Source organism: Aquarana catesbeiana, linkage group LG03 (assembly GCF_042186555.1).
Source record: "Aquarana catesbeiana isolate 2022-GZ linkage group LG03, ASM4218655v1, whole genome shotgun sequence".
NCBI classification, from domain to species: domain Eukaryota; kingdom Metazoa; phylum Chordata; class Amphibia; order Anura; family Ranidae; genus Aquarana; species Aquarana catesbeiana.
In genome coordinates this window covers 706,779,618-706,923,796 of record NC_133326.1, presented here as the reverse complement: position 1 = coordinate 706,923,796, position 144,179 = coordinate 706,779,618, and the positions used below count along the sequence as shown (strand labels likewise).

At 46.7% G+C, this 144,179-nt stretch overlaps 1 protein-coding gene across 1 annotated transcript; it reads right to left on the bottom strand.

Annotated features, from left to right (window-relative positions):
• Positions 1–61,113: 61,113 nt before the first annotated feature.
• On the bottom strand, positions 61,114–134,839 carry LOC141133617 (proteinase-activated receptor 1-like). The gene is made up of 3 exons (XM_073623094.1): positions 134,696–134,839; positions 81,406–81,432; positions 61,114–64,785 (listed from the first exon to the last, which is right to left on the bottom strand). Exons 1-3 carry the CDS (start codon positions 134,829–134,831, stop codon positions 63,806–63,808), a joined length of 1,143 nt encoding a protein of 380 aa, XP_073479195.1. The 5' UTR covers positions 134,832–134,839; the 3' UTR covers positions 61,114–63,805.
• Positions 134,840–144,179: the final 9,340 nt, after the last annotated feature.

The window sequence follows — 144,179 nt, the reverse complement described above, 5'->3', positions numbered from 1 at the left end:
CCTCCTCCTTCTCCTTTTCCTCCTGCCACAACTCAAGCACCAGAGCCACAGCCTCCAAGGAAGGCTGCAGGGAAGGATGCAGGGCAGCGTGGAGGGAAGGCTGCAGGGAAGAGAAGAAAGTGATGACTTGGGTTCAGTCTGGTCTGACAGAAGACGCAGGCTGTTGTAGTACCACAGTCTGGGGACATCTATATCATCTGCTGCTGCTGTTGATCTCTGGGATTCCTGGACCAGATTGTGCTCCCTCTTATATGGACTCCTCAAGATCCCAATTTTCTTGTCTACAGACTTTTGCCAACGTTGACTTCCTCTTTATTTTCTTTTGACCATAAATAAATGGATATTTTAGTTTATGAAAAGACTTTATGTGTTTTAATTAACATCATTGATTTAGAGACAATGTCAAATTAACAAGGGACAACAATCTCCTTGAGGTTGCAAAAACACCAAATAAAAAATATAATGTTCTAGTGGTAACTTAAAAAAAAAATACAAAAATATACATAACCAAAAAAGGTTCTTTGTGTTAACTTTATATACAAAGAAAAAATCCAAATACAAAAAAAAAATGGTTCTTTGTGGTAACTTAAACCAAACAAAATTAAAACAAAAAAAATAAATAAAAGAAAAATGTATTTGTGTTCAATTTAAGAACTACAAAAATCAAACAAAAAATGGTTCTTTATGGTAACTTTACAAACCCCCCAAAAAAATATGTAGATAAAGATAAAATAATTTTGACAATAATCATAAAAAAAAAAATCTGGATAAAATCTAAGATAAAAGATGACTCCCCCCCCCCAAAAAAAGTGTAAAAATTAGATTTAGTATGGAGATATGGCTTTTAAAAAAAATACTATATCATTCATGAGATCAAAGAGAAAAAGAATCCAGAAATCAGTTTGGGAGAACTCTGTGTGAATAGGAACAGCAAAACATCTTCGTTCTTATAGCATTATTAAAGAAGACATTAAATGCGCTGCATTCAATGATCACAGAATTTGCAGCGTGAGGAATGTGCTACCTACAATATGAACACTAGTTTTACTAGACCGAGTGCTTCTGTTTAGTTTTTGCTTCTGAGCATGCGTTGTTTTTTTGTCCACCAAACTAGCATACAGATGACCGGATTTCTGGGTCCGGCAGAGTTACGACGTAAAGATTTGAAGCATGTTCCAATTCTAAAGTCCATCAGATTTGCGGCTGGAAAAGTCCGCTGAAATTCCGGGGAAGCCCACACACGATTGGAGTGTCCGCCGGACTTGGTCTGTCGGCGTCCGTCGGACTTTAGTAGCCGAAAAGTCCGACCGTGTGTACGCGGCATAAGGGAAATTATGTTTTTGGGTGTGGATAAGATTTGACATATAAAAATATCGAAAGAAGCCTGGATAATTAAAAGGATTGGAAGCCAGATCCCCAGTCAGGCGACCAAGAAGTGGGGGCATGTTGGACTATTCCGGTACGATGAACAGAGATATGGGTATGAAATATAAAAAAGCAGTAATAAAAATTATAATTGTTTTTATTGATGCAGAAGACACAACAATGGTAATACAATAAAACATAATAAAAGTACAGGTATATCACCAGTAGAATCATTGGTATACAGTACAACACAAAATCTCAGATATCATATCCTCGACTAGTTTCGCGGACATAAACCGCTTCGTCAGGAGGGAATCTGGAGATGATTTTGAGCAAAACAGTCTCAACCTAGCAAATAGAGGATATACAATAGAATTACCAAATTACATAATTAATATAATTATAATCTAGCATCAATGTTCACAAAAAGGGTAATGCAACGTTCTAGGGGGAAGGGGAGCGAGTCTGCTTACCCAGGTCCCAACAGGTCCCAGGCGCGCGGCCCCACCGCCCAAGAGTATTCTCCCACGGCGACCTGGGGGAGCTAACAGAATGACGGGGGTAATAAGCGTAAAGTAAATATTATCGGGTAATAAGGTAAACTAAATTATCACGCACAGAGGTAGAGATAAAAAATAATGAATAAATAATAATTAATAATGAATAATAAAAATGTGGGGGTGATACTAAAAAATAGTGATAAGGGGAGTGACTGGTGAGGGATATGAAATGGCATAATTTGAACCTTAAGTGTACGAGAATAGAAGGATGAGTATGTGACCGAAAGGGTGAGGATAGGTGATAAGGGCCAAAAGGCATGGTGGTGCATAAAATAAGACAGTGGGGAGGTGAGAAGGAAAGATAGGGGCAAGGAAAGGGAGGGGGAGGGGCTGGGGACGGAGAGGAGGAAGGGGAGGTGGGGAAGTAGGGAAGCCCAGGGGGGGAAAAAGGGGAGGTCTCCATACCCAAATCAGCCTGGCGCAAGTCTGAGGTCAGTACTTTTCTATCTTTTACCCAAGTCCCGTACCTCTGGGCACTAGCATCGACTATTCAACATACTGTTTTTTCCCCTCTGCAGTTGCCCTAGGCTGAGTTGAACGTGCTGTGATCTGTGCTCACCCATCGCTCACAGCCTCTATTACCTTCTTACCCATCCCACCATGGCACTTGCTTTGGCAGGATGCCTCCCATGGATATCCATCCACGTCTATACTAGCATCAGGTAATTCCACCCCTCGTTCACTTAGCCCCCACTGTCACATCCTCCCTCCCCCCTTTCCCTCTCTCCCCCTCCCTGCCTTCCTCCCCTTCTATTCTCCCCCCTTGTTTTCTTCCCCCCCTCCCTTTCTCCCCCCCTCCCTCCTCCTCTGGCCCTCCCTTCCCCCTTCTCCCCCCCCTCCCCTTTTTCCCCCCCTGGGCTTCCCTACTTCCCCACCTCCCCTTCCTCCTCTCCGTCCCCAGCCCCTCCCCCTCCCTTTCCTTGCCCCTATCTTTCCTTCTCACCTCCCCACTGTCTTATTTTATGCACCACCATGCCTTTTGGCCCTTATCACCTATCCTCACCCTTTCGGTCACATACTCATCCTTCTATTCTCGTACACTTAAGGTTCAAATTATGCCATTTCATATCCCTCACCAGTCACTCCCCTTATCACTATTTTTTAGTATCACCCCCACATTTTTATTATTCATTATTAATTATTATTTATTCATTATTTTTTATCTCTACCTCTGTGCGTGATAATTTAGTTTACCTTATTACCCGATAATATTTACTTTACGCTTATTACCCCTGTCATTCTGTTAGCTCCCCCAGGTCGTCGTGGGAGAATACTCTTGGGCGGTGGGGCCGCGCGCCTGGGACCTGTTGGGACCTGGGTAAGCAGACTCGCTCCCCTTCCCCCTAGAACGTTGCATTACCCTTTTTGTGAACATTGATGCTAGATTATAATTATATTAATTATGTAATTTGGTAATTCTATTGTATATCCTCTATTTGCTAGGTTGAGACTGTTTTGCTCAAAATCATCTCCAGATTCCCTCCTGACGAAGCGGTTTATGTCCGCGAAACTAGTCGAGGATATGATATCTGAGATTTTGTGTTGTACTGTATACCAATGATTCTACTGGTGATATACCTGTACTTTTATTATGTTTTATTGTATTACCATTGTTGTGTCTTCTGCATCAATAAAAACAATTATAATTTTTATTACTGCTTTTTTATATTTCATACCCATATCTCTGTTCATCGTACCGGAATAGTCCAACATGCCCCCACTTCTTGGTCGCCTGACTGGGGATCTGGCTTCCAATCCTTTTAATTATTCATTGTTGGATGATGGTACACCTATACAATTTTTGTTACTCTAATTACCCATTATAGAGGCCACTTCACTAATCGAAAGAAGCCTGGAATTAAATGAAATTACATTTCCCTTGAATGGAAATATATACACATGAAACATTCATTATCAGTGTACAAAGTAAAAACAATTAAAGATTAAAGTGATTGTAAAGCTTCATGTTTTTTTTTACTTTTTTTTAATAATAAACATGTCATACTTACCTGCTCTGTAATTCTTTTTGCACAGAGCGGCCCGATCCTCCTCTTCTGGGGTCCCCCAGCAGTGCTCCTGGCTCCTCCTCCTTACCGAGTGCCCCCACAGAGAGCTGATCGCCAAGGGGGCACCTGTGCGGGCGCGCTCACAAGTCCTGTTGCTGCGTCCATTGACACAGACAGCAGGACTCAGCCCCACCCCCGGCTCCTGTGTCACTGGATTTGATTGACAGCAGCGGGAGCCAATGGCTCCCGCTGCTATCAATCTATCCAGTGAGGACCTGAGACAGTGGCTGGAGCTACTGGGCTTGTGCTCATCGCTGAAACGATCAGACTCAGGTAAGAAAAAGGGGGGCTCTGGGGGGCAGCTGCAGCACAGAAGCTTTTTCACCTTAATGCATAAGGTGAAAAACCTTCTGTGTTGCAGCTTCCCCAAGCCCCCAGAGCCCCTCTTTTTGCATTAAGGTGAAAAACCTTGAGACTTTAAAACTCCTTTAATGTAACTCTTTTTAAAATAAAACAAAAAATGAGGCCCATGGGATGGAAAAAAAAAACAGCTCTGGCTGCAATCCTTACCTCTTCTCCAATGATTTCCAGCTTTAGAAAATCTTTTCTTTCTTAAACATTATGTAGTCCACATTTTCTATTTAATCCCAACTGAACATTACTCTGTTATCTATGTTTACCAGCCAGGGCCGGAACTACCACTAGGCAAACTAGGCAGCTGCCGAGAGCGCACTGCTGCCTAGGGCACCCGGCCACTGGTGTTCCTACTCTCTTCTCTCTGCAGCAAGCAAAGAAGTCTCAGCATCAGCGGGCAGCCTCCGCTCCATTAGCACATAGTGTCAGAGGAGCAGCGGCTGTGGAGGACTGTGTCTGTGTCCCGACTTCTGAATGAATGGAAGCAAGCAAACATTCATTGATGGGCACTGGTGAGGCTGCATTTGATGGGCCCTGGTGAGGCTGCATTTTATGGGCAGTTCATTAAAAAGGTGGGGTATACATGGGCAGGGCAAAGGGGGTGGAGTCAAGGTTAGAGTCGGGGGGGCGGGAAAAAATGAGGTTTTGCCTAGGGTGTCAAAAATCCGTGCACCAATAATGTTACCAGCAATAACCCTTCCTGTGACTCTTTAACACTGACCTGTCCTGTAAGTTCTAACTCTCATGCTAACCCCCCAGACTTAACACCCCTTCAGTATAACATACCCTGCAACTTCAACCGGAACACCCCTTTACTCTAAGAAAGTTTGGGTCTTTATATGAAGTATGCGGCCGAATTGGCAACATGAACATGGAGTGGTTGGCTGTTATGAAGTGAAAAATAACCTAACAACATTGTGTCATATCATATATACAATAGCATAACATAAACACATTATGTAAAATTATTATTGAATTTATTAAATATACATCACATAACAACATGGTAGCATAATAGCATGTAAATTAATGATATTAGCACAATAATATTAATAAAAACACCAGACTCAAAGATCCATGCACACATGATGGTAACAAAACCATGACACATTGGTATAGGCCGGTGTAACATATTAAAAGAAATAGTTGGTAAACACTCTTGAATTATATGATCATAGTAGCACCTATATAGCTGGACACGTTTCATGGATAACCTCCAATATTTAGGAGTAAATGCAATATCACTATCTATTAAAAATCGGTAAAATATATTGAGTGCTAATCAGAAGGCAGGCAGAGGGAAAAATGAATATATTCTGAAATGAGGATGATAACCTTAAATCATCCATTGTTATTTACAGATGACCTGTGTGTATGAGTTAAGGATGTCAAGGACTGAAATCCTCCGGGGGAGAAACATATCATCGGTACCGGGAGCTGAGGCGGTGACCCCAAGGGCAAGTAGATGGAACGCCAGTAGGAAATAGATATGCCTGAGGAATGGTCCCCCATATAGCTTAGAAAGTGATATAGCCACATCACCATCAACATGTACCTAAAACAATATAAATATAGAATACTATAGAGTAACTATGAAATTATAAGGGAGAAAGTCACACAGTAATCAATATAGGCAAAAGTGTACTAATACCAACAATGTATACTTATGGCGGTATATTGATGGTGAACCTGATGGTAAGTGTGAATAATAGATACAAAATTGACACAGTGTAAACGAGTTTGGGGAATTGATTAAAGATAGAACTGAAAAAAAACACACAACAAGGGCCAAAATAATGTAGGGACAAAAAACAAAGACAACATATCTGCCATAGTAATACCTCAAATTCCCATGTGTTTTTATATAGACCAAATGGTGCACACTGACCACTGACATGATGCCCAACAGGGAATAAACAGTCCAACAAAAAGGAGTATAAATACTCCAATGCCGCCAATGGGTGACCGCCAACGTCATGCAGGTGGCTAATTGTAAGGAAGGTACCCCATCTTCTTATGCTAATAGCAATAAGGGATGGAGGCACCTGCTGTTCTATAGCTTGGCCTCACACAAAATCCCAAACCTCTTTTCTTTTACCTCTTTACACCAAACCTCACTATAACACCAACTCTAACACCCCTTTACACTAACTCTCACTATAGCCCCAACCCTTACACCCCTTTGCACTAACTCACCCTACAACCCCAACCCTAACATCCCTTCACACTATCCTCCCTGTAACTCCAACCCTAACACCCCCTTCACATTACCCTCAGTGGGACCCCAACATTAACACACTCTTCATACTAACCCTCTCTGTAGCCCCAAACCCTAACACCCCCTTTACCCTAACCCTTGCCTGTAATACCATCCATAACACCCCTATACACTAATCCATCATTTAACTGCATCCCTAACATGCCTTTATACTAACACTACTCCCCCTCCCCTGTAACCCCAATCATGTTTTCTTTGTTTCTATTATAAAACAAATGCAAATGAATGCAAATAAATAATTGTTCATAAATTTAGGCCAAAATGTATTCTGCTACATTTGTTTGGTAAAAATAACCCAAATCAGTGTATATTATTTAGTCTGTTTGAAAGTTATAGAGTCTACAAACATATGGTATATATCTGAATATTGATCAATCCAGATGTACTAATTTTTAAGGCCCTAAAATTCCAGAACAGCACAAATACCCCCCGAAAGATCAATTTTTTTGGAAAGTATACAACTTGCTTACTGCTGACTTGCGGGGATTGGCTACAGCTAACCACATGGTACAGGGTGCTGTGATTGGTCCAGGTACCATGTGATAGCTGTGGGCCAATCAAAGTATCACAATAGTAAACAAAACAGTCATGAATGGCTGGGTACTGAGTGCCGTGATCCGCTGTGATCTCTGGGGGCACGTTAGTGTGCATGTCCTAGGCGACGTACCAGTATGTTGCCTATACTGGCTGTGCTACCTGTCTGCAGTAAATGTACTGCAGATAAGCGGCAAGAGGGAAAAAAATAGAAAATAAAAATTGAAGTCAGAGCTAAAGTTCTCCAAACAGCTAAGTTCATATTGTTGACTACTTAGAGAACTATGACTCAGGGGGTGTGTTGGGTCTCTGCAGAGACCAGAGAGCAATGGTCATTCTCCACAACATGCTGGAAGGGGGTAGTCTACTCAGGCAGTGATTGCTCTCTAATGAAAACAAACTGTAATACTTTGTACACTTTTTGCTTTAATGCACCAGGAACATATTTAGGAGATGTAATTGAAATGTGCAATTTGGTTTAAAGAAAAAGGAATATGTTACACTTGCAATGTTATAAGACTAAGGTCTGTAGGTGGACCAGATGGTAAACTGTAATACTGCAACACCATGCTGGCACCACCCTCATGTCCAATGAGATCTAATTTGATTACTAGTAGGAGCAAAATCTACATAGGAAGAGACAGCTCCACCCACCAGTCATCCGAGCAGACCTGAAGAAGAACCACAGCACCATGCTGGCTCCACCCCTCTCATGCCCCATCAGGTCCACTCTGTTGGTCAATAGGAGTCATTTCTGCCTGTGTAGAATTTCATTAGCCTTCTCCCCAGAATAGACAGAAACAGCTCCTCCCATCAGTTGTCTAAGCAAACCAGACAGGGAACTGCTACACCACCCCCCATGTCCCATCAAGTCTGCTCTGATTGCCAATAGGAGGAGCCATTTCTGTCTGTGTAGAATTTTATTGGCCCTGACCCTACAGAGCAGAAATGGCTCATTTCACTAGTCTTTAGAGTGGACTTGATTGGATATAGTCAGCTCCAATAGAGTGCATTTAAGCTCTACATATGTGATCATTGCTCAAACATTACATGCATATGGGGCACTTGTTATTCAGGATCTTGCTGACAACAGAAAACTGTGTAAAGTAGACATATTGTTTTATATGCGCCAACGTGAATGAGCCCTTAGAGGTATTTATGCACACTTTACATATTGTACATTCACATCAACTTCTGCCCCAAAGTAGCTTACAATCTAAGGTCCTGATTTCACATACACATACTAGGGTCAATTTAGACAGGAGCCAATTAACCTACCAGCATGTCTTGGAGTGTGGGAGAAAACATGAACAAGCACAGGAAGAACATGCAACACTTGAAGATAGTGCCCGGTTTGGGTTTCAAAGGACCCTATTGCTGTAAGACAGGAGTGCTAACCCCCAAGCCACTGTGCTGCCTCACTGGCATGGTTCTTTAGCAAATTAATAAAATCTAGTTAGGTTTATGATCTATTTTAAATATGTATTATTTCCCACAGAGATCACAGAACACCTCCTAACAATGCATTCATTTGGTGTTCTTCCCAGAAGGATGGTTCTATCTTTGTTTAGGCATCACCAGGGCTTTTTTTTTTTCAGCTGGAACTTGGTGGAACTCAGTTCCATTACTTCTAGCTCTGTCCCTCTGTTTCCTGCTCATCACTATCGCTTGTAAACACAGACGTCTAGCTTCTGTGTTTACAAGTGATAGCTTGTCTCCCAGTAGCTCCCACAGATCCGATATCCTAAACAAATCCCACTGAGTGCCGGACAGGCACAGTGGAAATGCAGGTGCCTGGGGTGCAGTGCAGTATGGGTGGGAGAGAGCGCATAGTAGGCTGCACCCTGTGTAATCTCCATGTTTTCCCTGGTGCCCAGATGGTGATGCCCCCAATTAATGATCTCCCCACAAGTGAGTATGTTGGAGCCACCTACTGTGTGTGGGGTTGTATGGCTGAGTTCCTGCACCTATACATTGAGAAAAAGCCCTGGGCATCACCCAATGTACTTTTTTGGACTGGGATCCTGGCTCAGAGATGACACAAATATCATGCTTGTGTGGTTCTTGACTGTGTTCATAAATGTCTGACATAGATATACCCCTGCTGCAGCCACTCATATTTTACTTGATACAATGTTAGAGTCTGATAATTAGGGGAGAAGAGACTAAGGAAGTGCTTCCTCCTGCCTGCAGAAGACTGATGACAAGGAATGGGCAAGTGATTTGGGCTGAGCATGAGTTTGTCATGTTCAGGCGTTCGCCAAACAACTGAATTTTCCATGCACTTGGCGGGATGTTCGCCCGCTGAGCGCTCAGTGATAATGATAGGTTGTTAGGGAGTAGGGATGAGCCGAACACCCCCCTGTTCGGTTCGCACCAGAACATGCGAACAGGAAAAAAATTCGTTCGAACACGCGAACACCGTTAAAGTCTATGGGACACGAACATGAATAATCAAAAGTGCTAATTTTAAAGGCTAATATGCAAGTTATTGTCAATAAAAGTGTTTGGGGACCTGGGTCCTGCCCCAGGGGACATGAATCAATGCAAAAAAAAGTTTTAAAAATGGCCGTTTTTTCAGGAGCAGTGATTTTAATAATGCTTAAAGTCAAACAATAAAAGTGTAATATCCCTTTAAATTTCATACCTGGGGGGTGTCTATAGTATGCCTGTAAAGGGGCGCATGTTTCCCGTGTTTAGAACAGTCTGACAGCAAAATGACATTTTGAAGGAAAAAACACATTTAAAACTACCGCGGCTATTGCATTGCCGACAATACACATAGAAGTTAATTGATAAAAACGGCATGGGAATTCCCCACAGGGCAACCCCGAACCAAAATTAAAAAAAAAAATGATGTGGGAGTCCCCCTAAATTCCATACAAGGCCCTTCAGGTCTGGTATGGATATTAAGGGGAACCCCAGCCAAAATTTAAAAAAAAAATTGACGTGGGGTTCCCCCTAAATTCCATACCAGACCCTTCAGGTCTGGTATGGATTTTAAGGGGAACCCCGCGCCAAAAAAAAAAAAAAAAACGGCGTGGGGTCCCCCTAAAAATCCATACCAGACCCTTATCCGAGCACGCAACCTGGCAGGCCGCAGGAAAAGAGGGGGGGACGAGAGTGCGCCCCCCCCCCTCCTGAACTGTACCAGGCCACATGCCCTCAACATTGGGAGGGTGCTTTGGGGTAGCCCCCCAAAACACCTTGTCCCCATGTTGATGAGGACAAGGGCCTCATCCTCACAACCGTGGCCGGTGGTTGTGGGGGTCTGCGGGCGGGGGGCTTATCGGAATCTGGAAGCCCCCTTTAACAAGGGGACCCCCAGATCCCGGCCCCCCCCCTGTGTGAAATGGTAAGGGGGTACTTACCCCTACCATTTCACTAAAAAACTGTCAAAAATGTTAAAAATGACAAGAGACAGTTTTTGACAATTCCTTTATTTAAATGCTTCTTCTTTCTTCCTTCATCTTCTTCTTCTTCTGGTTCTTCTGGCTCTTCTGGTTCTTCCTCCAGCGTTCTCGTCCAGCATCTTCTCCGCGGCGTCTTCTATCTTCTTCTCCTCGGGCCGCTCCGCACCCATGGCATGAGGGGAGGCTCCCGCTCTTCTCTTCATCTTCTTCTCTTCTTCATCTTCTTCTTCATCTTCTTCTTCATCTTCTTCTTCTCTTCTTCATGTCTTCTCCGGGCCGCTCCGCAGCCATGCTGTGGCATGGAGGGAGGCTCCCGCTGTGTGACGGCGTCTCTTCGTCTGACGGTTCTTAAATAACGGGGGGCGGGGCCACCCGGTGACCCCGCCCCCCTCTGACGCACGGTGACATGACGGGACTTCCCTGTGACGTCACGGGGAATGCCACAGGGAAGTCCCGTCATGTCACCGTGCGTCAGAGGGGGGCGGGGTCACCGGGTGGCCCCGCCCCCCGTTATTTAAGAACCGTCAGACGAAGAGACGTCGTCACACAGCGGGAGCCTCCCTCCATGCCACAGCATGGCTGCGGAGCGGCCCGGAGAAGACATGAAGAAGAGAAGAAGAAGAAGAAGATGAAGAAGAAGATGAAGAAGAAGATGAAGAAGAGAAGAAGATGAAGAGAAGAGCGGGAGCCTCCCCTCATGCCATGGGTGCGGAGCGGCCCGAGGAGAAGAAGATAGAAGACGTCGCGGAGAAGATGCTGGATGAGAACGCCGGAGGAAGAACCAGAAGAGCCAGAAGAACCAGAAGAAGAAGAAGATGAAGGAAGAAAGAAGAAGCATTTAAATAAAGGAATTGTCAAAAACTGTCTCTTGTCATTTTTAACATTTTTGACAGTTTTTTAGTGAAATGGTAGGGGTAAGTACCCCCCTACCATTTCACACAGGGGGGGGGGGCCGGGATCTGGGGGTCCCCTTGTTAAAGGGGGCTTCCAGATTCCGATAAGCCCCCCGCCCGCAGACCCCCACAACCACCGGCCACGGTTGTAAGGATGAGGCCCTTGTCCTCATCAACATGGGGACAAGGTGTTTTGGGGGGCTACCCCAAAGCACCCTCCCAATGTTGAGGGCATGTGGCCTGGTACGGTTCAGGAGGGGGGGGGCCGCACTCTCGTCCCCCCCTCTTTTCCTGCGGCCTGCCAGGTTGCGTGCTCGGATAAGGGTCTGGTATGGATTTTTAGGGGGACCCCACGCCGTTTTTTTTTTTTTTTTTGGCGCGGGGTTCCCCTTAAAATCCGTACCAGACCTGAAGGGTCTGGTATGGAATTTAAGGGGAACCCCACGTCAATTTTTTTTTAAAATTTTGGCTGGGGTTCCCCTTAATATCCATACCAGACCTGAAGGGCCTTGTATGGAATTTAGGGGGACCCCCACATCATTTTTTTTTTTTTTATTTTGGTTCGGGGTTCCCCTGTGGGGAATTCCCATGCCGTTTTTATCAATGAACTTCTATGTGTATTGTCGGCAATGCAATAGCCGCGGGTAGTTTTAAATGAGTTTTTTCCTTCCAAATGTCATTTTGCTGTCAGACTGTTCTAAACACAGGAAACATGCGCCCCTTTACAGGCATACTATAGACACCCCCCAGGTACGAAATTTAAAGGGATATTACACTTTTATTGTTTGACTTTAAGCATTAATAAAATCACTGCTCCTGAAAAAACGTCCGTTTTTAAAACTTTTTTTTGCATTGATCCATGTCCCCTGGGGCAGGACCCGGGTCCCCAAACACTTTTTATGACAATAACTTGCATATAAGCCTTTAAAATTAGCACTTTTGATTTCTCCCATAGACTTTTAAAGGGTGTTCCGCGGCATTCGAATTTGCCGCGAACACCCCAAATTGTTCGCTGTTCGTTGAACTTGCGAACAGCCAATGTTCGAATAGAACATGAGTTCGACTCGAACTCGAAGCTCATCCCTATTAGGGAGCAGGGCCAGGAAGCTGATAATGAGTCAGCTGAGTCAACAACAGGCTTCTCCCGCTGACAGTCGAATAAAAAAAAGACATTGCCGAATTTGCCGTAAAAAAAAAAATAAAACCTTTTTTTTAAACGGCGTGGGGGTCTCCCTCAAGCCAAAATATTTTTTTAATTGGCATGGGATCCCCCCAAAATACCAGACCCTTATCCAAGCATGCAGGGAGATGAGTGAGCACCCCTGAATGCTCCGCCCGCAAAGAAGGCTAACCAATGTCTGCCTGTTGTCACGTGTGACAGTTCCTAAATTGGTAAAGGGTGGGGCCACCTGGTGACATCACCTGGTGGCACCTCCACCTTGTGATGACATCGACCAGTGCATGCTAGGGGGGACACTTGCTCTCCCCCCTTTCCTGGCATGCCAGGCTGCATGCTGGGATAAGGGTTTGGTATAGATCTTGGGAGGGACCACATGCTGGTTTTTTTTTAATCTTGGCGTGGGGTTCCCTGTAAAATTCATTCCAGACTCAAAGGGCCTGGTATGCATGGGAGGGACACCACGCCGTTTTTTCTTTTTTTTCTCTGGAAAATCAATTTAAATGTAATATTTTTTAATATACAGTATCTTACAAAAGTGAGTACACCCCTCACATTTCTGAAAATATATTTTATTATATCTTTTCATTTGACAACACTGAAGAAATGACACTTTGCTACAATGTAAAGTAGTGAGTAGGGATGAGCTTCGAGTTTGAGTCGAACTTATGTTCGACTTGAACATTGGCTGTTCGCAAGTTCGCCGAACAGCGAACAATTTGGGGTGTTCGCGGCAAATTCGAATGCCGCGGAACACCCTTTAAAAGTCTATGGGAGAAATCAAAAGTGCTAATTTTAAAGGCTAATATGCAAGTTATTGTCATAAAAAGTTTGGGGACCTGGGTCCTGCCCCAGGGGACATGGATCAATGCAAAAAAAAGTTTTAAAAACGGACGTTTTTTCAGGAGCAGTGATTTTAATAATGCTTAAAGTCAAACAATAAAAGTGTAATATCCCTTTAAATTTCGTACCTGGGGGGTGTCTATAGTATGCCTGTAAAGGGGCGCATGTTTCCTGTGTTTAGAACAGTCTGACAGCAAAATGACATTTTGAAGGAAAAAACTCATTTAAAACTACCCGCGGCTATTGCATTGCCAACAATACACATAGAAGTTCATTGATAAAGATGGCATGGGAATTCCCCAAAGGGGAACCCCAAACCAAAATTTAAAAAAAAAATGACGTGGGAGTCCCCCTAAATTCCATACCAGGCCTTTCAGGTCTGATATGGATATTAAGGGGAACCCCGGCCAAAATTAAAAAAAAAAAATGACGTGGGGTTCCCCCTAAATTCCATACCAGACCCTTATCCGAGCACGCAACCTGGCAGGCCGCAGGAAAAGAGGGGGGGACGAGAGTGCGCCCCCCCCTCCTGAACCGTACCAGGCCACATGCCCTCAACATTGGGAGGGTGCTTTGGGGTAGCCCCCCAAAACACCTTGTCCCCATGTTGATGAGGACAAGGGCCTCATCCCCACAACCCTGGCCGGTGGTTGTGGGGTTCTGCGGGCGGGGGGCTTATCGGAATCTGGAAGCCCCCTTTAACAAGGGGACCCCCAGATCCCGCCCCCCCCCTGTGTGAAATGGTAAGGGGGTACTTACCCCTACCATTTCACTAAAAAACTGTCAAAAATGTTAAAAATGACAAGAGACAGTTTTTGACAATTCCTTTATTTAAATACTTCTTCTTTCTTCTATCTTCCTTCATCTTCTGGTTCTTCTGGTTCTTCTGGCTCTTCTGGTTCTTCCTCCGGCGTTCTCGTCTAGCATCTCCTCCGCGGTGTCTTCTATCTTCTTCTCCTCGGGCCGCTCCGCACCCATGGCATGGGGGGAGGCTCCCGCTCTTCTCTTCTTCTCTTCTTCTTTTCTTCTCTTCTTCATTTTTTTCTCCGGGCCGCTCCGCACCCATGCTGACATGGAGGGAGGCTCCCGCTGTGTGACGGCGCTCCTCGTCTGACAGTTCTTAAATAACGGGGGGCGGGGCCACCCGGTGACCCCGCCCCCCTCTGACACACGGTGACTTGACGGGACTTCCCTGTGACGTCACGGGGAATGCCACAGGGAAGTCCCGTCATGTCCCGTGCGTCAGAGGGGGGCGGACGAGGAGCGCCGTCACACAGCGGGAGCCTCCCTCCATGCCAGCATGGGTGCGGAGCAGCCCGGAGAAGAAAATGAAGAAGAGAAGAAGAGAAGAGCGGGAGCCTCCCCCCCATGCCATGGGTGCGGAGCAGCCTGAGGAGAAGAAGATAGAAGACGCCGCGGAGGAGATGCTGGACGAGAACGCCGGAGGAAGAACCAGAAGAGCCAGAAGAACCAGAAGAACCAGAAGATGAAGGAAGATAGAAGAAAGAAGAAGTATTTAAATAAAGGAATTGTCAAAAACTGTCTCTTGCCATTTTTAACATTTTTGACAGTTTTTTAGTGAAATGGTAGGGGTACTTTTGTACCCCCTTACCATTTCACACAGGGGGGGGGGCGGGATCTGGGGGTCCCCTTGTTAAAGGGGGCTTCCAGATTCCGATAAGCCCCCCGCCCGCAGACCCCCACAACCACCGGCCAGGGTTGTGGGGATGAGGCCCTTGTCCTCATCAACATGGGGACAAGGTGTTTTGGGGGGCTACCCCAAAGCACCCTCCCAATGTTGAGGGCATGTGGCCTGGTACGGTTCAGGAGGGGGGGGCCGCACTCTCGTCCCCCCCTCTTTTCCTGCGGCCTGCCAGGTTGCATGCTCGGATAAGGGTCTGGTATGGATTCTTGGGGGGACCCCACGCCGTTTTTTTTTTTTTTTTGGCGCGGGGTTCCCCTTAAAATCCATACCAGACCTGAAGGGTCTGGTATGGAATTTAGGGGGAACCCCACGTCATTTTTTTTTTTTTATTTTGGCCGGGGTTCCCCTTAATATCCATACCAGACCTGAAGGGCCTGGTATGGAATTTAGGGGGACTCCCACATCATTTTTTTTGTTAATTTTGGTTCGTTGTTCCCCTTTGGGGAATTCCCATGCCGTTTTTATCAATGAACTTCTATGTGTATTGTCGGCAATGCAATAGCCGCGGGTTGTTTTAAATGAGTTTTTTCCTTCAAAATGTCATTTTGCTGTCAGACTGTTCTAAACACAGGAAACATGCGCCCCTTTACAGGCATACTATAGACACCCCCCAGGTACGAAATTTAAAGGGATATTACACTTTTATTGTTTGACTTTAAGCATTATTAAAATCACTGCTCCTGAAAAAAACGGCCATTTTTGAAACTTTTTTTTGCATTGATCCATGTCCCCTGGGGCAGGACCCAGGTCCCCAAACACTTTTTATGACAATAACTTGCATATTAGCCTTTAAAATTAGCACTTTTGATTATTCATGTTCGTGTCCCATAGACTTTAACAGTGTTCATGTGTTCGAACGAACTTTTTTCCTGTTCGCATGTTCTGGTGCGAACCGAACAGGGGGGTGTTCGGCTCATCCCTAGTAGTGAGTGTATAGCTTATATAACAGTGTAAATTTTCTGTCCCCTCAAAATAACTCAACACACAGCCATTAATGTCTAAACCACTGGCAATAAAAGTGAGTACACCCTAAGTGATCAGGTCCAAATTGGGCCCAAAGTGTCAATCTTTTGTGTGGTCACCATTATTTTCCAGCACTGCCTTAACCCTCTTGGGCATGGAGTTCACCAGAGCTTCACAGGTTGCCACTGGAGTCCTCTTCCACTCCTCCATGATGACATCATGGAGCTGGTGGATGTTAGAGACCTTGCGCTCCTCCACCTTCCATTTGAGGAAGCCCCACAGATGCTCAATAGGGTTTAGGTCTGGAGACTTGCTTGGCCAGTCCAACACCTTTACCCTCAGCTTCTTTAGCAAGGCAGTGGTCATCTTAGAGGTGTGTTTTGGGTCGTTATCATGTTGGAATACTGCTCTGCAGCCCAGTCTCTGAAGGGAGGGGATCATGCTCTGCTTCAGTATGTCACAGTACATGTTGGCATTCATGGTTCCCTCAATGAACTGTAGCTTCCCAGTGTTGGCAGCACTCATGCAGCCCCAGACCATGACACTCCCGCCACCATGCTTGATTGTAGGCAAGACACACTTGTCTTTGTACTCCTCACCTGATTGCCACCACACACGCTGGACACCAACTGAACCAAATAAGTTTATCTTGGTCTCATCAGACCACAGGACATGGTTCCAGTATTCCATGTCCTTAGTCTTGTCTTCAGCAAACTGTTTGCAGGCTTTCTTGTGCATCATCTTTAGAAGAGGCATCCTTCTGGGACGACAGCCATGCAGACTAATTTGATGCAATATGCGGCGTATGGTCTGAGCACTGACAGGCTGACCCCCCACCCCTTCAACCTCTGCAGCAATGCTGGCAGCACTCATAGGTCTATTTCCCAAAGACAACCTCTGGATATGATGCTGAGCACGGGCACTCAACTTCTTCGGTCAACCATGGCAAGGCCTGTTCTGAGTGGAACTTGTCCTGTTAAACTGCTGTAGGTCTTGGCCACCGCAGCTCAATTTCAGGGTCTTGGCAATCTTCTTCTAGCCTAGGCCATCTTTATGTAGAGCAACAATTCTTTTTTTCAGATCCTCAGAGAGTTCTTTGCCATGAGGTGCCATGTTGAACTTTCAGTGACCAGTATGAGAGAGTGAGAGCAATAACACCAAATTTAACATACCTGCTCCCCATTCACACCTGAAACCTTGTAACACTAACGAGTCACATGCAGTGTGGGCTGGTGCTCAAAATTTTTGGTGGGGCGCAAACAAACTGAAAAATTCAGAAAAAAAACATCAATTGCAGCCTCACTGTGCACATCAAAACGCAGCCACTGTGCACATCAAATGCAGTTCTCTAAATGGCTGACTTCAGACTGTGCATGCACAGTTCAGAATAACAGACTTTTTTTTTTTCCCAAAGTGTTTTACTGACAGCCATTTGTGAGTTGTGGTTGGCCAGGCTGGCAAGGGAGCCAGAAGTACTCGCTGCTTGCTTCCCCGCAGAAATCGCAGATAGTGCGGGTAGCAGGGCCAGAATTGGTGATGACAGGCCAGGCTACTGCTGAGCAAGAGGGGTACTCTAAGGCTCAGTTCACACTGCAGCGATGCGGGAACCCTGCAAATCCAGTACGGGTTCCTGCATCGTATACAACTCGCAGGCAGTTTACACTGCCCTTTGCGAACTGCTGGGGGTGTCAAAACAATGTTAATGACACCTCCAGTAAAGTTTGCATATCGCAGTGCGAACTGTGAATTTGGACAGGAATCGGATCACAAGGGTGTGAACACCCATGTGATCCGATTCTGGTGCGGATCAAAAAATGGGTCCTGTGTGAGTTTGGTCCGAATGCGATTTCAGCCATACCATCTGTATGGCTGAATTTGCATCACACAGACATCACATGAGATTTGCACAGCAGTGCGGTGCGAATCACATGTGATGTCTGACATCGCAGCAGTGTGAACTGGCCCTAAATGTGCCCCCTCTTCTACTGTGGTGTTTGAGGGAGCTCAGGGAGATTCACAGCAACCAGGCATGCAGAGAAAGCAGGGACAGGAGGTGTGCAGTCTGTGAGGCTGAAAAGGAGCCATTGCAGTGACCTCTGTTATCAAGCCTAAGTAGAGGAGGGGGAGAGCATGGGGGAGGATCAGAGAGGCACTGTGCAGTGGTTAACATTACAGATAGTAGCTGGCTGGAGGGGACTTCATTATCAAGCACAGGGAGAGGAGGGGGGAGCGCGTGGGAAGGATCAGAGGCATCTGTTTTGCGGCTGCAGGGCTAGTGTTTTGTTAGGGACAGGCTGGATCAGTGTGATAGCAAGTGTACTCACTGGCACGGCTCTTCTGTTATCTTGTTATCCCAAAGTTAGTGCGGGAGGGAGAGCCAGTGTGCAGATCAGACCAGAAGAGTTCTCTATGTTTGCTCCGGATCTTCTGTAACACAGGCAGGGGCTGGCTCAAAGCTCTCAGGTGTCCGTTTATGAAGCAGTGATCAGCGGTGATCCCGAGGATCGCCGCTGATCACAGTCCATAAACAGTTTATGAAACTGTGATAATCGGGGGAGAACATGTTTGAACTTGTTCTCCCGCCGATTATCTCTACACATGGACAATCCTCATTGAATGACACAGTAACGGCCAGTTTATGAAGCGGTGATCTCACCGCTTCACTGGCGATCTGTGTCAGAATTCACACTCCCAGGTTCACCAACTCAGAGGTGGAGAATCGGGGAGTGAAGAGGAAATCTCGGGGGATCTGAGGGGGAAGGAGGAAGATTTTTAACTTCCTTATTCCTCGTTCAGACCTCCCAACACTGTAAGCATGTCCCCCTGTCATATTTATGTGTATATATATATATACATATATACATATAATGTGTATATGTATATATATATATATAGATATATATATATCTATATATATATCTATATATATCTATAGATATATCTATAGATATATCTATAGATATATATATAATGTGTGTGTATATACATGTATATATAATGTCTGTGTGTGTACACATATGTATATAATGTAGGGGGACTCCTTATTTTATTAACATTAATCCACGCTGTCTGTCACTGCTTAATAAACTGACATCTTTGTGTTTCAGTGAATTTCTGGTGCTGTAATCTCGTAAAGTCTCACGAGATTCCAGTATCAGGTGCCGTTCTCCACTGTTTGAAGCGTTTGTGGATCTCTTCACTCCTCCGAAGGTGAAGCGATCTACAAAGCTTCATAAACAGGCACACAGAGGAGAAAGATCTTCACTGTGAATGCCGGAGAATGAAGCAGTGAATAGATTTCACTGCTTCATAAACGGACACCCAAGAGAGAAACCCATGCCAAAAAACATCTCACAGCAAGAAAGCCACAAAACCTCCAGCAGGTTTAAAAAATGTTAATACAGATCCCCCCAACACAGCAGCGGCACTTACCTTGCTGAATGCTGACTGTGTTGTCCTCTTCTCCTTGTCCTCTCCTCCTTGTCCTCTCCTCTCCTCCTTGTCCTCTCCTCTCCTCTCCTCCTTGTCCTCTCCTCCTTGTCCTCTCCTCTCCTCCTTGTCCTCTCCTCTCCTCTCCTCCTTGTCCTCTCCTCTCCGGCGGTGTCTCCTTTCAGAAGCGATGGAGAGATCCGCTCTTCATACTTCCTGTTATCTCTTTCCCATTGCGCCCGGGACAGAGACAACAGGAAATGACATCAAACCTCAGATGTCAATCAAACTGCCCGGCCATAGTAATAGTGCCGGGCGGAAGCTACTCAGCGCTTCAGCAAGCGCCCTAAGGCGGGATAAACGGCCGCAAATGAAGCGACGCGTCTGCAATCTCGTGATTGCATTGACATGGCGCTTCCCTTAGTGCACTGTATCCGGTGCTCGAACACAGTGCACTATGTTAAAGGACTTCTTTTTTTTTTTCCTTAAAGGGGCAGTTTAAAAATTTTTTTTTTTTTGTGACTACACAGAAGGGGGGGGGGGGGGGGGGCGGTGGCGCCCGGGCGCCCCCTATGGACGGGCCACCACTGGTCACATGACACCAGGGAGGTAAAATTGCTAATTAGGCTCAATTTGTATATTTGCACTTAGGGGTGTACTCACTTTTGTTGCCAGCGGTTTAGACATTAATGGCTGTGTGTTGAGTTATTTTGAGGGGACAGCAAATTTGTACTGTTATACAAGCTGTACACTCACTACTTTACATTGTAGCAAAGTGTCATTTCTTCAGTGTTGTCACATAAAAAGATGTAATAAAATATTTACAAAAACGTGGGGGGTGTACTCACTTTTGTGGGATACTGTATGTAATTTTTGCTGCAGCAGGTTCTATACGCGGTACAGATCTACCACTTTACAGGCAGACTAAGAGGACCCCCCAGGTACTATATTTAAAGGAATTTTTCATGTTTATTGTTTCACTTTAAGCATCATTAAAATCACTGCTCCTTTAAAAACTGTATTTTTTTTGAATAGTTTTGTTTATTGCTTTTATAACATAACAATTACAATTAAACACAAGACCCAATGGGCCACACACACACACACACAAAAAACTATTTACATCCTTCAGCATTGACTCTCTCCTCCCCCTGCCAGACCTTCACTCAATGACCGGATCAGAACAATGATAGTAAGGCCCCCTTCCCCTAATAGCAATTAACCATAGATTTCAATATGTCAAATGATTATAAACATGTTAAATCTCACATCAGGTGCATTTCATTATGTGCCACTTAATCTGCCACCGTATTGTCGCTATTCATCCAACTGCCCCACACTTTGTCAAATTTCTGTGTTATGCCCCTGCTAATATATGTAGCTTTGTGAAAAGGAGCAGCTCTATTTACCACCCCTTCCATGCTGATACAGATGGAGGATTGGGCTTTTTTCATGATAACACTATTGTTTTCCTAGCATAATATATTAGTATTGTCAGTAATGTACGCGTTACTCTCTTTGGGGCTAGATTGTCTACCAAACCCAAAAGACACACCTCTATCGTAGGCTGTATATTAATGGCAGTTACTTCAGCTATACATTCTGTGACCCCCCTTCCAAAAAGCTTGGATGCTCGAGCAATTCCAAAAGATATGCATGAAATCAGCATTGAGGGAACTGCACCACCAGCTTTAAAAACTGTATTTAAAAATAAAATTGCATTGATACATGTCCCTCAGGGCAGTACCTGGGCCCCCATACCCATTTTATGGCCAATTACTTACATATAAGTCTGTTCGGGTCCCAAAGACTTTAATAGAGTTTGTGGCTCGGGTCCGAACTTTTTGGGCCATCACTACTGATGACACTATTTCAGCATATAGAAAGTTACTGGACTAGAGCTGAAGGACAGCTTTTCAATGGTAAAAGGTAGAGACACTCTGAATAATGATGCAATTTTTATATATATTGTAACATTTTAGAAATCTACCTATGCAGACTTTACAGTTACTGAAAGGTCCAAATTAAGTGACAAAAATATGCTACTGCTTGGAATGTGATGCATGACAGTCTACAAGGTTGTATCTTGTGACTTTACTCTTAATCTCTTATCTTTACCTAACAGCATTCACGTTGTATCTCTGTAAATAGTGTTGCAGAAAAAAAGGAATAAATGCAAAACAAACTCAACCACAAAGACACTAATAGATTTTATTCTGTAAATTGAAATCGTAATGTTTTTGGATGCAGCTAAGACTTCAGAGGTAACATTGTGAAGAGGAGCCTGGAGCTAAACTCCCTTGCTGGAAATAGATAAACATGAACATTTAATATACAGTATTTGATATCCAAAAAATAATATAAATATGTGAGCACCTATAGGTCACAGCGACTAGAATGCAGAGTGACTCCACAAACCCTGTGTATAAATCCAACAATAAATTAAAGTGCATCACTTGTAGTAAAAAGAAAACAGTATAAATCAGTCCGATCCACCAGTAGAAATTCTTCACAGGAGAGATAAATAAATTTCTTTTCAAATACACCTTTCTGTGATATATGTGAATAAAAACATGTAGATATACATAGACATCCACCACGTGAAGACAAATTACTATTGCTGTGACTCCGCCACCATCTTTGCTCTCACCAGAGGTAGACGATGATCATGCCCATCTTAATTCTCCTAGAATTGTTGTCTCCTCACAATCCATCCTAAAGTATTGCAGTACCGCCTAAAACACTGCAATAAATGAGTTCACCACACCGAGCCAAAGGAGCCATATATATATGTAGTATTATTACATCCACAAAAATAACTTACATAAAAAAGCTGCAGCATGCATATGAATAAAGACAAACAATTTAGCAAAACTTACCCAAGCAGCTGCTAAACCGAAAATCAGAAACGGTGGCATGACGTCAGCGGGTAGGCACCACCCAACGCACTTCCTGCACAAGCACGTTCTGCCTTCTACTGACACCAAAATTTGGGACCCCTTAAATAGCCTGCTGATCAAAAAACGTACAAACAAGTGGACCAGAAGTTGGAAAAATGCCATCTTTTTGGAATCGGAAGTAGCGGTTCTGCCATTTTCCCTGAAGTTCACTGTACACCAAATGCTGGAAATTAGAAAAAAAGAAGAACCTTCGATGGTAATCAGAAAAAGTATTATTCTCATTGTCCCAAGACCAGGAGACAACGTTACCATGCCATTTTCTTTTTTGTTTACAAAAGTTTTTATTTGGAAGATCAAAAGTAAAATTTCGATACAGTGAAGGTGATATCATTCAGTATGTTCTAGCTATTTTACTGCCCCTCCTCTTTGGTTACAATCGGTTACAATAACATTCATCATCATCATTATTTTTATTTTACTTCTCCCACCCAATTCCAGCAGCGATCTTTTCTCTCTATGTCAAATCTTTTCTCTCTATGTCGAATCTTTTCTCTCTATGTAGAATAATCTTGGACTAATAGAGCTAAGGTTAGGCACATTCGACCACAGGTTTGATAGACACAGATTGTTATTGTCATCATCATGTCGAATCTCCTATCTATATCAAACTGTTGTCACAACGAAAACGAAAATAAAGCATTTGTTTATGTCAGATCTTTCATTTTTCGGATTCTGCACTGAAATTCTGACAAAAATGCATTCGGACGAAAATGAATGCACATGTCTAGATTGTATTGTATAGAAGGAGACATTGTAGCAATAAGTGTTAATGGGTTGAGAACAAATTTAACAAATATGCGTATGAAAAATATGAGTGCTCTTCCCACACAATACACTATATCTCAGATGAATTTCCTTGGGCAAAATGGGCAAATGTTATTCAAAAGGATAAAGGTTTATTAATAACTTTAGCTAAGGAACTCCAGAATGCAGAGATATTCAGAAAGAGTATATCAATTTGGGGAAAAACTTCAATAACTTCAGCTATCGCATCCTATAATTATTATTTTTATTATTTTGATGTTATTCATTATATTCCAGTTATGTTTAATGTTTAGAATGAAAAAATGATATTATCGAATTAGAAATGAAATCAGGAGAGGAGATGATTTGTTGCAAAATAAGCTTAAAAGAAGAATGGGCTTTGGAGTTGCAAACTCAGTTACAAATCAAAATACATCTGGAAATATTAGATCAAAGACAGAGTATTTGTGACACAAATGAACTATGAATGATTAGAATATGAAATATGGTTATTATTCATATTTCAGAGGGAAATTTTATATTCTTTATATACAAAATTTTATTTGGTTATAAAAAATATATATATCTCAGGAGTTCCCCTGTAAAAAAGGTGTGTATGTGAAGTCTTTTGAGTTAATAACCTACAGATGGTGACATTTGAACTGAGTTCTCAATTTCAAGAAGTGTCATATTATTTTTTGATTGATGTAACTGATTATATTTTCATGAAGGAATTCCTATGTAACGGATATTCTGTTATGTGTATATACATTCTGTTAAAGGCCATTACCATCTCCCATTTCCTGAGTCTGGTGTTAATCAGACATGCTGGTCAAATGTTACATACTCTTAACCCCCACCTTTGGAAGGGAGGAGAAGGGAGAGAAATGGAAGTGTTTGGTTTTCGGCGCAAATTTTAACAAAGAAACCGGATTTGATATAAGGTCAGAGCCTCATGAAGAAAGGTTTCTTACACTTCTTGCAACATACTTCTAACTACTACAGAACTCAGCATACAGACAGCTGCTCTCAGAACAAAGGAAACAACAGCCATTTTGATCACATGTTTTTGAACTTATATTTTGAAACGGACAAATTTATCTCATATCTTTGATCATATTTGAAGATGCATATATTTTGTATTTGAATATACAACATTTGTAAGTAACTTTTGTGAGGAAATAAATCACACAGTTTGATTCAAGTTGACTCAGTCACATACAATTAAGAAATTTGTCTCACAATCATCATTGAAAGACAGAAGAGTCTTTTTCAGCTAAAAGCTACTTATTACAAGCTATAAAGTCCAAATAAATTCCAAAGGGAGCAAAAAGAAGCAATGTAAAACAATGTGTTCTTCCAGTGCTCTTGTGTCAAAAAGTGATATAATCAGTGCCACTTACCAGATCCATAGGATCTCATGTTATAGAGATCAAACACGCTCGTGCAAAAGCCTGCCAGCAGGAATACTCTCCTCCTCGGTACCTTTCCTTTTGGGCCCCGTGTCTGCCTTGGCCACGGGCCTGCTCCACCTTCAGCTCCAAAAACAGAACTTATCCTGTGGATGTACTCCCATGTCTTTGTTACCCCATTTGCATTTATTGTTTGGATTGCATTTTTTATGTTTTTGTTGATTTAATCTGTTTTATATGTAATTATATTCACTAAGGGAATGAATAATTACTACTCACAGCGGTCCTATACAGGATAATTTTCCTATATACTGTGTATATATACATACAGTACATAGGCTTATTATCTTATTCTTTTTCTGACATGGTCTCTCCACAGATACATTATGTTGCACACCCCCCGTAGGGACTGCAGATGAACTGGATTCCCTCACTACTGCACAGCCAGGCACACCAAATTTTCATGAGCTCCCAGAATCAGAGAACAGTCCATAGCTTTGTTTTGCTTCTTTATTAGAGGGTTAAAGGAGAAGTATGGATTTGTGTTTTTTTCCCTTATCATACTTACCTAGATGGATGCAGCATTGGACCCTCTGCATCTCTGCACTGAGAACTGAGCGATTGAACACCACCGATGGCTCGGTTCTCACAGATCCCTGAGCAGAGAGCTGCTGACTGTCAGCCAGCAGCTCTCCTGCTCTGCTCCTCCATGCTCATTGGAGCATTGAGGTGTGGAGGGGCGGGATCGGCTGTCTCAGCGTCTTAGCGGCTCACTGAGACGGCTATCAGCCCAGGCACATGGCGGATCCAGACTTTCAGAGCCGGTGTAGTGTCGATGAGTGCCTCCCGTCGAATAATGCCTCCTACACTACGTCACACCAGCTGATTTCCTGATCAGCTGGCGTGACGTAAGACTGCACATGCGCAGTTCGTCGGATGCATTTTCCGACGGAAGAGAAAACAGTGTAGGAGAGGCTCAGGAGATACTTTGAGCTCCTGTATCTGGGGACCCACTTGGTGAAAACCCATCAAACTTGGCACACGTATAGGGAAGACCTATAGCTGCACGTGGAAGAAATTTCGGGTCCAGGGAAGCGAAGGGCAGCTGGTACCGACTCCCCAAAGTGGTCCCCTCGCTTCATTTTTCCGTGTGGAGGAAGAGAAAACAGTGGTGTAGGAGAGGCTCGGGAGATACTTTGAGCTCCTGTATCCAGGGACCCACTTGAGACCCACTTGGTGAAAACCCACCAAACTTGGCACACTTGTAGGGAAGACCCATGGCTGCACGTGAAATTTTGGGTCCAGGGAACCAAAGGGCAGCTCCGGTTTCTGGGGACCCACCAGGTCAAATGCCATCAAACTTGGCACACTTGTAGATGGGACCCATGGCTGAAAGTGGAAGAAATTTCGGGTCCAGGGAACCGAAGGGCAGCCAGTACCGACTCCCCAAAGTGGGCCTCTCGCTTCATTTTTCTGCCTGGGGGAAAAAATGGGTGAATTTGAGCTCCAGTTTCTGGGGACCCACCAGGTAAAATCCCTCCAAACTTGGCACACTTGTAGGGGGGAGCCATGGCTGAAAGTGGAAGAAATTTCGAGTCCAGGGATCTGAAGGGCAGCCGGTACCTACTCCCCAAACTGGGCCCCTCACTTCATTTTTCTGCCTGGGGGAAAAAATGGCCAAATTTGAGCTTCGGTTTCCGGGGACCCACCAGGTCAAATCCCATCAAACTGGGCACACTTGTAGGGGGGAGCCATGGCTACACGTGAAAGAAATTTCGGGGTCCAGAGAATCAAAGGAAGGCCGGTACCGACTCCCCAAAGTAGGCCACTCGCTTAACATGGGAGTATACGGGAAAATCAGGCCAAATTGTGGCGAATTTCACTTATCGCTCAACCATTCGAGGACCGAATGGGCTAGCGACACCAAACTTGCACCTCTTTTTCCCAGATATCACAGCTACACCTCATAAAAATTTGGAGGTTCGGGGACCCTTTACCGGGGATTTACCGGGGCCACAATATTGACCATGTTCATGGTACCTGTGCTTCCTGACCATGAGTCACAAAATTACAAAACTTGAGGGTGATGTAGAAGCACTCTATGAGTACCACCACACCAAACCAGGGCCCGGTACCCCAACCAGAACCTTCCGGTAACTGGAAAATGGCACTTTGAAATGGTGTAGCTCGGATCCGGTTAACCGTAGAAAGCTCAGGGGGGTCTCATTATAATATGTCAACCCTTTTCCACCATATGGCACCCCCCTCGACTTTCGGGGACCGGTGCCCCCCTCACACAACACCGGCAAAGACGAGCGTGGTGTGGCGTTCTCCGGTTCTATGGGTCTTAAAAATACACCACCACCGGGAGGCTGTGGAAATGCTCTTCGTATACTCACTGGCCAAGATTGGGGTTCAGGGAACCTATGGCGGGCTGGTGGCACCCCAAAAGGTCAACTGGTAGAAACCGAAGGTTTAACATTGGAGTCTATGGTAAACTTGGTCAAATTGGGGGGCTGATATTTCCTCAGCTGTAGGGGTTAGGAACACCAAACTTGGCATACTTGTAGGGGATACGATGCAGGACTGCCAATATTGGGGCAAGTTTGAGCTCAGGTTTCCGGGGACCCATCAAGTTAAATCACACCCTCACACCAAACTTGGCACACTTGTAGGGGAGAGCCATGGCTACACTTGGAAGAAATTTCGGGTCCGGGGAACTGAAGGAAGGCTGGTACCGACTCCCCAAATTAGGCCCCTCACTTAACATAGGAGTCTATGGGGAAACCAGGCCAAATTGTGGCAGATTTCACTTATCGCTCAACCATTCGACAACCAGATGGGCTAGCGACACCAAACGTGCACCCCTTTTTTCCAAATATAACAGCTACACCTCACAAAAATTTGGAGGTTCGGGGACCCTTTACCGGGGCCACAATGTTGACTGTCTTCACGGCACCGGTGCTCCCTGACCATGGGTCACAAAATTACAAAACTTGGGGGTGATGTAGAAGCACTCTACGGGTACCCCCACACCAAACCGGGGCTCGGTACCCCAACCGGAACCTTCCAGTAACTGGAAAATGGCACTGTGTAGCTCAAACCTGGTTCACCAGGGAAGGCTCCGGTAGGTCTTATTTGAATATTTCAGGCCTTTTCTACAGAATGGCACCCCTCTTGACTTTTGGGGACCGGTGGACCCCTCACACAACACCGGCAAAGACGTGCGTGGCGCTCTCCGGTTCTATGGGTCTTAAAAATACACCACCACCGGGAGGCTGTGGAAATGCTCTTCAGGTACGCACTGGCCACGTTTGGGGTTCAGGGAACCTATGGCGGGCCGGTGGCCGGTGGCACCCCAAAAGGTCAACTGGTAGAAACCGCATGTTTAACATTGGAGTCTATGGTAAACTTGGTCAACTGGGGGATGATATTTCCTCAGCTTTTTTGGCACACTTGTAGGGGAGACGATGCACTACATGTGATTCAAATTTGGGGTTTCTAGACCCTACGGTTGGCCCGTAACCGTCTCCCAAAGACGGCACCCCTAGGGCGGTAAAACCGGTTCTGCTACCCAGAAAATTTGGACTTAGGTTCTGGCGTCTACCGGTCGGATGACTTTGAGGGCTCGTATCTCCGGAACACAAAATTTGGTGTGCCAACTCATGGGATCTAGATCTACAACATATCCAAAAATTGGACTCCTAGCTCAAACGGTTCGGAAGATGACTTTCCTGGAGCCCAAAAAATGCTTGAGTGAAAGTTAGGTCGACACTAAGCATGCATGGTGGTTTTCAGAAAAGTAATTTTGGGCACCTTTCGTTCCAGAGACCTCAAATTTGACCTGCAGCTAGAGAGCCTCTATAAACCCCCAACTACCAAGTTTGAAGTTCTTGTGACCTACGATTCTGGAGATATGGACCGGTAAAGCGAAAAGTTCATACCGGCCATGGGGCACCAAGGGACTGGTTCCTATCTAGCAGTCGCTCGCTGCCCCCTCGGCCTTGGTGGGCACCATGGGTCGGTCCCCTTTGGTCCCTCTTAAAGAGGGAGTCCCGCGGAAATTTTTTTAAAAGTCAGCAGCTACAAATACTGCAGCTGCTGACTTGTAAAATAAGGACACTCACCTGTCCCAGGGTCCAGCGATGTCGGCACCCGAGACCGATTCATCCCTCGGTCCTCGGGTGCTGCTGCCGCCATTCTCTGTAAAGGAATCAGGAAGTGAAGCGTTGCGGCTTCAATTCCCGGTTCCCTACTGCGCATGCGCGAGTCGCGCTGCGCTTCCTTACTGGTCCCCGCTGTCTCTGGGACCTGTGTGTGTCCCAGTAGACAGTGCGGGGGGGTGTAGACTCCCGTGGGAGTCTACGCCGGAAGTAGGTGCAAATACCTGTCTTAGACAGGTATCTGCACCCCCCTCCCCCCTGAAAGGTGCCAAATGTGACACCGGAGGGGGGAGGGTTCCGAAAAGCAGAGGTTCAAATTTTGTGTGAACCTCCGCTTTAAATGTAAGATTCTGCCTTGCTCTCTGTGGCGTGACGTATGGACTGGGCATGTGCAGTTCGTCGTATGCATTTTTCGACGAGAGGCAAGCCACGGGAGCGCGCGGAAAGAGAACACTGACGTAAGAGAGAACTCCACAGGGAACACTGACGTAAGGGAGAACTCTGCAGGGAACACTGACGTAAGGGAGAACTCCGCTGGCTTAATAACGTCAGCGGCAACACAGCATCCAGCCCCGCCCCCAACACACCCCTAGGCTGCTCTAGAGAAAGGGGGCGAGCGCCATGCATAAGCAGTGTATTTGTCAGGGAAGCTTGGATTGACACAGCGGTGCCAGCGGGAGGGCCAAGGTCTGTGCTTCGAGAGGGTGGCGGGGCCCTGAATAGCTATGTATGTGTAAGTGGCCTACACTGCAGTTTAAGAAAGCCCGTCAGAGATCCCGTTCCCAAGAGCTTGCAATCTATTAAAATGACATACATTCTATCTCTGTTTACTCTTTGTTCTTTTGACAAGTGTGCTTTAGATAGAGCATGTCAAGCCGTAGCTGTGCTCCCTGGGGATATGCTGATCTCCCATCCGTGCTGCTGCTGGAGGAAGCCCAGGTGACCATAAATGAGAGCCCTACAGACTTGGTCATGGTGAGTGACCAAGTCACCAAGTGGTATATCCCCCACACCATCCCATACCCCACTCCATCTCCCCTGGGGACTTAGGACCCTCTAGGCCACTCACCTGGGGACAGGGACACCCATCTCACCTGGGAACTGGTCCCTCTAGGCCACTCACCTGTGGACAGGGACACCCATTTTCCCTGGGGACTGAGAACCCCTTCTCCCATGGGGACTGGGACACCTTCTCACCTGGGGACTGGGACCCCTTCTCACCCGGGGACTGGGATCCTATCTCACCTGGGGACAGGAACTCCATTTCTCCTGGGGACAGGAACTCCATCTCCCCTGAGGACAAGGAACCCACCTCCACTAAGAACAGGGACCTGATCACCCTGTGTGTGCCAAACTCACCTCCCTGCCCCCGTGTGTGCCAACCTCACTGTCCTGCCCGATCACCCTGTGTGTGTCAACCTCACCGCCCTGCCTGACATGTGTCCTGTGTGAGGGCCCTCCTGTGACAGCTGTTATCAGGCCTTTACCTCACCGTGTGCTCCCCCTAAATGAATTCATGGATCTTCTCCCACTACATGACTGACCCGGAGATGCAAGCAAAGCATGAGTAAGTATGAGTAATAGTAAGCACCCGTTATGAGTGCGAAACGCGTCAACTTATCTCTGTACATCCCTGCTGTAGTGTCTTGTATACTTTTGTGATCCAGCTTTTTATCAATAAAGGCACTTTTCATCCTGTCCGGTGTGCGGCATCCAGATCTTTTCGTCTACTTCTACATGACTGACCCCTCTGTGTGCTCCCCCTACATGTCTGCATACTCTGACCACCTCCTCTATCCTGTACACATGTTCTGACTGCCTCCTGTACCATGTCCGCAGCCTCTAACCACCTCGTGTCTGCAATCTTTGACTATATCTTGTCTTTTAGCATATCTGCATTCTCTGAGGGGAAGTCTGTAGAAGAATCAAGATTAAGAGCGCCACCGGGATGGGTATTATGGGCAGCGTCAGACATTTATGTACTGTGGAGACTATAGAATAAAACCAGAGCCACCAACTTGGAGCCATCTAACTGAGCCTTGCACAGTGCACCTGAGAGGTCAATGTCAGCACCACCAGGCCAGTCTAAGGGGGGGTCACTGATGTAGGGGGTAGTGAATACAAAAATGTAAGGGAGCACTGATATAAAGGTTTCCCCTTATATCAGAAACCCCCCACTTACCTTAGTGTATTCACTCTGCGGAAGGTGGTCTCTGGTCAGCACAGTCCCCCCCTCCCACATCAGAGTTACCGGCATTTCCGTTTACATCAGAGTCTACAGGATTCCCCCTTGCAGTGCAAAGGAACTCAGATGTAAAGAAAAATGATGCAGAGTATGATCTAAAGAGGAACTCTGATGTAAGCGGTTCCTAACTACATGAGAGTCTGCAGCATTGCCCTTTACATCAGTATTTCCCTTTACATCAGGGTTCACAAAGTTCCCCCTTGGACAGTAAGATTAAAAGGGATGGAGGCCCAGAGACATGTCCAGGGTACACAGAGGAGGCCTCCGTCCCTTCTAATCTAACTCATGTGTCTTCTATGTACCCTGGAAATGTCTCTGGTCATCCATCCTTTCTAATCTATCTCATGTATCCTCCGTGTACCCTGGACATGTCTCTGGGCCTTCATCCCTTCTAATCTATCTCAAGTAGCCTCCGTGTACCCTGGACATGTCTCTGGGCCTCCATCCCTTCTAATCTATCTCATGTATCCTCCGTGTACCCTGGACATGTCTCTGGGCCTTCATCCCTTCTAATCTATCTCATGTATCCTCCGTGTACCCTGGACATGTCTCTGGGCCTCCATCCCTTCTAATCTATCTCATGTATCCTCCGTGTACCCTGGACATGTCTCTGGGCCTTCATCCCTTCTAATCTATCTCATGTATCCTCCGTGTACCCTGGACATGTCTCTGGGACTTCATCCCTTCTAATTTATCTCATGTATCCTCCGTGTACCCTGGACATGTCTCTGGGCCTTCATCCCTTCTAATCTATCTCATGTATCCTCCGTGTACCCTGGACATGTCTCTGGGCCTCCATCCCTTCTAATCTATCTCATGTATCCTCCGTGTACCCTGGACATGTCTCTGGGCCTCCATCCCTTATAATCTATCTCACGTATCCTATGTGTACCCTGGACATGTCTCTGGGCCTTCATCCCTTATATACAGTCGTGTAGTGAGAGCACATCCATGTAGGGGAGCACCAAGTGGGTTAAAGTCCTGATAACAGCTGTCACAGGAGGGCCCTCACACAGGACACATGTCAGGCAGGGCGGTGAGGTTGACACACACAGGGTGATCGGGCATGATGGTGAGGTTGCCACACAGGGGCAGGGAGGTGAGTTTGGTACACACAGGGTGATCAGGTTCCTGTTCTTAGTGGAGGTGGGTTCCCTGTCCTCAGGGGAGATGGAGTTCCTGTCCCCAGGTGTTCCTAACCCCAACAGCTGAGGAAATATCAGCCCCCCAATTTGACCAAGTTTACCATAGACTCCAATGTTAAACGTGCGGTTTCTACCAGTTGACCTTTTGGGGTGCCACCGGCCCGCCATAGGTTCCCTGAACCCCAATCTTAGCCAATGCGTACCCGAAGAGCATTCCCACAGCCTCCCGGTGTCGGTGTATTTTTAAGACCCATAGAACCAGAGAGCGCCACGCACGTCTTTGCCGGTGTTGTGTGAGGGGGACACCAGTCCCCGAAAGTCGAGGGGGTGCCATTCTGTAGAAAAGGCCTGATATATTCAAATAAGACCTACCGGAGCCTTCCCCAGTGAACCGGGTCCGAGCTGCACCATTTCAAAGTGCCATTTTCCGGTTACCGGAGGGTTCCGTTTGGGGTACCGAGCCTCGGTTCGGAGTGGGGGTACCCATAGTGTGTCTCTACATCACCCTTAAGTTTTGTAATTTTGTGACCCATGGTCAGGGAGCACCGGTACCGTGAAGACAGTCAACATTGTGGCCACGGTAAAGGGTCCCTGACCCGCCAAATTTTTATGAGGTGTAGCTGTTATATTTGAGAAAAAGGGATGCAAGTTTGGTGTCACAAGCCCATCCGGTTGTCGAATGGTTGAACAATAAGTGAAATCCGCCACAATTTGGCCTGGTTTCCCCATAGACTCCTATGTTAAGTGAGGGGCCTAATTTGGGGAGTCGGTACCGGCCTTCCTTCTGTTCCCTGGACCCGAAATTTCTTGCACATGTAGCCATGGCTCTCCCCTACAAGTGTGCCAAGCTTGGTGTGATTTGACTCAGTGGGTCTACAGAAACTGGAGCTCAAATTCACCCCAATATCGGCAGTTTTTCCCCTAGGCGGCAAAGTGAAGCGAGGGGTGCTGTCTTTGGGAGACGATTACGGGTCAACCGTAGGGTTTAGGAACCCCAAATTTGGATCACATGTAGTGCATCGTCTCCCCTACAAGTGTGTCAAGCTTGGTGTTCCTAACCCCAATAGCCGAGGACATATCATCCCCCCCAATTTGACCAAGTTTATCATAGACTCCAATGTTAAATGTGCGGTTTCTATCAGTTGACCTTTTGGGGTGCCACCGGCCCGCCATAGGTTTCCTGCAACCCCAATCTTGGCCAATGCGTACCCAAAGAGCATTCCCACAGCCTCCCGGTGTCAGTGTATTTTTAAGACCCATAGAACCGGAGAGCGCCACGCACATCTTTGCCGGTGTTGTGTGAGGGGGCCACCGGTCCCTGAAAGTCGAGGGGGGAGCCATTCTGTAGAAAAGGCCTGACATATTCAAATAAGACCTACTGGAGCCTTCCCTGGTGAACCGAGTCCGAGTTACACCGTTTCAAAGTGCCATTTTCTGGTTACCGGAAGTTTCCGGTTGGGGTACCGGGCCCCCGGCTTGGTGTGGCGGTACCCATAGAATGCTTCTACATCACCCCCAAGTTTTGTAATTTTGTGACCCATGGTCAGGGAGCACCGGTACCGTGAAGACAGTCAACATTGTGGCCCCGGTAAAGGGTCCCCGAACCTCCAAATTTTTATAAGTTGTAGCTGTTATATTTGAGAAAAAGGGGTGCAAGTTTGTTGTCACTAGCCCATCCGGTTGTCGAATGGTTGAACGATAAGTGAAATCCGCCACAATTTGGCCTGGTTTCCCCATAGACTCCTATGTTAAGTGAAGGGCCTAATTTGGGGAGTCGGTACTGGCCTTCCTTCTGTTCCCTGGACCCGAAATTTCTTGCACGTGTAGCCATGGCTCTCCCCTACAAGTGTGCCAAGTTTGGTGTGATTTGACTCAGTGGGTCCACAGAAACTGGAGCTCAAATTCGCCCCAATATAGGCAGTTTTTCCCCTAGGCGGCAAAGTAAAGCGAGGGGTGCTGTCTTTGGGAGATGGTTACGGGTCAACCGTAGGGTTTGGGAACCCCAAATTTGGATCACATGTATTGCATTGTCTCCCCTACAAGTGTGTCAAGCTTGGTGTTCCTAACCCCAATAGTCGAGGACATATCATCCCCCTAATTTGACCAAGTTTATCATAGACTCCAATGTTAAATGTGCGGTTTCTATCAGTTGACCTTTTGGGGTGCCACCGGCCCGCCGTAGGTTTCCTGCAACCCCAATCTTGGCCAATGCGTACCCGAAGAGCATTCCCACAGCCTCCCGGTGTCAGTGTATTTTTAAGACCCATAGAACCGGAGAGCGCCACGCACGTCTTTGCCGGTGTTGTGTGAGGGGGCCACCGGTCCCCGAAAGTCGAGGGGGGAGCCATTCTGTAGAAAAGGCCTGACATATTCAAATAAGACCTATTAGAGCCTTCCCTGGTGAACTGGGTCCGAGCTACACCGTTTCAAAGTGCCATTTTCCGGTTACCGGAAGTTTCCGGTTGGGGTACCGGGCCCCGGTTTGGTGTTGCGGTACCCACAGAATGCTTCTACATCACCCCCAAGTTTTGTAATTTTGTGACCCATGGTCAGGGAGCACCGGTACCGTGAAGACAGTCAACATTGTGGCCCCGGTAAAGGGTCCCCGAACCTCCAAATTTTTATAAGTTGTAGCTGTTATATTTGAGAAAAAGGGGTGCAAGTTTGTTGTCACTAGCCCATCCGGTTGTCGAATGTCGAATAGGCTCCTATGTTAAGTGAGGGGCCTAATTTGGGGAGTCGGTACTGGCCTTCCTTCAGATCCCTGGACCCGAAATTTCTTGCACGTGTAGCCATGGCTCTCCCCTACAAATGTGCTAAGTTTGGTGTGATTTGACTTGGTGGGTCCCCAGAAACCGGAGCTCAAACTTGCCCCAATATCGGCAGTTTTTCCCCTAGGCGGCAAAGTGAAGCGAGGGATGCCGTCTTTGGGAGATGGTTACGGGCCAACCGTAGAGTGTAGGAATCTCAAAATTGGATCACATGTAGTGCATTGTCTCCCCTACAAGTGTGTCAAGCTTGGTGTTCCTAACCCCAATAGTCGAGGACATATCATCCCCCCAATTTGACCAAGTTTATCATAGACTCCAATGTTAAATGTGCGGTTTCTATCAGTTGACCTTTTGGGGTGCCACCGGCCCGCCATAGGTTCCCTGAACCCCAATCTTAGCCAATGCGTACCCGAAGAGCATTCCCACAGCCTCCCGGTGTCGGTGTATTTTTAAGACCCATAGAACCAGAGAGCGCCACGCATGTCTTTGTCGGTGTTGTGTGAGGGGGACACCAGTCCCCGAAAGTCGAGGGGGTGCCATTCTGTAGAAAAGGCCTGATATATTCAAATAAGACCTACCGGAGCCTTCACCAGTGAACCAGGTCCGAGCTGCACCATTTCAAAGTGCCATTTTCCGGTTACCGGAGGGTTCCGTTTGGGGTACCGAGCCTCGGTTCGGAGTGGGGGTACCCATAGTGTGTCTCTACATCACCCTTAAGTTTGGTAATTTTGTGACCCATGGTCAGGGAGCACCGGTACCGTGAAGACAGTCAACATTGTGGCCACGGTAAAGGGTCCCCGACCCGCCAAATTTTTATGAGGTGTAGCTGTTATATTTGAGAAAAAGGGATGCAAGTTTGGTGTCACAAGCCCATCCGGTTGTGGAATGGTTGAACAATAAGTGAAATCCGCCACAATTTGGCCTGGTTTCCCCATAGACTTCTATGTTAAGTGAGGGGCCTAATTTGGGGAGTCGGTACCTGCCTTCCTTCTGTTCCCTGGACCCGAAATTTCTTGCACGTGTAGCCATGGCTCTCCCCTACAAGTGTGCCAAGCTTGGTGTGATTTGACTCAGTGGGTCTACAGAAACTGGAGCTCAAATTCGCCCCAATATCGGCAGTTTTTCCCCTAGGCGGCAAAGTGAAGCGAGGGGTGCTGTCTTTGGGAGACGATTACGGGTCAACCGTAGGGTTTAGGAACCCCAAATTTGGATCACATGTAGTGCATCGTCTCCCCTACAAGTGTATCAAGCTTGGTGTTCCTAACCCCAATAGCCGAGGACATATCATCCCCCCCAATTTGACCAAGTTTATCATAGACTCCAATGTTAAATGTGCGGTTCCTATCAGTTGACCTTTTGGGGTGCCACCGGCCCGCCATAGGTTTCCTGCAACCCCAATCTTGGCCAATGCGTACCCAAAGAGCATTCCCACAGCCACCCGGTGTCAGTGTATTTTTAAGACCCATAGAACCGGAGAGCGCCACGCACGTCTTTGCCGGTGTTGTGTGAGGGGGCCACCGGTCCCTGAAAGTCGAGGGGGGGGAGCCATTCTGTAGAAAAGGCCTGACATATTCAAATAAGACCTACTGGAGCCTTCCCTGGTGAACCGAGTCCGAGCTACACCGTTTCAAAGTGCCATTTTCTGGTTACCGGAAGTTTCCGGTTGGGGTACCGGGCCCCCGGCTTGGTGTGGCGGTACCCATAGAATGCTTCTACATCACCCCCAAGTTTTGTAATTTTGTGACCCATGGTCAGGGAGCACCGGTACCGTGAAGACAGTCAACATTGTGGCCCCGGTAAAGGGTCCCCGAACCTCCAAATTTTTATAAGTTGTAGCTGTTATATTTGAGAAAAAGGGGTGCAAGTTTGTTGTCACTAGCCCATCCGGTTGTCGAATGGTTGAACGATAAGTGAAATCCGCCACAATTTGGCCTGGTTTCCCCATAGACTCCCATGTTAAGTGAGGGGCCTAATTTGGGGAGTCGGTTCCGGCCTTCCTTCTGTTCCCTGGACCCGAAATTTCTTGCACTTGTAGCCATGGCTCTCCCCTACAAGTGTGCCAAGTTTGGTGTGATTTGACTCAGTGGGTCCACAGAAACTGGAGCTCAAATTCGCCCCAATATCGGCAGTTTTTCCCCTAGGCGGCAAAGTGAAGCGAGGGGTGCTGTCTTTGGGAGATGGTTACGGGTCAACCGTAGGGTTTGGGAACCCCAAATTTGGATCACATGTAGTGCATTGTCTCCCCTACAAGTGTGTCAAGCTTGGTGTTCCTAACCCCAATAGTCGAGGACATATCATCCCCCCAATTTGACCAAGTTTATCATAGACTCCAATGTTAAATGTGCGGTTTCTATCAGTTGACCTTTTGGGGTGCCACCGGCCCGCCGTAGGTTTCCTGCAACCCCAATCTTGGCCAATGCATACCCGAAGAGCATTCCCACAGCCTCCCGGTGTCAGTGTATTTTTAAGACCCATAGAACCGGAGAGCGCCACGCACGTCTTTGCCGGTGTTGTGTGAGGGGGTGTCAGGAAAGGGTCCATTCGCTGGTAAGTTATATTATTTGGCATGCAGTACTGGGGTCCACCAGCAGGTGTCTCCTGGCAGTGTTGAACTGTCAGGAGAATATTTCCCTGCTGGTGTCCTGTCATCTTTTGGCTGCAGTACTGATGTCCACCAGCGGATGGATCCTGGCAGTAGGGGGCAGACAACACTCCCTGCGCTCAGGTGTAACTTGAAGCCAATTAGTCAGCCCTATAAATACCCGGCGAGCCCTCACTTGCTCGCCTTGGTATCTTTCTCTCTCCCTGCGTTCTGACCTTGCTGCCTGTTTAACCTTGAGCCTGCTATCTGCCTTGTCCTGATCTGACCCAATCCCTATCCTGAGGCCTTCCCAGTCCTGTCCCTTCTGTTCCTGGCTCCCTTGGATCCCTGCCCTGAACCCCATCCATCCATCCTCTCCTTGTCCTGTTCAGGTTCCCGTCCTTACCCTTCTGCTGACTTCCCTGTGTATGACCTTGGCTTGGCTTGTTTACGATTACGGTATCTCCCTTTACTTATATATATATATATTGTTGTCTGTAGTGGGTTGTTGTGTGGGTTTTTGCACTGTTTGTTCCTGTCACTTATCACTTGTTAATAAACACCATTTCACTTACATGTGTTTCTGGTCTCCTCTGTGCAGTCCACACAGTCTGGTCTACTAGTCTCCTGACAGTATACCAAGGCCATCCCTGACCAGACGTGGCTGCACTGAGAAACCGTCCTGTTACGGTGGGCGCGCAAAATGGACTTTGATGAAATTGTCTATTATTCTCTGCTGGCGGCAGAGGATAATGAATATTGTTGTCAGACTCTTAAAGATTGGACCCGTGACCAACTGCTGGAAACGATACAAACAGCCCATTTATTTGTAGATCAAGGTCATGCGTTATTTGAGGATGTTCAGCCTTTGATTCAATTATGTATAAAGTCAGCCTTGTCATGCATTCCCGAAGGTAGTGACGATTACTCCCCTCCTTTCAGTTGTGACCAGGTGGAATCCCTGGTATGGTTGTTAGAGGATGATCCGGCTTACTTTGATGAACATTATTCCGCTTGTTCCCAGCAGGTGTTGTCCGATTGCATTTATTCAGTACAATCTCTGGTTAGTCAGGCTGTATGTAAATCAGCGTTTGTTCAACCTTTGCTGCAGGCATGGTCAGATCTCCTGTCTTTAGCTAAGCCACAACATTCCAGCCCTGCCATTAATCATCTGCCTTCCAAAAGATCTATCTCCCCGTCACCTATGGCAACCTCAGCTACAACCCAGTTTAATCAGTTCCCTACCAAATACTACCACCCAGTCTCCAAGTGTCACACCTATCCTGCTTTCCAGTCTGATGTTCCAGCTTTGCAGTCTGATGTTCCAGCTTTGCAGACTGATGTTCCAGCTTTGCAGTCTGATGTTCCAGCTTTGCAGTCTGATGTTCCAGCTTTGCAGTCTGATGTTCCGGCTTTGCAGTCTGATGTTCCGGCTTTGCAGTCTGATGTTCCGGCTTTGCAGTCTGAAGTTCAAGCTTTGCAGTCTGAAGTTCAGGCTTTGCAGTCTGCTGTTCCAGCTTTGCAGTCTGCTGTTCCAGCCTTCCAGTCTGCTGTTCCAGCCTTCCAGTCTGCTGTTCCAGCCTTGCAGTCTGCTGTTCCAGCCTTGCAGTCTGCTGTTCCAGCCTTGCAGTCTGCTGTTCCAGCCTTGCAGTCTGCTGTTCCAGCCTTGCAGTCTGCTGTTCCAGCCTTGCAGTCTGCTGTTCCAGCCTTGCAGTCTGATGTTCCAGCCTTGCAGTCTGATGTTCCAGCCTTGCAGTCTGAAGTTCAAGCTTTGCAGTCTAAAGTTCAAGCTTTGCAGTCTAAAGTTCAAGCTTTGCAGTCTGATGTTCCAGCTTTGCAGTCTGATGTTCCAGCTTTGCAGTCTGATGTTCCAGCTTTGCAGTCTGATGTTCCAGCCGTCCAGTCTGATGTTCCAGCCGTCCAGTCTGATGTTCCAGCCGTCCAGTCTGATGTCCCAGCCTTCCAGCCTGATGTTCAAGCTTTGCAGTCTGATGTTCAAGCTTTGCAGTCTGAAGTTCCAGCCTTGCAGTCTGATGTTCCAGCCTTGCAGTCTGAAGTTCAAGCTTTGCAGTCTGAAGTTCAAGCTTTGCAGTCTGAAGTTCAAGCTTTGCAGTCTGAAGTTCAAGCTTTGCAGTCTGAAGTTCAAGCTTTGCAGTCTGATGTTCCAGCTTTGCAATCTAATGTTCCAGCTTTGCAGTCTAATGTTCCAGCTTTCCAGTCTGACGTTCCAGCTTTCCAGTCTGACGTTCCAGCTTTCCAGTCTGACGTTCCAGCTTTCCAGTCTGACGTTCCAACTTTCCAGTCTGATGTTCCAGCCTTCCAGTCTGATGTTCCAGCTTTGCAATCTGATGTTCCAGCTTTGCAGTCTGACGTTCCAGCTTTCCAGTCTGACGTTCCAGCTTTCCAGTCTGACGTTCCAGCTTTCCAGTCTGACGTTCCAGCTTTCCAGTCTGACGTTCCAGCTTTCCAGTCTGACGTTCCAGCTTTCCAGTCTGACGTTCCAGCTTTCCAGTCTGACGTTCCAGCTTTCCAGTCTGACGTTCCAGCTTTCCAGTCTGACGTTCCAGCTTTCCAGTCTGACGTTCCAGCTTTCCAGTCTGACGTTCCAGCTTTCCAGTCTGACGTTCCAGCTTTCCAGTCTGACGTTCCAGCTTTCCAGTCTGACGTTCCAGCTTTCCAGTCTGACGTTCCAGCTTTCCAGTCTGACGTTCCAGCTTTCCAGTCTGACGTTCCAGCTTTCCAGTCTGACGTTCCAGCTTTCCAGTCTGACGTTCCAGCTTTCCAGTCTGACGTTCCAGCTTTCCAGTCTGACGTTCCAGCTTTCCAGTCTGACGTTCCAGCTTTCCAGTCTGACGTTCCAGCTTTCCAGTCTGACGTTCCAGCTTTCCAGTCTGATGTTCCAGCTTTCCAGCCTGATGTCCGGGTGTCTGCCCTCCAGCCTGATGTCCGGTTGTCTGCCCTCCAGCCTGATGTCCGGGTGTCTGCCCTCCAGCCTGATGTCCGGGTGTCTGCCCTCCAGCCTGATGTCCGGGTGTCTGCCCTCCAGCCTGATGTCCGGGTGTCTGCCCTCCAGCCTGATGTCCGGGTGTCTGCCCTCCAGCCTGATGTCCGGGTGTCTGCCCTCCAGCCTGATGTCCGGGTGTCTGCCCTCCAGCCTGATGTCCGGGTGTCTGCCCTCCAGCCTGATGTCCGGGTGTCTGCCCTCCAGCCTGATGTCCGGGTGTCTGCCCTCCAGCCTGATGTCCGGGTGTCTGCCCTCCAGCCTGATGTCCGGGTGTCGGCCCTCCAGCCTGATGTCCGGGTGTCTGCCCTCCAGCCTGATGTCCGGGTGTCTGCTGCCCAGCTCAAGTGGTTCCTGTCTGCTGCCCAGCTCCAGTGGTTCCTGTCTGCTGCCCAGCTCCAGTGGTTCCTGTCTGCTGCCCAGCTCCAGTGGTTCCTGTCTGCTGCCCAGCTCCAGTGGTTCCTGTCTGCTGCCCAGCTCCAGTGGTTCCTGTCTGCTGCCCAGCTCCAGTGGTTCCTGTCGTCTGCTGCCCAGCTCCAGTGGTTCCTGTCGTCTGCTGCCCAGCTCCAGTGGTTCCTGTCGTCTGCTGCCCAGCTCAAGTGGTTCCTGTCGTCTGCTGCCCAGCTCAAGTGGTTCCTGTCGTCTGCTGCCCAGCTCAAGTGGTTCCTGTCGTCTGCTGCCCAGCTCAAGTGGTTCCTGTCGTCTGCTGCCCAGCTCCAGTGGTTCCTGTCGTCTGCTGCCCAGCTCCAGTGGTTCCTGTCGTCTGCTGCCCAGCTCAAGTGGTTCCTGTCGTCTGCTGCCCAGCTCAAGTGGTTCCTGTCGTCTGCTGCCCAGCTCAAGTGGTTCCTGTCGTCTGCTGCCCAGCTCAAGTGGTTCCTGTCGTCTGCTGCCCAGCTCAAGTGGTTCCTGTCGTCTGCTGCCCAGCTCAAGTGGTTCCTGTCGTCTGCTGCCCAGCTCAAGTGGTTCCTGTCGTCTGCTGCCCAGCTCAAGTGGTTCCTGTCGTCTGCTGCCCAGCTCAAGTGGTTCCTGTCGTCTGCTGCCCAGCTCAAGTGGTTCCTGTCGTCTGCTGCCCAGCTCAAGTGGTTCCTGTCGTCTGCTGCCCAGCTCAAGTGGTTCCTGTCGTCTGCTGCCCAGCTCAAGTGGTTCCTGTCGTCTGCTGCCCAGCTCAAGTGGTTCCTGTCGTCTGCTGCCCAGCTCAAGTGGTTCCTGTCGTCTGCTGCCCAGCTCAAGTGGTTCCTGTCGTCTGCTGCCCAGCTCAAGTGGTTCCTGTCGTCTGCTGCCCAGCTCAAGTGGTTCCTGTCGTCTGCTGCCCAGCTCAAGTGGTTCCTGTCGTCTGCTGCCCAGCTTGAGTGGTTCCTGTCGTCTGCTGCCCAGCTTAATGACTCTGACATGCCAGCCGTCTGCCCAGATGTGCCTGATGACCAGCCTGACATACCTTCCTCCACCATTCTGCCTGATGCCATAGACCATGGACAATTAAGACCAGTTGGAGCGTCCGGAGGCCGCTCCTTTAGGGAGGGGTACTGTCAGGAAAGGGTCCATTCGCTGGTAAGTTATATTATTTGGCATGCAGTACTGGGGTCCACCAGCAGGTGTCTCCTGGCAGTGTTGAACTGTCAGGAGAATATTTCCCTGCTGGTGTCCTGTCATCTTTTGGCTGCAGTACTGATGTCCACCAGCGGATGGATCCTGGCAGTAGGGGGCAGACAACACTCCCTGCGCTCAGGTGTAACTTGAAGCCAATTAGTCAGCCCTATAAATACCCGGCGAGCCCTCACTTGCTCGCCTTGGTATCTTTCTCTCTCCCTGCGTTCTGACCTTGCTGCCTGTTTAACCTTGAGCCTGCTATCTGCCTTGTCCTGATCTGACCCAATCCCTATCCTGAGGCCTTCCCAGTCCTGTCCCTTCTGTTCCTGGCTCCCTTGGATCCCTGCCCTGAACCCCATCCATCCATCCTCTCCTTGTCCTGTTCAGGTTCCCGTCCTTACCCTTCTGCTGACTTCCCTGTGTATGACCTTGGCTTGGCTTGTTTACGATTACGGTATCTCCCTTTACTTATATATATATATATTGTTGTCTGTAGTGGGTTGTTGTGTGGGTTTTTGCACTGTTTGTTCCTGTCACTTATCACTTGTTAATAAACACCATTTCACTTACATGTGTTTCTGGTCTCCTCTGTGCAGTCCACACAGTCTGGTCTACTAGTCTCCTGACAGTGGGCCACCGGTCCCCGAAAGTCGAGGGGGGAGCCATTCTGTAGAAAAGGCCTGACATATTCAAATAAGACCTATTAGAGCCTTCCCTGGTGAACTGGGTCCGAGCTACACCATTTCAAAGTGCCATTTTCCGGTTACCGGAAGTTTCCGGTTGGGGTACCGGGCCCCGGTTTGGTGTTGCGGTACCCACAGAATGCTTCTACATCACCCCCAAGTTTTGTAATTTTGTGACCCATGGTCATGGAGCACCGGTACCGTGAAGACAGTCAACATTGTGGCCCTGGTAAAGGGTCCCCGAACCTCCAAATTTTTATAAGTTGTAGCTGTTATATTTGAGAAAAAGGGGTGCAAGTTTGTTGTCACTAGCCCATCCGGTTGTCGAATGTCGAATAGGCTCCTATGTTAAGTGAGGGGCCTAATTTGGGGAGTCGGTACTGGCCTTCCTTCAGATCCCTGGACCCGAAATTTCTTGCACGTGTAGCCATGGCTCTCCCCTACAAGTGTGCTAAGTTTGGTGTGATTTGACTTGGTGGGTCCCCAGAAACCGGAGCTCAAACTTGCCCCAATATCGGCAGTTTTTCCCCTAGGCGGCAAAGTGAAGCGAGGGATGCCGTCTTTGGGAGATGGTTACGGGCCAACCGTAGGGTGTAGGAATCTCAAAATTGGATCATATGTAGTGCATCATCTCCCCTATAAGTGTGCCATGTTTGGTGTTCCTAACCCCAACAGCTGAGGAAATATCAGCCCCCCAATTTGACCAAGTTTACCATAGACTACAATGTTAAACGTGCGGTTTCTACCAGTTGACCTTTTGGGGTGCCACCGGCCCGCCATAGGTTCCCTGAACCCCATTCTTGGACAATGCGTACCCGAAGAGCATTCCCACAACTTCCCAGTGTCGGTGTATTTTTAAGACCCATAGAACCGGAGAGCGCCACGCACATATTTGTTGGTGTTGTGTGAGGGGGCCACCGGTCCCCGAAAGTCGAGGGGGGTGCCATTCTGTAGAAAAGGCCTGAAATATTCAAATAAGACCTAAAGGAGCCTTCCCTGGTGAACCGGGTCCGAGCTACACCATTTCAAAGTGCCATTTTCCGGTTACCGGAAGGTTCCGGTTGAGGTACCGGGCCCCGGTTTGGTGTGGGGTACCCATAGAGTGCTTCTACATCACCCATAAGTTTTGTAATTTTGTGACCCATGGTCAGGGAGCACCGGTACTGTGAAGACGGTCAACATTGTGGCCCCAGTAAAGTGTCCCCGAACCTCCAAATTTTTTTGAGATGTAGCTGTGCTATCTGGAAAGAAGGAGTGCAAGTTTAATGTTGCTAGATCATTTGGTCATCGAATGGTTGAGCAATAAGTGAAATCCGCCACAATTTGACCTGGTTCCCCTATAGACTCGCATGTGAAGTGAGGGCCTATTTTGGCGAGTCGGTACCGGCCTTTCTTCGGTTCCCTAGACCCTAAATTTCTTGCACATGTAGCCATGGTTCTCCCCTACAAGCGTGCCAAGTTTGGTGTGATTTGACTCGGTGGGTCCACGGAAATTAGAGCTCAAATTCGCCCCAATATCGGCAGTTTTTCCCCTAGGCGGCAAAGTGAAGCGAGGGGTGCTGTCTTTGGGAGACGGTTACGGGTCAACCGTAGGGGTTTAGGAACCCCAAATTTGGATCACATGTAGTGCATCGTCTCCCCTACAAGTGTATCAAACTTGGTGTTCCTAACCCCAACAGCTGAGGAAATATCAGCCCCCCAATTTGACCAAGTTTACCATAGACTCCAATGTTAAACGTGTGGTTTCTACCAGTTGACCTTTTGGGGTGCCACTAGCCCGCCATAGGTTCCCTGAACCCCAATCTAGGCCAATGCGTACCCAAAGAGCATTCCCACAGCCTCCCAGTATCGGTGTATTTTTAAGACCCATAAAACTGGAGAGCGCCACGCACGTCTTTGCCGGTGTTGTGTAAGTTGTCCACCGGTCCCCAAAAGTCGAGGGGGGTGCCATTCTGTAGAAAAGGCCTGAAATATTCAAATAAGACCTACCGGAGCCTTTCCTGGTGAACCGGGTCCGAGCTACACCGTTTCAAATTGCCATGTTCCGGTTACCGGAAGTTTCCGGTTGGGTTACCGGGCCCCAGTTTGGTGTGGGTGTACCCATAGAGTGCTTCTACATCACCCCCAAGTTTTGTAATTTTGTGATCCATGGTCAGGGAGCACCGGTACCGTGAAGACAGTCAACATTGTGGCCCCGGTAAAGGGTCCCCGAACCTCCAAATTTTTATGAGGTGTAGCTGTTATATTTGAAAAAAAGGGGTGCAAGTTTGGTGTCGCTAGCCCATCCGGTTGTCGAATGGTTGAGCGATAAGTGAAATCTGCCACAATTTGGCCTGGTTTCCCCATAGACTCCTGTGTTAAGTGAGGGGCCTAATTTGGGGAGTCGGTACTGGCCTTCCTTCAGGTCTCTGGACCCGAAATTTCTTGCACGTATAGTTATGGCACTCCCCTACAAGTGTGCCAAGTTTGGTGTGATTTGACTTGGTGGGTCCCCGGAAACCGGAGCTCAAACTTGCCCCAATATCGGCAGTTTTTCCCCTAGGCGGCAAAGTGAAGCAAGGGGTGCCATCTTTGGGAGACGGTTACGGGCCAACCGTAGGGTCTAGGCATCTCAAATTTGGATCATATGTAGTGCATTGTCTCCCCTATTAGTGTGTCACGTTTGGTGTTCCTAACCCTAAATGTTGAGGAAATATCAGCCCCCCAATTTGACCAAGTTTACCATAGACTCCAATGTTAAACATGCGGTTTCTACCGTTGACCTTTTGGGGTGCCACCGGAACTTCATAGGTTCCCTGAACCCCAATCTTGGCCAATGCGTACCCGAAGAGCATTTCCACAGCCTCCCAGTGTCAGTGTATTTTTAAAACCCATAGAACTGGAAAGCGCCACGCACGTCTTTGCCGGTGTTGTGTGAGGGGTCCACCAGTCCCGAAAGTCGAGGGGGGTGCCATTCTGTAGAAAAGGCCTGAAATATTCAAATAAGACCTACCGGAGCCTTCCCCGGTGAACCGGGTCCGAGCTACACCGTTTTAAAGTGCCATTTTTCGGTTACCGGCAGGGTCCGGTTGGGGTACCGGGCCCCGGTTTGGTGTGGTGTTACCCATAGAGAGCTTCTACATCACCCCCAAGTTTTGTAATTTTGTGACCCATGGTCAGTGAGCACCGGTACTGTGAAGACAGTCAACATTGTGGCCCCGGTAAAGGGTCCCCGAACCTCCAAATTTTTATGAGGTGTAGCTGTTATATTTGGGAAAAAGGGGTGCAAGTTTGGTATCGCTAGCCCATCCGGTCGTCGAATGGTTGAGCGATAAGTGCAATCCGCCACAATTTGGCCTGGTTTCCCCATAGACTCCTATGTTAAGTGAGGGGCCTAATTTGGGGAGTCGGTACCGGCCTTCCTTCAGTTCCCTGGACCCGAAATTTTCTGCACGTGTAGCCATGACTCTCCCCTACAAGTGTGCCAAGTTTGGTGTGATTTGATTCAGTGGGTTCACGGAAACCGGAGCTCAAATTCGCCCCAATATCAGCAGTTTTTCCCCTAGGCGGCAAAGTGAAGCGAGGGGTGCTGTTTTTGGGAAACGGTTACAGGCTAACCGTAGGGTGTAGGAACCCCAAATTTGGATCACCTGTAGTGCATCGTCTCCCTTACAAGTGTGTCAAGTTTAGTGTTCCTAACCCCAAAAGCCGAGGAAATATCCCCCCAATTTGACCAAGTTTACCATAGACTCCAATGTTAAACGTGCGGTTTCTACCAGTTGACCTTTTGGGGTGCCACTGGCCCGCCATAGGTTACCTGAACCACAATCTTGGCCAATGTATACCATAAGAGCATTCCCACAGCCTCCCTGTGTCGGTGTATTTTTAAGACCCACAGAACTGGAGAGCGCCACGCATGTCTTTGCCGGTGTTGTGTAAGGTGTCCACCGGTCCCCAAAAGTCGAAGGGGATTCCTTTCTGTAGAAAAGGCCTGAAATATTCAAATAAGACCAACCGGAGCCTTCCCTGGTGAACCGGGTCCGAGCTACACCGTTTCAAAGTGCCATTTTCCGGTTACCGTAAGGTTCCGGTTGAGGTACCGGGCCCCGGTTTGGTGTGGGGTACCCATAGAGTGCTTCTACATCACCCCCAAGTTTTGTAATTTTGTGACCCATGGTCAGGGAGCACCGGTACTGTGAAGACGGTCAACATTGTGGCCCCGGTAAAGTGTCCCCGAACCTCCAAATTTTTTTGAGATGTAGCTGTGCTATCTGGAAAGAAGGAGTGCAAGTTTAATGTTGCTAAATCATTTGGTCATCGAATGGTTGAGCGATAAGTGAAATCCGCCACAATTTGACCTGGTTCCCCTATAGACTCGCATGTGAAGTGGGGGCCTATTTTGGCGAGTCGGTACCGGCCTTTCTTCGGTTCCCTGGACCCTAAATTTCTTTCACATGTAGCCATGGTTCTCCCCTACAAGTGTGCCAAGTTTGGTGTGATTTGACTCGGTGGGTCCACGGAAATTGGAGCTCAAATTCGCCCCAATATCGGCAGTTTTTCCCCCTAGGCGGCAAAGTGAAGCGAGGGGTGGTGTCTTTGGGAGACGGTTACGGGTCAACTGTAGGGTTTAGGAACCCCAAATTTGGATCAAATGTAGTGCATCGTCTCCCCTACAAGTGTATCAAACTTGGTGTTCCTAACCCTAAATGTTGAGGAAATATCAGCCCCCCAATTTGACCAAGTTTACCATAGACTCCAATGTTAAACATGCGGTTTCTACCGTTGACCTTTTGGGGTGCCACCGGAACTTCATAGGTTCCCTGAACCCCAATCTTGGCCAATGTGTACCCGAAGAGCATTTCCACAGCCTCCCAGTGTCAGTGTATTTTTAAAACCCATAGAACTGGAAAGCGCCACGCACGTCTTTGCCGGTGTTGTGTGAGGGGTCCACCAGTCCCGAAAGTCGAGGGGGGTGCCATTCTGTAGAAAAGGCCTGAAATATTCAAATAAGACCTACCGGAGCCTTCCCCGGTGAACCGGGTCTGAGCTACACCGTTTTAAAGTGCCATTTTTCGGTTACCGGCAGGGTCCGGTTGGGGTACCGGGCCCCGGTTTGGTGTGGTGTTACCCATAGAGAGCTTCTACATCACCCCCAAGTTTTGTAATTTTGTGACCCATGGTCAGTGAGCACCGGTACTGTGAAGACAGTCAACATTGTGGCCCCGGTAAAGGGTCCCCGAACCTCCAAATTTTTATGAGGTGTAGCTGTTATATTTGGGAAAAAGGGGTGCAAGTTTAGTATCGCTAGCCCATCCGGTCGTCGAATGGTTGAGCGATAAGTGCAATCCGCCACAATTTGGCCTGGTTTCCCCATAGACTCCTATGTTAAGTGAGGGGCCTAATTTGGGGAGTCGGTACCGGCCTTCCTTCAGTTCCCTGGACCCGAAATTTTCTGCACGTGTAGCCATGACTCTCCCCTACAAGTGTGCCAAGTTTGGTGTGATTTGATCCGGTGGGTTCACGGAAACCGGAGCTCAAATTCGCCCCAATATCAGCAGTTTTTCCCCTAGGCGGCAAAGTGAAGCGAGGGGTGCTGTTTTTGGGAAACGGTTACAGGCTAACCGTAGGGTCTAGGAACCCCAAATTTGGATCACATGTAGTGCATCGTCTCCCTTACAAGTGTGTCAAGTTTAGTGTTCCTAACCCCAAAAGCCGAGGAAATATCCCCCCAATTTGACCAAGTTTACCATAGACTCCAATGTTAAACGTGCGGTTTCTACCAGTTGACCTTTTGGGGTGCCACTGGCCCGCCATAGGTTACCTGAACCCCAATCTTGGCCAATGTATACCATAAGAGCATTCCCACAGCCTCCCTGTGTCGGTGTATTTTTAAGACCCATAGAACTGGAGAGCGCCACGCATGTCTTTGCCGGTGTTGTGTAAGGTGTCCACCGGTCCCCAAAAGTCGAAGGGGATTCCTTTCTGTAGAAAAGGCCTGAAATATTCAAATAAGACCAACCGGAGCCTTCCCTGGTGAACCGGGTCCGAGCTACACCGTTTCAAAGTGCCATTTTCCGGTTACCGGAAGGTTCCGGTTGAGGTACCGGGCCCCGGTTTGGTGTGGGGTACCCATAGAGTGCTTCTACATCACCCCCAAGTTTTGTAATTTTGTGACCCATGGTCAGGGAGCACCGGTACTGTGAAGACGGTCAACATTGTGGCCCCAGTAAAGTGTCCCCGAACCTCCAAATTTTTTTGAGATGTAGCTGTGCTATCTGGAAAGAAGGAGTGCAAGTTTAATGTTGCTAGATCATTTGGTCATCGAATGGTTGAGCGATAAGTGAAATCCGCCACAATTTGACCTGGTTCCCCTATAGACTCGCATGTGAAGTGGGGGCCTATTTTGGCGAGTCGGTACCGGCCTTTCTTCGGTTCCCTGGACCCTAAATTTCTTTCACATGTAGCCATGGTTCTCCCCTACAAGTGTGCCAAGTTTGGTGTGATTTGACTCGGTGGGTCCACGGAAATTGGAGCTCAAATTCGCCCCAATATCGGCAGTTTTTCCCCCTAGGCGGCAAAGTGAAGCGAGGGGTGCTGTCTTTGGGAGACGGTTACGGGTCAACTGTAGGGTTTAGGAACCCCAAATTTGGATCACATGTAGTGCATCGTCTCCCCTACAAGTGTATCAAACTTGGTGTTCCTAACCCCAACAGCTGAGGAAATATCAGCCCCCCAATTTGACCAAGTTTACCATAGACTCCAATGTTAAACGTGTGGTTTCTACCAGTTGACCTTTTGGGGTGCCACTAGCCCGCCATAGGTTCCCTGAACCCCAATCTAGGCCAATGCGTACCCAAAGAGCATTCCCACAGCCTCCCAGTATCGGTGTATTTTTAAGACCCATAAAACTGGAGAGCGCCACGCACGTCTTTGCCGGTGTTGTGTAAGTTGTCCACCGGTCCCCAAAAGTCGAGGGGGGTGCCATTCTGTAGAAGAGGCCTGAAATATTCAAATAAGACCTACCGAAGCCTTCCCTGGTGAACCGGGTCTGAGCTACACCGTTTCAAATTGCCATGTTCCGGTTACCGGAAGTTTCCGGTTGGGTTACCGGGCCCCAGTTTGGTGTGGGTGTACCCATAGAGTGCTTCTACATCAGCCCCAAGTTTTGTAATTTTGTGATCCATGGTCAGGGAGCACCGGTACCGTGAATACAGTCAACATTGTGGCCCCGGTAAAGGGTCCCCGAACCTCCAAATTTTTATGAGGTGTAGCTGTTATATTTGAAAAAAAGGGGTGCAAGTTTGGTGTCGCTAGCCCATCCGGTTGTCGAATGGTTGAGCGATAAGTGAAATCTGCCACAATTTGGCCTGGTTTCCCCATAGACTCCTGTGTTAAGTGAGGGGCCTAATTTGGGGAGTCGGTACCAGCCTTCCTTCAGGTCTCTGGACCCAAAATTTCTTACACGTATAGCCATGGCACTCCCCTACAAGTGTGCCAAGTTTGGTGTGATTTCACCTGGTGGGTCCCCGAAAACCGGAGCTCAAACTTGCCCCAATATCGGCAGTTTTTCCCCTAGGCGGCAAAGTGAAGCAAGGGGTGCCGTCTTTGGGAGACGGTTACGGGCCAACCGTAGGGTCTAGGCATCTCAAATTTGGATCATATGTAGTTCATTGTCTCCCCTATAAGTGTGCCACGTTTGGTGTTCCTAACCCCAACAGTTGAGGAAATATCAGCCCCCCAATTTGACCAAGTTTACCATAGACTCCAATGTTAAACATGCGGTTTCTACCGTTGACCTTTTGGGGTGCCACCGGCACGTCATAGGTTCCCTGAACCCCAATCTTGGCCAATGCGTACCCGAAGAGCATTTCCACAGCCTCCCAGTGTCAGTGTATTTTTAAAACCCATAGAACCGGAAAGCGCCACGCACGTCTTTGCCGGTGTTGTGTGAGGGGTCCACCAGTCCCCGAAAGTCGAAGGGGGTGCCATTCTGTAGAAAAGGCCTGAAATATTCAAATAAGACCTACCGGAGCCTTCCCTGGTGAACCGGGTCCGAGCTACACCGTTTTAAAGTGCCATTTTTTGGTTACCGGCAGGGTCCGGTTGGGGTACCGGGCCCCGGTTTGGTGTGGTGTTACCCATAGAGAGCTTCTACATCACCCCCAAGTTTTGTAATTTTGTGACCCATGGTCAGTGAGCACCGGTACTGTGAAGACAGTCAACATTGTGGCCCCGGTAAAGGGTCCCCGAACCCCCAAATTTTTATGAGGTGTAGCTGTTATATTTGGGAAAAAGGGGTGCAAGTTTGGTGTTGCTAGCCCATCCGGTCGTCGAATGGTTGAGCGATAAGTGCAATCCGCCACAATTTGGCCTGGTTTCCCCATAGACTCCTATGTTAAGTGAGGGGCCTAATTTGGGGAGTCGGTACCAGCCTTCCTTCAGTTCCCTGGACCCAAAATTTTCTGCACGTGTAGCCATGACTCTCCCCTACAAGTGTACCAAGTTTGGTGTGATTTGACTTGGTGGGTTCACGGAAACCGGAGCTCAAATTTGCCCCAATATCAGCAGTTTTTCCCATAGGCGGCAAAGTGAAGCGAGGGGTGCTGTCTTTGGGAGACGGTTACAGGCTAACCGTAGGGTCTAGGAACCCCAAATTTGGATCACATGTAGTGCATCGTCTCCCTTACAAGTGTGTCAAGCTTAGTGTTCCTAACCCCAAAAGCCGAGGAAATATCCCCCCAATTTGACCAAGTTTACCATAGACTCCAATGTTAAACGTGAGGTTTCTACCAGTTAACCTTTTGGGGTGCCACTGGCCCGCCATAGGTTACCTGAACCACAAACTTGGCCAGTGAGTACCCAAAGAGCATTCCCACAGCCTCCCGATGTCAGTGTATTTTTAAAACCCATAGAACCGGAGAGCACCACGCACGTTTTTGCCGGTGTTGTGTGAGAGGTCCACCCATCCCCGAAAGTCGAGGGGGGTGCCATTCTGTAGAAAAGGCCTGATATATTCAAATAAGACCTACCGAAGCCTTCCCCGGTGAACCGGGTCCAAGCTACACCGTTTTAAAGGGCCATTTTCTGGTTACCAGAAGGTTCCGGTTGGGGAACCGGGCCCTGGTTTAGTGTGGTGTTACCCATAAAGAGCTTCTACATCACCCCCAAGTTTTGTAATTTTGTGACCCATGGTCAGTGAGCACCGGTGCTGTGAAGACAGTCAACATTGTGGCCCCGGTAAAGGGTCCCCGAACCTCTAAATTTTTATGAGGTGTAGCTGTTATATTTGGGAAAAAGGGGTGCAAGTTTGGTGTCGCTAGCCCATCTGGTCGTCGAATGGTTGAGCAATAAGTGAAATCTGCCACAATTTGGCCTGGTTTCCCCATAGACTCCTATGTTAGGTGAGGGGCTTAATTTGGGGAGTCGGTACCGGACTTTCTTCAGTTCCCTGGACCCGAAATTTCTTGCACGTGTAGCCATGGCTCTCCCCTACAAGTGTGCCAAGTTTGGTGTGATTTGACTCGGTGGGTCCACGGAAATTGGAGCTCAAATTCGCCCCAATATCGGCAGTTTTTCCCCTAGGCGGCAAAGTGAAGCGAGGGGTGCTGTCTTTGGGAGACGGTTACGGGTCAACTGTAGGGTTTAGGAACCCCAAATTTGAATCACATGTAGTGCATCATCTCCCCTACAAGTGTATCAAACTTGGTGTTCCTAACCCCAACAGCTGAGGAAATATCAGCCCCCCAATTTGACCAAGTTTACCATAGACTCCAATGTTAAACGTGTGGTTTCTACCAGTTGACCTTTTGGGGTGCCACTAGCCCGCCATAGGTTCCCTGAACCCCAATCTAGGCCAATGCGTACCCAAAGAGCATTCCCACAGCCTCCCAGTATCGGTGTATTTTTAAGACCCATAAAACTGGAGAGCGCCACGCACGTCTTTGCCGGTGTTGTGTAAGTTGTCCACCGGTCCCCAAAAGTCGAGGGGGGTGCCATTCTGTAGAAGAGGCCTGAAATATTCAAATAAGACCTACCGAAGCCTTCCCTGGTGAACCGGGTCCGAGCTACACCGTTTCAAATTGCCATGTTCCGGTTACCGGAAGTTTCCGGTTGGGTTACCGGGCCCCAGTTTGGTGTGGGTGTACCCATAGAGTGCTTCTACATCAGCCCCAAGTTTTGTAATTTTGTGATCCATGGTCAGGGAGCACCGGTACCGTGAATACAGTCAACATTATGGCCCCGGTAAAGGGTCCCCGAACCTCCAATTTTTATGAGGTGTAGCTGTTATATTTGAAAAAAAGGGGTGCAAGTTTGGTGTCGCTAGCCCATCCGGTTGTCGAATGGTTGAGCGATAAGTGAAATCTGCCACAATTTGGCCTGGTTTCCCCATAGACTCCTGTGTTAATTGAGGGGCCTAATTTGGGGAGTCGGTACTGGCCTTCCTTCAGGTCTCTGGACCCAAAATTTCTTACACGTATAGCCATGGCACTCCCCTACAAGTGTGCCAAGTTTGGTGTGATTTGACCTGGTGGGTCCCCGGAAACCGGAGCTCAAACTTGCCCCAATATCGGCAGTTTTTCCCCTAGGCGGCAAAGTGAAGCAAGGGGTGCCGTCTTTGGGAGACGGTTACGGGCCAACCGTAGGGTCTAGGCATCTCAAATTTGGATCACATGTAGTGCATCGTCTCCCTTACAAGTGTGTCAAGTTTAGTGTTCCTAACCCCAAAAGCCGAGGAAATATCCCCCCAATTTGACCAAGTTTACCATAGACTCCAATGTTAAACGTGAGGTTTCTACCAGTTGACCTTTTGGGGTGCCACTGGCCCGCCATAGGTTACCTGAACCACAAACTTGGCCAGTGAGTACCCAAAGAGCATTCCCACAGCCTCCCGATGTCAGTGTATTTTTAAAACCCATAGAACCGGAGAGCACCACGCACGTTTTTGCCGGTGTTGTGTGAGAGGTCCACCCATCCCCGAAAGTCGAGGGGGGTGCCATTCTGTAGAAAAGGCCTGATATATTCAAATAAGACCTACCGGAGCCTTCCCCGGTGAACCGGGTCCAAGCTACACCGTTTTAAAGGGCCATTTTCTGGTTACCAGAAGGTTCCGGTTGGGGAACCGGGCCCTGGTTTAGTGTGGTGTTACCCATAAAGGGCTTCTACATCACCCCCAAGTTTTGTAATTTTGTGACCCATGGTCAGTGAGCACCGGTGCTGTGAAGACAGTCAACATTGTGGACCCGGTAAAGGGTCCCCGAACCTCTAAATTTTTATGAGGTGTAGCTGTTATATTTGGGAAAAAGGGGTGCAAGTTTGGTGTCGCTAGCCCATCTGGTCGTCCAATGGTTGAGCAATAAGTGAAATCTGCCACAATTTGGCCTGGTTTCCCCATAGACTCCTATGTTAGGTGAGGGGCTTAATTTGGGGAGTCGGTACCGGACTTTCTTCAGTTCCCTGGACCCGAAATTTCTTGCACATGTAGCCATGGCACTCCCCTACAAGTGTGCCAAGTTTGGTGTGATTTGACTTGGTGGGTCTCCGGAAACCGGAGCTCAAACTTGCCCCAATATTGGCAGTTTTTCCCCTAGGTGGCAAAGTGAAGCGAGGGGTGCCATCTTTGGGAGACGGTTACGGGCCAACCGTAGGGTCTAGGAATCTCACGTTTGAATCATATGTAGTGCATCGTCTCCACTATAAGTGTGCCAGGTTTGGTGTTCCTAACCCCAACAGCTGAGGAAATATCAGCCCCCCAATTTGACCAAGTTTACCATAGACTCCAATGTTAAACCTTCGGTTTCTACCAGTTGACCTTTTGGGGTGCCACTGGCCCGCCATAGGTTCCCTGAACCCCAATCTAGGCCAATGCGTACCCAAAGAGCATTCCCACATCCTCCCGGTGTCGGTGTATTTTTAAGACCCATAGAACCGGAGAGCGCCACGCATGTCTTTGCCGGTGTTGTGTGAGGGGGACACCGGTCCCCGAAAGTCGAGGGGGTGCCATTCTGTAGAGAAGGCCTGAAATATTCAAATAAGACCTACTGTAGCCTTCCCCGGTTAACCGGGTCCAAGCTACACCATTTTAAATTGCCATTTTCCGGTTACCGGAGGGTTCTGTTTGTGGTAACGGGCCCCGATTCGGTGTGGGGGTACCCATAGAGTGTCTCTACATCACCCTTAAGTTTTGTAATTTTGTGACCCATGGTCAGGGAGCACCAGTACCGTGAATACGGTCAACATTGTGGCCCCGGTAAATCCCTGGTAAAAGGTCCCCGAACCTCAAAATTTTTATGAGGTGTAGCTGTTATATTTGGAAAAAAGGGGTGCAAGTTTGGTGTCCCTAGCCCTTCTGGTTGTCGAATGGTTGAGAGATAAGTGAAATCTGCCACAATTTGGCCTGGTTTCCCCATAAACTCCTATGTTAAGTGAGGGGCCTAATTTGGGGAGTCAGTACCGGCCTTCTTTCAGTTCCCTGGACCCAAAATTTCTTTGCACATGTAGCCATGGCTCTCTCCTACAAGTGTACCACGTTTGCTGTCATTTGGTTTGGTGGGTCCCCATAAACCGGAGCTCAAACTTGCCCCAATATCGGCAGTTTTTCCCCTAGGCGGCAAAGTGAAGCAAGGGGTGCCGTCTTTGGGAGATGGTTACGGGCCAACTGTAGGGTCTAGGAATCTCAAGTTTGGATCATATGTAGTGCATCGTCTCCCCTATAAGTGTGCCACGTTTGGTGTTCCTAACCCCAACAGCTGAGGAAATATCAGCCCCCCAATTTGACCAAGTTTACCATAGACTCCAATGTTAAACGTGCGGTTTCTACCAGTTGACCTTTTGGGGTGCCACCGGCCCGCCATAGGTTCCCTGAACCCCAATCTTGGCCAATGCGTACCCGAAGAGCATTCCCACAGCCTCCCGGTGTCAGTGTATTTTTAAGACCCATAGAACAAGAGAGCGCCACGCACGTCTTTGCCGGTGTTGTCTGAGGGGGACACTGGTCCCCGAAAGTCGAGGGGGTGCCATTCTATAGAGAAGGCCTGAATTATTCAAATAAGACCTACCGGAGCCTTCCCCGATGAACCGGTTTCGAGCTACACCGTTTCAAAGTGCCATTTTCCGGTTACTGGAGGGTTCCGGTTGGGGTAACAAGCCCCGATTCGCTGTGGTGGTACCCATAGAGTGTCTCTACATCACCCTTAAGTTTTGTAATTTTGTGACCCATGGTCAGGGAGCACCAGTACCGTGAAGACGGTCAACATTGTGGCCCCGGTAAATCCCCGGTAAAAGGTCTCCGAACCTCAAAATTTTTATGAGGTGCAGCTGTCCTATCTGGGAAGAAGGGGTGCAAGTTTGGTGTTGCTAGTTCATTCGGTCATCGAATGGTTGAGCGACAAGTGAAATCCGCCACAATTTGGCCTGGTTCCCCTATAGACTCCCATGTGAAGTGAGGGGCCTAATTTGGGGAGTCGGTACCCGCCCTTCCTTCAGTTCCCTGGACCCGAAATTTCTTGCACATGTAGCTATGGCTCCCCTCTACAAGTGTCCTAAGTTTGGTGTGATTTGACTTGGTGGGTCCACAGAAACTGGAGCTCAAACTCGCCCCAATATCGGCAGTTTTTCCCCTAGGCGGCAAAGTGAATCGAGGGGTGCCATATTTGGGAGACGGTTACGGGCCAACCGTAACCGTCCATAGACCCATAGAACCGGAGAGCGCCACGCACGTCTTTGCTGGTGTTGTGTGAGGGGGCCACCTGTCCCCGAAAGTCAAGGGGGGTGCCATACGGTGGAAAAGGCTTGAGATATTATAATGAGACCCCCCTGAGCTTTCTACGGTTAACCGGATCCGAGCTACACTGTTTCAAAGTGCCATTTTCCAGTTACCGGAGGGTTCTGTTTGGGGTACCGGGCCCCGGTTTGGTGTGGTGTACCTATAGAGTGCTTCTACATCACCCCCAAGTTTTGTAATTTTGTGACCCTTGGTCAGGGAGCACTGGTACTGTGAACACGGTCAATATTGTGGCCCCAGTAAAGCCCCGGTAAAAGTCGCTAGCCCATTCGGTCGTCGAATGGTTGAGCGATAAGTGAAATTCGCCACAATTTGGCCTGATTTTCCTGTAGACTCCCATGTTAAGCAAGTGGCCTAATTTGGGGAGTTGGTACTGGCCTTCCTTTGGTTCCCTGGACCCGAAATTTCTTTCACGTGTAGCCATGGCTCCCCCCTACAAGTGTGCCAAGTTTGGTGGGATTTGACCCAGTGGGTACCTGGAAACCGGAGCTCAAAGTCGCCCATGTTTTCCCCCAGGCGGAAAAATAAAGCGAGGGGCCCACTTTGGGGAGTCAGTACCGGCTTCCCTTCAGTTCCCTGGACCCGAAATTTCTTCAACATGCAGCCATGGGTCTTCCCTACAAGTGTGCCAAGTTTGGTGGGTTTTCACCAAGTGGGTCCCCGGATACAGGAGCTCAAATTATATCCCGAGCCTCTCCTACACTGTTTTCTCTTCCTCCCATCGGAAAATGCATCCGACGAACTGCGCATGTGCAGTCTTACGTCACGCCAGCTGATCGGGAAATCAGCTGGTGTGATGTAGTGTAGGAGGCATTTCCACTGCTGAGCAGTTTAAAAGGCTCTATGTGAGAAAGAGACATCCTGAACCTACAAGTTTGACACCTTGTCTCCTAAAGGGTTAAATTAAATTATTGTTATGAATATGGTAGTATATATCATATTAATATATATATATATATATTATACACACACAGCTTTTTTAGTTTCCAGTATGTTTCTCAGATTGTGTCCTTTCATTACTATTTACATTTCACTTCTTAATTTGTTGCTTTTCTCTTCTCAGTGATGCTCATTGTATCTATTCATTGACACTTGTTTTTATTTTCAGCCCTCCCTCTGCTCATTAATAAAGCACAGTGCTTGCTTGAGCTGCTATATCCACGTAGTGTATTATTTGTGTATAGGTAGAGATCTAGGGAACACACTAGTCTTTTTGTTATGTGTTTTTTTTATCTCCCAATAAGTATTTCCCATTGATTTTTATATTTTACCCTTTTTTTGAAGTTTTTTCAAGTTTTGTTTAGTTTTTATACTCTGTGTGTTTTTTCTTCTGATTTCAGCAATCCTGATATTTTTCAGTAACTTTTAAATACTCACATTATTACTATAAATCAGGCTTGATGAAGGGGAAGAAAGCCCAGAAACATGTTGTCTATTGTTTTCCAGGCTGCATGTGTGCTTCTAGTTCAATGCTCACTGCATGCTGTGAGAAGATCTCTAGCACTTCTTCATAGCAGAGTTTATCTGTGACCGCTGGTTGCTTCTGATTACCGATTCTTTCACAGAACACCACTCTGTGTGTCCCTGGATCTCTCCCCAGACCTGTCATTATGCCCTGAGGTGTGATGATCCCATGCTTCCAGTGCGGAGACATAAGGCCCCTTTCACACGGGACGGATCCGTGTTGATCCGCCCCGTGAATATCCGTTGCTCAGCGGGGATTGCTCCTTTTTCCCCAGCTGAGCCGGCGGATGACAGGGCGGGACCCGCACACTGTGCAGGGACCGCCCCGTCAGATCTCCGCTCTCCCCTATGGGGGATTGGAGGAACACGGACCGTCTGTCCGTGTTCCTCCGATCCGCTCTGCAGACGGATAGAAAAATAGGATTTTCTTCCGTCCGCAGAATCGGACGAGAGCGGAGCCGGATGACATCGGGTGTTTGCAGATGTACATCCGCTGACACCCGCTATCCCATAGGGATGCCTGTATGTCTGTATTTCATCCGAAATGGATGGATGAAATACGGACATACGGTCCGCATGTGTGAAAGGGGCCTAATCCTTCTCTCTTATGTGTAAGGCAGGCCATAGCTTATGTCATTTCTTGTTGATGGGGGAATCCTTCCCACAGTGCTATTGTGTTCTGCTGGTGGGGAGTACGGGGAACCTTCCCTGTCGGCAGAACACAATGATTAGTGTTGCCAGCTGTAGCCAGCAGCACTAATTACTTGGGAGAAACTCAACAGACTGCTTGTGTACAACCAGGGTGCCAATACATGGATCAAAATTCAGCTAGTCCCTGCTGAACCAGGCAAATTTCAATCCATGTATGGTCGTGTAAGGAAACCATTGGAAAACATCTGGCGTGCATGTGCGCGCTCATGGGCGACTGCAAATGCCCATAGGCGCTTATACGCGTGCGCAGCAGGCGGCGTGCACCCACAGGAGCGCGTCCCTAGTGCCTTAAAGGGTGCCCTAACCACTGATCAGTGCTGACTGAGCACTGCTGACAGCTGTGCTCCTGATACCTTGAATCCTGTGATTATCCTGTTGATACCCATTGCTGAACTTGGCTTTCCTTGACCCTGTCTCTGGACTCTGGTATACTTGCTTACTGGCTCCTGATCCCGGCTTCCCATTTGACCTTGCTTCTGCCTGATGCCTTGGTACCTTACTGCCCGTCTGCTACCGAACCCGGCTATCCTTGTGACTTCACTCCTGTTCCCTGCTTGGCTCAACACTGCCATCTGAGTATCTGTGACTTCGGTCCTGCGACCAGGTGTGACTTCCTGCTACAAGCTTCCGGGCCTTCATCTGCAGGTACTTGTGTTCCTCCTGTCCCTCGGCTCCTTCTGTTCCACCCTCAGTGGGACCTGGGCTGGAGATACAAGTGAGGCCGACCTCGTCATTTCAGTCTCTCTTCAGGTAAGTGACAGGTCAGCTTAAGTCGATATTTTATTTTGTATAATAAATATGGTTATTGCTGCTGACACCTTTCTGTACTCTGTCTCCTGTGTTTCACTGCTTATATTTTCTGTACTCTGTATATTTTTCCTGAGCTCAGAGCATTAATTACTTGTCCCCGCTGCTGTTGAGTTGTCACCATTTGTTAGTGTAGAAAGTCACAATATCTGAGTAATGATATTTATCCAGCCTAGCCAATCACTGAGGAGTTTGTTGAGTGGTGGAGCTGAGGGAAGGTGATAAATATTGGGAACAAACCTTCCAGAGCCTTCTTTCTCCTCTAGGTCTTGCCTCATTGGAATGCAGCTCCCTGCAATAGTTTTCCACTTAAAAAACATTTTCATAAAAGATTGGTCACTTTTTTGCCTTTACATAGTTACATAGTCAGGATAAAAAGACACACAAGACCATCCGACCAATGGGTAAACTTTATGTTTGGATTAGGAGATTGTAGGTGTTCAGCTGAGATATATCAATGATACATTGTTTTACTTTTATTTGGGGTAAATCATGGGGTGATATTCAGTCTTATTTGATTTTGATTATTTAATCCATTTAGGGGTTTAAATATTTCACGCATTTATAGGGCGGAGCCTGCGTACTGACGTCACACCGCTGCCATTTCGAGATTGGGATGTTTGAATGCCTTTGCAGCTAGCACAAGCTGATTGTGCTTCACTTGTGAGTTTATTTACCACTTTTTTTATACTACTAAATTATCTTAAACGGAGAGCACTAGATGTTGACTTTTTCTTTGCATATAACAGGCAAGACGATCGGGGTTCCACAGAACCCAAATAAGGAGCCTCGGCCAAAGGAGGTTTTGCATCCATATCACACCAGTTGTTTTCATTATCCCCGGAGGGGAAAACTGCTGGTTTTACTCTTATATGAGGTGAGCAGCTTGTGAAACTGGTGGAGGAGAGCACATAATATTGTCTGCATTTATTTATTTTTTTTATTTATTTATTTCAGGTACTTATATAGCGCCGTCAATTTACGCAGCGCTTTACATATATATATTATACATTCACATCAGTCCCTATGCATTTGGGTGAATTGATTTACGGTTGAATTCTCTTTAATCAGTCACCATTTATTTGCACAAACTTTGATTCATTTTTTCACATTCAGTGGACTTATTTATATACACTATGAATGTATTCCTGTTTTATATGTTTTGAGTCACTTAGTAGCTCAGCACTGTTTTTTGGTATATATTTGAAATTTCAATGTACACGCAAAAAAAAAATAAAAGATTTGCCTAGAGATATACTCATTACTCATCCCAATGGTGGTCCTGCTGTCACTGGGACAGGAAGTGAGGTGAAATCTCCCCAATGGGACAGCGATGATAACTGAGCAGAAGTGTTTATTCTTTTAGAGTTTGATTTTTCCCCATGACTATCCTAACACACAGCCCTGGGTAAGTTTTCCAGGTGGACTAAAATTTGTTTGTTGGTCATTATGTTATTTTATATTTAAAGTCAAACTATTCACACAGACAGGACACACATCTGACACTTAACAATTGTCTTTATTATAAGCAGAGTAATGATGAATAATATCAAATACATGAATATATTACTAAATAATGTACAAGAGTGCTGAGCCATTTTAAAAATACCTATAATAAACTTTGAGAATGCAAACAGGGGGATGGAAAGCCTTCCCATACCTCAGATATCCACTAGAGTTCCCAGAATCCCCAAAACTTAGAGCCATGGACATCCGTGGAGGGTGGGGACTCTGAGGGAGGAACTTTTTATGGACAATGAATTATATTTAATCTTAGTTATTTACCAATAGCATGTTACACTATATTTCCAAAACTATTGGGACACCCCAATACAGGCTTCTGTATTCTGTGACTTCTGTGATTGGCTCCCACAGCTGTCACATGATCAGGAGCCCATCGCACTGACTAATGATCAGGAGCCTTGACTGAGGGCTGTTGGTGACAACTCAGTCACTGTGCTCGGAGTGCATAGTAATTGTAGTCTCAGCACAAAACCTCATACCACCATGGCGGACATGTGCCCTATATGCTGTATGTAGACAGATGCTGTGTCATTGTGGGACATTCTGTAACAGCAGCTGCAGTGAGCTTGTTTCCCTCTAGTGTTCAACCTGGTCATTGTCCCATCATTACATGAATGCAGAGAGAGAGAGAGACCACTACTGAAAGCAGGGGATTGTGGGATATTTGGTCCGGAGAGCCAGGATTTACATTGGAGCCAATGTTGTTGTAGACTACAAGTTCCAGCTGGCTAGGAGAGAGAGGGATCCTGGGTGAGGACATAAATAGTCTGGTCTTGGGAAGAGGTCTTCTTTTTGGGAGCATGGCCTTCAGCTGCGAGCAGGGACCCGGCCGCTTTGGGGAACATGAGTGGGTGATACGGCCTTGACAGCTTGAGGAGACTCCAGCAAGTGAGCGTTACACCTGAAGGCAGATCTCCCATCACCAGCCCCCTGGCGGCCAAGTGACAGTCGTAGGTCACTATCATCATCACTGTTACAGACCCAGCTGAATCTCAGTGTCGTGTGGTGCAGGGCCAGGCACCATCCACTGGTTGCAGATTCTTCAAGAGCCTGCTCCAGGACATCCTATTCCCTTGAGCCTTGGTATCATCAGGATTGGTGAGCAGGCAGAAGCCCACTTTGTGTACACCCCACAGAGACACTGCATGCAGATACCTTTATCCCATCTCTCTACATAAAGGCTTTGAAAAGGAAACACACTTTCCTTTATTTCTTGTTGTTCTTGTGCGCTGCATTTTGAGATTTCATAATTTGCCGAGTCACAAATGGTAATTCTCCATTCCGAACGCTAGTTTACAAGACCAACCGCTTCTGGCTCATCCTTACTTCCGAGCATGCGTGTTTGTACTTTGGACTTTTGTCTGACGGACTTGTGTACACATGATCGGAAAATCCGACAACAGACATTTGTCCGCAGAAAATCTTAAAGCCTGCCATCCAACATTTGTCCGCGGAAAATCCGACAACAATTGTCCGATGGAGCGTACAAACGGTCGGATTTTCCGCCAGCAGCCTGTCATCACACATTTCCCATCGGAAAATCCGATCGTGTGTACAAGGCTTAAGAGTGAGGTGTGCATTAAGGAGAGCAGGGAAAGGAGACATGTAAGGTGATTATAAGACAAAACTTCATTAGACAAAATAATGTCGTTTATAAGGCTTCCAGCCAGTTACATGTTTGTATGCATTATGTAATACTTAAACTTTAAAAAGAGGTCCACTATACTACCAGTCACCCACACCCTCAAAAAATAAAAATAAAGTTTGAGAAAATACAAAGACCATACAAAAAATGTTAATACAGTGTCTTGAAAAAGTATTCATACCCCTTGAAATCTTCCACATTTTGTCATGTTACAACCAAAAACGTAAATGTATTTTATTGGGATTTTATGTGATAGACCAACACAAAGTGGCACATAATTGTGACGAGGAAGTGACTGTACAGATGAATGAATATGAAGCGCTGTGAGGCTTCCTGCTCATTCACAAACTGAAGCATAGTAAGCATAGTTTACTATATTTACTATGCTTCAGTGATGAATGGACACAGGAGTGATTGGTACTGATCACTCCTGTGTCCATTCAGGAAGGGGCCAGTAAATAAAATATTTACAAGCCCCTTCCCCTACTCTCCATTCTGAAAAATCCCCCTGTGTGCCCACAGCAGCTGCCGGTGGGAAAGGAGGGGAGCCGGCACCACTGCATGGGGAAAGGGGCACACAGGGGGTCCCAGACAGCAGATGGAGGGGGCACATGTGCTAGAACCAATCCCAGCTGGAGGGAGGGAGTGGAGGAGAATCTGCCAGTGCTGCAGGGGGAGGCAGAAGGGGATCAGTGTCTGCAATAAGACAGAACAGCCGGCCCTCCTGCTCAGCAGGTGCCTGGTCCCCCCTTTTGAACTGATGGGACCCAGGCCCAGTACAGGAGGGCTGGCTGTACTGCCTTATCAGTGCGCCTTAAACTCACTGTGCCCTCTTTGCACAGTGATGGAGCTGTCATAGACAGCTCAGTCTCTAGCAATGATCGGAAGCTGGAGGGATGAGCTTCTGATCATGTGATCACTGTGACAGCCAATGACAGTGGTCACGTAATTGGGCAGTTCTTCCTGGGTGTATAGACCCAGTTAAAGAGATTCCAGGGCTGGGCATAAAGCGGTTAAAATAAATCATTCACTCTTAGTGAGCTGAGCAGAATGAGTGCTCAAGGGTGACAGCTCTATGTGTACTGGAGGGCGATCATTTTTCTTCCACCACATCAAGCTGTAGACGTATCTCTGACACTGGGAGGATGCAAAATAATAGATAAGAGGATCCAGACAACAGTTTATACTACTGATACTGGAAAAGATGATGGAGGGAATATACTGATAGCGATCATCATTATTAGGAAACTGCTTGTAGTAAATTAAATAGATGACATTGGTTGGGCCAAAACAAAGGACAAAGACACTCAGTACAATCACAGATAGACGGATAGCTCGTGATCTTTTATGTGTGCGATCGAATGTTAATCTGCTGAGACTGCGGATGATTCCGATGTAACAGAAAGTTGTAATGAATAACGGTAAGAAATTAAAAAGTGAGAACACAGTGCAGAAGTAAACATAACTAGAAGCAATATGATACCCTAAATGTTGACTTTCATGACACATTGTTATGTCTCCGCCTTTATGCGAGGTTTGTTTTACTATGAGATGGGGCACAATGCTGGCCAATGAGATGACCCAGATGACACCACACACCAGCCAGGCTCGGGTCACTGTACGCCAGGGGGGAGACCGCACCGGGTAGACTACGGCCAGGAAACGGTCCACGCTGATACTTGTCATGAGCAGGATGGAGCAAAACATGTTACAGTAAAATGCTCCTGTGACAAAGCGACACATTCCATCTCCAAAGATCCAGTTATTTCCCAAGAATCTGTAGACAATATAAAAAGGAAGGATGCAAACAAGGAGGAGATCTGCTATGGTGAGGTTCAATATGTAGACCATTGCTGGCTTCCTGACCTTCATCTTCATCAGAAACATGATGACCACCATGATATTGAGAGGAAGAGCCACGAGGAACACAACAGTATAGATCGATGGGACAAGAATGGTCACACTCCAATGTCTTAAAATACACAAGACTTCATAATCCATATCTGGAAAGTAAACACCCAGTATTAGCATTAATACAGTAAAGAAATTGGATACAGTTAACTTTTCTTTAAAGCAGAACTGTGGTTGAAAAAAATAGAAAATTAATAGCTCATATAAAGTAAAATTAAGAAGAAACAAACAAAACAACAACAATCACTCTGAACCAGAGCCCTCCTTCCTCTATATAGCTATATATACAGGGCTTTTTTCTGTCAGAATACGGCAGAACTTCTGCCACCTCCAGCGCTGGCCCTTTGCTGGTTGCTCAGAAGCCTGGCTTCTATGGTTACAAGGGACAGCACTCTCCCAGTGGCACACACAGAACCCTCCATGTCCTGCACTTACCTATGACAGCAGACTACAGTGTGGGGGATGTGAACAGCCACTCTAGTCTTTAGCGTGTTGGCAACACTTTCATAGCTTTAAAATAGGGATGAGCTTCGAGTTCGAGTCGAACTCATGTTCGACTCGAACATTGGCTGTTCGCAAGTTCACCGAACAGCGAACAATTTGGGGTGTTCGCAGCAAATTCGAATGCCGCGGAACACCCTTTAAAAGTCTATGGGAGAAATCAAAAGTGCTAATTTTAAAGGCTAATATGCAAGTTATTGTCATAAAAAGTGTTTGGGGACCTGGGTCCTGCCCCAGGGGACATGGATCAATGCAAAAAAAAGTTTTAAAAACGGCCGTTTTTTCAGGAGCAGTGATTTTAATACTTAAAGTCAATCAATAAAAGTGTAATATCCCTTTAAATTTCGTACCTGGGGGGTGTCTATAGTGTGCCTGTAAAGGGGCGCATGTTTCCTGTGTTTAGAACAGTCTGACAGCAAAATGACATTTTGAAGGAAAAAACTCATTTAAAACTACCCGCGGCTATTGCATTGCCGACAATACACATAGAAGTTCATTGATAAAAACGGCATGGGAATTCCCCAAAGGGGAACCCCGAACCAAAATTAAAAAAAAAAAAAATGACGTGGGGGTCCCCCTAAATTCCATACCAGGCCCTTCAGGTCTGGTATGGATATTAAGGGGAACCCCGGCCAAAATTTAAAAAAAAAAATGACGTGGGGTTCCCCCTAAATTCCATACCAGACCCTTATCCGAGCACGCAACCTGGCAGGCCGCAGGAAAAGAGGGGGGGACGAGAGTGCGGCCCCCCCTCCCTCCTGAACCGTACCAGGCCACATGCCCTCAACATTGGGAGGGTGCTTTGGGGTAGCCCCCCAAAACACCTTGTCCCCATGTTGATGAGGACAAGGGCCTCATCCCCACAACCCTGGCCGGTGGTTGTGGGGGTCTGCGGGCGGGGGGCTTATCGGAATCTGGAAGCCCCCTTTAACAAGGTGACCCCCAGATCCCGGCCCCCCCCCTGTGTGAAATGGTAAGGGGGTACATAAGTACCCCTACCATTTCACGAAAAAAGTGTCAAAAATGTTAAAAATGACAAGAGACAGTTTTTGACAATTCCTTTATTTAAATGCTTCTTCTTTCTTCTATCTTCCTTCATCTTCTGGTTCTTCTGGCTCTTCTGGCTCTTCTGGTTCTTCCTCCGGCGTTCTCGTCCAGCATCTCCTCCGCGGCGTCTTCTGTCTTCTTCTCCTCGGGCCGCTCTGCACCCATGGCATGGGGGGGAGGCTCCCGCTCTTCTCTTCTTCTTTTCTTCTTTTCTTCTCTTCTTCTCTTCTTCTCTTCTTCTTCATTTTCTTCTCCGGGCCGCTCCGCAATCCATGCTGGCATGGAGGGAGGCTCCCGCTGTGTGACGGCGCTCCTCGTCTGACAGTTCTTAAATAACGGGGGGCGGGGCCACCCGGTGACCCCGCCCCCCTCTGATGCACGGTGACTTGACGGGACTTCCCTGTGGCATTCCCCGTGACGTCACAGGGAAGTCCCGTCAAGTCACCATGCGTCAGAGGGGGGCGGGGTCACCGGGTGGCCCCGCCCCCCGTTATTTAAGAACTGTCAGACGAGGAGCGCCGTCACACAGCGGGAGCCTCCCTCCATGCCAGCATGGATTGCGGAGCGGCCCGGAGAAGAAAATGAAGAAGAAGAGAAGAAGAGAAGAAAAGAAGAAAAGAAGAAAAGAAGAAGAGAAGAAGAGAAGAGCGGGAGCCTCCCCCCCATGCCATGGGTGCGGAGCGGCCCGAGGACAAGAAGACAGAAGACGCCGCGGAGGAGATGCTGGACGAGAACGCCGGAGGAAGAACCAGAAGAACCAGAAGAGCCAGAAGAACCAGAAGATGAAGGAAGATAGAAGAAAGAAGAAGCATTTAAATAAAGGAATTGTCAAAAACTGTCTCTTGTCATTTTTAACATTTTTGACACTTTTTTCGTGAAATGGTAGGGGTACTTATGTACCCCCTTACCATTTCACACAGGGGGGGGGCCGGGATCTGGGGGTCACCTTGTTAAAGGGGGCTTCCAGATTCCGATAAGCCCCCCGCCCGCAGACCCCCACAACCACCGGCCAGGGTTGTGGGGATGAGGCCCTTGTCCTCATCAACATGGGGACAAGGTGTTTTGGGGGGCTACCCCAAAGCACCCTCCCAATGTTGAGGGCATGTGGCCTGGTACGGTTCAGGAGGGAGGGGGGGCCGCACTCTCGTCCCCCCCTCTTTTCCTGCGGCCTGCCAGGTTGCGTGCTCGGATAAGGGTCTGGTATGGATTTTTGGGGGGACCCCACGCCGTTTTTTTTTTTTTTTTTGGCGCGGGGTTCCCCTTAAAATCCATACCAGACCTGAAGGGTCTGGTATGGAATTTAGGGGGAACCCCACGTCATTTTTTTTTTAAATTTTGGCCGGGGTTCCCCTTAATATCCATACCAGACCTGAAGGGCCTGGTATGGAATTTAGGAGGACTCCCACGTCATTTTTTTTTTTAAATTTTGGTTCGGGGTTCCCCTTTGGGGAATTCCCATGCCGTTTTTATCAATGAACTTCTATGTGTATTGTCGGCAATGCAATAGCCGCGGATAGTTTTAAATGAGTTTTTTCCTTCAAAATGTCATTTTGCTGTCAGACTGTTCTAAACAAAGGAAACATGCGCCCCTTTACAGGCATACTATAGACACCCCCCAGGTACGAAATTTAAAGGGATATTACACTTTTATTGTTTGACTTTAAGCATTATTAAAATCACTGCTCCTGAAAAAACGGCCGTTTTTAAAACTTTTTTTTGCATTGATCCATGTCCCCTGGGGCAGGACCCAGGTCCCCAAACAGTTTTTATGACAATAACTTGCATATAAGCCTTGAAAATTAGCACTTTTGATTATTCATGTTCGTGTCCCATAGACTTTAACGGTGTTCGCATGTTCGAACGAACTTTTTTCCTGTTCGCATGTTCTGGTGCGAACCGAACAGGGGGGTGTTCGGCTCATCCCTACTTTAAAAAATAGCAAGCTTGTTAAAGTGGTTGTAAACCCTTACAGACCACGTTGACCTACATGTAAGCCTAGATTAAGGCTTACCTGTAGGTCCAAGAAATATCTCGTAAACCTACACGGTTTAGGAGATATTTGCAAAAAGACAGGCACCGCTGTCTACGGCGCATGCGTCGTAGACAGCGGCGCACAGGCGCACTGAGCATGCCGCTGCTAACGGCGATATGCCGTTAGTGGCGGCTCCCGTGCGCATGCGCGGGAGTGACGTCATCATGGCTCCGGTCAATCACAGCGCCGGAGCCATGATACCCGGAAGAAGATGGACGCTCCATAGCAGAGGGGACAGCGGTGACATCGCAGGCTCCTGTGTCAGGTAAGTGACACATAATGGGCTACTATGTGATGCATAGTAGCCCATTATGCTTTACCTTTGCAGGGAAACAAAGAGAAAGTAAACCCATCAGGGTTTACTTCCTCTTTAAGTTTATACATTAATATTTTTTATACAAAAGCAATAGAAATGTAAGAATTTGGTGTTATGTTTCCTTTAAAGGAAATACTGAACTCTGCACTCCATATGTAGCACACTCCTTAACTTTGCATTCGGTATGTATTGTAGTTCACTCCAGAACCCTGCACTCTCTACAAGGCAAACTCCAGAACCCTGCACTTTGTACATGGCAAACTCCAGAACCCTGCACTCTCTATGTGGCAAACTCCAGAACCCTGCACTCTCTATGTGGCAAACTCCAGAACCCTACACTCTCTATGTGGCAAACTCCAGAACCCTGCACTCTCTATGTGGCAAACTCCAGAACCCTGCACTCTCTATGTGGCAAACTCTAGAACCCTGCACTTTCTATGTGGCAAATTCTAGAACCCCGCACTCTGTATGTGGCAAACTCCAGAACATTGCACTCTGTATGTGGCAAACTCCAGAACACTGGACGCTGTACACAGCACATTCCTGACCTCTGCACTCTGTACATAGCACTCTCCTGGACACTGCACTCTGTACATAGCACTCTCCTGAACACTGCACTCTGTACATAACGCACTCCTGAACCCTGCACTCTGTACATAGCACACTCCTGAACCCTGAACTATATACATAGCACATTCCTGAATGCTTCACTCTATAGATAGCACTCTCCTGAACCCTGCACTGTGTAGGTAGCACACTTCTGAACACTGCACACTGTACATGGCGAATCTCTAAATTCTGTATTCTGTACATGGCACACTCTTGAACCCTGCACTCTGTATGTCCTACACTCCTTACTTCTATACATAGTGCTCTCTTTAATGTGCACACTCTATGTAGCACACTCCTTAATGCTCCTTAACTGTCAGGGAAATAGGAGCATCCCTACGCATAGTCCCGCTAGGTTAGCAAACCAGCACAGGCAAGGTCGTTCTAACGCGCATCAACACACACGGATGTGCAATGTTTCTACTAGGCGGATGCCTGGCGCCACGTTCGGACGAATGCGCATGCATAACAACGTTGCAATGGTACGAACGCACGAACGGAATGGTGCGCGCACGACGTGATACTGGCGCCTTGTTTATTTAAACGTTCCACTGACAGTGCCACATCGCTGGATTATCATCAGCTCTTCCTGTGTTCCTGTGATTGTGATTCCTGTTTTCCTGACCTCCTGTGTACCGACCTGGCTTGTTATCTACTCCTCTGGACCTCCTGGCTCTACCCACCGGCTTGCTTTTGACTCTTCCTGCCTGCTTCCTGCATCTGACCCCGGCTTAGCTAAAGGCAGGGGCGGACTGACAACTCATGGGGCCCCCGGGCAATAGGGGCTCATGGGGCCCCCTTAGTCCCCACCCACCCACACACAAGCCACACCCTCACAAAGCCCCACGTATATATTGCACTGCTACATTACATGCATTGGTCACAGAATTTCTCTACTTCATGTTCAAAATAAATGTTTAAAGATGAAAGAAAAATAAACTCACTTTAACCACATACATTTACTGCAGGGCTGCGTCTCCTGTGAGCAGAATCATGTACAGGTACTTGATTCTGCACTTGCGGGTCTGCATGCTGTTTGACCTGCTGCCGCTGTGATTGGACACACCGAGAGCTAACCAGCGGGTCTGGAGGACCCCATGTCCGCCAGGCCCCGACGATCGTTTCCAACAGAGGCAGAACTGTGATCTGCCTATGTAAACAAGTCCCCAGAGAGCCTCCCCTTACATCAGGGTCCCCAGAGAGCCTCCCCCCATACATCAGGGTCCCCAGAGAACCTCCCCTTACATCAGGGTCCCCAGAGAACCTCCCCTTACATCAGGGTCCCCAGAGAACCTCCCCTTACATCAGGGTCCCCAGAGAGCCTCCCCTTACATCAGGGTCCCCAGAGAACCTCCCCTTACATCAGGGTCCCCAGAGAGCCTCCTCCTTACATCAGGGTCCCCAGAGAGCCTCCTCCTTACATCAGGGTCCCCAGAGAGCCTCCCCTTACATCAGGGTCCCCAGAGAGCCTCCCCTTACATCAGGGTCCCCAGAGAGCCTCCCCTTACATCAGGGTCCCCAGAGAACCTCCCCTTACATCAGGGTCCCCAGAGAGCCTCCTCCTTACATCAGGGTCCCCAGAGAGCCCCCCCTTACATCAGGGTCCCCAGAGAGCCTCCTCCTTACATCAGGGTCCCCAGAGAGCCTCTTCCTTACATCAGGGTCCCCAGAGAGCCCCCTCCTTACATCAGGGTCCCCAGAGAGCCCCCTCCTTACATCAAGGTCCCCAGAGAGCCCCCTCCTTACATCAGGGTCCCCAGAGAAACCCCCCATACATCAGGGTCCCCAGAGAGCCCCCCTTACATCAAGGTCTTCAGAGAGCCCCCCTTACATTAAGGTCTTCAGAGAGCCCCCCTTACATCAAGGTCCCCAGAGAGCCCCCCCATACATCAAGGTCTCCAGAGAGCCCCACATACATCAGGGTCCACTCCCCAGAGAGCCCCCCCCATGCATCAGGGTCCCAGAGAGCCCCCCGTAGATCTGGGTCCCCAGAGAGCCCCCCATAGATCTGGGTCCCCAGAGAGCCCCCAATAGATCTGGGTCCCCAGAGAGCCCCCCCCATACATCAGGGTCCCCAGAGAGCCCCCCCATACATCAGGGTCTCCAGAGAGCCCCCCCAAACATCAGGGTCCCCAGAGAGCCTCCTCCTTACATCAGGGTCCCCAGAGAGCCTCCTCCTTACATCAGGGTTCCCAGAGAGTCCCCTCCTTACATCAGGGTCCCCAGAGAGCCCCCTCCTTACATCAGGGTCCCCAGAGAGCCCCCTCCTTACATCAAGGTCCCCAGAGAGCCCCCTCCTTACATCAAGGTCCCCAGAGAGCCCCCTCCTTACATCAGGGTCCCCAGTGAAACCCCTCTTACATCAGGGTCCCCAGAGAGCCCCCCCATACATCAAGGTCCCCAGAGAGCCCCCCATATATCAAGGTCCCCAGAGAGCCCCCCCATACATCAAGGTCCCCAGAGAGCCCCCCCATACATCAAGGTCTCCAGAGAGCCCCCCCATACATCAAGGTCTCCAGAGAGCCCCACATACATCAGGGTCAACTCCCCAGAGAGCCCCCTATACATCAGGGTCCCAGAGAGCCCCCCATAGATCTCGGTCCCCAGAAAGCCCCCCAAAGATCTGGGTCCCCAGAGAGCCCCCCCATACATCAGGGTCCCCAGAGAGCCCCCCCATACATCAGGGTCCCCAGAGAGCCCCCCCATACATCAGGGTCCCCAGAGAGCCCCCCCATACATCAGGGTCTCCAGAGAGCCCCCCCCAAACATCAGGGTCCCCAGAGAGCCTCCTCCTTACATTAGGGTCCCCAGAGAGCCTCGTCCTTACATCAGGGTCCCCAGAGAGCCCCCCATACATCAGGGTCCCCAGAGAGCCTCCCCCCATACATCAGGGTCCCCAGAGAGCCTTCCCCCATACATCACGGTCCCCAGAGAGCCTCGTCCTTACATTAGGGTCCCCAGAGAGCCTCCTACTTACATCAGGGTCCCCAGAGAGCCTCCCCCCATACATCAGGGTCCCCAGAGAGCCCCCCCATACATCAGGGTCCCCAGAGAGCCCCCCCCATACATCAGGGTCCCCAGAGAGCCCCCCCCATACATCAGGGTCCCCAGAGAGCCCCCCATACATCAGGGTCCCTAGAGAGCCCCCCATACATCAGGGTCCCCAGAGAGCCCCCCATACATCAGGGTCCCCAGAGAGCCCCCCCCATACATCAGGGTCCCCAGAGAGCCCCCCCATACATCAGGGTCCCCAGAGAGCCTCGTCCTTACATTAGGGTCCCCAGAGAGCCTCGTCCTTACATTAGGGTCCCCAGAGAGCCTCCTCCTTACATCAGGGTCCCCAGAGAGCCTCCCCCCATACATCAGGGTCCCCAGAGAGCCCCCCCATACATCAGGGTCCCCAGAGAGCCCCCCCATACATCAGGGTCCCCAGAGAGCCCCCCATACATCAGGGTCCCTAGAGAGCCCCCCCATACATCAGGGTCCCCAGAGAGCCCCCCCATACATCAGGGTCCCCAGAGAGCCCCCCCCATACATCAGGGTCCCCAGAGAACCCCCCATACATCAGGGTCCCCAGACTTAACCCCCCCAGAGGTTCCCCTGTACCTGGCTGTGCACCTCCAACCCAAGGGGGAGGTGGGAGGTGGCGATCGGCAGTTCTATGGTGCCTGTGAATCTCACTGGGGCTTGTAGTCCTCCTTCTGATTCTGTACAGTGGATAGGGGAGGGGCCTCTGACCCGGGCAGCAGTCGGCAACAGCGTACAAGCAGAGAGTGAAACTTGTAGCTGCCCGGGTCAGAGGCCCCTCCCCTTTCCACTCTACAATCTGGAGGAGAAATACAAGTCCCCGGGAGATGCTGCGAGCACCATAGAGCTGCTGATCGCCGCCTCCCACTCCCCTCACTGCATCCCAAACTGAAAGAGGAGATGCCCGCCTCATCCCCCCGCACCCCCCCGCGGCAGTCGGCAGAACGGCTCCACCGCAGCACGCCCAGCAGCATACCCCTAGATCCGACAAGCATGTCTCCCGGGCCCCCTACTGGCTGCGGGCCCTCGGTCGGCGTCCGATCGACCGAATGGTCAGTCCGCCCCTGGCTAAAGGACTCTGCATTCCTCTGTCTCCTGTACCTGGACTTGTTGTTTAGATTCTCGGACTGCTTTACTGTGTTTGACCCCCTGGCCTGGCTTCTAATTTCCTATTGGACTTCCATTGGTCCCCTTCCTTGGACCTTAAGCACGTTGCCTCCAGTGACTTTGTTCTATCAAGCCTCCAACACCGGCTCCTACTTCCAGGCAACCCGTGCTTCTGTGAGCACCGCATCCCTGTGTCATCTTCAGGGTTGTGCTGCACTCAGCCGCAAGGGGAGCCCTCTCAGCAACTCGGTCTCCTACCAAGATCCTGACATTAACTGTGCACACTATACATCCATAGCACACTCCTGAAACCTGAAATCTGTATGTAGAAAACTCCAGAACCCTGCACTTTTTGGGTAGTGTACTCCTGAACTCTGCGCTCTGTACATAGCACTCTCCTGAATACTACACTCTATATGTTGCAAACTTCTAAAAATTGCATTCTTTATGTAGTACACTCCTGAAATCGGCTCTCTTTACATAATGCACTCTTAAACCCTGCTCTCTGTATGTAGAGTACTCCTGAAAATGTCATTATGCACATAGAGCACTCTTGAACCCTGAACGTTGTATTTAGGACACTCCTGAACTCTGCACTTTGTACCTAGCACACTCCTGAACCATGCACCCTTTGCATAGCATTGTCAGAGGCACTGAGCTCAATGGACAGCTTGGACCAATAGTAAAGTACCATTGGCCCAAGTTGTCCAATAAAAATGTTGCAGTGGAGGCACGCCTCTCACTGCAGTGTCATAGAAGGAAGCATGTGTCTAAAAAATAAAAATGCTCAGTTTTTGAAAATACAGTAAATGACCTTAAAAACAATATATAATAATTATTTGTATATTGATTACTTATGGTAATTAACCCCTTGCCACCAAGGCCAATTCTGACACTTTTCTCCTACATGTAAAAATCATCATTTTCTTGCTAGAAAATTACTCAGAACCCCCAAAAATTATATATATTGTTTTAGCAGACACCCTGGGGAATACAATGGTGGTTATTGCAACTTTTTATGTTACACGGTATTTGCACAGCAATTTTTCAAAAGTGTTTTTTTGAAAAGAAACTGTTTTATGAATAAAAAAAAAACAAAAACAGTAAAGTTAGACCAATTTTTTTGTATAATGTGAAAGATGTTACGCCAAGTAAATAGATACCTAACATGTCACGCTTTACAATTGCGCACACTTGTGGAATGGAGCCAAACTTCAGTACTTAAAAATGTCCATAGGCGACGCTTTAAAATTTTTTACAGGTTACATGTTTAGAGTTACAGAGGAGGTCTAGTGCTAGAATTATTGCTCTTGCTCTAACGATCGCGGCGTATGTAACCTGTGTGTATCTGGCTCTGATATTAGCCAGTGCCTCACCAGACACTCACCGGACGTCCCCGACCCAAATCTTAAAAATACATTTGGACAGGGCTGTACGAATGCCGGAGCTTTGATGCCTTACTTCACAGCTACAACTTTTTTTTTTTGTAATTTCTTTAGCTGCAGCATCTTTAACTCAGCCTGCAGAGTTTGACAGGCAGCACCGCCTATCAAACTCGCCTATTGATTTCAATGGGGCCACTCCGCAACTGTAAGCCAGACTCACTTGCAGTAGCAGCATAGTCCAACAATGTAAAACTACCATTCAGTAAAACAAAACAAGGAGGCAGCAGTAGCACCTCATGAACTCCTGTCAGGTGCTGCTATACCACTCGTTGAAAAGCAGTCAACCACAGATCACTTTTCAGAGGGCAGCAAGCATTACCGCAAATGTGAAAGAAACTTGAAACACATCATCCATTTCACACTCCCCACCAACCAGGTCACTCCCCAGCCAGTTCCCATGTTAGCCACCTCCCTTCAACTTATATTACAGGTGATCATTTCCCAACCTGCAGATGACAGACTCTACTCCAAAAGATATCACTCCCAGTTACTCCCCTCACCCACTGATTGATATCCCTCCATGACCACCTCACACCCCCCTGCTGACAGACCTCTCTTCCCAGCCTGTCCCCTCACACCCTCTCACCTGCTGACCTGTGGATGGGGAATCACTCCCGCAATGTTCTTGTGATCTGCCAGTGGGGAGCCTTCCCAACCCACACAATACAATCATCGGTGTTGCTAACTATAGCTGGCAACACTAATTGTTTTGGGAAAAACCTGACAGGCTGATTGTACTCAAGTCGATTTAATAGATTGACTTGTGTAAGACCAGCTAGCCCATACATAGATCGACTATGGCTGGGTTTTGCTTAATTGGCTTAATTTCAATCCATGTATGGCCACTACGCAGCCCCTAAACATCCTTTCACAAATATTTACATTTTTTCCTTCCCAGATTCCTTCATCTTCCTCACCTGTACATAGTGCCCACTGTCATATCCACCAGACTCCGCTCCTGTACATACTGCTCACTGTCATATCCTCCACACTCCTCTCCTGTACATACTGCCTGCTGTCATACCCTCCACACTCCTCTCCTGTACATACTTCCCGCTGTCATACCCTCAACACTCCTCTCCTGTACATACTGCCCGTTGTCATACCCTCAACACTCTTCTTCTATACATACCACCAACTGTCATCCCCTCCACACTTCTCTCCTGTACATACTGCTCACTGTCATATCCTCCACACTCCTCTCCTGTACATACTGCTCACTGTCATACCCCTACACTCCTCTCCTGTACATATGGCCCACTGTCTTACCCTCCCCACTCCTCTCTTGTACATACTGCCCACTGTCATACCCTCCACACTCCTCTCCTGTACATACTGCCCACTATCTTACCCTCCCCACTCCTCTCCTGTACATACTGCTCACTGTCATACCCTTCACACTCCTCTCCTGTACATACTGCTCACTGTCATACCCTCCACACTCCTCTCCTGTACATACTGCCCACTGTCATCCCCTCCACACTCCTCTCCTGTACATACTGCCCACTGTCATCCCCTCCACACTCCTCTCCTGTACATACTGCCCACTGTCATCCCCTCCACACTCCTCTCCTGTACATACTGCCCACAGTCATCCCCTCCACACTCTTCTCCTGTACATACTGCTCATTGTCATACCCTCCACAGTCCTCTCTTGTACATACAGCCCACTGTCATCCGCTCCACACTCCTCTCCTGTACATACTGCTCACTGTCATATCCTCCACACTCCTCTCCTGTACATACTGCCCACTGTCATATCCTCCACACTCCTCTCCTTTACATATTGTCCATGTCATACCCTCCGCATTCCTCTCCTGTACATACTGCCCACTGTCATATCCCCCACACTCTTCTCCTGTACATACTGCTCACTGTCATATCCTCCACATTCCTCTTCTGTACATACTGCTCACTGTCATATCCTCCACACTCTTCTCCTGTACATACTACCCACTGTCATATCCACCACACTCCTCTCCTGTACATACTGCTCACTGTCATATCCTCCACACTCTTCTCCTGTACATACTGCTCACTGTCATATCCTCCACACTCCTCTCATGTACATACTGCCCACTGTCATATCCTCCACACTCCTCTCCTGTACATACTGCTCGCTGTCATATCCTCCCCACTCCTTTCCTGTACATACTGCCCACTGTCATATCCACCACACTCCTCTCCTGTACATACTGCCCACTGTCATATCCTCTACACTCCTCTCTTGTACATACTGCTCACTGTCATACCCTCCACACTCCTCTCCTGTACATACTGCCCACTGTCATACCCTCCACACTCCTGTCCTGTACATACTGCTCACTGTCATACCCTCCACTAGGGATGAGCTGAACACCCCTCGGTTCGGTTCGCATCCAGAACATGCGAACAGGAAAAAAATTTGTTCAAACACTTGAACACCATTAAAGTCTATGTGACACGAACATGAATAATCAAAAGTGCTCATTTTAAAGGGTTATATGCAAGTTATTGTCATAAAAAGTGTTTAGGGACCTGGGTCCTGCCCCAGGGGACATGGATCAATGCAAAAAAAAGTTTTTAAAACGGAAGTTTTTTTCGGGAGCAGTGATTTTATTAATGCTTAAAGTGAGACAATAAAAATGTAATATTCCTTTAAATTTCGTATCTATAGTATGCCTGTAAAGGGGCGCATGTTTCCCGTGTTTAGAACAGTCTGACAGCAAAATGACATTTCTAAAGGAAAAAAAGTCATGTAAAACTACTATCGCTACTATCACTACTAACTATTGTAAAACTACTATCGCTAGCGCCGGCTATAATGAATTGTACCTTACCAGCCACTCACCTCACCGCATGTTCCTGACCCGAATCTTCAAAATACATTTGGACAGGGCTATATGAATGCTGGAGCTTTGATGCCTTACTTCACAGCTGCAACTTTTTTTTGTAATTTCTTTAGCTGCAGCATCTTTAACTCAGCCTGCAGAGTATGACAGGCAGCACCGCCTATCAAACTCGCCTATTGATTTCAATGGGGCCACTCTGCAACTGCAAGCCAAATTCACTCGCAGTAGCAGCATAGTCCAACAATGTAAAAATACCATTCACCAACGTAAAACAAAACAAGGAGGTGGCAGTAGCACCTCATGAACGCCTGTCAGCTACTGCTATACCACTCATTGAAAAGCAATCCACCACAGATCACTTTTCAGAGGGCAGTAAGCATTACCGCAAATGTGAAAGAAACTTGAAGTACATCATCCATTTCACACTCACCACCAACCAGGTCACTCCCCAGCCACTTCCCATGTTAGCACCTCCTTTCAACTTTATATCACAGGTGATCATTTCCCAACCTGCAGAAGACAGACCCTACTCCAAAAGATATCACTCCCAGTTACTCCCCCCACCCTACTGACCCCGTGGGCCTTGGGCAATTCCCAAGTGTATAGTTGCCAACATTTCAAAAATATTTTCAGGGCCCTTTTTTTTTCCAGTGGTATATATAGAGTAGCTGACATACCCTATGTTCCTCTATCCATCACAGTAGTAATCACAAAATTAAATGAGTACTAATAATGGGCAGAACAAATATGAGGACTGAGAAGATTTCCTTTAGTTGAACTAACAAAAGTGTGCCCATTCTAGAGCTGGTAACATTGATGATATTCAATATCATTGTTAAGAACTGTTTTTGTGGGTAAGAGGCATAAGGGAGGAGTATGAAAGGTATAAAAGTGGGAAGCATGTGCAGGTGAGGGAAAGGAATGTGGAGGATATAACATTGGGCAGTATGTACAGGAGAGGAGTATGGAGGGTTGACATTGGGCACTATGTATGGGAGAGGAGTGTGGAGGGTATGCCAATGGGCAGTATGTACAGGAGAGGAGTGTGGAGGGTAAGCCAGTGGGCAGTATGTACAGGAGATGAGTGTGGAGGGTAAGCCAGTGGGCAGTATGTACAGGAGAGGAGTGTGGAGGGTAAGCCAGTGGGCAGTATGTACAGGAGAGGAGTGTGGAGAGAAAGACAGTTGGCAGTATGTACAGGAGAGGAGTGTGGAGGGTATGACAGTGGGCAGTATGTACAGGAGAGGAGTGTGGGGGAGATGACAGTGGTCAGTATGTACAGGAGAGGAGTGTGGAGGGTATGACAGTGGGCAGTATGTACAGGAGAGGAGTGTGAAGGGTATGACAGTGAGCAGTATGTACAGGAGAGGAGTGTGGAGGGTATGACAGTGGGAAGTATGTACAGGAGAGGAGTGTAAAGGGTATGACAGTGGGCAGAATGTACAGGAGAGGAGTATGGAGGGTATGACAGTGGTCAGTATGTACAGGAGAGGAGTGTGCAGGGTATGACAGTGGGCAGTATGTACAGGAGAGGAGTGTGGAGGGTATGACAGTGGGCAGTATGTACAGGAGAGGAGTGTGGAGGGTATGACAGTGGGCAGTATGTACAGGAGAGGAGTGTGGAGGGTGTGACAGTGGGCAGTATGTAAGGGAGAGGAGTGTGGAGGGTATGACAGTGGGCAGTATGTATGGGAGAGGAGTGTGGAGGGTATGACAGTGGGCAGTATGTACAGGAGAGGAGTGTGGAGGGTATGACAGTGGGCAGTATGTACAGGAGAGAAGTGTGGAGGCTGTGACAGTGGGCAGTATGTACAGGAGAGGAGTGTGAAGGGTATGACAGTGGGCAGTATGTATGGGAGAGGAGTGTGGAGGGTATGACAGTGGGCAGTATGTACAGGAGAGGAGTGTGGAGGGTATGACAGTGGGCAGTATGTACAGGAGAGGAGTGTGGAGGGTATGACAGTGGACAGTATGTACAGGAGAGAAGTGTGGAGGCTGTGACAGTGGGCAGTATGTACAGGAGAGGAGTGTGAAGGGTATGACAGTGGACAGTATGTACAGGAGTTCAGTGTGAAGGGTATGACAGTGGGCAGTATGTACAGGAGAGGAGTGTGGAGGGTATGACAGTGGACAGTATGTACAGGAGAGAAGTGTGGAGGCTGTGACAGTGGGCAGTATGTACAGGAGAGGAGTGTGAAGGGTATGACAGTGGACAGTATGTACAGGAGTTCAGTGTGAAGGGTATGACAGTGGGCAGTATGTACAGGAGAGGAGTGTGGAGGGTATGACAGTGGGCAGTATGTATGGGAGAGGAGTGTGTAGGGTATGACAGTGGGCAGTATGTATGGGAGAGGAGTGTGGAGGGTATGACAGTACCCTTTCTTCAAGGAAAGAGAGTGATACGATTCCATTCAATGTAAAGAAAGAAAAAAACACAGGGGTGGGCTTCACAGTGACTGATCCCTGTGGTAGCCAATCAGAGGCTATTACAGCGATCAGGTGACCTGGAACCAGGAGATCCGGGTCCCGATCGAAAGTACGGGCCTGAGGCTCTTGGTGAGACCCCAGGCCATTTTTTTCTATTCAGCACTGCCCTAATTTAACTGGCAATTGTGCGGTCATGCAACGTTGTGCCCAAATTAAATTGATATGATTTTTTCATACAAATTGAGCTTTCTTTTGGTGTTATTTCATTTCCACTGGGTTTTTTTTTATTTTTTAATATATAAACGAAAAAAGACTGAAGATTTTGAAAAGAAAATCAATATTTTCTACTTTCTGTTATGAAACTTATCCAATAAAACCAAATTTCCTCATACATTTATACCAAAAGGTATTCTGCTACATGTCTTTGGTGTCTTTGGTAAAAACAAAATCCCAATAAGTGTATAATTGGTTTGTGTGAAAGTTATAGTATCTACAAACTACTGTATGGTATATATCTGAAATTGATCAATCCTGATATACTGATGGATCTAATTTCTTAAGGCCCTTAAAATGCCAGGACGGTACAAATATCTCCCAAATGAATTTTTTGCAAAGTAAACAGTCTGGGGCATTTAGTAAGAGGCCTGACAAGTTTTTTTGAAGTTGTAATTTTTCATAATTTTTTGGAAAGCAAAGAAATTAAATAATTTTTTTCCTCTTTTTTTTTTTACATACTGTCACCAGTGCAGTACAGCGTCATCATATGACTGGTGTGGATGTGATCAGGGATACTGACTGGTGACAGTATGTTTAAAATAAAATATTTTTTATTCCGTTTTCTTAAAAAAAAATTTATTTTACATCCTGTCATCAGAGTAGTTCAGTGTCACCACAGTGTCACTGTACTTCTCTGGGGGGTGATCAGGATGTTTAATTTCACACGTTTTTATTTTACCCCAGTAGGTGTGCCAGTGCAGTACTGGTACATCATGGTACGGGTACTATGGGCGGGTGGGAAGTAGTTAATGTAAAGAAAGAACTCATTTAGTATTCTTCTTTTGGAACACTGTAATTTTTGTTTTCTTCGGGTTGATGGGTAGTGCCCATATCTCTCTCTTTCATTGTATTTCTATATATTGTCTGTCTGTCTGTCTGTCTATCTCTCTAGTTATAATCTAGCTATCTATTTGGTTTCATTATCTTTGATACTTTTGTTAACTTTGAAAAATGCATCTTAATTCTGTCTATTAATAGGGGACAGTTGAAAATGTGAGCAAAGAAAAAAAAAACAAACAAAACGGGTGGACATATTTGAAGTCAAGATAGTAATGTTTTTAAAATTAAATTGCATTGTATGATAAGTATCTTACCGTAGATGACAAATGTAGATTCACCATCTGCAAAAGTATGGGAGTAAAGTGTTAGATAATCATAAAATCTGAGCCTACATTTCAGTTTTTGTTACACATTTTTTAAATGTTTTTTAAAAAAAGAGAGATGATACTCTAGGTGAGCAAATGGTTAGCTGCATGCCCCGATAAAGATATAGAAAAAAGTATAAGGAATTTCCCTGTGCGGTTTTGTATTGCAGCAAAAAAAATTGACAGGCTTGTTTTTAATATATTTCTTCAAATACTATATATATTTTTTAGAAGTCTGTATCTTTTTCCCCTGAAGAAGACCTATACTACATGTGGTCAAAACGCGTTGGGGGGGTCTCTTTACATGATGTTCTACAGATACTGTGTTATTTTTGAAGGTTCATTGTATTGATGTAATACTGTATGGATTTAACACTGTACCCAATGTATGCTATGTATGTCTTCCAGTTTGTATTTTAAACCTCATGCTTTCACTGACATGTGCTATTTTGTAGAATACTTTTTTGTAATAAAATATACTTTTTTATAATTCATTTTGAATTTTTTGCTGCAATACAAAACCCCACAGGGAAATTCCTTATACTTTTTTTAATTTAATTATCATTTTTCTATCCCTGTTATTTTATGTTATTAGAAATATTTAGAGAACAATGAGGGGTAAATTGATTGATCAGAATAGAATCCCCTTACCCCAATTATGTCCATAATAACATTACAGGTCCTCTTACCCCAATCCTGTCCATAATAACATTACAGGTCTTTTTACCCCAATCCTGTCCATAATAACATTACAGGTCCTCTTACCCCAATCCTGTCCATAATAACATTACAGGTCTTTTTACCCCAATCCTGTCCATAACAACATTACAGGTCCTCTTAAAAAGAAACAAAGGAACCGCGCTCTTGTATCATAAATTACATATCACCATACTGAATAAACAAATAATTCTTCATTTAAATTATAACAGATACATAAAAATTGTGAAGTCCATGTATAAATCCCACATGTTAATAACGTCCTCAGTGAGTACAGGAAGTGTTCCTCTCCATCCGCATGCAGACACACAATGCACTCACCAGACTTAATTGACCCCTATTACAGGGAGTCAAATTGCTCATATGGGAAAATCCAAGATGTTATACATGAGGTCACAGGAATGAATCCAAACTGCTGCTGTCATCCATTCAGTATATACAGTTGTGCTCAAAAGTTTGCATACCCTGGAAAAAATTGTGAAATTTTGGCATCCATGTGAGGGCTAACAGACTCATTGACTATTTATATGCAGACACTAATTGTGATTTAAAAAGCCACAAATTAGGGAAATTAACCTTTAATTGCCATTTTAACCTGTGTATGCCACCTTCTGTGTCTGTACCAAGGCCAAACATTCCAGGGTATGTAAACTTTTGATCAGGGCCATTTGGGTGATTTCTGTTATTATGATTTTTAAAAGGTTCCAAAAAACTATGTGATAATAAATGACTTCATGTGATTGCTATCCTTAAATAAAAGACAGTTTTTTTGGCATGATCAGTGTATTTTCAATATTAATGCCAAAATTCACAATATCTGCCAGGGTATGCAAACTTTTGAGCATTACTGTATGTAGAGAACGTATTCAAAGCTCCAGTGTTGCCATATAGAGAGGGAGAGGCAACCCCTGAAGATGACAGACGTAGGCTGATAAAATGGCATTGGATGGTGTTTGACATATGTAATTTCTGGTCAGCTGTAATGCAGGTGGAGCGCAAATTGGCGATTCCTATACAATACATGCTGATCCTTGTCTTCGTTGAAGTGCAATACTACCTTCTTTTTTAAATAAATGATTTGAGATACTGCACCATGAGAGTGTCCTTTCCTTTCCCTCCCTATATGGCAAAACTGGAGCTTTGAATACGTTATCTACAGTGTATATGTATGTATGTGTGTGTATGTATATGTGTGTGTGTGTGTGTGTATATATATATGTGTGTATGTGTGTGTGTGTGTGTATATATATTTATATATTATTATAAAAATGACTCCCTGTAATAGGGGTCAATTAAATCTGGTGAGTGCATTGTGTGTCTGTATGCGGGTGGAGAGGAACCTTTCCTATACTCACTGAGAACATTGTTCACGTGTGGGAATTATACATGGACTTCACAATTTTTATGAATCTGTTATAATTTAAATGAAGTTGTATTTGTTTAATCTCTATGATGATATGTAATTTATGATATAAGAGCATGGTTCCTTTGTTTCTTTTCACGTTATAGGGGTTGTTACACTTTACAACACACAGCGCCTTATTGTAGTTTATTTGTTTTTTTGGTTATTGATTTGCATGGGTTTGGAACCTATTGGTTCCTATATTTTCTTTCATTACAGGTCCTCTTGCTCGAATCCTGTCCATAATAACATAACAGGACTTCTTATCCCAATCTTGTCCATAACAACATTAGAGGTCCTTTTTACTCCAATCCTGTCCATAATAAAATAACAGGTCCTCTTATCCCGATCTTGTCCATAATAACATTAGAGGTCCTCTTATCCCAATCCTGTCCATAATAACAACATTACAGGTCCTCTTATCCCAATCCTGTCCATATTAACATTAGAGGTCCTCTTACCCCAATCCTGTCCATAATAAAATAACAGGTCCTCTTACCCCAATCCTGTCCATAATAACATTACAGGTCCTCTTACCCCAATCCTGTCCATAATAACATTACAGGTCCTCTTATCCCAATTCTGTCCATAATAACATTACAGGTCCTTTTACCCAGCAGACTGAGAACATAGCTCCCAACTGTCCCTGATTTTGTGACACTGCCCCTGATTTGGAACAAAGTCCCTCCGCCCCTCTTTCCCCCTCATTTTTCCCTCATTTTGGTCTGATCTATATAGATGTATATAAAATACACTATCAAAAAGTGTTTCCCAGTGCTAAACCTTTCATCCAATTTCTAAATCACAAAAGCCAACATAAAGGAATAGTAGTGCTAAAAAAAGCACTTGTGGGTTAATATAATTCTCTGAGGGGGTGTGGCAGGGGGTGTTTCCTAAGCCTACCAGGGACGTAGATAAGGGGGGTAGAACCCCCCCAGAGCATCAGTGTAGCTTTAAATTGTTGTGCCAGGCTGTTGCGATTAATTTGGTGCGGCGGCGGCTGGCTGCATGCACTTGGCACTAATACACTGTTATTTTAATGCTGCGTCTTGCTGTTACTCCCTCTGACCACTTGGCGCACTGTAGGCTTGGCTTGTGATAAGGGAGGTGAGTCTGGCTGACAGTCCTCTAGTCTGGTCTCTCTGCTCCGCCTCCACTTCTTTCCACAGTGACTCCAGAGACATGTCTTGACTTGTCCAGCCAAGTAAACAGAGCAGAAGCTTCCAGGACAGACTGTCACAGCACCACTGAGAGCAGAGCGGGAGGGAGTGGCAGGCACCTAATTCCACCCACCGACTGGTCTGATCTATATTGGCTCCGCCTCTTTACAGTTCTGCTGCTTCCCGCCTTTGGCTGTGTGGGGGGAGGAGCAGAGCCTGGGTGCTGCTGCTAAGCTGTCGGTGTGCCTCCCAGACCCACCCCGTGGTCATCATTGTGGAATGTGGATCATCATCTGAATTGTGAAGTGCTGCTGTGCTGGCAGTTCCAGACTTCTACACACACAGGTCAGGTCACCAACCACCAGGTTTCTGTGTGTGTGTCTGTCTGTCTGTTATCTGTCTGTCTATGTGTGTGTGTGTGTGTGTGAGTGTCTGTCTGTGTGTCTGTATGTGTGTGTGAGTGTCTGTCTGTGTGTCTGTATGTGTGTGTGTGTGTGTGTGTGTGTGTGAGTGAGTGTCTGTGTGTGTGTGTCTCTGTATGTGTGTGTGTCTGTCTGTCTCTATGTGTGTGTGTCTGTGTAGCGCTGGTAGATTTACGATCTACCATCTAATAGGTAAATTTAGTAAATTGCTCATTTAAAGAAGTTAGATTTGCCTCTGTTCCAGCTTGGCTGACGTTGCGTGTGTTTCCATACTGAGTCGGTAGGTGTCGTTGTCACCATTGGCTAGTGTTGGAAGGGCAACGTGTCGAAGCATATGGGTGCTCTTCTGTCCCGGAGATAACTCGGTGGAGGTGGTCCTCCGAGTTGCATTCTGGGGGAGAGTATTTATGGGACAGACGCCATGTTTTAGGGGTTTTTTTTACAGCCACCTGCTGGCCCTCCTGGCCGACAGGAATGCGTTACAGTGCTACCTCATGTTCCTTCGTCTCGGAGGCCCGCGCCGCTCCGACGCGTGGGTAGGCCCAGAAGCTTGTCTGGGGCTTCCACTGAAGCCGAGGAATGGTCCTGAGCTGTCTATCCAGAGGGAAGAAGCTGGACAGCCGAGGAGATCCCAGGGGAAGACCCGTCATGGAAGGATCACGCAGAGTGCTGGTCTGGAGAGGGGCCTGGTGACACGGTTGGAGGACGTATTCCAAAGTTACTTTACAGCATAGTATTGCCGGGTCGGCTTAAAGGTTCAAGTACTGTGTCTGAAGTTCGTTGCAACACTCATACATCCTGTGGCAGAGGATTATACAAGTTCATCTTAAGCAAGTCTGTGGCAGAGACTTTTGTTCGTGCTACGTACTGGCTGCTAGGCAAGTGAGAGAGGCCTATCCGAACAAAGATTGTATCCCGTACGGGGATCGCATCCGATTACAAAGCTATATTCTATAGGACATTCACAAAGGATCCTACAGAAGGTATTTGAGCTTGCCTGCAGTTCTCTTTCCGTCTCTTTCATGCTTCTCCCTTTGTTGATTGTTCAATAAAGCATTGAAAACGTACTCAAGTGTTAGTGCTTATATCGTCCGGAGGTAAACTCAACGAAACCCTAGACCCGGTGCCGGTGAAACAGAGAGAAGGAGAGTGAAGGTATCAAGCCCGCTTAAACCAGCAGCTCCACCGAGAGTTATTGCTACATGTGGGGGTGTCATCCGGGATTTGTTGACTGTTCAATTCTCGCAACCCAGAGAGGTGTTTCATCGGAAGTTTACGGTGAGAGCTGGACTTTGTCAGAATTTGCAGGAAGAGAAGGGGTTAAAACTGCAGGACTTTATTTCTGAGTGCGTAGGCGGCAGGCGCCAGTGAAAACCCGGGAGCTATGTGAGCAGAACAGGTGGGAGGAGCTACCCTACTTGATACCACGTGGGACGTGTGTGTGTGTTTGGCGCCAGAGAAGAGGAGAGGCCTCGTGATCGTGCTGAAGAAGATCAGAGAGTGGCCATGTCTCTTCCGGCGATACAGCCAATTGTGGGACCGGGAATGTTCCCTGCGAGCACCGTGTTGAATACTGTGCTGACCGGAACCCTGCTTACGGATACTGGAGTTCGTTTGAAGCCGCAGGGGAGGTTTGTTCTGTATACCTCAGGAGATATTGAGGGACTGGGCATGATCTGCCACCGATGTGAAGGACTGGCCGTGCATCTCTGTCCATTTGGCCGATGTCCACAATGTGGAGAATACTTGTTCATGGTAGAGCAACCTACCATGCCGCCCCGTGCTTATCGGATGGATTGGGCAACAGGTATCGCCACAGTAGAAGCTGCTACTACTACAGAGAGAGAGAGAACAACAGGCTACCACTTTGCCTGTTGCTGCTGGGAATGTTCCGGAGAGAGACACTGCTGCTGCTGTCTCATCGGGGGACATTACTTTGATTTCTACTTCCACTACACCTATCCCTGTTGTACCTGTCCAGAGGAAGGTGGGATATGTGAAGGCTTCCCGCGGCTGTGGTCGAGGCCTACCTCAGCAACTACCTGAACCGGAGTTACCGGAGTCCACGTCAGGAACGGGTAAGCCGCTTAGGGGAATGTATCTGGGACTGTAAATAAATATCTGCCAGCAGAAGAGTTGGGAGATTCGGAAATAGAATCCATGTCGGATCTTTCCGGTGATGATGACCTATTTGAGACTATGTCGCAAGAGCTGTTGTGGTCACAAGGCGAGGACATTGCCTCTGCTATGACTTTCCCTGAATGGACAGCCCTGAGTTCTGGGAAGACGTCACCCTGTGTGGAGCCGCACAGTACTGTTACAGAGACTTTACCGAAAGTTGTTAGTTCACTACAGACACTGGCTGGGTCTATGATGAGCAAATCATTGGATTCTTGTTTACCCCTGGTATGGGTAGAAACAGGCCTTTACCCAAACTTGGGCGCTTGCAGAGAGTGCTAAACAAGCGTCTGGCTAAGGAGTTAGGTTTGGAGTTCCCCTTTGTGCCCCAGGACATAATGCAAGTGATTGAAACTAATCGGGAACTTTGGTACAGTGAAGCTGTTTGGGACTATTTGTCTGTGCCTAAGCCTTTCCAAAGGATGGATGAACGTTACAGTGGATGTTTTATGCACTGGAACTTCGGTCGGCACATCTATGCTGACAAAGTGGTTATTTGTAGGCTCAGAAAAAATGACATTGTCTACTTCATTACCACAGTGGATAAACTGGGAAACGCACTAACTTTGCCAGATCCCCAGTTTTATTGGTAAATATGGACAAGAGAACTTTAAAGTTAGATCGTTAGTTAGGATTATCATAAAGAGATCTTCGTGGTCAAGATCTGGATATTCTGCTCAGTGTTTTAAATCCAAGGACTTCTTGTTTGCTAGCTGGATTTTTTTCATTTAAGGAAAAAGAATTTTATTATTATCGAGGGATGGACTCCTTAAGATTATTCTGATATAGGTAAAAGGAAGAGAGGCTCATTTCTAAAGGAGGCTTTGCTCCAGATATTGTACAGTATATGTATGTGTGTTTAATGTGTTTTCCTTTTCAGGAACTATTGGATCCCCTATCGCACTGGGAGGTTTTCCAGCTAGATAGTGAGGTTATGTACAGTCATAGATGGTTTTGTTTACGGATGTGAACATAATGTTTTGTAGATGTAAGTCTTATAATCTTTTCTCCTGTCTTTCCTTCTTCTTTGTCTATCCAAGTTAAAAAAAAAAAAAAAAAGCTCAAATACTTACTTCCAGGCTTGGTAGTTATCATTAGTGTTTTGGACAGATGTTGGGGACAACGTCTACTGTAGTGGGGGGAGTATGTAGCGCTGGTAGATTTACGATCTACCATCTGATAGGTAAATTTAGTAAATTGCTCAATTAAAGAAGTTAGATTTGCCTCTGTTCCAGCTTGGCTGACGTTGCGTGTGTTTCCATACTGAGTCGGTAGGTGTCGTTGTCACTATTGGCTAGTGTTGAAAGGGCAACGTGTCGAAGCGTATGGGTGCTCTTCTGTCCCGGAGACAACTCGGTGGGGGTGGTCCTCCAAGTTGCATTCTGGGGGAGAGTATTTATGGGACAGACGCCATGTTTTAGGGTTTTTTTTACAGCCTCCTGCTGGCCCTCCTGGCCGACAGGTATGCATTACAGTGCTACCTCGTGGTCCTCCGTCTCAGAGGCCCGCACCACTCCGGCACGTGGGTGGGCCCAGAAGCTTGTCTGGGGCGCCCACTGAAGCCGAGGAATGGTCCTGAGCTGTCTATCCAGAGGGAAGAAGCTGGACAGCCGAGGAGATCCCAGGGGAGGACCCGTCATGGAAGGATCACGCAGAGTGCTGGTCTGGAGAGGGGCCTGGTGACTCGGTTGGAGGACGTATTCCAAAGTTACTTTACAGCATAGTATTGCCGGGTCGGCTTAAAGGTTCAAGTACTGTGTCTGAAGTTCGTTGCAACACTCATACATCCTGTGGCAGAGGATTATACAAGTTCATCTTAAGCAAGTCTGTGGCAGAGACTTTTGTTCGTGCTACGTACTGGCTGCTAGGCAAGTGAGAGAGGCCTATCCAGGCGAGCAAAAATTGTATCCCGTACAGGGATCGCATCCGATTACAAAGCTAAATTCTATAGGACATTCACAAAGGATCCTACAGAAGGTATTTGAGCTTCCCTGCAGTTCTCTTTCCGTCTCTTTCATGCTACTTCCTTCGTTGATTGTTCAATAAAGCATTGAAAACGTACTCAAGTGTTGGTGCTTATATCGTCCGGCGGTAAACTCAACAAACCCTAGACCCGGTGCCGGTGAAACAGAGGGAAGGAGAGCGAAGGTAACAAGCCCGCTTAAACCAGCAGCTCCACCGAGAGTTATTGCTACATCTGTTTATGTATGTGTGTCTGTCTATGTGTGTGTATGTGTGTCTGTCTGTCTGTCTGTATGTGTGTGTCTGTCTGTATGTGCGTGTGCCTGTCTGTATGTGCGTGTGTCTGTCTGTCTATGTGTGCGTGTGTGTGTGTGGCTGTCTGTCTGTCTGTATGTGTGTCTGTATGTGTGTCTGTATGCCTGTATGTGTGTATGTGTGTATGTGTGTGTGTGTGTGTCTGTATGTGTCTGTCTGTCTGTATGTGTGTCTGTATGTGAGTCTGTATGTGTGTCTGTATGTGAGTCTGTATGTGAGTCTGTATGTGAGTCTGTATGTGAGTCTGTCTGTCTGCCTGTATGTGTGTGTCCTTCTGTCTGTATGTGTGTCTGTCTCTCTGTATGTGTGTGTCTGTATGCCTGTATGTGTGTGTGTCTGTCTGTCTGTCTGTATGTATGTGTGTCTGTATGTGTGTGTCCTTCTGTCTGTATGTGTGTGTGTGTCTGTCTGTATGTGTGTGTCTGTCTGTCTGTATGTGTGTCTGTATGCCTGTATGTGTGTGTGTCTGTCTGTCTGTATGTGTGTTTCTGTATGTCTGTATGTGTGTGTGTGTCTGTCTGTATGTCTGTGTGTGTGTGTGTGTGTGTGTGTGTGTGTGTGTGTGTGTGTGTGTGTGTGTGTGTGTATGTGTGTGTGTCTGTCTGTCTGTCTGTGTGTCTGTCTATGCATGTGTGTGTGTCTGTCTGTATGTGTGTGTGTCTGTATGTGTGTGTGTCTGTATGTGTGTGTCCTTCTGTCTGTATGTGTGTCTGTCTGTCTGTCTGTATGTGTGTGTCCTTCTGTCTGTATGTATGTGTGTCTGTCTGTATGTGTGTGTGTCTGTCTGTCTGTATGTGTGTGTGTGTCTGTCTGTATGTGTGTTTCTGTATGTCTGTATGTGTGTCTGTATGTATGTGTATGTGTGTGTGTGTCTGTCTGTATGTGTGTGTGTGTTTCTGTGTTGTATTCTAGATCTGAACTGTCTTCAATCAAGGACCAAGTTAGGGCTGTCAGCCCAGAACAGTTAGGAGTTCAGTTTTTTTACTTCTGTTCTGGAGTCCACTTAACTCTTTCATATTATCTCAGGACTCATGTGATGATTTCATGCATGATGCTGCTTGCATATCACCAGAGCAGAGTGTAAAATAGATGTAAGGTTGATGATCTCTTATAAAAGCCAATCCTGTGCCATTCTAAATATAAGTACAGAGGGCAGGTTGGACTTTTTTTTCTTTGCTTTTGCTGTCCTAAAATTAAACTCTAATAGAATGTTTAATGGATTCACTCTTACCTCCAGAGTTGACAATATTTTCTGTATGCAAGGATAATGATTTTATAAAATCACTTGAGTCCTGCAGTGTTCACTCTGTGCACTGTGCAGTATAAAGCTTTAATTCTAGTAGGTTTAACATCAATGTCAAAATAAAAGTGGAGACATCTGTACCCCAGTTTTTCATGAGACCAACAGTGTGTATGCAAAGCTGTTTCATATTTTAACCATACACTTTTAATTTCATTTTCCTCTGAGCTGTAGTTTTCAGAAAATGTGTCGTCTATTATTTGAGGGCAAAGATTGGCACAAATGAACAGGCCCTCTTCCCCCATGTGTGTGCTATCATATCTTTGCACATTCAAATAACAGGGGGAACATTCTGAGATTTACCCTTAGCTGTATGGAGTGCTGTGCTGTTATATTTGAATGCTGCCCTGGAGGTTATTAATCCCTATTTTAATGTATGCTGCTACATTGGAGACTTGCTGAGAAACTTGATGACCCTTTCCAAGCAATGCTAGGCCTACTGGTCTTAGCTTAACCGCTTGCCGACCAGCGCACGCCGATTTACGTCAGCAGAATGGCACTGGTAGGCAAAAGGGCGTACAGATATGTACCCTTTTACGAAGCGTGCCCGCCACAGTCTCAGTGACCGCGGGTCCCACGGACTCGATGTCTGCCAGGTGCCTGCGATCATGTCACGGAGAGGAAGAACAGGGAGATGCTTTTGTAAACAGAGCATTTCCCCGTTCTGCCTAGTGACAGGACAGAGATCACTGCTCTCTGTCATTGGGAGCTGTGATCACTGTCCTGTGTGTTGAAGCCCACCCTCCCCCTACAGTTAGAATCACTCCCTAGGACACACTTAACCCCTTCACTGCCCCCTAGTGGTTAACCCCTTCACTGCCAGTGTCATTTACACAGTAATCAATGCATTTTTATAGCATCAATCGCTGTATAAATGACAATGGTCCCAAAATAGTGTCAAAAGTGTCCAATGTGTCCGCCATAATGTCGCAGTCCCAATAAAAATCACAGATCTCCGCCATTACTAATTTAAAAAAAATAAAAATGTCATAAAACTATCCCCTATTTTGTAGACGCTATAAATTTTGCACAAACCAATCAATATACGCTTATTGTGATTTATTTTTGTTTTACCAAAAATATGTAGAAGAATACATTTTGGCCTAAATTTAGGAAAAAAATTGTTTTTTTTATATTTTTTGGGGGATATTTATTATAGAAAAAGTAGAAAATATTGCGTTTTTTTCAAAATTGTCGCTCTTTTTTTGTTTATAGCGCAAAAAATAAAAACCACAGAGGCAATCAAATACCACCAAAAGAAAGCTCTATTTGTTGGAAAAAAAGGACGTCAATTTTGTTTGGGTACAGCGTCACATGACAGTGCAATTGTCAGTTAAAGCGACGCAGTGCCGAAAAAGTGCTCTGGTCAGGAGGGGGGTAAAATCCTCCGGAGCTAAAGTGGTAGTAAACCGCAAAATAAAATCTCCCTGAAAGTTAATGGCATAGTGTGTGCTGGTAATCCCCGGTACCAGGGATTACTATATACCGGAGAGTACTTATTTTGCTGTCATATTTTTCATGTAACTTGTTGTCTTTTGTTTTTGTTGTGTTTTATGTTTGCACACTTTTACAATATTTTGATGTCCTTTTAATATCGATCACCTGATGATCGTATGTTTTTATGTATATTCAATAAATATTACTTTTTGCTTATATATACGTGTGTGTTGTCTACATAGTTCCAATGAAGGGGGATTTTTCTTTTTCTCAAATTGTTTATCAGGGATGTGGTAATCACACTGATCTGACACGGTGAAACCCTCTTTTTTGTTAGTGTGTGCTAGTATGCATTGCATACTAGCACATTATGAAAGACTTACCTGAAAAGGAAGCCCTCCAGCAGCTGCTGACAGTGCTTCTATCTTCACCTAGTCTTCTTTTCGGGTTAACAGGCTGTGGGCATCTGATTGGCCGAGCCGCAATGTCCTGACTCCATGCATGGGGGAGTCACAGCTATGGCACAGCTCTCTCAATGGAATGCAAACCATCCATTGAGAGCACAGAGTGCATTCACTGGTGACCTCACTGGTGCTGCTTAAGCAAATATCTTCTAAACAGTACACATTTAGGAGATATTTACTGTCACAAAAACACCTTTACTACCACTTCAAGGTTTTTACACTGCAAAGCTTTGTTTTATGCCTATGATTATCCAATGGAGATGATGATTAATGAGTTTAATATATCTGTCCTTCCTTAAGGAAGCCACTTAGTTACATCTTTGGAGAACCCTGGCCGGGTGGTTTGGCCATTTGTTCTGCAGGTCTCTTTAATTAGAAGGTCCTTTAAAGTCGGTAAGCCTGCACTCTTTATTAAGGTGGCAGTGTCACGGCTTGGATGTGTTAATGGTGGTGATGGAGGTTCACTTTTCATATGGCTGTTTTTGAACACTTATGAAGAGGATTATTACTTCTGTACATCGATTTGTCACTATATATTCCTTTCTGTATTTGGACTTTATTTTGTATAGTTATCCCTAAAAAAGGGGATTATTATATGAACATTATTATTATTATCACTTTATTTTACCTCAGCTCTTTTGTTACATATTTGAATTTATTCTGAGTTAATTATCTCACAGCAGAGTCGCTGGTGGTTTTAATGTTTTTCCAAGCGCAGTTTCAAATTTTGGAATATATACAGTCAGGTCCATAAATATTGGGACATCGACACAATTCTAATCTTTTTGGCTCTATACACCACTGTGACAGACCTAGCCGGGAAAGAGACTTTTGGAGGGGACTGTATGCTAGCCTCTTGCCGATCGATCGGGGGCCCTTGCATTTGGGGGAATGGTGCTCTTTATGAGCTGTAAGTCTGGGGACCCTGGATTTGCCATATTGGAATAGTGGCTGATTCATAATGCTGGGACAGATACTGTTAGGAGATGCTGATGTAAATTCCAACACCTGTCTGTCTATTGTCTGCTAAAATGTGTATTGTAAATAAGTCTACTATGGGATCTAAGAGTCATTAGATTCCCATTCTTATTTGTGTTAATTAACTCTGCTATTGTGTGAAGAAGAGTCTATGTTGATTGTGATAATGTTGATTGGATTTTCTGAACTACAAGACGGCCAGTCTGGCCTAACGGTCATGTTTGAGTCATCTAGGCTGTCTAAAGGGATTAGTTAATTAGCTCATGTTAATTAGGTTAATTAGATTACAGCTGTATTGTTAGAGTAATATGAGCAGGAGGTCTGCACCTCCACGTTGAGTGTATAAAAGCCTGTATTTTGTCATCAATAAAGATAGATTCCTGGTTGAACTTACATACAGCCTGCCTGGTGTTTGTTCTGAGCTATCACAACTGGGTTAGAACGGCACATAGCTGTAATTCTAATCCCGGAGCATTGGATGACCGAGCAATCAGATGGTGCGATCTGCAAACTGATTCAAAAGCTGCAGAGGAGTGTCGGGAGAGTGGAACCGAGCGAGCAAATGGGCTCGTTACATTGGTTGGCAGCCGTGGGATTTGCTCTCCAGTTACTGGGACACTCCAAACCAGCCTGCAGGAGAGCCACGCTGAAAGACTTATTGAGAGCTGTGGAGGGAATGGTGGGATCATGCTTCCTTGCCGTGAACACATCCAAACCATCACCTGGATCCAAGGTAGCAGGATAGCAGGAGAGGAGAAATACCAGCCACCATGGATGAGGAATTCAGAAGGAGGTTGCGAGAGGAGATACAGCACAGAGGACCAGTATCAGAGCAGGTCCTGCTAGGATGGTTTGATTCTGTCCGCTATGAGCTCTGGAAGGAAGTACTAGCCCGTGAGCAGCGACACCAGGGAAAAGTTCTCCCCTCTGTCCATGTGAGGTACTGGTCGCAGTATGAAGTGCGAATGCTGTTTTTGGGGGAGCAGCCGAACCAGGAGTGGACAGCCGAGTTAAGCAGGCTGATCCGGGCAGAAATGCGGTTGGACGAGAGCTACAGAGCCCTCCAGTGGTATGTAGCCCAAGTGTGCCCATGGACGGCGGATGACAGCCCCACGGAAGGCTTTGACTACGATGGCCTGGGATTGTTATACTGGAGGCTGTCCAGGGACCCTGACTTTGAAAGTGATCGGGAGGGGCGTTTGGAGGAAATAATGGAGCACAGAGAGTGAAGACTGAATGTCTCAGAAGTGCACTGGGCACTGGAAGATTTGGAGTTTCTGGCCGTTCAGGAATGGGAGTTGGAGATCGCCTACAAACAGCTGTTAGACTCTGCTCAGCAGCAGGGTGGTGCTCCCTTTGCCTGGGACTATCAGGAAATACCAGTTGACAACTCTGAAATCCTGGCTGAAGAGTTGACAATGTGGCAGAGTAACGGTGTGCTTTGCCAACCTGCACCCACAGATATGGAGGCGGAGGTCTTATGGCAGATGCAGCAAGTGCTGACTGACCTTGATGTACCTGTTTCTGCATTGGATGATCTTGGATGGAGGAATGTGCCTGTCCAGCAGAATGCCAGAGAATCGGCAGTGGAAAATCTGAAGATTGCCGTCCCCAAACCTGAAGTGCTGACAACAGGGCAGAGCTCTGCTAACCTCTGCCCAGCACTGATAGCATCTTCTGGGTTCCACGGAGAGGAGATGGTGAACCTTTATCCCCAGACACTAGTTGCAGAGACAGGGGATTTGATAGACTTTTCTGCTGAGGAAGAACAACCTGGTGAGCCTCCAGCAGAAGAAGAGCTGTTATTAGGGCCAAACTTCACTATGCTCTGCCCAGCACCAACAGAAGTATCTGTGAAGTCATAAGGAACTTCCCCAGCTGAAGCGCTGGCAACCCGACAGAGGGTCCAAGATCTCTGCCCTACACCTGCGGCGGTTCCGGAGGCTCAGGGTGAGAAGGAGGTGGTCACGTCCCAGCAGCAGATCAGGATGCAGGGGGAGAAGGGAGAGGAGGTGTTCGTCATCCCTCCCCAACAGTTAGCCGGAGCAGATGGTGTGGGGTTTCCAGCAGAAGGGCTGGCAACAGGGCCGAGTACTGCTGGACTCTGCCCTCAACTAACAGAGGATGGATGTCCTGTGAAGGTGGATGGGACTTCAGTCTCCACCTGCATACCCCAGGGATGCTGGGCAGTCGGCCCAGATCCCCAACAGCATGACGGAGTGAGCCCAGACACCCTGTCTTCTCTCCAGCGGCAGAAAGGACTCCAGGGAGAAAGGCCAGTCCAGGCCTCTCCCCAGCGGCAGATATGTTCTCTGAGAGAAGCAGAGGTTGGCTGGGTGAGTAATACTTTGTTTGGAACAATTTGTTTGGGGTACTGTGTGGGTACAGGCATTAGAGGACTGGAACTACTGACTAACTTCGGAGTCAACCCGTGTGGGGTCTCCTCCTGTGTTAGTCTCCTGCCGAAAGGGGAGAAATGTGACAGACCTAGCCGGGAAAGAGACTTTTGGAGGGGACTGTATGCTAGCCTCTTGCCGATCGATCGGGGGCCCTTGCATTTGGGGGAATGGTGCTCTTTGTGAGCTGTATGTCTGGGGACCCTGGATTTGCCATATTGGAATAGTGGCTGATTCATAATGCTGGGACAGATACTGTTAGGAGATGCTGATGTAAATTCCAACACCTGTCTGTCTATTGTCTGCTAAAATGTGTATTGTAAATAAGTCTACTATGGGATCTAAGAGTCATTATATCCCCATTGTTATTTGTGTTAATTAACTCTGCTATTGTGTGAAGAAGAGTCTATGTTGATTGTGATAATGTTGATTGGATTTTCTGAACTACAAGACGGCCAGTCTGGCCTAACGGTCATGTCTGAGTCATCTAGGCTGTCTAAAGGGATTAGTTAATTAGCTCATGTTAATTAGGTTAATTAGCTTACAGCTGTATTGTTAGCAGGAGGTCTGCACCTCCACGTTGAGTGTATAAAAGCCTGTATTTTGTCATCAATAAAGATAGATTCCTGGTTGAACTTACATGCAGCCTGCCTGGTGTTTGTTCTGAGCTATCACAACTGGGTTAGAATGGCACATAGCTGTAATTCTAATCCTGGAGCATTGGATGACCGAGCAATCAGATGGTGTGATCTGCAAACTGATTCAATAGCTGCAGAGGAGTGTCGGGAGAGTAGAACCGAGCGAGCAAAGGGGCTCGGTACAACCACTACAATAGATTTGAAATGAAACGAACAAGATGTGCTTTAACTGCAGACTTTCAGCTTTAATATGAGGATATTTACATCCAAATCAGGTCAACGGTGTAGGAATTACAACAGTTTGTATATGTGCCTCCCACTTTTTAAGGGACCAAAAGTAATGGGACAGATTAACAATCATCCATCAAACTTTCACGTTTTAATACTTGGTTACAAATCCTTTGCAGTCAATTACAGCCTGAAGTCTGGAATGCATAGACATCACCAGACGCTGGGTTTCATCCCTGGTGATGCTCTGCCAGGTCTTACTGCAACTGTCTTCAGTTTCTGTTTGTTCTTCTTTCCCTTCAGTTTTGTCTTCAGCAAGTAAAATGCATACTCAATCGGATTCAGGTCAGGTGATTGACTTGGCCATTGCATAAAATTCCACTTCTTTCCCTTAAAAAACTCTTTGGTTGCTTTCGCAGTATGCTTCGGGTCATTGTCCATCTGCACTGTGAAGCGCCGTCCAATGAGTTCTGAAGCATTTTGCTGAATATGAGCAGATAATATTGCCCGAAACACTTCAGAATTCATCCTGCTGCTTTTGTCAGCAGTCACAGCATCAATAAATACAAGAGAATCAGTTCCATTGGCAGCCATACATGCCCATGCCATGACACTACCACCACCATGCTTCATTGATGAGGTGGTATGCTTTGAATCATGAGCAGTTCCTTTCCTTCTCCATACTCTTCTCTTCCCATCACTCTGGTACAAGTTGATCTTGGTCTCATCTGTCCATAGGATGTTGTTCCAGAACTGTGAAGGCTTTTTAAGATGTTGTTTGGCAAACTCTAATCTGGCCTTCCTGGCCTTCCTGTTTTTGAGGCTCACCAATGGTTTACATGTTGTGGTGAACCCTCTGTATTCACTCTGGTGAAGTCTTCTCTTGATTGTTGACTTTGACACACATACACCTACCTCCTGGAGAGTGTTCTTGATCTGGCCAACTGTTGTGAAGGGTGTTTTCTTTACCAGGGAAAGGATTCTTCGGTCATCCACCACAGTTGTTTTCAGTGGTCTTCCGGGTCTTCTGGTGTTGCTGAGCTCACCGGTGCGTTCTTTCTTTTTAAGGATGTTCCAAACAGTTGATTTGGCCACACAATGTTTTTGCTATCTCTATGATGGGTTTGTTTTGTTTTTTTCAGCCTAATGATGGCTTGCTTCACTGATAGTGACAGCTCTTTGGATCTCATATTGAGAATTGACAGCAATAGATTCCAGATGCAAATAGCACACTTGAAATTAACTCTGGACCTTTTATCTGCTCCTTGTAAATGGGATAATGATGGAATAACACACACCTGGCCATGGAACAGCTGAGCAGCCAATTGTCCCATTACTTTTGGTCCCTTAAAAAGTGGGAGGCACATATACAAACTGTTGTAATTCCTACACCGTTCACCTGATTTGGATGTAATTACCCTCAAATTAAAGCTGAAAGTCTGCAGTTAAAGCACATCATTTCATTTCAAATCTATTGTGGTGGTGAATAGAGCCAAAAAGATTAGAATTGTGTCAATGTCCCAATATTTATGGACCTGACTGTGTATGTATATGTGTGTGTGTATATATATATGTATGTATATGTATATGTGTATGTGCGCTCCTCAGGCTAAAACTGCAGTGCAGAATTACTTCCTGTCATTGATTTTGAGTTTGTTGACTGAGGCACTGGGCTGAGTCTTCTATAATTGCCGTTGTGTTGTGCCTATCCCCCCCCCCAGAACAAAAAAAAAAAAATCTACGGCACTGAAGCCTACATACAGTACTTGTTCTAATAGGTGTCCCTCGTTCCCATCTCAAAAAGTTGGAAGGTATGTGAGAATGACCATCATCATGGGGCAAATTAACTGGGCACTTAATACTTTACACAAACACAGTAGCCACCAACACATGTTATACAGAAATGTGCACCATTCACTGCATTTTGTTTTTGCAATTCTGACCTGCAAAAAACCTGTCACACCCAGACAGCAATGTAACAGTTTACTCTACAGTAGCTTCTACAAAGAGGAAAAATGTCTTGAATTTCTAATAAGAACATTCAGAGATTAAGTTTAAAGCGGACCTTCAGTCATTTTTCTACTTTCCATCTATTAAATTTTCTGCCCTTGTTGTTGTTTTAACTTTGGATAGTAAAACATTTTTTTTCTACCAGTAAATCCCTTATATAGCCCACTTCCTGTTTCTTGTCTGGTCATTAGCCTAAGCTTATGACATCATGCACAGCTCTCTCACTCTCATGAGAGTTTGCCAGGAGGGGGGGGGGTGAGTAATAAGAGGACCAATGAAAGTTGCAGATTTGGAGATGTGCCTCTGTGTAAATCCAGGAAGTGAACAGGCAGCAGCTTCAGCTGCCCACAGTTAAAATGGCTGCAGCCAGACTCAGTGGAGGGAGATTTCTGTAGCATATTTGGCAAGTACAGAATCACAGTATATAAAATATGCAAAGTGGTTGGAGGGAAGCTTCAGAATGGCAAAGATGTTTTTATTACAAATTATGTGAACAGACTGCAGTTCCTCTTTAACTATTTAACTATTAAAAATTGTAACCCTTTTGCTGCCACCGGCATACTTGGTTCGGGGGACTGGAGTCCGCCGGACAATCCGATCGTATGTAGGCTCCCGCAGACTTTTTTTTCCCAAAAGTCAGACGGACCTAGAAATGAAACATGTTTCAAATCTTTACTTCGTAACTCCGCCGGACTCAGTTCCTGACGGAAAGCCCATTCGTCTGTATGCTGGTCCGATGGACCAGATCCGACGCAAGGGCAGGGTACCGCATCTCGTGGCTCGCTGCAATAGGAAAATCAAATGTTCCTATTGCAGAGAGCGCAGGGCATACCAGGTCCTTAGCTCTGGTATGGATTTTAAGGGGAACCCCCTAAGCCGAAAAAACAGTGTGGGTTCCCCCCCAAAATCCATACCAGACCCCCGATCCGAGCACGCAGCCCGGCCGGTCAGGAAAGGGGGTGGGGACAAGCGTGCGCCCCCCTCCTGAACCGTACCAGGCCGCATGCCCTCAACATGGGGGGTGGGTGCTTTGGGGCAGGGGGGCTCCCTGCAGCCCCCACCACCCCAAAGCACCTTGTCCCCATGTTGATGAGGACAAGGGCCTCTTCCCAACAACCCTGGCCGTTGGTTGTCGGGGTCTGCGGGTGGAGGAGGCATGCTGGGACTGTGACGGCATAAGGGGGAGGGGTCAACATCACTCGGTGACCACGCCCCCCTTATGCTGTCACAGTCCCAGCATGCCCAGGAACTGTGACTGCATAAGGAGGCGGGGTCACCGCCTATATAAGTCACATCGGAGCGCCCGGAGAGCATTCCAGCCGGAGAGAGCGTCGTGTCAACATCGGATGAAGAGAAGAGGGAAGAAGACAAGAAGGCAGAAGTCCAGGCCACCACTAGCAAAAGGGCGGAAAAAGAGCAGAAGATAGCGGAGGAGCCCAGAAGAAGACCCGGAGAGCGCAGAGAAGAGGTTGAACAATGGGAGAAGAGGCCGGAGACAGCAGAGAAGAACCGGAGAGACCCCTAAAGTTGAAAGAAGACCCCCGAGCTGTCTAATAAATTACTTTAAAAACCTGTGTAGTGTGTTTTTTTATTGACACTTTTTCCCTAGGTGAATGGCTAGGGGTACCATGTACCCCATACTCATTCACATAGGGTGGGGGGCCGGAATCAGGGGGCCCTCTTATTTAAGGGGGCTCCCAGATTCCGATAAGCCCCCCGCCCACAGACCCCAACAACCAACGGCTAGGGTTGTCGGGAAGAGGCCTTTGTCCTCATCAACATGGGGACAAGGTGCTTTGGGGTGGCAGGGGCTGCAGGGAGCCCCCCTGCCCCAAAGCACCCACCCCCCATGTTGAGGGCATGCGGCCTCTTACGGTTCAGGAGGGGGGCGCTGGCTCATCCCCACCCCCTTTCCTGAGTGGCCGGGCTGCATGCTCGGATCAGGGGTCTGGTATGGATTTTGGGGGCGACCCCATGCCGTTTATTCGGCATAGGGGTGTGCCCCTTAAAATCCATACCAGACCTAAGGGCCTGGTATGCCCCGCGACGGGGCTCTCAAGGTGTCAATCTCGCCGATAAAAGCATCGAGATTGACTTCTTTTTCTAGTCCCATCATACCCGAGTCACGTTCCAAATGAACGGACTTGTCTGTGTGTGGGTAAGTCCGTTCATTCGGAAAGTCCGCCTTAACTCCGGCGAAAGTCCGTCGGGAAGACCGGCGGACCTGGTCTGCCGGAAAGTCCGGTCGTGTGTAGGCAAGTCCGTCTGCTCAGAAAGTCCGGTGGTAATCCATCGTAAGTCCGGCGGGAAGAACGTCGAACCTAGTTTCCCAGAAACTCCGGTCGTGTGTATGTGGCATTAGAGTTTAGAGATTGAGATGTATGAAAGTTCAATTTAGATAAACAATTTGACTCATGGATGTGTGTTGCTCAAACTGCTCTCTCTAGGCTGTTTATGACATCAACATTTATGACAGAGGGTCATATGAAGTCTTTTGAAAACTCTGCACTGGTAAATGGAATGAATGTGTATTTTGTGGAAAATGAGGGTGGCACAGTGCTCCATACAACAACCCCATTCTTTCCACACAATTTGGGACTCATCAGACCTACTGTATCTCTATCTATATATTTTCTTACTTTTAATACTTTGTAAACTTAGAAAAATGTTTATTAATTCATCCTGTAGACTACTGATGACAGTTAAATATTTGGGAACCCACCTATTTGTTCTCACTATCCAAAACAGTTTTTTTTGCAAATTCAGGAATAATGTACATGTTTCACTGCTCATCTTTGTTCCAAAGAATGGAAGAGCTCACCGCTTTAATATAAACACAAATATTTAACTTTGCCAAATCTAAAAGCACCTTATGTCTAAGGTCAACAGATAGACATGAGATGGCATTCTGCATCCTGGCTTTTTTTAGGTGGATCAAGCCACAATCTCACATCTCTTGTAACCCCATGACTCCAACAGACCATTACGTTTGAGAAAATAGTCCATTGAGGAACCCTGGAACACACTATCCCACTGCTTGATTCCTTCCCTCTATTTTCACATAGCATTATAGGCCCTCTTACCCTGGTCACTATTATAAATACCAGCTTGGGATGAGCTGACGGTTTGGTCCAAACCTAGGTTCAGACTGAACTTTGGCTGTTTGGGCCCAAACATTATCCTGTTTGGCCCCCTATTCAGGGGGAGCCATGCATCATTGTCAGAAACCATGAAATCAGACCGAGACAGAAGTACAGTTAAATCACACTTGTTTAATAATAAAAGTAAATAGAACAAACGTAGTCAAAACACAGCCAGAGTTCAGGAACCGAAGCGGATAGTCAGACAAGCTAAACATCAGGGAGCCGAAGATGACCGTAGTAAAACAGCAAGCAGGATCTGCAGCCAGAAGGGACGTCAGCCAAGCAAGTCTTTTAACAGGAACGCAGGAGATCGTTTCTGTGATGTTGACTAAGGCGAAGGCAGAGATCCTCTGGGCTGGACGGCTTAAGTAGGCAGGACTGACAAGCAGGATATCATCAACAGCTGAGTAACTGTGGAGAGATAGGAGCTGGCAATTAGCCGACAGCTGAGTGGCCAGCTCAGAGAAAGAAGGGCTGAGCCCAGCCCTGACAGTATTCTCTCCTCAACGACCCCTCCCCCTCGGAGGACCACCAGGATTAAGGGGAAAACATCTATGGAAATCATGGAGGAGGACATGGGCATGTATGTCCGAGGATGAGACCCAAGAGCGTTCCTCCGGACCGTACCCTTTTCAATGCACCAGGTACTGTATGTGCCCATGGAACCTACGGGAGTCAACAATGGACTGTACTTCATACTCCTCATGGTTCTCAACCTGTACAGGGTGAGCACAAGGCACCGAGGTGGTAAAGCGGTTGCAGACCAAAGGTTTTAATAAGGAGACATGAAATACATTTGAGATACGCATATTAGAAGGAAGGTCTAATGCTTAAGCCACTGGGTTAATCCTGCGAAGAATACGGAAAGGCCCAATAAACTGAGGTGCAAACTTCAGAGAGAGAACACGAAATCAGAGGTTGCAAGATGACAGCCAGACCTTGTCCAAAACCTGGTAGGAAAGCATAGGCAGGCGTCTGCGGTCAGCATGGAGTCTATACCTATGATTAGTATGTCGCAAAGCCTCCTGGACTTATGTCCAAGTGGAACGAAGACCACTTGCTCCTCTAAAGTGGGAATACTCTGCAGAACAAATGAATCAGGCAACATGAAAGGTTGGAAACCATAATTCGCCATAAACAGGGACAATCGGGGGGGGGGCGTGTCCAGGATGGCAGAGGGAGCAGACGTGTTTGTCTGAGTTCCCAGAGACCGGATCATTAATCCTCTTTTTACTGGGTGCCGACCCCATAATACTGATCTGCCTAGACCAGGAGTCTCAAACTGGCGGCCCTCCAGCTGTTGCAAAACTACAAGTCCCATGAGGCATTGCAAGGATGACGGTTACAAGCATGACTCCCACAGGCAGAGGGATGATGGGACTTGTAGTTTTGCAACAGCTGGAGGGCCGCCAGTTTGAGACCCCTGGCCTAGACCCTTACTGCCTGGGGGACAGTTCCGGATCGCTGCAGTGGAGAATCAGCCGGCCGAAACTTAAAAAAAAAGGACCGGGGCCGGCCGACGTGGACTAGGCCGAAGCCGCGGTCTCGCCTAGAGGGCCCTGCCCGCGGCCTCACGCGGCCGGCGCAGTGCCCGCTCGGGCGCTGAAATCTGTGGTTCCAGCGGGCTCTCCCTGTCCCTCCTCACTCCTGGTGCCCTCCTGGGGGTATGCAAAGGCGTAAGAGTCAGCCTAGATCCAAGAAAAAGGCCACAAAACCTGACACCATAGACAAGGCCGCAGCCGGGGCCTCGCCCAGGACTCTTCCCCAGATGGAGAACCAGGCCGAAGATCCTGATAAGATGCCTGCCACAGCGGCTGATTTCAAGGCGGTTCTACAGGCCATAACTACCCTGACCGGTAAGGTGGATCACATACAAGCTAACGTAGAGTTTATTAGGAAGGACTTTGACGCCTTTAGGGGACGAGTATCTGAGGTGGAGCAAAGGGTCTCCCAGGCGGAAGATACGGTGCGTGATCATGGGGCTGATATTCATGCGCTTAAAGCCAGAGTAAAAACGCTTGAGTCCCGCGCAGAAGATGCGGAGAACCGGAATCGACGGAATAATTTACGCATATTGGGACTCCCTGAAGGGGCGGAGGGCACGAATCCTACGGCCTTCGCTGAACGCCTACTGCAACAACTGCTCCCGTCAGCCCGCTTCTCCCCATTTTTTACCGTGGAAAGGGCCCATCGCATACCCACCGCTAGGGGACCCCAGGGGGCACCGCCCCGTACCTTTATCTTCAAATCTTTCTTACTTCTGGGAATTTTTAAGACTCGGATGGCTGGACCCCGAGAGGCTTTTCGAGGCCTCATTACTGCAATAGTGATACCAGGGCTGTTTCTAATGCTCCTTCTTCCCCTCCCCCATTTTTGCATGTCCTAGACCCAGGCCCACTACCGGTTCTAAATGTTGATCATTCACCCAGTTATCACTATTTCTATGGATGGGATCTGGCCCCTGATTGCCTTAGCTATGTGCGGCCTTAAAGACGTGCCTCTCTTATAAATTGGCCCCCCTTTTTAGGACCTCCTGTCCTGCATTGCCTAATGACACTCTGTGTTGGATCCTCTGATAATGACTGAATCATTTGAATTTACTTTGTATCGTTACTTTTCAAGTCTGTACCCCCGGCGGCTGCTGGGTGCCTGCACCTGCTCTTTTATCAGTCCGGTCTCCAGCAAGGGACTACATGTGAGATCTAATTGCTGTACTGCAGATGCCGTTTTGCACACGTTCCCCCATTACAGGCGTGTTCGCCTTGGTTCGAAATTGGGATCCTGAGCCTCCCCCAAGTTGGGGCTGGGGTTGGCGGGGTGGGGGGTGGGGGGGTTGGTTGGGTTTATTTGGTTATGTTTGGTTCTTATGTTGTTCTTCCACAAGCGATGCGGATATAATTGTCACTCGGTGTTTGGAGTGCCACGCCCTGACCTACATGGTGGTCCGGGCGTTGCACCAAAATTTGGGTAGAGATCCACAGCTGGAAAATGTACCTATGGACGACTATGGCTGAATGTACTATTGTCTCATGGAACACTAGGGGCTTAAACTCTTCTGTGAAAAGGTCATTGGTATTTCAATTTCTCAAAAACTATCACCCCCAAATATGTATATTGCAAGAAACTCACTTGACAGGCAGTAAGATCCTGAGCCTCAGACGGCCATGGGTGGGACACCAATATCACTCTACTTACAGCAACTTCTCTAGGGGAGTCAGCATTCTAATCCATAAGTCTCTACCGTTTAAATTGTTGGCGCTGGAACTAGATCCGGAGGGTCGTTTTGTTATACTACATGCTATGGTAGATAGATTAGAATTAGTGGTGGTGGGTTTGTACCCCCCCCCCCCGGCCTCCATGAGGTTACTCAATCAGCTTATCTCTAAAATTGCCACCTATGCTACGGATAATGTGGTGGTGCTGGGGGATTTTAACATGGCGCCGGATCCTGGGATGGACAGGCTCTCACCCGGAGCCGGCTCCTCTCCAGACCTAATCTCATGGGCTGAAGCCTCTAACCTGACCGATGTCTGGAGATGGAGGAACCCTTCCCGAAGGGCCTACACGTGTCACTCGGCTTCGCATAAGACCTTTTCACGCATAGACCTGGCCTATGCGGGGGGGTCTGTGCTCCCCAGGGTTAGGGACATCACCATTCTCCCCCGTGGCGTATCCGATCACGCTCCACTTGCCTTGAGGCTGTGTGTATCCTATTCGCCGGGTGAGAATCTCTGGAGATTGTCCAGATTTTGGCTGGATGACTCCAGAATATCGGAACCATTTAGATCTGAGGCAATACAATATTGGTGGGATCTGGACCAATCGACATCTCTGACCACGTCCTGGGACGCATTCAAGGCCTTCACTAGAGGTAACCTGCAGTCTCATATCCGTAAGGTCCGTAAGGACCTCGGAGAGGAGACCCGAAGGGCTGAGGAGAGGGTGGCGGTACTAGAGGAGGAATACTCGGAGTCTCGGACTTCGAGGGCGTACTCTGACTTTCAGGCAGCACTGCGGGATGTTCTCCTGCTACGAACATCTGCCACTAAGACTAAATTCCTACATCAGTCCCAAAGAATATTTGAGCACGGGGAAAAGACTGGTAGTATGCTGGCATGGCTGGCGAGGGAAAGCTCCTCCCCAGTCACTATTTCCACCATTTATGACTTAGACGGGACGACCCTCACAGATCCTTCATCCATTAATGATAGATTTGCGTCATTTTATCGCGACCTCTATGGTTCTAGAATGGACTGTACAGACGCGGAACTGGCGACATATCTTGACGGGGTGGAGCTCCCTTGCCTGACATCCACATTTAGAGAAGCTTTGGACGGTCCTATCCTATTAGAGGAAATACAGAAGGCAGTGGCCTCCTTACAAAACGGCAAAACGTCAGGCCCAGATGGGATACCTGCCGAATTCTTTAAAACGTATGCAGAAGAAACACTGCCATTCTTCAAAAGAATGCTGCAGAACGCCATGGAAAGGAATTCATTGCCCGCGACAATGGCTGAGGCGGTTATAGTAGTCATTCTTAAACAAGGCAAGCCTCCCGAACACTGCTCTTCATATCGTCCTATATCTCTCCTTAATGTGGATGCCAAGCTGTTGGCCAAGGTGTTGGCTGGTCGCCTAAACACTGTGATTACGGTACTGGTGCATGCGGACCAATCTGGATTTATGCTGGGCAGAGGGACCGACATAAACATCCGGCGTCTTCTAACGCATCTGTCCAGGGCGAGCGGGGACGGCCCGGAGGTTGTCGCCTCTCTAGATGCCGAAAAGGCTTTTGATTCAGTTGAGTGGCGCTACCTCTGGGCGGTCCTCCGCAAGTTTGGATTTGGCCCTCGTTTTATTAGTTGGATCCAGATGCTATACTCTAATCCCACGGCCCGTATACGCACAAATAATTCATTGTCCCCACCGTTTCCCCTGTCTAGGGGTACCAGACAGGGCTGCCCACTATCCCCTGGATTATTCGCGCTAGCCATGGAGCCCATGGCAGCTCGTATTAGATCCGCTTCCTCAGTAAAAGGTATCCAAGTCGGTGTAATAACGGATAAAATATCCTTATACGCCGATGATACCCTCCTTTTCCTTAAAGATATTTCTTCCCTCCCACCTGCACTACAAATAATAGACGAATTCGGATCGTTCTCGGGCATTAAAATTAACTGGGGAAAATCCCTCCTCTTTTCGCTGAATCCAGCGAGTCCCCACCCACCAACAGGCACCCCCCTGAACTGGACATCAGAGTTCAAATACCTGGGAGTAAGGGTTGGAACTCCATTGTCCTCATATTATGAGCTGAACCTTCAACCACTTCTTAAAAACTTTTCACAAAAATGTATAGCCTGGAGGACTCTTCCTCTATCACCCGTGGGTAGGGTAAATTTAATTAAAATGGTTTATCTCCCCAAATTCCTCTACCTCTTTCATAGTGCCCCCTTAATCCCTCCTGCCTCATTCTTTGCAAGAATGAAAGGTATAATATCGTCCTTTGTTTGGAATGGCGGGTCCCCGCGACTGGCCATTACTACCCTCCAGCTGCCCGTCACCCAGGGCGGCCTGTCCCTACCAGATTTTCAGATCTATTTCTGGGCGGCCGTTCTGGTGATGGTCAGATGGTGGTTTTCCCAGCTACAGGACAACCCAGCGGTAACCTTGGAGGCGGCTATAATGGGTTCATATTCCTCTCTCAGCAATGTGGTGTTTAGGGGGGTGAGGTCTCACCCCGGCATCACAGACTTGATGCGTACAACCATTACTGTATGGCATAAGGCCAGGGCCCGCTTTGCCTCTCCCGAGACATTTTCTCCCCACATTCCTTTATGGGGTAATCCCAACTTACCACATCTGAATACGGTTCCAGATCCCCAGGTTTGGGCAGGGAAGGGCATAGTAAAACTGAAACACATTGTGGTGGGGGGTAAACTGAGATCCTTTGCAGATCTCAAAAGTGCCTACTCACTGCCAGGATGGATGCTGTTTAGGTACTATCAACTTCGGCACGCGTACAAGAAACAGTTCCCAGCTCAAATTACATTGAAGTCAGACTCTGTGGAGGGACTACTCACTGCTAGGATCATAGACAAACCCCTCTCCTCCCTATACTTCCACCTGTCCATAGCTCCATTGAAAAAACTTGAAAAAACTCATGATAGATGGAAAATAGATATCCCAGATCTCTCAGAGGAGGAATGGGAGTCCTGTGTATCATCCTTTGTCACTAATATGATCTCGGCCAGAGACCGTTTTATGCAGGTCAAGTTCCTCCACAGAGCCTATTATACTCCTAGACGATTAACACTTATGAATCCTAACACTCCGGTGGCCTGTCCTAGGTGTGGTCAGAGTTCTGCTGCTTTCTTTCATATGATATGGTCTTGTCCTCGCCTTAGGGATTACTGGCTTGAGATAGCTGACACCCTTAGCCGAGTTACCTCTCTAGAACTGATCACAGACCCCAAATTGATGCTGCTCAATGTCTTTGACTCTAGGGTAAGGGGTAAATACGCTAGACTATTTTTGAATTATGCCACATTTTACGCTCGTAGAGAGATATTTCTTTACTGGAAGGATAATGCCCCACCCACAGTATCCTTATGGCGCCTTAAACTGAACTCGGTGCTACCATTGTATAAACTTACCTATGCTAACCGAAACTGTCCTGCCAAATTTGACAAGATATGGTCGAGCTGGCTGGATGCGTGGGGTACAATGGGGGAGGATGACCACCGCGACGAGGCTGTTGGACCCGCCCGATAATAGTTTACCACTGTTTTAGTCTTCTGAATGCTTAACCATTGTTTGAGAACTGTGAACCTTGCAAGATGGATGTGGTCCTTCCCTGGCCCCCTCTCCCCCGCCCCCCCGACCCCACCCCCTTTCCCCTCCCCCCCCCCTCTTTCCTTCCCAGTCCCTCCCTTCTTTTCCACCCCCCCCTCCCCCTCTCCAAGACCTTTTTCAACTATTAGTCCTGAAACCTACTGTCTATGATCTCACCTCCTAATGTGATGTAATTCGACACCTCTGCACTTTTTTATACTGTTCATGATATCGCTCATTCGTCTTGTGACAACTCATGTGATAATATTTCTGTGTACAACTGTGTATTTGCATCGCTTGTATTGTAAACATTGAATAAACATTTTTTCTTGTTAAAAAAAAACAGGGACAATCGGGAAGCAAAATTCAAGGCACTATTGTGAGCAAACTCCGCCCGCGGTAAGAGGTCTGACCAGTTGTTATGATGGTCAGAAATATAGCAATGTAGGAATTGCTCCAAGGTCTGATTGGCTCGTTCTGCGGCCCCATTAGACTGTGGGTGATACGCAGAGGAGAAAGCAAGCTGAATTCCCAACTGTGCACCAAAGGCTCTCCAGATCCAGGACACAAACTGACTACCCCTGTCCGAGACAAACATCTTGGGTAGCCCATGTAAGCAAGCAAAAATGGAAGCCAGTTCCTTAGAAGTGGGCAACTTCTTAAATACAATGAGACATTTTCGAGAACCAGTCAACCACAATATTGATAACTGTGTTGTCCTGGGAGTTGGGTAACTCCACAATGAAATCCATAGACAGGTGGGTCCAGGGCCTCTCTCTATTGGGTATGGGTTGTAGGAGGCCCACTGGAAGGTGTCATGGAGTCTTACTCTGTGCACACATGGAACAGGCAGCTACGAAGGCAGTTACAGTATCTCACAAAAGTGAGTACACCCCTCACATTTTTGTAAATATTTTATTATATCTTTTCATGTGACAACACTGAAGAAATGACACTTTACTACAATGTAAAATAGTGAGTGTACAGCTTGTATAACAGTATAAATTTGCTGTCCCCTCAAAATAACATAACACACAGCGATTATGGTCTAATCTGCTGGCAACAAAAGTGAGTACACCCGAGGGGGCGTGGCTTGCAAGTGCTCGTGATGGCAGCTTAAGCCGAGAGCTCGCCACGGATGACCGGAGAACACCAGCATATTGACAGGAATCCCGTAACTGCCAACTCTCAATCACCCTACACTACTCTGCGGGCTCCCTGCCAACAATGTCCTGCAAACGAAAGGAAGATCGGTGCCCCAAGAAGCTCACCGCATTCTTCCTTCAGCCAGTGCCGAGAACGGAGCTCTCCCAAGATGGCGCCGCAGCCCGGACCTCTCCCTCCTTCTACACAGACCTCTCTGATGCCAATCCGCACAACCAGAACTGCGGATTAGCAGCTGCATCTCCCTGCCACTTGCCGCCAACCAGCCCAGCCTCTCAAAGCCCAGCTAAAGCCAGGATGACGATGAACCCTAGCCACCAGGCTGCAGTGAGTACAGAAACCCTCACAGAGACTGCTGCATCACATCTGCATTCACCCATTGCGGCCTTTCCCACTACAGGCCAGCCTGTACTAGGTATGACCATGAAAGACATGTGATTTTCACTGCAATCCTCTCTCATGGCTAACTTCTCATCACTCATCAATAAATTTACATCTGATATGCAACATATGGATCACAGGGTACAGTACATAGAAAACAAAATGGATCTCCAGCATACGCCACCAGCCTTTTCTCTGCTCTAATACCTGAGCTGACGCCAATAGAGCTTACTGTAGACCGCATACATAGGATCCCTAAACCACAGGACCTAGAGGACTCGATTCCCAGAGACGTCCTTATAAGAATCCACTTTTACCAAGCCAAAGAGCTAATTCTCTCAAAAGCCAGAACACTTGCTACCCTACCGGTGCCATATAATGACATCCAAATCTACGTGGATCTCTTACAACATACCCTCCAAATAAGGAGACAGCTGAAAACGGTTACCAAAGCCCTCAACAACCACAAGCTGGCCTATAAATGGTGTCACCCAGCCACTTTACTGATTACCAGAAAGGGCGCAGCCCACACCATCTCCGACATTGTGAGCGGCATGAAACTCCTCCACTCGTGGGGAATCATTCCAAAGCCTCCAATGGAGGGCCCAGGTGCCTCCACCTACACCAACCCACCCCGCCATGGGCAACACCGTCAGAGAAATTTTAAGACCAACTATAAATTAATGTTCCTGTCCACGACGTTCCTAGACAACATAATCTCCGGTTCGGCCAAATGCTTAAATCCACACAGTTACTGAACTTTTCCCCGAGCTTAGTCAGCGACTCTCAGAGTTTTTCACTGCTGACCATTTCTCTCCTCCCTCCATGTTTGTTTTGTTTCGTTTTGTTTCTACCTTTTTCCTTACAGGACAACAAGAGCATCAAGACCCAGCCTTTAACATATATCAGCACTGCACGCTACTACTCTCCGTAGTGCTAACTCAACGCAATCTCCATCCTCCATACTACGGTCTGCTGCCTGATCATCCCCTCCACATTAGGGATGAGCTTCGTGTTCGAGTCGAACCCACGTTCGACTCGAACATCGGCTGTTCGCCCGTTCGCCGAATTGCGAACGATATGGGCCGTTCGCGCCAAATTCGTGTGTCGCGTCACGGCCCATAATTCACTGCGGCATCGCAGTGCATTGCTTGCTGATGATTGGCCAAGCATGCACTATGACCCGCATGCTTGGCCAATCACAGCGCCGCCTGAACAGAGAGCCGTAATTGGCCAAAGCCAAGGAGGCTTTGGCCAATTATGGCTCAGGGGATTTAGTACACGCCCCACACTATATAAGGCCGCCTGCACGGCGGCCCTGTGTAGTGTGTGTTCCGGCGTTCATAGATAGAGAGAGAGAGAGAGAGAGAGACAGACAGTGTCATTTGATTTGAGTTAGATAGATTAGGCAGAACAGTCAGTCAGTTAGCTGCACTTACAGTGTATTGTGTATATATATGCATCCCAGGTGTTGCATATATATATATATATATATATATATATATATATATATATATATATATATATATATACACTGTATTCAGTTTAGCTAGATCTGTTCCTGTTATCTTCTAGACTATTTACATTTAGTGCAGTGCGTCCTGCTCACAGTGTTCAGCTAGATCCGTTCCTGTTAAATTCTAGACTATTTACATTTAGTGCAGTGCGTCCTGCTCACAGTGTTCAGCTAGATCCGTTCCTGTTATCTTCTAGACTATTTACATTTAGTGCAGTGCGTCCTGCTCACAGTGTTCAGCTAGATCCGTTCCTGTTATCTTCTAGACTATTTACATTTAGTGCAGTGCGTCCTGCTCACAGTGTTCAGCTAGATCCGTTCCTGTTATCTTCCTACTGACAGGCAGGCTTGTCTGGTTACAGTATATAAAGCTACCTGAAGAAAATTACTGGTGTTCTTTTGATCCTATTAGTACCACGGTCAGGCAGCTAGACTATTTACATTTAGTACAGTGCGTCCTGCTCACAGTGTTCAGCTAGATCCGTTCCTGTTATCTTCCTACTGACAGGCAGGCTTGTCTGGTTACAGTATATAAAGCTACCTGAAGAAAATTACTGGTGTTCTATTTGATCCTATTAGTACCACGGTCAGGCAGCTAGACTATTTACATTTAGTACAGTGCGTCCTGCTCACAGTGTTCAGCTAGATCCGTTCCTGTTATCTTCCTACTGACAGGCAGGCTTGTTTGGTTACAGTATATAAAGCTACCTGAAGAAAATTACTGGTGTTCTTTTGATCCTATTAGTACCACGGTCAGGCAGCTAGACTATTTACAGTTAGTGCAGTGCGTCCTGCTCACAGTGTTCAGCTAAACCTACAAGTTAGTGGGGTGCGTCCACCTCACAGTGTTCAGCTAAAGCTACCTGTAGAAGGTTGGTGGTGTTCTCATACTACAGGCAAGCAGTTGATTTTGCTAGCTGCAGTATCAGTACATATATATATATATATATATATATATATATATATATATATATATATATATATATATCCCAGCTTAGTGCAGCTACAGGCCATTAGTATGTCTGGAAGGCCAAGAAGGAGAGGCAGACAGTCACAAGCCAATAAGAGAGGGCAAGCAGGCTCTGTGTCTAGTGCTGGTCGTGGAGACGGTGCATCCTCATCAGCACGTGGCCATGGGACACGCTTGGCCTTTTTTTCGGCAGCTGGCCGTGTTGAGCCGCAACATGCGGAAGACTTGGTCGAGTGGATGACCAAGCCGTCCTCATCCTCTCTCACCCATGCCCAGGGTGCTTTGTCTGGCAAAGCAGCAGCCTCTTCCCTCAGCTCAATGTCATCAGTGACTCCTTCCCTAGCTCCACCATGTCCTCCTGAGGAGTCCCTCGAACTGTTTAACCACAGTGTTGGGTACATGCTCCAGGAGGATGCCCAGCGTTTGGAAGGCTCTGATGATGATACTGAGCTCGATGAAGGCAGTAACATGAGCACGGACAGAGGGGGTGCCCAAGAAGGACAGCAATCTGGCAGTCATGCTCCCCCTGCTGCAGCATACTGCCAGGTTTGCTCCAGTGATGAGGAGGGAGGGGATGATGAGGTCACTGACTCAACGTGGGTGCCTGATAGGAGAGAGGAGGAGGAGGAGGAGGAGGAGGAGGAGGAGGAGGAGGTGGCACATCACCAACGAGGCAGGATGCCCTCCAGGGGCCAGCCTAAGGGCAGCACATTGACTGCATCACACCCCAAAGCTCCACATGTGCAGGGCGCTGCAGTCTCTGCGCGTTATTCAAAAAGTTCTTTGGTGTGGGCCTTTTTTGAGACGAGTGCATCAGATCGCACCGCTGCTATTTGCAACATATGTCTCAAGCGTATCTCACGTGGCCAAAACATCTCCCGCTTGGGTACCACATGCTTGACCAGACATATGTTGACCTGCCATGCAGTTCGTTGGCAAGCGTATCTAAAAGACCCACACCAAAGAACAAAGAGGATCTCTCCTTGCTCCTCATCAGCTGAGATTTCCAACCCCACTAGACCTCCAGTCCTCTCTGAGACCTGCAGTGAGAGGAATGAAGGTGTAGAATTAGGTGTGTCACAGCCAAGTACTTGTGGGCAATCTGCTTTTGGTACACCGACGTCAGATTGTACCAGGCAAATTTCCCTGCCCCAGCTGCTGCACCGCCGAAAAAAGTTTGCTCCCAGCCATCCACATGCCCAGCGGTTGAATGCTAGCTTGGCAAAATTGCTAGCACTTCAACTGCTGCCTTTTCAGTTGGTAGACTCTGCCCCCTTCCGTGAGTTTGTGGAATGTGCGGTTCCTCAGTGGCAGGTACCCAAACGCCACTTTTTCTCACGGAAGGCGATTCCGGCTCTCTACCGGCACGTGGAAGGCAATGTCCATGCCTCGCTGGACAGGGCGGTCAGCGGTAAGGTGCATATTACCGCTGACTCATGGTCCAGCAGGCATGGACAGGGACGTTACCTAAGTTTCACGGCGCATTGGGTGACTCTTCTGGCAGCTGGGAAGGATGCAGGACAAGGTGCAGTAGTGTTGGAGGTTGTTCCGCCACCACGCCTCCAAAATGCTAATGATTGTGACACACCTCTCTCCTCCACCCCCTCCTCTTCTTCTTCCTCCATGGCCTCTTCCTCGGAACCAGCGGTGCTCCGTAGTCGTTCAAGGGGCTACGCAAGTACGCAGGCCAAAAGATGCCATGCGGTGCTTGAGCTGGTGTGCTTGGGGGACAGGAGCCACACTGGGGCAGAGGTTCTGTCAGCTCTGCAGGGGCAGGTTCAGAGGTGGTTGACGCCACGCCAACTTAAGGCAGGAATGGTGGTTTGCGACAATGGCACCAACCTCCTCTCTGCCCTCCGACAGGGACAAATGACCCATGTGCCCTGTTTGGCTCACGTCCTTAACTTGGTGGTGCAGCGGTTCTTGGGCAGGTACCCGGGCTTACAGGATGTCCTGAGGCAGGCCAGGAAAGTCTGTGTGCATTTCCGCCGGTCATATAATGCCAGTGCTCGGCTGACGGACCTCCAAAAGGAGTTTAACCTGCCCAAGAACCGCCTAATCTGTGACATGCCCACCAGGTGGAACTCAACGTTGGCCATGCTGCAGCGGCTGCACACGCAGCAGAGGGCCATCAATGAGTACCTGTGCGACTATGGCACCAGGACAGGGTCAGGGGAGCTTGGTTTTTTTTCCCCATGCCAGTGGGCCATGATCAGGGATGCATGCACTGTCCTGTCACCATTCGAGGAGGCCACGAGGATGGTGAGCAGTGACAGTGCATGCATCAGTGACACTGTCCCCCTTGTCCACCTGTTGGAGCACACGCTGCGTGGAATAATGGACAGGGCACTTGAGGCAGAACAGAGGCAGGAAGAGGAGGACTTCCTTAGCTCTCAAGGCCCCCTTTATCCAGACAGTGTTCCTGCGTGCCCGCCGATCACACAGGAAGAGGACGAGGAGGAGGAGGAGGAGGAGGAAGATTGTGTCAGTATGGAGGTGGAGCCTGGCACTCAGCATCAGCAGCAGTCTTTAAGGGATCAGTCCCAAGAAACACATGGACTTGTACGTGGCTGGGAGGAGGTGGCTGCGGACGTTGTCGTCCTTAGTGACCCAGAGGACTCTGGACCGAATGCCTCAGCAAACCTACGCTGCATGGCCTCCCTGATCCTGCAAAGCCTGCGTAAGGATCCTCGTATTCGTGGTATCAAGGAGAAGGACCAATACTGGTTGGCAACCCTCCTTGATCCACGTTACAAGGGTAAGGTTGCGGACCTTATCTTGCCATCACAGAGGGAGCAGAGGATGAAACATCTTCGGGAGGCCTTGCAGAAAGGTCTGTGCAATGCGTTCCCAGAGACTGGGAGGTTACAAACTCCTGTTTCTGGACAACGTGTTGCTGAGGCTTCGGTCAGTCAAAGAAGGAGCGGTGGAGAAGGTGGCCGTCTGACCGATGCGTTCAGACAATTTTTTGGTCCGCAGCCCCAAGGTATGATCGGTTCCAGCAACCATCGCCAGCGTCTGTTTTACATGGTGCAGGAATACCTAGGGGCAAGATCAGACTTGGACACCTTTCCCACCGAAAATCCTCTGGGTTACTGGGTCTTGAGGATGGATCACTGGCCAGAGCTTGCACAGTATGCAATTGAGCTACTGGCCTGTCCTGCATCCAGCGTTCTTTCGGAACGCACATTCAGTGCTGCTGGAGGCGTGGTAACCGATCACAGGGTGCGTCTGTCCACCGACTCGGTCGATCGGCTGACCTTCATAAAAATGAATCAGTCTTGGATCACCACCAGCTACCAAGCACCTGATGCTGATGTAACCGAATAATTTTTTTTGAAATCTCAGATCCCTTCAAAGACTGCCTATGCTGATGCTGAGTGACTATCCCTGAGTAATTATCCTCTTCCTCCTCAATCATCACGCTGATAGCTTGTAAGAACATTTTTGGTTCTGGGCGCCACCACCAGTGCCTAAGGCACAATTTTTCAGCCCCTGTTTAACAGGGGCGTGTAATTACAATTTTTGATGTAATACTTTGCAGCAGGGCTCGTTCCTGCATTCCAACTAGAGTGTCTGTGAGGGGTTGCAGTGTTGTGGCACCAGCACCAGTGCCTAAGGCCCAATTTTTCTGCCCCTGTCTAACAGGGGCGTGTAATTACAATTTTTGATCTAATATTTCACAGCAGGGCCCTGTGAGGGCTTACAGTGTTGTGGCCACAGCAACACCTAAGGCCCAAATTTCTGCTGAGTATATAGGGCATGACCCTACTTTCAAACATCTAACTTACAAACGACTCTTACTTGCAAATGGAAGGAGACAACAGGAAGTGAGATGAAATCTACCCCTAGGAAGGGAAATTCTCTCCTGTAAGAGTTAATATGGGAAAACAATTTCTCCTTTCCACTGATGCTTTCCAATCCTTGTTCCACAAAAAAACCCAAATTTTCAAAAAACATTTTTCATTGGGACAAAAAGTGAGGTGAAATCTTCTGAAGAGGAGGAAAGACAGCAAAACAAATGTCACAGGGGTGATAACCCTTCCCTATGTTTTCCAAAAAGCTTAAAAAAGATTTTTTGGCTGGAGCTAAACACGTTAAAAATGTACCCGTTCAAAATTACAAAGAGATTCTACTTAACAACAAACCTACAGTCCCTGTCTTGTTTGCACCGCCTGTATACTGCTGTTCAGAGTATATAGGGCCTTTCCTTATTTTAATTTGGGTGCGGGGTTCCCCTTAATATCCATACAAGACCCAAAGGGCCTGGTAATGGACTGGGGGGTACCCATGCCGTTTGTCTCACTGATTTTCATCCATATTGCCATGACCCGACATGACATTAAACCCGCAAGCAGTTTTAAATGAGATTTTTTCCTTTAAAAATTACATTTGGTGCAGGGACAGTTCTAAACACGGGAAACACGCGTCACTTTACAGGCATACTATAGACACCCCCCAGGTACGATATTTAAAGGAATATTTCACTTTTTTTTTTTTTTACTTTAAGCATCATTAAAATCACTGCTCCCGAAAAAACGGCCGTTTTTAAAAGTTTTTTTTGCATTGATACATGTCCCCTGGGGTAGGACCCGGGTCCCCAAACCCTTTTTAGGACAATACCATGCAAATTAGCCTTTAAAATGAGCACTTTTGATTTCGAACGTTCGAGTCCCATAGACGTCAATGGGGTTCTAACGTTCGTGCGAACTTTCGGTCAGTTCGCAGGTTCTGGTGCGAACCGAACCGGGGGTGTTCGGCTCATCCCTACTCCACATCTCTTCTGGAACTCCTTCAACACGGATAGTCCTGCGACCATCTGCCCTCCACCTGGAAGCCTGCCCTCTGTAAGCTCTGCAACTGTAAGTCCTTCCTCGACTACACACTGCCCTCCAACTCCAGATCATGACTCTCACTGTTCTCTCACTCAACGCAAAGGGTCTCAACCACCCAGCCAAACGAGCTTCAATGTGGAAAACAGCCTTATCGCTTAAATGCAATGTCCTTTGCATTCAAGAAACTCACTTTGACCAAGCAGCAACACCTTCTTGCACCCACAAAAACTTTCCCCACATATTCAAATCCTCCTACACGAAGAAACAAAGAGGAATCCTTATCGCTATTCGAGACTCTGTTTCATTCCAACTACACAATTGTTTTGCAGACCAAGAAGGTCGATTATTTTATTATACTCTATTGACAATACTCAAAACACGTTGGTATCCCTATATGCTCCTAACCACCGCCAAATGCCATTCTTAAGACAGACCATTAAGAAGGCAAAAAGCTACCAACAGGGCCATCTCCTACTCTGTGGAGACTTTAATCTAGTACCAGATAACAAAATGGACACAACCTCAGGCCCTAAGAGACACTAATCACCCTTGAGCAACTATATGGCTACCAACGATCTGTACGCTGTGTGGAGGTGTTGTCATGCTGACGAACGAGACTACACATATCTTTCTCCGCGTTACAACACCCATTCATGAATAGATCTTTTTGTAACAGATAAATGGTTATTGCAAAAAGTATCAGCCTCCACCATCCACACTGTCACTTGGTCAGACCACACCCCTATCAGCATTACCCTATCTAGCAAACCTTCCCATCCTAACACATACCTATGGCGAGCCAATAACTTCCTTCTACAAGACCCCATACACACCTCTACGCTCCTCAAAAACCTGGAAGATTTTCTTTCCCTTAATGCTGATTCTGTGACAGACCCAGCAACAGTGGGGAATGCACACAAGGCAGTAATCAGAGGTACCTTTAGGATCCCGAGCAAAGAAAAAGAGGACGCATCGCTTAGACGAAGTGATGGCTGATCTAGCAGTCTCAGAATCCCTTAACAAAACAAATTCTTCCTTGGCTCTCTAAAATAAAATTTTCTCCCTACGCCAGGAACTCAGATCCCTATTACTAGCGTCATTCGAGAAATCCCAAAGGAAGCTTAAAGCTAAAATGTATTCCACGGGCAATAAAGCGGGGAAAGCTATGGCCTCAAAAATTAAAGGGCAATGCCTTAAATCTAAAAATCACTTCCTCTATCACCTGACTACCAATGAAAAATCCTCAAACCCCAAGCTATCGCTGAAACGTTTAGCCTGTACTACAGTAGTCTATACAACATCCAAGATGACCATGATACCCATCAACCCTCCCAAGAGGACATCCAAGCTTTCCTCAATCATATCAAACTCCCATCCCTATCCCAGCAACAACTCTTAATTCTCAGTGAACCATTCACTATACAAGAAATCCTGCAAGTTATCCACAAATTACCAAACTCCAAATCACCTGACCCAGATGGATTTACTGGCGAGTACTACAAAAAATTCCAGCACCTTCTAGCGCCACTCTTATGTAAAGTTTATAATAACGTTGCCTCCTCTTCCTCTTTCCCCTCCGAAATGCTGAGTGCACTTGTAGTGACGATACCTAAACCAGGCAAAGACCCTACAACACCAAAAAACTTCAGACCAATATCCCTACTTAACATTGATTTGAAAATCTATGCAAAACTCATAGCAGAAAGATTGATAGATATCCTCCCAACCCTAATCCACCCAGACCAATTAGGATTTACTGATTGATTTACTGACTGCGACAAACCTCTGATGCAACACGTCGCATAATCAATATCATCCACCATGCTGAGTCCTCTGGAACGCCTTCTCTGCTCCTATCTTTGGATGCAGAGAAGGTGTTCGACAGAGTCCACTGGAACTACCTAGCCTCAGTTCTCACTAAATTTGGTTTCAATGGCCAAATTCTCAAAGCAATCATGGCCCTATATACAACACCATCAGCACGCGTATACACGCCCAATATCCTCTCCTCTCCCTTCCAAATAACTAATGAATCTAGACAAGGGTGCCCCCTGTCACCCCTAATCTTCAACTTACTAATGGAACCCTTAGTGGAACATATTAGAATGAACACCCCCCATTTCCCAGATTCCCCATTAACACACACGACCACAAGATCAGCCTATTTGCTGATGATGTAATTTTATTGTTAACCAATATCATGACATCACTACCCGCAGTACAAGAAACACTTTCCTGGTTCAGCAAAGTCTCTTACTCTAAGGTCAATGACATGAAATCTTCTATCCTTAACCTAGAAATAGATGCAACTTCCAGCAACCTCCTCCAAAACCTTTACCCCTACGTATGGGCAGACAATAATATACCCTATCTAGGAATTCAGCTAACCAAATCCACTAAAACTCTATACCAAACAAACTATATTCCATATCGTACCAAGTTACAGCAAGACCTTACTAACTAACGAAATTGGAATTTTGATGGATAGGAAGACTAGCAGCATTCAAAATACTTCACTTACCCCAGCTTCTCTATTTATTCAGAACCCTAACAATCCCACTCCCAACTACCTACTTTAAGTCGCTTCAATCTATACTCACCAAATTTATATGGCAAGGTAAAAAATCTTGCTGCGCCCACGCAAAGCTCATCAAACATCGCTCAGTAGGAGGATCAGGTTATATTGATTTTACTGACTACTACCTAGCCTCTTTACTAACACAACTTAAGGAATGGCTCCTACCTTCCCCTACCACAATCCGGGGAGCCATAGAAGCGTCCTATGTACCAGGTCACTCCCTCTACCCCTGGCTCACTAGCACAGTGCTAAGAGCTAGAATACCTACGTATATTCCTCCTACCATGAAAGCCTCAATTAAAGCTTGGAATAAACCCTTTCCTACAATCCAACCTGAATTTCATCTCCCAAACTCGGACCTCTACAAATACATTCATACAAAACATTGCATATCAACATTCCCTCTATGGCCATACAAAATCCCCTTATCAGCTTGGATATATTACACCACCAGTACACTACATACTAAAGGAATCTTGATCTTCTATAACATTCTACAGCAAAATCGCACCTTTACTAAAACCGCTCCCCTACTCAAATGGGAAGACGACCTAAAATGCACTTATACCGACATACAATGGACTACAGCCTGTAACGCCACATTTAAAGTCACCAGTTAAAGACACTGTGACCACAAAGGCGACCTCCTCCATACCTTCTGGGGATGCCCTAAACTGACGGCATTCTGGACATCCACAATCAAACTCATATCCCAAGTCGCTCAACTCAGCATCACTCCCTCTCCTGCCCTAGCACTTCTATCTCTGGAAATCCAAACCCTCCCTTACCACATACAACACATAATGACCCATATCCTCCTAGCAGCCAAACTTACCATCACAAAACGATGGAAAAATCCAGACCCTCCCTCCATACGAGATGTGATAGAATTAACCCAACTACACTACGCCCATGAACAAATCACTGCAATTCACTCAGACAAACTAAAACAATTCACTCACAAGTGGCAACCGTGGACTAAATGGAAAACGTTAAACCTATGACTCATTTACACCACATTATTGAACTCCTGTAATGTTACTACAATTGCTGATACTGTCCTGTTCTCCCTCCTTTCCTCCCAGTATCTTGCCCTTTGAAAGAATCAATAGGGGTTGGGGGAGTGGTCTCCGCTGCTAGACACAGTGTGTTCCCAATATGGGGTGCTTGCAGTAGGAGACGACAACCTACACTTCTTTCTAAACAAGTAATTGAATGCACCTATCGAGCTCCAACATACATGCAACTCTGATTTTGACATCTGTATTCAGTTGCTGTATACCTTTTCTCAGTTTTGTTATGTGACAGATACTGTTTCCTCTGTTATTTCTGTGAAATCAATACAAAAACTATTGAAACAAAAAGTGAGTACACCCCTAATTGAAAATGTCCAAATTGGGCCCAATTAGCCATTTTCCCTCCCCGGTGTTATGTGATTAGTGTTACAAGGTCTCAGGTCTGAATGGGGAGCAGGTGTGTTAAATTTGGTGTTATCGCTCTCACTCTCTCATACTGGTCACTGGAAGTTCAACATGGCACCTTATGGCAAAGGACTCTCTGAGGATGTGAAAAAAAGAATTATTGCTCTACATAAAGATGGCCTTGGCTATAGGAAGATTGCCAAGACCCTGAAACTGAGCTGCAGCATTGTAGCCAATACCATACAGCAGTTTAACAGGACAGATTCCATTTAGAACAGGCCTCGACATGGTCGACCAAAGAAGTTGAGTGCACGTGCTCAGCGTCACTTGCAGAGGTTTCTTTGGAAAATAGATGTTTGAGTGCTGCCAGCATTGCTGCAGAAGTTGAAGGGGTGGGGGGGGTCAGCCTGTCAGTGCACAGACCATAGTCCGCATACTGCATCAAATTGGTCTGCATTGCTGTCATCCCAGAAGGAAGCCCCTTCTAAAGATGATGCACAAGAAAGCCCACAGTTTGCTGAAGACAAGCAGACTAAGGACATGGATTACTGGAACCATGTCCTGTGGTCTGATGAGACCAAGATAATCTTATTTGGTTCAAATGCTGTCAAGCGTGTTTGGCGGCAACCAGGTGAGGAGTACAAGTGTGTGTTGCCTATAGTCAGGCATGGTGGTGGGAGTGTCATGGTCTGGGGTTGCGTGAGTGCTGTTGGCACTGGGGAGCTACAGTTCATTGAGGGAACCATGAATGCCAATATGTACTGTGACATACTAAAGCCAAGCATGATCCCCTCCTTTCGGAGACCGGGCCACAAGGCAGTATTCCAACATGATAACGACCCCACACACCTCCAAGACTGCCTTGCTAAAGAAGCTAAGGGTAAAGGTGATGGACTGGCCAAGAATGTCTCCAGAACCTAAACCCTATTGAGCATCTGTGGGGCATCCTCAAATGGAAGGTGGAGGAACGCAAGGTCTCTAACATCCACCAGCATGGGTGTCCGCAGCAGAGGGCAAGGGGGGTCAAGTGCCCCCCTCTGGAATCAGCAAGGTGTCCGCACAAGACAAGTGGGTGTCTGTGAGCTGAGCGGTCCGCCGCAGACTTTTTTCTGAGTCTGCTGACTGCTGCTGCTCTCTGACATGATCTGACTCAGACTCACTCGCTCGGACGCTCGGTTCCGCCTCCAGTCCTTACCCTACTGTGTAGAGAGAGTTGAGAAGATGTAGATCCACCCGGCGCCGCCCACAAGTGAAGTGGCAAAACTCAGGTTGTCCCTTGCCCCACCATATGTCCCCCTCAAAATTAGGCTGCTTGGCCGGGCAGGATCATTATCTGTAAAAACATCAATCATGTGGGCACAGCACAGATCCCTCCCTCCACCCCGCAGCTTAACTATTGGGCACTCTCTGCTATGTAATGGCACCTTCTGTGAGGAGAAAGGCAGTGATTGGGCAGGAATAAGGGAAGGGGGTGTGGCCAGCCTTCAAGGATCAGCAGCTGCCATGTCTCCTGCCTCTGGATGATGGAAACACAGTCATTTTGAAACTGGGCAGCATCAGGAGAGTAAGTGAAGGTGTATGGGAGAAGCAGAATGTACACATGTAAAGGAAATGGGAAGTGGCCGTGGACTGGCAATAGAAGAAGAACAAGGAGGGGGTCCAGTGAGCTGGAGATGACTTCTCAGGCACATCTAGTGTTTACACAGATTCTAAATGGAGTGACTGTGTATGCATTTCCAGACTCTGCAACTCTTATCTATCCACTTGTTATCTCAGCTCACTTAAGCTTTGCATAAGGTCAGCCACTGTTTGCTCCAGGACACAGGGATTCCCTTAACCCTTCACCAGCCAGGTTTCTAGGTTATGAGCTTGATTCTCCATGGATTTTTACAGTACACTGGCTCCAATACTCATACAGTACAGATGTTTTCATCAATACCAAATATGGGCACCCACAATATATATATATATATCTATATATAGATATATAGATATATATCTATATATATCTATATATATATAGATATATATATATATATATAAAAAGATCTACATTCTCTAGGCTATTTATATGGGCATGGCATGCCTGAGTAACTTCCAATACAAAGTGAAGATGAATTATCTCTAATATAACACCTATATATTTCCAGTGCAAATTAGAAATACTTAATCAATGGCAGCTTGATCCTTCTATGAAGCTTTTGCATCAGGTTTCTCAAACCTTTGCATGCCTGCGCTTTTTGTGATAATGACTAAGCCCCCCCCATTCATTACATCGTTGAAAAGGGCGGAGCATGAGTGACCTTAAAATGCTGCCCCCCCTAAAAAAAGTTCTGCAGACGTCCATGTCCACCAGCTCTGTGATGTCGTCACGGAGGAGTGGAAGAGGAGTCCAGTGGCAACCTGTTGGTTAACTCCATGCCCAAGAGGGTTAAGGCAGTGCTGGAAAATAATGGCGGCCACACAAAATATTGACACTTTGGGTCAAATTTGGACATTTTCATTCAGGGGTGTACTCACTTTTGTTGCCAGTGGTTTAGACATTAATGGCTGTTTGTTGAGTTATTTTGAGGGGACAGCAAATTTACATTGTTATACAAGCTGTACACTCACTACTTTACATTGTAGCAAAGTGTCATTTCTTCAGCGTTGTCACATGAAAAGATATAACAAAATATTTTAAAAATGTGAGGGGTGTACTCACTTTTGTGAGATACTGTACATCAGTACGTAGACTATGCCACCAGAATTGTTGGGACATGGCCCAAAAGAGTTGATTCCTCCCAAGGTGGCCAGCAGCCTTGGGAGAATAGTAAGTGTGGAGCACGGCAGTACGGAGACTCTCTGGGACAAAGCAGCGGTCACAAGGTTTCTCATGAGGAGCATGAACCTGAGCAGCAAGACTTTTGTCACCCAAAGAAGTGAGACTAGTACGAGCCATAGCCAGAATACGATCAGGAGGAATCACAGGAACCGGAACCGACTACATCTTGGATGTGGAGGAAAATTGTTGTGACAAAGCGTCAGCCCTTCCATTCTTAGTACTGGGTAAGAATGAGACAATGTAATTGAAACTAGACAAGAAAAGAGCCCATTGCGCCCTCTGGGAGAGAGGCATTTAGCCTCAGACAAGAATGTGAGATTTTTATGGTCAATAAGAATGAGAACCGGCACAGTGCTACCTTCGAGGAGATGTCACTTTCAGGGCTAAAATGATCGCTAACAGCTCTCTGTCACCAATCTCGTAATTGCACTCCGCAGGTGACAATTTCTTGGAAAAGTAACCACAAGGATGCATAGCGCTCTCAGAGGTATGACGTTGAGACAGAAGGGCGCCAACTCCAGTCTCCGAAGCATCAATCTCAAGGATAAAAGGTAACATAGGGTTAGGATGTGTCAACACAGGAGCAGAAACAAATGCAGCCTTGAGACTCTCAAAGACCTTAAGGGACTCCGGAGACCAACTCTGTGGGTTACCGCCCTTTCTGGTCATATCAGTCAGGGGCTTGACCAGGGACTAGAAGCTACGAATAAACTTCTGATAATAGTTGGCAAAGCCAAGAAAACGCTGCCCCATGGGTCGGACTGCTGAAAGTTTCTCTGGGTAGGACTGTAGGACTGCTGAAAGTTTCTCTGGGTCCATCGAAAAACCAGCAGTGGAAATTACATAACCCAGGAATTTAACCTATTCATGATGGAATTTGTACTTCTCCCATTTACAATAGAGATTATTCTCTCTTAGTTTCTTAAGCACACGACAGAAATCTGTGTGGTGGCTCTCCAGGGACTTGGAAAATATGAGGATATCGTCGAGATAAACCACCACACATAACTGCAACAAATCTCGGAGGACATCGTTAATAAATTGCTGGAAAACTGCCGGGGTGTTACAAAGGCCAAAAGGCATTACGAGGTACTCATAATGACCTGTTCTGGTAATAAACGTAGTTTTCCACTCGTCGCCCTCCTTAATCCTCACGAGATTGTATGCCCCTCTCAAATCAAGCTTTGTGAAAACCGTTGCTCCCTTGAGGCGGTCAAAAAACTTCGTAATCAACAGAATCGGATAGGCATTCTTAATCGTGAAACGATTGAGACCCCTATAATCAATACAAGGTCTCAGTTCACCACTCTTCTTCACAAAGAAGAAACCAGCAGGAGAAGAGGATTTGCGGTTGAAACCTCGAGAAAGTGCGTCTGCAACATACTCCTCCATGGCCTTATTCTCCAAGACCGACAAAGGGTAAACCCAGCCACGAGGGGGTATTGCCCCAGGTTGAAGGTCAATTTCGCAATCATTCGGCCGGTGTGGAGGAAAACTAGCGGCTTGACCTCTGTCAAAGACATCGCTAAAATCACAGTACTCCTCTGGCAGGGAGGAGAGAGAAGTGCACAGGACCTTGGCTACCTTCTGGAAGCATGTCTTACTGCATTGTGGCAACCAGGAGAGAACCTCAGCATGGAGCCAATCAAAAGAGGGGTTGTGCCTCTGTAACCAAAGATAACCAATAACCAGCGTAAACTTAGGTGAGGAAATAACTTGGAATTGGATTATCTCAAGGTGAAGAGCCCCTACAGCCATGGACAATGGAACAGTCTCATGAGTCACACGTGCAGGCTGTAGAGGTCTCCCATCAAGAGCCTCAATGGCAAGTGGAGTGTCATGCAGCTGCAGCGGAATCCAGTGCTTTGATACAAAGGTAGCATCAATGAACAGGCCTGCAGCCCCAGAGTCAATTAGAGCCTGTATCTCGATGGACGACTCAGCCCAAGAAAGAGTAACCAAAACCAGGGGCTTATCCTGGATAACTGGGGATGAAACAACGCCACCTAAGGTCTTTCCATGACAGGACCTCAAGGTTCGGGCGTTCCCTGGACGGGTAGGAAAAGACTTCAAAAAGTGACCTGCCTGGCCACAATAAAGGCACAATCTCTCCCTCCTCCTAAGGGTTCTCTCATCCGCAGAGAGACACGTGAAGCCCGAGTGCATGGGTTTATCTTCACAGACTGACTTGGTATAAGGAGGCATGGAAGGTGAGGGAGGCAAAGCTTGGAGACAAATATACAGGAGGCTTCCGCAAGCGCTCCTTAAAAGAGAGTCTTTCTCTGAGTCTGGAGTCAATGAGGATGGCAAGCGTGATCAACTTCTCCAGCTCACTGGGTATATCTATATGCTATCTCATCCTTGATGGTATCTGAGAGACCATGAGAAAAAGCAGCCACGAGGACCTCATTGTTCTAAGCAACCTCTGCTACCAGAGTACGGAATTCAATCGCGTAATCTGCAACAGTTCTCGTACTCTGTTTGATGGACATGAGGCACTTGGCAGCAGAAGCAGAGCGTGCAGGAACATAAAATACACTTTTAAAGGAAGCCACAAACTCAGGTTGTGTCTCCCAGGCTGTGTCTCCTATAGAGGGTTTGCCTAGGCCAAGGCTCTCTCAGAAAGCAAAGATATCACAAAACCTACTTTGCTTCTGTCTGTGGGAAATGCCTGGGGCAGCATCTCAAAGTAAATCTCAACCTGGTGGAGAAACCCTCTGCATTGAACTGGATTGCCCCCAAATCGCTGGGGAAGCAGAGCGGAACCAGACATACCTCTTATAGAGGTAATACTCGAGGTGGGTGCCTGCATAGAGACTGGAGCAGCAGCAGGGACAGGCTGCAACACAGGTTGTACCAGAGCAGCCACAGTGGGAGTTTCCAGGGGAGCCGTGCAACTCAGGAGCATTTGTAACGCCATGGCAAACTGATCCATGCGGTGACCCTGCTTATCCAATCTGGAAAAGATATTACCAACAAGTGGATTGACTGCATATTCTGAATTCACGGCCTTTGTCTACTATCAGAAACCATGAATCAGAGACTAAAGTACAGTTAAATCTCACTTGTTTAATAATAATAAAAAAAGGTAAACAGAGTAAATGTAGTCAAAACATAGCCAGAGTTCAGGAACCGCAACAGATAGTCAGACAAGCCAAAATCTCAGGGTGCCAGAGATGAGCAAAGTAGAACAGCAAGCAGGATCTGGAGCCAGAAGGAATGTCAGCCAAGCAAGTCTTTAACAGGAATGCAGGAGAGCGTCTCTAGAGACGTGACCAAGGCGGAGGCAGAGATCATCTGGGCTGGACAGTTTAAGTAGGCAGGACTGACAAGCAGGATATCATCAACAGGTGAGTCACTGTGGAGAGATAGGAGCTGGCAATTAGCTGACAGCTGAGCGGCTACCTCAGAGAAGGAAGGCCTGAGCCCAGCCCTGAGAACATCTCTGTGCATTACTGCGCATTTAACGCAGTATATTTCTGTGTTAAGTGCCGTTTAACACAGTATATTTCAGTACATTACTGCACGTTTAATGCAGTATATTGCAGTGTGTCAGTGCAGTTTTATTGCAGTATATTATATTGTGTCAGTGGACTGTGTCTGTGTAGTGAGTACGCCACCAAATGCCACCAAACGCCACTTTCTATTGGTTAAAGTGCATCCAAGTACATATTTCCACATCTTTATTACATTTTGTTAATAAGCACCCCCCATCATGTCTGGGAGGCCAACAAGGAGAGGCAGACGTTCCCATAGCACTGAGACGGCCAGCAGCATATGTGTCCACAGGCAAAGGTGGACGTGGTCAGTCCTCAGGCAGGGCATCATTTCCTCTGTTTAGTGATATTGCCCGTGCTATTCAGTCAGAGCATGCAGAGAAGGTGGTGGACTGGCTTACTAAAACATCCTCATCCTCCATCACCCAAGCAGGGACTAGTGCACAGTCCACTGCAGCTGCCAGAGCAGCTTATTCTGCCTCCTTGTCCACAGCTATTCCAGCCATAGCCCCAGCATCAGGCATGGAGGAGTAAGCTAAGTTATTTGAACACAGCATCAGCCACTTGCCCCTTGATGATGCACAGCCATTACTCAATTCAGATGTTGGTTCTGAGGTTGAGGAAGGAAGGAACATGAGCCTACATAGAGGGGAGAACACTGGTGCACAAATTGGCAGTCATGTTCACCCTGCCACAGTGTATTGCTAAGTTGCCTCCAGTGGTAATGAGGATGGAGGAAATGATGATGTTGATGATGATGAGGTCACTGACACAACTTGGGTACCAGATAGAGCAGAGGGTGAAAGTGAGGTTGAGGCCCAACTCCAACGATGCAGCCATCATGGAAGAGTAGAGAGCAGCCACCCTATTCCATCACATTGTGGAACTGTTATCTTCCGGCCCATTTCCCACAGCTCAGCTGTCTGGGCCTTTTTTAGTACATGTACAGCCAATCGCACTGTTGCAATTTTCAAACTTTGTCTCAAACACATCAAGCGTGGCAAAAACACCAACCATTTGTGTACCACATGCTTGACAAGGCATTTAATCTTCTACCACTCAGCCCGTTGGCAAGAGCACCTGAAAGCCACACTAAAGGGGTGCAAACTTGTTCCTCCTTCTTACTCACTTCAGTCTGTCCGTGCTATACCTCATGACCTCTCAGCAGCCTCCACTGACAGGGATGATGGTATAGCGCAGGGTGTCCCAGGTCCTTGCAGCACATCTGCCAGTAGCACACCACCATCTGTAGACTATAGCCGGCAAATTTCTGTGCTGCATCTACTGCAGCGAAAAACAAATACAGTCACTTCCACCCACATGCCCAGCATCTAAATGAAAGCTTGTCAAAGCTGCTGCCTTTATAACTTCTTCCTTTCCATCCGGTGGATTCTACTCCCTTCCGTGAATTTGCAGAATGTGCAGTACCACAATGGCAGGTTCCCAGTCCCTATTTCTTTTCATGTAAGGCCATTCCAGCTCTGTACCATCACGTGGAAGGCAATGTTGTGGCATCATTGGGCAAGGCAGTCAGCCGCAAAGTCCATATTACTGCTGACATGTGGTCCAGCAAGTATGGTCAGGGACAATATATTTCATTCACAGCACACTGGGTAACTCTGCTTACAACTCAGAAGGATGCAGGACAGGGCTCAGTGCTGTAGCTTGTTGTGCCCCCACGCTTCCATGCAGCTAGTGGTGATGATGTGAGATTTGTCAGCTCTACCCCCTCCTCCTCCTCCATGGCCTCCTCTGCTGAATTGTCCTATGAACCAAAAGTACCCCCTAAACTATCAAGGGGCTATTCAATGAGTCAGTCTAAAAGGTGCCATGCAGTGCTTCAGCTTGTGTGTCTAGGGGTCAGGAACCACACTGGAGCAGAGATTCTTGCAGCTCTGCAGGGGAAGGCCCATAGGTGGCTCACTCCATGCCAGCTGGAGCCAAGAATGGTGGTGTGCAATAATGGCACAAATCTCCTGTCTGCCCTTAGACAGGAAAAATTTACACAGGTACTATGCCTGGAACATGTCCTCAATTTGGTGGTGCAGCATTTCTTAAATAGGTACCCAGGGTTGGAAGATTTGCTAAAGCAGGCCAGAAGAGTCTGTAACCATTTCAGGCAGTCATATAGTGCCAGTTCTCGGTTAGCTGAAATTCAGTGGGAATTCCATCAACAGCCTGATTTCTGACATGCCCACCAGGTGGAACTCTACTTTGGCAATGCTACAGTGGCTGCCCATGCAGCAGAGGGCTGTCACTGAGTACCCATGTGAGTATGGCACAACGACAGGCTCAGGCCGGCTCAACTTTTTTTCCCCATGCAAATGGCTGCTGATAAAGGATGCATGCACTGTACTGTCACCATTTGAGGAAGCCACAAATATGGTGAGTCATGACAATGCATGCATCAGTGACACAATTCCTGGTGTGTTCCGGTTGTAGCAAACTCTGCATGGCATTATGGATAGGTCACTCGAGGCAGAGGAGTGGGAGGAAGAGGAGGACTTCCTTTCCTCTCAAGACCCACTTTACTTTGTTCCTATGCCACAGAACACACAAGAGGAGAGGGAGGAGGATTCTGGCAGTTTTGGATGCATTGAAGCAGAGGAAGACATACGTCAAACCTTAAGAGATGGTTTTCCATCCCCAGAACCCTTGGAAGTTGTATGTGGCTGGGATAAGGCTGTTCCAGATACCATAATCCTTAGTGACCCCGAGGAGTCTGCTTCTCATGCCTCCGCAAACTTGCGATGCATGGGCTCCCTCATGTTTAAAAGCCTGTGAAAGGACATAAGAATATGTGGTATCTCAGAACTCATCCTCACAGAGGCTGCAGAAGATGACATTTCTTGATTCATGTCTCCCAGGGCAGTGCCCCCATAACCACTGTATGTCCAATTACTTGCATATAAGTTTTTAAAATGGGCACTTTTAATTTTTACAGTTCGAGTCCATTAACTTCAACGGGGATCATTATTTGGTTCCGAACTTTTGCGATATTCTGGTGCGAACCGAACAGGGGGGTCGTTCGGCCCATCCCTAAGCAAAAATTTACAGAAGAAAAATTACACAGTTAAAATTGTAAACAAATGACATTCATTGTCAGCTTCTAAAAAGTACACAGATCCCTCCAGAGGTTCCCCATAATACATAGCAGATCCCTGGAGAGGTCTGTGTGTTTTTTTTTTTTTTTTAAACAAACAAAGCTGTCAATGACAGCTGTTAAAGTCATTTGCCGACAAATTTAAAACATTTTTCCCTGGTAAATGTCAGCACTGCTGCAGCACTTTGTGTACATCACAGAGATGCCTCTTCATAGGCAGGATTAGAACACCCACCAGGCATGTCATTTAAAGGAATTGGACATTTTTATGTTTCTCTTTAAGCATTTAAAAATCATTACTCCTGTTCAAATTGAATTTTTTAAAATATTTTTGCATTGTACATGTTCCCCAGGCAGGGGCGTATCTGCCACAAGGCAAACAAGGCGTTTGCTTTGTGGTGCATTTTCAGGGGGAAGCGCCCCCCCCCCCCCCCGGCGGCCCTACTATAGCTGAATGACAGCTATAGCTCAGTCGTCCAGTTCGGGGTGGTCGTCTATTGACGCACTTCCAGAACCGATTGCTTGCTGAGGCTCGCACCTGGCGCGATCTGTGATCAGCTCTGTTCTATGGACAAAGCTGATCACAGATTGGGGCAAAGAGCTAATCACAGAGGCTCTTTACTACGTTATCAGCTGTGTTCAATCACAGCTGATAAAAAAAAAAAACGCCAGTTATCGGCATTCCTTTCCTCACGCTGTCACAGTGCAAGGAGAGGAGAGCTGGGAACTGGCAAGTATGGGACATCTGCACTGATAAATAGGGCACTGTGTGTATAATCAGTGTGCTGATTATCAGTGCAGCCCCAACATCACCCATCGGTGCTGCCAATCAGTGCTGCCCATCAGTGGTGCCAATCAGTTCATATCAGTGCTGCCCATCAGAGCTGCCAATCAGTGCTGCCAATCGGTGCCTCCTCATCCATGCCACCTATAAGTGCCCATCAGTGCCTTCAATTGGTGCCCATCAGTGCCACCTATCAGTGCCCTTCAGTGCCGCCTATCAGTGTCATTCACTGCAGCATATTATTGCCCATCAGTGCCTCCAATTATTGCCCATCAGTGCTGCCTACCAGTGCCCATCGGTGCCACCTATCAGTACCCTTCAGTGCCGCCTTTCAGTGCCCATCAGTGCCACATATTAGTACAGCTTCATCAGTGCATCCTCATCAGTACCCACCAGTGCAGTACCTCCTATGTCCCGCTGACCCCATCCTCTGCTCCATTGACCACATATGTGGCACTAGGAGGAATCATGTCTCAGGGTCTGATGAGGAAGCCACAGCTGTTCACTGTGAATGGCTGCAGCTTCCTCATCAGACCCTGAGACAAGAATGATATAACCTGGCTGGGGTGGGACAAATTTAGATGGAGGAACGTCCAATTTTAGTCTTGCCTAGGGAGGCACAAAACCAAAATACACCACTGTCCACAGGGCAGTGCCCGCATCCTTGAAATTTTTCAACATACCCCTTGCATGTTAGCCCAGAAAACGGGCATTTTTAAAATGACAGATTTGTCTCCCACTGATTTTAATAGGGTTTGGGTTTGGCATACAAACTAAATGCTCTCCTGAGTGCACAGGGTGAGGTTTTGTTTTGCTTTTCTTTGGTGCATACAGTACTCCCAATGGCAGTGTCTGGCTTCCTATGCATCTTTTTTGACAATAGTTTGTATATTTGCCCCTCAAAAATAATGCATTGAATACCAAGATACACCACCATACACTTTTGGAGAAAAGTTTGTATTTTCTGAATTTTGAGGACATTTCAACATACTGGGCATAAATCTTATCCAGGTATATTCTTGTCCCTGACAATTACATAATCTTACAAACTTTGAGTGAAAAATACAATATACTAAAATGTAAATTGAATGATGAGCTACTTACCAGTGACATTTGAGTTCCTTCCGCACTCTGCAAAGTTTGTGTTGGATAATACAAAAGAAAATACAATTTAGTTTTCAGTTAAAGACAAACTTTTTTTGATTCTATCTATCTATCTATCTATCTATCTCCAATTGTGCTCTTCCAAACTTATGACAACAATTTGAGGACAGCTCTTTTCTCTTCCAGCATGACTGCACTAAGCCAGATCCATAGAGTGTCCTGTACAGAGCCCTGACCTCAACCCTACTGAATGCCTTTGGGATGAGTTGGAACCCTGATAATGAGCCAGCTCTTTTCATCCAACATCAGTACCTGACCTCACAAATGCTCCACACCACTGCTAAGAGGTCCAGATACAACTTTATTGCAATAAAAGCCAGGGGACAATCCAAAAAGTAGCCAACCTGTTTTGGGGGCCCAAAAACACCCCTTTTATCAGGGCTTGATTGACAACAATGTGAAAGACTAGAAGTTGTTATTTTTTCCAATGTGATTACAAGCACAGAGCTTGTCAGTAGCTGGCTTGGCATCCACCACCTAGCAGTGGAGTGGTCCTTCAATTTGAATTTTTGCCACAATACACTACAAGCCAAGGAGACTGTAGAGATCCTCTGGTCTGCTGATCTGCCCCGATACCAGATTCGTTAGCTCAACATGAATGCTTTAAGACAGCAATACCAATAAGATAATGCAATTTTTCCATTTTCCATTGCCCTTTAAGGGGGTTCTGATGCCAAGAGGTGGGGCAGGCTTTATGATCATGTTACCCCTGTGATTCCCTATTGACGTGGTTACATGATTGGAAAGCTCTAAATCACAAGTAGCGATCTGGAGCTTTCCATTAGGCACCTGGGAACTGTGCTGTCCACTGATTAGCTATCCCAGCAACTTCTATGCTTTTTCTTTCAAGAAGGGTTTATATGTCAGAGAATGCCCTGGAGGAGAGTGCAGCTCTCCTAAAAATGGAAATACTCCGAATGCTGCAGCTGAGTTCTGAAAATGTTAGTTATTTCTGGGTTTTGGTCTTCTTCAGTGACTGACTTAGCACTAGCACGCAGCAAGTACAGATAGATCAAAGATAAAACTACTGATCTGTAAACTGTTCAGGGTCTGTCTACTTGAAATACTGAAGTTAGCTGGTCAGCCAGGCAATCAGCATATTCAAAAGAAAGGTCATTAATGACTCTTGCTCCAGGTTTCCTCTGGGTGGTGTAGACAGTGGATGGGAGAAGGTTAAGTTAAGGTGAGAGAGTCGGGACACAAGCCCTACATCAGAAAATGCTGTGCCCCTGACATTGGAATATTAATGAAAAGTAGCACATTTGTTATGAATAAAAAGAAAATGTAACAAACAACTTAATGAGAGGATTCTGCAGTTTGATAATCCCATCTACAACAGTGAGATCAGATCACCATGAGCTAAAGGTGTAGATAAAATACTACATAACAAATGTCAATATTGTCACCCTAATGTGACTTACCTCTTCCAAAATCCAGTGTAAAGACCTGAATACTGACATTCATAAGGACAAGACTCACATTGGGAGTAATCCTCAATATCACTTCTTCAGAGGTAAATGAATGTCCAAGTGGAGTAACCCAGCCTTCTAGAGGCATATCTTCATGTATGAGGGCATCCTCTGTAAAGCAAAAAGAAATAGATAGCTTATATCTGAGCATGACTGCCAAGTGTAAAAAAACAAAGGGGCTGATTTACAAAGCATTTGCGCCATGACTTGCGGTGCACGCCGATGCGCAAATGACATTTTCGTATTTATAAAGCATTTGCGCTGGTAACACAGCGCGATCCCCCATTTACTATTCTCTTCCCAGCACACGGGAAGAGGTGATCTGTATGCCACTATAGACCTGGTGCATGGCATCTTTAACTTCAAATTTAAACAAGCTGGAAGTGCCAATAATATGGGGGTGATATGGGGAAGTATGGTACTAACTGCCCAAGTCACAAATATGGCCAAAATAGAATGAGAAAGTGACTTTCTCAGAATAAGCGCCGGCAAATACATTTAAACTGCGGGAGGTGAATTTATGCACTGCGCATGCTCAAACGGCATTTGCACTTGTTCAAATACTTTAGTTCAGTGCGCCGGCAAAATATTAGTAAATGTCAGGCAACATAAAAGCATTTGCATTTTTTTTTTTTTAACGCTGGTTCACTTCATGCGGCTCTAATGAAATGTCGGCCCGGCAATAGGGCCATTTCACACCATAGAAACGCAGTCCGGACGTGTTCCAGGTGCTTTTCTGCATGCGCGTTTTTGATGCGTTCCAGTGTGTTTTTGTTGTGTTTTTGATGCAGTCCAGTGCTTTTTTTCCCCATTCTTTTTTCTTAACCTTAAATAAGGACAAGTGCATTCCAGTGCATTTTTGATGCATTTTACAGCTTTCCAGTACAGTCCAGTGCAGAAAAAATGCAGCATGTTCTACTTTTTTTTTTGGAACTGGAACGCACTGGAACTGCAAGCACTGGTGTGAACTATACCATTGAAAACCATATAACTGAATTTCCATGCATTTTTGATGCATAAAATATGCCCTGCGCGTTTTTGATGCGTTCCAGTGTGTTTTTGTTGTGTTTTTGATGCAGTCCAGTGCTTTTTTTCCCCATTCTTTTTTCTTAACCTTAAATAAGGACAAGTGCATTCCAGTGCATTTTTGATGCATTTTACAGCTTTCCAGTACAGTCCAGTGCAGAAAAAATGCAGCATGTTCTACTTTTTTTTTTGGAACTGGAACGCACTGGAACTGCAAGCACTGGTGTGAACTATACCATTGAAAACCATATAACTGAATTTCCATGCATTTTTGATGCATAAAATATGCCCTGGACTGCATTGGTGTGAACTGTCCCTTAAGCAATTTGGCATTTAAAGGGCATTTCTCCTTGTTTCGTTTTTGGGGTTGTCCAATTGGTGACATTGATATATGTCCCTTAGGGTGGGACCTGGGCCCCATACCCATTTTAAGGCCAATAACTAGAAGATAAGCCAGCCTATTGGGGACTAGTAAAATTACCAAGTTAGTTCCCTTAGACTGCAATGGTATTTGTTGTATAACTTTTGCACATGTTAGACTCTTTAGTCTATTCGGTATCAAAACACTATGCTTTACATCACAATAGGAACCCTGCTAACACTCTATTTTTGGGGATAGATAGGTACAGTGCACACTGGAGGGGTGGATCCTTAGTCAGAGAATTATCTAGATTGGAAATGACTTGGATCCATCGTGTCCGGTGTTACACCCCTTATGGTTTGAATATAGACACTGATGTGAACGCCTTCATTGATAATGGTTGATTGTTCATGTGTGTAACCTTCATCTGAGATCATGGTGTCCGGAGGTGGGCTAATAAGGTACGGGAAAAAAAAAAAAAAAAAAAAAAAACTCCCCATAGCACATTCTTCCTTTTTTCTGTTTATTTATTTTTATTAATGAAATTTGGGACATGGAGGGCTGTGTTTTTTATAGAGCATCATTCTCTATGTTCATTTTACATTTGGACTTTCATAGGGCATTCTACAATCAAACTTCTCTTTGGATTCTATGCTCCATTGTTGCAGAGATGGACCAATATGTATAGGTACACACTGACGGTGTGATCGTCTTTAAGTTTTATTATTATTATTCATTTAATTTTTTATTAGAACACAAAGGGTTACTCTATACAAGAAAACCTTGGAACCTAAGGGTTAAATTTTCCTTGACTTGATGTTGCATTAGCTCACTAGGGTCCCCAGTGGCGAATCTACCTAGTTTCAGCCCCAATTAATGATAATATCAGGCCACCTGGGCATTTTTACATAGATTTTTTTATTTAAATAGATGTTATTTATTTAACAGATAGTTTGTATTTTTGTTTTCATTTTTTGCTTATTATGCATCTAATATCAGATGCGGTATTTTCCGATCTGAATTTCTGCATCCCTTTGACATCCATTTTTTTGTGGTCTATACGCTGTTGGCAACAATGGAGCGTATAATCCTATTCGCCCTGTTATAACCCTTTTTGCCCGGGTTGTGACGGTATACATGGTAGTGAATCAACAACATACAGTTTCCGCTTGCCCCATACAAAGATGGCGGCAGCGGCCTCGGACGCCCTGATCACAGAAGGGGGCGTTCCTCTGCTTTGAGTTCCCATATAGGTGGTGTGTCAGCATGCCGCCCGTACCCCAGGAAGACGACAGATTTGTCGAAACGGCGTAGGGAGGAGCGGCGTGCTGACGTCACCACCATACCACGCTGAACCCGGAAGAAACGGGCAGCAGCTGAAGCCGGCCGGCGCTACATGTTTTTATAAGCGATCTTTACTGCACAAATTGTAAGTGCTTTTCTTTTATAAATTAAAGTGGATTTTAACTGTATTACGCTATGGAGCATTTCTTTCCTATTTATCCATGGTCTGTGAGCGGATAAATCACGTTTGGATTGATTTCCTGGAGAGGTGGCTTCCGATCTGCGCACTGACAGAGACCCAGTGGCTGGGGGACACAGCCACATGTGTGCATGATCTCTGTGACAGGAGATCTTTGGATCTGGTAAGGGGCTTACCTTACTTGAGGTGGAGGATCTTCTCTCTATTTTAACATCACGCTCCCTACGGAGATAATCTTTATATCACTTGAAGGAAGGGTGTCTTTCTCCCTCTATCCAACCATTTTCTACACCCACAAGACCTACAGTTCATTTCAATCTATGACTAAATGGACTCTACTTAATCGTTTTTGTTTACTGAATGTTCCACTCATTTTTTTTGCATGCGATTCTTTTTTTTTTTGCATGCGATTTATGTGCATTTTTTTTTTTTTTTTTTTGTTATGAAACAATTCACTTGTGTTCATTCATAATTATGGTATTTTCAGTTAATATGATCATGTATTTGCACTAGCAGCGCAGCCTTTAAATTGTATAGCTAGTAAGGTGGAGGTTGTTTCACATCTAAGGTTGCAGCAGCATTTTACATTTCAATTTTCGGTTTGAGATATTTGTCTTTTCATCACACACATGTGGGGATCATTTCCACTTATGGGATAGCGCAGTATTTTTTACGATATTACAGTTGCTTATTGAGACACACTATACAGCAGCAATCCCTGAACGCGTCCTAGAGCGTTCATTCACTCACATTGTCACTAATTTTTTTGTTGATTTTTTGTCATTTATTGTCACATACGTTGTATATCACGTTCACATCTGATATATTGCTGTGCACTTTTGTTTTTTTTAAGTTCATTTTGTCATACATTTTCCCACTTATAGTGAGAATAGTAGATTCTTTTGGGAAAGAAGAGATTATTCCATAAACATGGATATCTTTGAGTATCGGACATCAAAGAAAGTCAACACCGATGGGGTCTTTGAAACCTATAAGGATGGGGATAATGATTTGGGAGGCCTCTTCATGAGACTAAAAAATCTTATGGTCTCAGAAATCCATACACAATGGGATGTGGCTTTCTTGGAAACTTACATCCGTTTAAAAATGGTCCCTAGAAGCTTGAGGTGGGAGGTCTGCCCACAAAAAGGAGAGACGGAGCTTGAAGAATGGTTCCGGTATTTCAATAATGCTGGTACTGACTTCCTCCAGTTCCTGGTAACTCGCAAAAAAGATAAACTCACGAGATTAGATTTGGAAATCAAGACTCTCAAAGACAGTCTCCTTCCTTACAAAAACGGTGAGGAATATAAAGAAAGAACCAGTTCCCTGATTAAAACACTTGACAAAGAGGAAAGGGAACAAAAAATCAAAAAACGCAAAAAATACAATAGGGATTATGATGACTATCAAGCTAGCCTGGTTTTCGAGTGGCAGAAAAAAATAATGGCTGAACAAACGGCCCATTCTGATCCTCGGATGGAGGCTATTACTCAGGGAGAGGAATGCCCTGACACAGCCCCCACATCGTCACAACAATTACCTAGAACACATCAAACCCAACAGACATCAAAAAAACAATCAAGAAATGTTAGGGGTGACAAGAGAGGGAGGAGGGCCTCTTACCAATCCCCACTTAGGGTGAGGGGTATGCCCGGAGGAGGATATCCAAAGAAACTCACAGGGGACCATACTCTTCCACCACAAAGAAGGAATGGTCACTATGAATATGGCTCTCCACACTACAAGGGTCCCTTCCGTGATCAGGGGAGAGAACATCAATACCCCAGAAGGGAAATAGATAGAACGCCATATTATGATCATGGCCCTAATAGGCATTATGATTATGAATACCGCTACAGGGACCGTACTTATTCTGAAAGGGATAATGATTATGGTTATGACTTTAGAATTGATACCCAGAACCGGTTTTTTCCCTTGAGTGACAGGGAGGGACCCACTGAATTGAGATCTGGTAATTCCGCCAACTATGGCCGTGATTATGAACATGTGAGACCAGGTCCCTCTGGTGAATATTCTAATAACCGGAAGGGGGCAAACCATTCACAGCAGGATTGGGGTTTTCCCAGGCCAAATCAAGGGGTCAAAAGACCGGTGGAAAACAAAGAGGAACCAGAGGGGGGAGGAGAGCACAGTCAAAAAAAATCAAGGAAGTGAATAGCGATGGGATCTTTAATCTCAGTTCTCAAGCTCTCACTGCCGCAGAGACCTCCTTGTTGAGTAAAGGTTTGAAATTTGCACCCCCTAAAAAGTTAAATAAGTTTCAAACCTATATGGATATACATAGATTTGTTCGCAAGGTAAATATCAAACGACATTTTGCGACCAATCAAACCATCCATACTATTACTGAACAACAACAAATCCAACACTCAGGGTTATCTAATGCTTCAACGTTCAATCCCCCTGGAACTTTGGCTCCTTCACTGAGGGTATTCAGGGATGTCCTTATACGGGATTTGGAACTTATAAAGAATCCGAATCCACATATGGATAAGACCCTTGAGGAAGGGCTGGATTCACTCTGTAACAAAAAAAACATAGTGATTCGCCCGGCAGATAAGGGTGGGGGCATCGTCATTTTAGATAGAGATGCTTATCTCCTGGAAATACAGAACATTCTAAGTGATCAAGACACGTATGTCCGATTACCAGGTGACCCAACCCGCGACTATAAAAAGACGTTAATTCCTTTAGTTGACAAGGGTTTTAGATTGGGCATTTTAAATGAAAAAGAAAAACTCTTCCTCATTCCTAAAGCCCCGAGAATTCCCATTTTGTATTGTCTACCCAAGATTCACAAAAGTCTGACTTGCCCCCCGGGACGTCCCATTGTTAGTGGGATTGATTCCATCACGTCCCGGGTGGGCAAGTATATAGACCATTTCCTCCAACCATTGGTGCACACCATGCCCTCATATGTGAAGGACACCAGACATATAATTAATTTACTGTCGGAACAGAGGCCTAATGACCAGACATTGTTAGTGACTGCGGATGTCACATCCTTATACACCATCATCCCTCATCATTTAGGAGTGGCAGCCGTGGAACACTATTTGAAGAGGTTCTCTACCCTACAGGCACAACAACAGACATATATTTTGGAATTGCTTGAATACGCAGCTGGCCATAATTATTTTTGGTTTAGTCATCAGTTTTATCGCCAACAACGTGGCGTGGCCATGGGGGCAAAATATGCCCCCAGTTTGGCCAACCTATTTATGGCCAAGTGGGAGGAGGACGTCATCTATAAAGACCGAAATCCCCATCTTAAGTTTTGGGCTAGGTATATAGATGATGTCCTCCTCCTATGGGATGGGTCCACCTCTCAGCTTGAGGACTTCTTCTCCGCAATTAATGACAACAATAGGGGGATAAGGTTTGTCCATGAGAGCAGCTACGAGAGGATTAATTTCCTCGATCTCACCATCTCTAAGGAGGGTGATATGTTTACAACCATTTCCTTTTTTAAGAAAACGGATCGGAACTCCTTTATCCCCATTGGGAGCTGCCATCATGATCCGTGGCTTAAATCCATTCCGAAGAGCCAATTTACCAGAATGAGGCGTAATTGCACTGACATTAAAGACTACAGGGTACAGGCTGATATCATATCCAAAAGATTAGAAGAAAAAGGATACGATAAAGAACTTCTAGTTAGAACTAAGCAACAAGTTGAAGCCCTTGACAGAGCCTCACTATTGAATGAGGCCCCCAAGGCTAATTTGGGGGGACCGTCATTACCGTTCATTACGGGCTTTTCCACTCAACATTATCAGATCACGAGGATCTTGCGAAAACACTGGCACCTTCTAGAAAATGACAGGATCATTAAAACAATCTTGCCCCATAAACCACAGATTGTATTTAGGGGGGTCCCTTCGTTGCGGGACAGAATTGCCCCTAATGTTGTGGACCCACCCACTCAAAAGGTATCCTTCTTCCAGAATTTATCTGGTTACCACCAATGTCGAAGGTGTCAGATATGCTCACTCAACAGAAGCAAACAGAGAAAAACAGAATCCTTTGTATCCTCCAGTACCTCTAGGGTCCATAAGATCGAACCTTTTGTCACTTGTAGCACTAAAGGGGTGGTGTATTTATTGCAATGTCCTTGTGGGCTGCAATATATAGGCCGTACCAAACGCCCCATGCAGGTCCGCTTAGGAGAACACATTACTAATATCAAGAATGGATATCAATACCATTCGGTATCAAAACACTATGCTTTACATCACAATAGGAACCCTGCTAACACTCTATTTTTGGGGATAGATAGGTACAGTGCACACTGGAGGGGTGGATCCTTAGTCAGAGAATTATCTAGATTGGAAATGACTTGGATCCATCGTGTCCGGTGTTACACCCCTTATGGTTTGAATATAGACACTGATGTGAACGCCTTCATTGATAATGGTTGATTGTTTATGTGTGTAACCTTCATCTGAGATCATGGTGTCCGGAGGTGGGCTAATAAGGTACGGGAAAAAAAAAAAAAAAAAAAAAAAAAAAACTCCCCATAGCACATTCTTCCTTTTTTCTGTTTATTTATTTTTATTAATGAAATTTGGGACATGGAGGGCTGTGTTTTTTATAGAGCATCATTCTCTATGTTCATTTTACATTTGGACTTTCATAGGGCATTCTACAATCAAACTTCTCTTTGGATTCTATGCTCCATTGTTGCAGAGATGGACCAATATGTATAGGTACACACTGACGGTGTGATCGTCTTTAAGTTTTATTATTATTATTCATTTAATTTTTTATTAGAACACAAAGGGTTACTCTATACAAGAAAACCTTGGAACCTAAGGGTTAAATTTTCCTTGACTTGATGTTGCATTAGCTCACTAGGGTCCCCAGTGGCGAATCTACCTAGTTTCAGCCCCAATTAATGATAATATCAGGCCACCTGGGCATTTTTACATAGATTTTTTTATTTAAATAGATGTTATTTATTTAACAGATAGTTTGTATTTTTGTTTTCATTTTTTGCTTATTATGCATCTAATATCAGATGCGGTATTTTCCGATCTGAATTTCTGCATCCCTTTGACATCCATTTTTTTGTGGTCTATACGCTGTTGGCAACAATGGAGCGTATAATCCTATTCGCCCTGTTATAACCCTTTTTGCCCGGGTTGTGACGGTATACATGGTAGTGAATCAACAACATACAGTTTCCGCTTGCCCCATACAAAGATGGCGGCAGCGGCCTCGGACGCCCTGATCACAGAAGGGGGCGTTCCTCTGCTTTGAGTTCCCATATAGGTGGTGTGTCAGCATGCCGCCCGTACCCCAGGAAGACGACAGATTTGTCGAAACGGCGTAGGGAGGAGCGGCGTGCTGACGTCACCACCATACCACGCTGAACCCGGAAGAAACGGGCAGCAGCTGAAGCCGGCCGGCGCTACATGTTTTTATAAGCGATCTTTACTGCACAAATTGTAAGTGCTTTTCTTTTATAAATTAAAGTGGATTTTAACTGTATTACGCTATGGAGCATTTCTTTCCTATTTATCCATGGTCTGTGAGCGGATAAATCACGTTTGGATTGATTTCCTGGAGAGGTGGCTTCCGATCTGCGCACTGACAGAGACCCAGTGGCTGGGGGACACAGCCACATGTGTGCATGATCTCTGTGACAGGAGATCTTTGGATCTGGTAAGGGGCTTACCTTACTTGAGGTGGAGGATCTTCTCTCTATTTTAACATCACGCTCCCTACGGAGATAATCTTTATATCACTTGAAGGAAGGGTGTCTTTCTCCCTCTATCCAACCATTTTCTACACCCACAAGACCTACAGTTCATTTCAATCTATGACTAAATGGACTCTACTTAATCGTTTTTGTTTACTGAATGTTCCACTCATTTTTTTTGCATGCGATTCTTTTTTTTTTGCATGCGATTTATGTGCATTTTTTTTTTTTTGTTATGAAACAATTCACTTGTGTTCATTCATAATTATGGTATTTTCAGTTAATATGATCATGTATTTGCACTAGCAGCGCAGCCTTTAAATTGTATAGACTCTTTAGTTGCCCCCCCTGGACTGTGGGGTGTTTTGTCCCATCTGTAATTTTGGTGCATGCTGGATGATGTGTTTAATTTTGGACAGGGGGGTGGCTTATTTTGTGCTAGCTGCATTTGGGTTGTTCTGGGCATGCTCAGGGACTTTGTTTTTTTTTTGGTGGTGCTTTTTGTGTGTGAACAGCACTTGGATGTTTCTGGGCATGCTCAGAGTGTGTTTTTTGGGTTAGTAATTTAAGGACAACCCTAACAGGTGTACCCACTTTGAAGTTCAGTCTCTACATTGGGTGAACTTGCATTTTGTGTGTTTCATGGACTGTCCATGTGTTTGCAATTGCCTCATTAGCACACAAACCTATGTTATATAAAGCTTGCAGATAGCAATCTTTACTTTGCCCTGAAAAGAGCCAAGATTGTGTGTGTGGCTGGCAAGAGCATACGTTTGGGTGTCCTTATCAAGTTTCTGACACATGTATTTTCTATTTGTATTTTGTTTGTTATGTTGTT

Coding starts and splice junctions, on each gene's coding strand:
- LOC141133617 (XM_073623094.1), bottom strand. CDS start 134,831: ATGCCTCTAGAAGGCTGGGTTACTCCACTTGGACATTCATTTACCTCT. Junction 81,433..134,695: donor TACACTGGATTTTGGAAGAG/GTAAGTCACATT, acceptor ATACTTTTGCAG/ATGGTGAATCTACATTTGTC. Junction 64,786..81,405: donor ATCTACATTTGTCATCTACG/GTAAGATACTTA, acceptor TTTACTTTCCAG/ATATGGATTATGAAGTCTTG.